At 49.5% G+C, this 139995-nt stretch overlaps 4 protein-coding genes across 14 annotated transcripts; 3 read left to right on the forward strand and 1 right to left on the reverse strand.

Moving 5' to 3' along the window:
• The first annotated feature begins 715 nt into the window (after positions 1–715).
• Positions 716–7982, forward strand: NFE2 (nuclear factor, erythroid 2). 2 transcript variants are annotated; one of them, XM_043881978.1, is made up of 3 exons: positions 716–999; positions 5290–5458; positions 6698–7982. In XM_043881978.1, the coding sequence occupies exons 2-3, from the start codon at positions 5345–5347 to the stop codon at positions 7706–7708; spliced, it is 1125 nt and encodes a 374-aa protein (XP_043737913.1). In that variant the 5' UTR covers positions 716–999; positions 5290–5344; the 3' UTR covers positions 7709–7982. The 2 variants fall into 2 exon arrangements, with proteins under 2 accessions (XP_043737913.1, XP_043737905.1); XM_043881970.1 differs by lacking the exon at positions 716–999 and adding an exon at positions 3158–4334.
• A 1821-nt stretch (positions 7983–9803) lies between these two features.
• HNRNPA1 (heterogeneous nuclear ribonucleoprotein A1) lies at positions 9804–16148 on the reverse strand. 3 transcript variants are annotated; one of them, XR_006336707.1, is made up of 12 exons: positions 16002–16148; positions 15333–15449; positions 14931–15077; positions 14595–14805; positions 14408–14500; positions 14231–14323; positions 13919–13993; positions 13566–13724; positions 12891–13046; positions 12632–12697; positions 10154–10229; positions 9804–9942 (listed from the first exon to the last, which is right to left on the reverse strand). XR_006336707.1 is itself a non-coding variant. In XM_043881990.1 (11 exons), exons 1-10 carry the CDS (start codon positions 16014–16016, stop codon positions 12642–12644), a joined length of 1122 nt encoding a protein of 373 aa, XP_043737925.1. In that variant the 5' UTR covers positions 16017–16148; the 3' UTR covers positions 11665–12396; positions 12632–12641. The 3 variants fall into 3 exon arrangements, 2 of the variants coding, with proteins under 2 accessions (XP_043737925.1, XP_043737939.1); XM_043881990.1 differs by lacking the exons at positions 9804–9942; positions 10154–10229 and adding an exon at positions 11665–12396; XM_043882004.1 differs by lacking the exons at positions 9804–9942; positions 10154–10229; positions 13566–13724 and adding an exon at positions 11665–12396.
• Positions 16149–16664: 516 nt separating this feature from the next.
• On the forward strand, positions 16665–51177 carry CBX5 (chromobox 5). Of its 5 annotated transcripts, XM_043882039.1 has the most exons (6): positions 16699–16821; positions 16988–17084; positions 33280–33458; positions 37608–37794; positions 41014–41114; positions 42775–51177. In XM_043882039.1, the coding sequence occupies exons 3-6, from the start codon at positions 33322–33324 to the stop codon at positions 42923–42925; spliced, it is 576 nt and encodes a 191-aa protein (XP_043737974.1). In that variant the 5' UTR covers positions 16699–16821; positions 16988–17084; positions 33280–33321; the 3' UTR covers positions 42926–51177. The 5 variants fall into 5 exon arrangements, with proteins under 5 accessions (XP_043737983.1, XP_043737953.1, XP_043737974.1 ...); XM_043882048.1 differs by lacking the exon at positions 16988–17084 and having other exon boundaries at positions 16665–16821; positions 41017–41114; XM_043882018.1 differs by lacking the exon at positions 16988–17084 and having other exon boundaries at positions 16666–16821.
• Positions 51178–85205: 34028 nt separating this feature from the next.
• On the forward strand, positions 85206–92384 carry SMUG1 (single-strand-selective monofunctional uracil-DNA glycosylase 1). 4 transcript variants are annotated; one of them, XM_043882059.1, is made up of 3 exons: positions 85206–85279; positions 88768–89069; positions 90077–92384. In XM_043882059.1, exons 1-3 carry the CDS (start codon positions 85210–85212, stop codon positions 90602–90604), a joined length of 900 nt encoding a protein of 299 aa, XP_043737994.1. In that variant the 5' UTR covers positions 85206–85209; the 3' UTR covers positions 90605–92384. The 4 variants fall into 4 exon arrangements, with proteins under 4 accessions (XP_043737994.1, XP_043738014.1, XP_043738003.1 ...); XM_043882079.1 differs by having other exon boundaries at positions 85261–85279; positions 86554–89069; XM_043882068.1 differs by lacking the exon at positions 85206–85279 and adding an exon at positions 85784–87318.
• The last annotated feature ends 47611 nt before the right edge of the window (positions 92385–139995 follow it).

Genomic DNA, 139995 nt, shown 5'->3' on the forward strand with positions numbered 1-139995 from the left:
TGTGAATGCCGGGGGTGGACCTGACACCCTACACACATGTCCCGTTCTGTCGAGTATGTGGCTGCCCTGTGACTGGGGTGACTGCCTGGAAGCAAGGACAGAGGGCATCTAGGGTCCCCTTTAAGGCAGGTGAATAATGTCCCTGCCAGGCGGCTCCCCCCCACCCCAACTCCCCTCACACACTGACAACAAACCTGGCCAAGAAAGAGGCCTTTGTCCTAGGACATCTGAGGCTGCAGGGGGAGGGGACAAGGCTACAGGTGAAAGGACGCATCAAAGCGGCTGGGCCCTCCTCCCCTAGAAGCTCCCCTACCCCTTTCCCAGAGCCCAGGCTTTTCTGAAATAAAAGCAGTGTCCCGAAGGCCTACCTGCCTAACAACTGGGATGCTAGACATCTGGTCCTTTTCTCCAGCTGCTCTCCACCTTGCCAGGACTCAGTTTCCCTGTCCTGAAGAGAGTCAAAGGGGCAAAGGGCAGGGGGTTACAACTTGTACGAAGTTCAGAGGTCGCTCTGCCGCTTAGATCATCAGGTTGAAATTCATCATACGCGTGGGAGAAACGCAGAGCTGGCTGGACTCCTGGGCTCACACGGAGGGCTGGGAGCCATGTGTGCCCCACGCTGGCCGGGAGCAAGGTGGGGGCGGGGTGTGGGCAGAAACCACACCGGGCTCAAGTTTCCTCTCTTGGCCAGAAGGGGCAGGAGGAGAGGAGGGCCACGGGGAAAGGGGAGGGTTGGAGGAAGGACGGAGAACTCAGGCCGAGGGCTTCAGAGAAGAGGCTGGTGCGCCAGCCCGGAGCTCCCCACACTCCACACCGGGCGCTCAGCGACCGCCCGGAGCTCCCGGAGCCTCCAGACTGGGCGCTCAGCGATGGCCGGGGGGCGGGGCACGGCCCTCCGCGGCTCTCAGAGGTAGCGGGGATCCTCACCCAGGAGGTGTCAGCCCAGGCCGGCGTCGTCTCGCTCGTCGCTCTCCTCACCCCGCTGGGACCCTGCCACAGGTGCTTGCGGGGCGGGCGGGGAGGAGGACTGCAGTGGATCTGGGGACAGGCTGGGGGGGCGGAGAAGCCAAAGGGAGAAGAACCAACTTACCGGGCGATCCTAGGAGGTCGAAGAGCTTACCAGGCTGCCCCTGGTTTAGGAATTTGACAGGTGTGGGAGTTTATCTGGGAGACCTACGTGGCTTCTTGAGCCCTTTGGGATTCTTGGGGCAAAATGCTATGGATGGGGACCAGACAGTGGTCCCCCGGAGGGATGCCTCAGGGGCTGGGGAGTGACCCTGAGTAACCCTTGGGCAGGCTGGCTGTCGCTGGACTCTCAGGTATGCGGTACCATCCTTTCCCCTACTCCATCCCATCACGCTGCCCTGTCCAGCCATCTGGGGAGGTCTCAGCGAAGTTGCGGAATCTGAGACAGTGGACGCCTAGGTTGCTGAGAAGTATTGTGGCACCAGGATGGGCTGCTAGGGCTCGGAGGTGCTGAATTCTTTCCTCCCTGTGAGCCTTCTCTTCTCCAGGCCCGGGGCAGTGGGGATCAGCTGGAACTGGGAGGGAGAGGAAGGCATAGTTGCATCTGACTAGAAATCTTGGCAGCTGAGGAGACAGACGGCTGGGGACAGTGGCAGAGAGATCACCTGTCACACCTGCTGGAGCTGAGATTCTCCATCACTGGGCTTCCTAAGGGCTGAAGTTGGGGTCTAGTTGACTGGGTGACGGGACAGCAGAAGCTCGTCCCTCTTTCCCTTGTTCCCATGCACCTCTTTGATCCTGTGTGACCCCACACATCTTACTGTGCTCAGTCTCACTGTGCTCAAATCTCTCTCCACACCCTCAACTCCCTCTCCCTCCCCATGGCTCCCTCCACCCGCCCTCTTTCCCCCACATTCTGTTGCTTTCTCTCACTTCGGTGTGCCTCCCTCTCTTTGGAGATTCTTTCTAATCTTTCTAAGCTGCAGGCTGCTCACACATCACTCCACACCCCAAGTTTTACTGATCCCTCCCCCCCATCCTTTCACTGCTTCTGTTGACACCTGGAGAGGAGAGGGAAGTCTAATAAGCCTCAGAACAGGGTCCCAGAGGCAAGCCCTCTCTCTGTCTCTCCCCCTTGTCAAGGTGTTAGAGCCCTGGGGCCGCAGATGGGGCCGAATGCCTTCCTCTCCTCAGCATCCTTCCACAAACGGTCCTCACTCTGCATCCTGAAACATAAAGCTCCAGGTCATTCTGCGTGTACTCAGGGATTGTGATAAAATCTCTTTGGGTAAGCCAGAATGGTTTAGGATGAGAGTAAAGAGGGTGGATTATAGTCCCCGGAGATGGCGTCCATCCTACTTGATATGCAGTGTTGGGGGTCAAGATAGCTGTGTGACCTCAAAGTGTGGGCTAAACTGGAAAGTGAGGACCATTTGCTGTAAAAGAAAAGGGACACAGGGAGGCAGGCTGCACTTTCCCAGGACCTCTTCAGCTTCTGTACCCTTTGTGATGTTCTATTTGATCTGATTCCTTCTCCCTGAGCTATACCCCTGGCTGCCAGCTCCCTGGCCTGTCTTCAGGAAGGTAGGCTCCTAAGATCCAGAGGGGCCTACAGCTGGTGTGTAGACCACCACCCATCTCTGAGTGTCTAGGGAAGAACAGACTACTCCCTTTTGGTCTGGCGCAGACTTGTACCAGAGAGCTGGCTGGAGTTGATCCTGAGGTTCTCCTTAACTGCCTTTTTCCTTACTTCCTGTCTCCCCCAGTGACCCTTCTGGATTCTCATTTCCCTGTCCTAGGGTAAGGGGAGGATTAAATTCCTGGACTTTATGAGAAGGGGCTGATATCTAGTTTCAGAGACCAGGGCAGCCTAGAACCCAGCCTTGCTTGGATCGAGGTTGTGAAGCGAGAAGTCTGGAGATTACTTGCCAGACTTTCTGACTTTGTGTTCTTTCAAGTAAATCCATATGGTTGGACTGGTTAATAATTTTCAAAGTACGGTGGGCCTGTGGCATCAGAAACACCTACCAGGCCACTTGTTAAAGGGCTGATTGCCAGGTACCTGTACCTATGAATTCAATTTTGATGGATCTGGGGTGGCTTTCAGAGTTCTGTATTTTCACAAGCACCCCAGGTGAATGCAACCCACAATAAAGTTTGTGACTGCTTGAGCCAGATACAATCTACTGTAAGGAGGTTCTCCAGGTCTGTCTCCATTTAATGGGAGAGAATAAATAGGAAGCAATTTGCCCCAGATTATGCATGTGGAATACCAGAGAACCTGGTCTCCTGCCTCCTAGGGCAGGATCTTTGTATTGCACCCAAGAGTCAGATCCGGGAAATTATACGGAGGGACGAAACGGGATGTGTGTGTGTGTGTGAGAGAAGGTCTATGAGGCAAGAGTCATCGTCCCTGCCCCCTAAACCCCTTCTCCATTCACTTTGCCTTTGGGCAATTTCCGCCAGAACCTGGGTGGAGAAGGTGGGGTTCCGGTGTTGAAATGGCATCCTGGACAGACATAAACACCCCGCCCTCTGCCCACTGGCCAAGGGCCTGTGCCAACTCCCAGCTCTAGGGATGGCCATATAACAAGGAGGGGGCAGGCAGGGACTTGGGGTGATCCTCCTTCGAAAGGACAATTTGCAACTCTCATTAATTTTGTGGTGAGTCAGAGTGGATTCCATATTAAATACCTGTGATAGGCCATCCTTGTGGTGATCTAAGGTCATCCAACCCAACCCTATACTCTGTCTGTCCTTCTGTAAGTCTCCCCCACCCACCCAGTCTGCCTGCCTTTACTTCTACAACAAACATAGGGTATGGTGCGTGGCCCTAAGAGATCAGGGGGCCCCTGCCAAATCTACTTGGAGTGTCTTGCCAAAGGCAGGGAGAACAGATGAGGGTGAGATGGGTGTCAGGGAATAAGGAGGGGGAGTGAGGAGAAAGGGTGACAGAAAGGAGAAGATGAAGGAAGGACTGAGGGATTGCTGAGAATGTTGAACTGTCCAAGCAGAGAGGGAGGGACCTCTGAATTCAACTTGTCTCACTCCCTGGCTTTACAAATGAGGAAACAGAGGCTCAGAGAAAGGCGATGGCTTGCCCAACATCTTGCTGCTGCACAGGTCTGCAACTCCAGCCCAGATCCAAAGCAAAGGGGCTGGAAGGGAGTGAGTATTCAAGTCTCTAAAGAAATAGAGACTTGATGGTGGGATAGGGAGTAGAGTCAGCAGCTCTAGGTACCAGACCTGACTCTGCTATTTATCAACTTGAGTCTCAGCTTCGGAATGGACCTATAGGAACTTTGTGAAAATCAATCTCATAAATGAATGCCTATAGACTCCCAGGCTCAGTTCTCAACAAATGCCAAGTAAGTCTTTGCTGTGGTTATTATATGACCTGGTTTGTGGGGTGGGGTATAGCCAAGAGGACCCTGCAGGACACGGGGCAGAGGTCCAGTGTCTCCAGAGACCATTCCTCCTCTGCTGCCTGCCGCTGATAAACCTCTTATCTAGCCCAGGCAGGGGAGCCCAGGACCAGGATAGGAGGCGAGGGCAGGGCTGCTATCAGGCAGCAGGCCTGGGCCCTATCTTAGAGAAAGGGAGGGGCTGTCTGCTTGGCTCTTCCCACAACACGCTCCTTGGGGATCCCCAAGCACTCACTCTCAACTTGCAAGGAAAAGACTGAGATCCTAAAACTGAGGGCAGAGGAGGAGAGCAGGAGTGATCCCTGATCCTGCTGCAGGAGATAGGAAAAACAAAACCACAACCCTAGGTGACGTGGCTTCTGACCTGGCCTGTGATACAGTCCTGAGGAGTTAAGCAGTAGGGGAAAGAGAAGGCATCTTATCTGAAAAGAAGATAAAACCTACTGTGCTCCCAGAGGAACTGCCTACAGCCATAGCAGGTGAGGTAGAGATAACAGAGCAGAAAAAGGCTTTCTAGCTTAAGGAGTCGTTGATGAGTCCGGCATGAATGGGGGGATGAGGCGTCTCCTTCCCTCAGGTGAAGCTGGAGGGAGCCGCTCCGTGCATGACTGTGTGCTCAGTCGCTCAGTCCTGTCAGACTCTTGGTGACCCCATGGACTGTAGCCCGCCAGGCTCCTCTGTCCATGGGATTTTCCAGGCAAGAATACTGAAGTGGGTTGCCATTTACTCCTCCAGAGGATCTTCCCCACCCAGGGATCAAACCCCGAGAATCTCCTGTGTTGGCAGGTGGATTCCTTACCACTGCACCACCTGGGAAGCCCAGCTGCTCAATGAAGAAGGACAAAACTGCTGACCCATGGCAGGAGAGGCCCTAACGCTTGTTTCTCCTTTGACACAGGTTGCTGGGACCGTCTGGGCTCTCAGGACCTTGGAGCAGGCCCTGGCCCAGTAGGATGTCCCCGTGTCCTCCACAGCAGAGCAGGAACAGGGTGACACAGCTGCCCATTCCGGAGCCAGGGGAGATGGAACTGACTTGGCAGGAGATCATGTCCATCACTGAGCTGCAGGTAAGCCAGGTAGGGGGGAACGAGGTGGTGGGGGGAGGGAAAGCAGCGAAACAGGGAGTCGGGCTGGGATTGGCCCTGGGTGTGCGTGGAGGGGCTGTGGGTGTGGGGGGTGGCGCTGGAGCAAGCAGAGCCCAGGGTCTGGAGATGGAAATGTTCTGGGCACTGTCAAAAGAAGGGCTGGAGTCGAGGAGATCTGGAGGGAAGGCCAGAGCGTTGAGGGGGAGGGGTGCGGATGAGCAGGAGATAGCGGTGGTGGGAAGGGAGGATCTGATTGGGGGTGCAAGCTCTCTGGGCAGCCACTCTGCTCACGTCTCTCAACCTCACCTCCTGCCCCGCCTTCCCTTCTTCCCCTTCCCCTGTTCTGCCCTCTTCCAGGCCTGCCCATCTTCCTCCCTCATTTCCTCCCCCTGTCCTTAGCAGCCGGGCCCCTTCCCGCAGGTAGCAGAGCTGTAGTTCAGGGGCCTCGGGAAGGGGTGGGGTCAGGCTCTGCCGGGGTCCTTTCCTCCTGCTACTTGGACAAAGGGGTGTCTGTTGGCCTAACAATGATGCCTTTGTCCCCAGCTGGGCTGGAGCAGGGTGGCTCCCCAAGGTGGGTTGGGGGCCCTGTTCTCCCCAGCATGTTCTCTCCTCCTCCTCTCTGCACCTGGGCAGGGACAGAGGGACTGGAGGGGAAAGGGCAGAGCTGACGGTGGCTCCCCAAAGTAACTCTCTGCCCCAGACCTGGCACTGTGCCCACTCCATTCTCTTCCCCTGCTCCCAGCCTGGGCCCCCAGGATCTGCCCTAAGCCCTCTTCCCACACAGCAGCTCCCTCTGCTGGGCACCCAGGGCATGGCCAGGGTCTGAACTTGACCCTTTGACCCTAGATCACGGCAGCAGGAAAAGGGTTCCAAGGGTCATCTTGGAGTGACTCCTTGTCTTCCTGAAGGAAATAAAGGGACAAGAGCCATCTCAAGCCAGTAAGAACTTCTGAAGAGGAGGGGATTCCACAACTGTTGTGGCGTTAGGTAGTCCTTTCTGAAGTCTGACTTCAGCGAGTTCCCTTCCTGTTTGAGCCGCTTTCTTCATCAACTTGCTGTGTCACAACTTCGCCAGAAGCTTTCAATGATTATTAGCAACTTTCTGCTCCCTTGTGATTATCTCACCGGTTCTTTCAGTGGGAGTCAGTTTGGTTCTGAGAGAGAGGTGGTTTCTTCTCTTTCCCAGCCCGTCTACAAACCTCTCGGTGTCTTTTCTTGCAGGGTCTGAATGCTCCAAGTGAGCCATCGTTCGAGCCCCCAGCCCCCGTCCCATACCCAGGGCCCCCGCCACCTCCAAGTTACTGCCCCTGCTCTATCCACTCGGAGCCTGGCTTTCCCCTTCCTACACCACCTTATGAGCTCCCAGCACCCACGTCTCACGTCCCAGACCCTCCGTACTCCTATGGCAGCAACATGACTGTACCAGTCTCCAAACCACTGACCCTCTCGGGCCTGCTGAGTGACCCGCTCCCAGACCCCTTGGCCCTCCTGGACATTGGGTTGTCAGCGGGGCCATCCAAGCCCCAAGAAGACCCAGAATCTGACTCAGGATTATCCCTCAACTATAGTGATGCTGAATCTCTTGAGTTGGAGGGGACGGAGGCTGGCCGGCGTCGCAGCGAGTATGTAGAGATGTACCCAGTGGAGTACCCCTACTCACTAATGCCCAACTCCTTGACCCACCCCAACTATGCCTTGCCACCTGCCGAGACCCCGTTAGCCTTAGAACCCTCCTCAGGCCCTGTGCGGGCCAAGCCTACTGCACGGGGGGAGGCGGGGAGTAGGGATGAGCGGCGGGCCCTGGCCATGAAGATCCCCTTCCCTACGGACAAGATTGTCAACCTGCCAGTGGATGATTTCAATGAGCTGCTGGCGCGGTACCCGCTGACGGAGAGCCAGCTGGCCCTGGTCCGGGACATCCGAAGGCGGGGCAAGAACAAGGTGGCCGCCCAGAACTGTCGCAAGAGAAAGCTGGAGACCATTGTGCAGCTGGAGCGGGAACTGGAACGGCTGGGCAGCGAGCGGGAGCGGCTTCTCAGGGCCAGAGGCGAGGCCGACCGGACCCTGGAGGTCATGCGCCAACAGCTGACGGACCTGTACCGTGACATTTTCCAGCACTTGCGGGATGAAGCAGGCAACAGCTACTCCCCTGAAGAGTATGCGCTACACCAGGCTCCTGATGGGGCCATCTTCCTGGTGCCCCGGGGGACCAAGATGGAGGCCACAGACTGAGCTGGCCAGAGGGGTGGGACTAGTGATGGGGGTTTCCTGCATTCTCTTTCAATAAAGGTCCTCCCCATCCATGAGGCCCAGGGGGAGCTGAGTTCTGTAGACCAGGAGGGGACCACAGTGGGAAACCTGGCATTTGGAAGGTCCGAGGTGTGTTCAGTGAGGCTTGCCTGGAGGCAAGGATGTGAGGGGAGGGCTGGAATCTCTCTTCCATGGTTCAGTTTTCTAGGTTCCCAGTCTCAATTGAGCCTTGGTATATAAAGCACTCTACAGAATAGCCTTCTGCTGTGTCTTCTTTCTCGAGGGAGGGTGATGAACTGCGGTGCTCCTCAGAGCTCACTGCCTGTTGGTGGTGGGGAGGGTGTTCTGCTGAGCTTGCTTCTCTCTGTCCCCTATGACTATAGGTCGGGACACACAACAGCTGGGCCTGAGCAGTGTGATCTACCACTTTCAATCCCTTTCTCAGAGCTGGAGGCCATGAATGATTTAAGGAACCCCACCTTCTTGGCTGGCCCCCTATTTATAGAGCTATGATTGCTGCTGGAGCTGGCTAGACCCTCTGTTCCTGAGTGTTAGTACTGAAAGGCCTAGAATGCCCAATGCCCACAGGACAGGCCTTTCTTGGTTGGAACGAGAATTGGATTGGAACCCAACTTTCACCCTGATACTGGGAAAGACTGAGTGTAAGAGAAGGGGGCAACAGAGGATGAGGTGTTTGGACGGCTCAGTGGCTCACTGGCTCAATGGACATGAGTTTGAACAAATTCCACAGGGAAGCCTGGCGTCGACCACCACTGAGTGAACAAGTTTGAGGATTTCACACCCAGGACTGGATAAAACTTGCTCCACAGCAACACACCATATGCATTTTGGTTAAATCATCCATCTCCCTGGTTATGTTAGATGTTACCCAATTCTTGTTTTGGTGTTCTGCCCCTCCCCCACCCCTACTTCCCTTCTAGATCCTTGATCTAGGGCCTTTTGTTAGTGTTTTAGGACACAATGAAGTTTCAAACTCCCTCCACACCACACCTTTGTCCTGTTCCTTGGCAGTTCCCAATCTTCCTGATCACTAAATTATATAAGCATTTTGCTTCTATTTAACACTTCTATTCCATTTCACTAGAGAAAGCTGACTTCCAAGTTCTTGATACTCATTACAGTTGTGAGACAAAAAAAATCATATGATTGAAATAAAAACTTAATGTCTACAGATTCAGAAAAAGTTGGTCTCCACGGAACAAAATCTGAAGACAGTCCATCTTGTCAACTTTCTCAAAAACTTGAAAATGTAGGGTCAGGTAGTTTTGAGATAGCAAACTAGTTTTTTCATTCAAATCAAACCCACAAAGATGGTAATTCAGAGACTAATCTAGACATTTATTCAACGAATTATTTAACACATAAGCTCAAGGCATCGTTCTAGGCATTGGAGATACGGTCAACAGGAGACACCTCTCATGGAGGTACACTGTAGTGGGAAAGATTACATGTACTTATCAGTACTTCAGGTGAAAGACGGAAGGGTGGGTCACAAAAATTTGAATGAGGCAATTACCTTCCTCAGTTACTTCATATAAAAAAATGAGGAATTTACTCTTAATTCTGGTTAATAACAGACTGATGGATTCACAAGCTTTCTTTTACCAAGGATGGAAACAGGCTAGAGAAAAATATAAGCACTTGCTGAAAGAGTTAAACTACTGCTTTCAAACATTTTCAGGCTTATTTTGCGAAGGTGAAGTAAAGGAGGTACTTCACCATCTGCTGGCTCTTTTTGCAGCTGAAAATAATTGACCAATAAAAGCTTGTTCATTCCTAGGAAAGGTCCACTATACTCAAGAACTTAACAGATAACTCATCCCAACTTAATCTGAATTATCATGTAGCTTTGCTTGAAGCAATCATAGTGCAGTTTTCTTTAAACAATTACAGTTGACTCTAAGAAACACTAATAAGAAACGAGGGTACAATTCTGGTGTACCAGACACCTGGCTATCATTAGTTCTATTTCCCATTCTCAATCTTCATCTGGTAAAGAACAAGCAGCACCAAGTTATTTACCATAAATATCATGGAGATAAAACAAGACACAAAACCAAGTTAAATGCAGTTTATTTTTTTAAAGTTCATTCACAAAATTGAATGATTCACGCTGCACAGCAGGTAGTAAGTAACTGCATAGCAGTGACAATCAAGCACCAAGAGGCTCGGATAGGTCCTCATTAAGGATGTTTCTGCAAAAAGGAAAAAGAAAAGTACATGAGCAGATGAAAACCTACAATTATACCCATTCTCTTCACTGAGAATCCAATTGTTTTAATAGTGTTTGCTGGCTAGTCTATTAGGTAGATAACAGACCAAGCTATGAGACCTCTCTAGTCTATGAGGGACAGCTTGTCCTTTTTCTTTGGAAATACTAAGCATTGTTACTTTATAAAAGCTTACCTTTTTATCCATGAGCTTGGACTGAAGTTTCCGGATTTTTTTAAGAGTTGATATGCCTGTGGTAGCAGAGTCCTCCCTAGAAAAGTAAACAGCCTTTAGAACTAGCTTTTTTTCAGAGACAAGTTCCATCTCAGGCTAACCCCCCACCTCCCACTAACGGCCCACCCAACCTCCCACAAGCATTTGGGGGGAAGATTCTAATATTACTTTGAGCCATTGTTTTAAGAAAATAGGTCAAAGGAAGGTAAGAAATATAGAAATTAAAGGGTAAATATATATCACAGTAGAAGTAATTAAAAGTGCTCACTTCCTTCATTTGGGAGCCACCAAGAGTAGGGTGTCAATTTAAAGCAACTCAGTTCCAGAAAAACCAAGTTCAGCTTAACTGGACTAGTTTTGGCTCAATATATTAAGGAAAATGAGAAGGCTGGATTTTAGAGAGCTATATGGATGTAAGTAAAATCTGTTCTTACCTATCAGCATAGCAATAAAAACTTTTCTCCTGGTTCTGACTGCTAGTCCTAAGAGTCAGGTGTGCCTTACTCTTGTCTGCCTCCTTCCTTGCGATGGTCACTGAAACTTCACTCTCCTAGCTTTCATGGAGTGCCGTGGCCTGCCCCTGGCTTATCTGTACTCCACATACCACAAGTGTCTACTCTCAGCTGTAGAGTGTCTGGGCTCGGAGCCATTCGCGCTATACTTGCTAGCAGTTCCTAGTAGCTGAACATCTCTCCTGGATCTTTAAAGGCATTGTCACGAATCCTGAGGTATCTGCAAACTCCCTCAATAGTTAAGGTTCCACCTGCCATTGCAAACTCAGCCAATATCAAGCCCATGGAACTATTACCCATGCTTTCCCACCCACCTCCACCTCCCACCCAACCCCACCCCAACCCTCCCCAAAATTCCAGATAACACACCCATGGGATGGAGTACACAGTCCTAGTGGTAAACAAATATCTATACTACTAGGTACAATGGCACTGAAATTGAGGGCACCAAAGCGAAGGCTCAAAGGAAGCTATGTACAAATAACAATGATTGGATAATAATGTTATAAAGGTTTAAAAGTCATTTTCTATACAAGCAACACTTTAGGATGGTTGTGTGATCTTGTGCCATATTTAAAGGAAAACTGCAGTTAGCACGTATTTAAGTAGACAATACGGTTTCTCACCACATGAATTTTTAAATCTCCATATAGTAAGTGGTCAATCCATAAACCTCTATAAAGACCCACCCAACCAGGACAGAAACTGCAGTTTTCCTTTAATGTAAGCCTGTTTTTTTGTGTGTGTTGAATAAAATTCTTAATGGCACTAGTCAGTTTAAAAAAGGTCTTCCCCCAAACTTCTAATTTGTGGATTTACGAGATGGCATTAGCCAGCAGCTGGTTTCTATTCTCTGGCAGAGTTTTGAACTTGAATTGATAGAAGCATTCAACATCAGGGGTAGTGGGTAGGGAAGGTCCAAAACTCTGCCAGTCCCAAATCCATACAGTTGTCATTCCATTCAAGAGGGTATTAAATCTTTTATTGATTACACATGATAATGGATGATACACAAGCTTCATTCCCATCTATAACTTTTATCTGGTACCATAATTCAATTTAGATATATTGCATAGGATGTGCCAACAATCATTAATAACAAAAAAAAAAAAAAAAAAAACCTCCATGACTTTGCATGGGTGACCCTTTAAATGGTGAACTCCAGGTCACAACACAGTAACTGTCAGTTCAACTACACCAAGGTTCTGAAGACAACAGCTTCTCCACCAAGCAAGTTGTAAATAAATTTCAAATGGAACCTGGCATCACCCTGAAGGAATTCTAACTTCACACTGTTGGGGTAGTTTACCAAAATGGCTTCAGAGTAGACTAACTTTACACAGCACATTAAAAAAAAAAAAAAAAAAAAAGACATTTATTCAGCGTCATGATCAGACTATTACATTTAGCAATCAACAGCATGGGTGCAAAAAAAAAAAATCTACATTAAAACCCTTTGTTGGAATGCTTTACACTTTCCACAGAACAGAAACTAAAATAACCTGTTATACAATTAGTCACAAGTACAGTCCTCGAGTTTTTTGCCCATACACATGAGTATTGTCTAAAACATGTCTTCTTTGTAGCAGCTAGGCCCTGCCACCACTGTGCTTGGCTGAGTTCACAAATCTGTTGTAACCTGTAGCTTCCCTGTCACTTCTCTGGCTCTCCTCTCCTGCTAAGCTTTGTTTCCTGTTGAACAATATGGAATAAAGTTGTTAATCTAAACATATTAAGACTCAAGGCTACAATCCAATAGCAAGTTGTTTCCCACAAATTTTGCTGATCTGAATATTAACTTAATATCCACAATTTTACTGTAATTATAATGTTAACTATGTTGCACTGCTCAGCTATATTAGGGTTACTGGGTTCATCATAAATTACAATTAAGTGAGAACAACAACAAAAAAAGGTGTTCACTTACCTGGCAGTAATTAAAACCTTCTGCCACTGCCATAGCTACTGCTGCTGCTGGAACCACCATAGCCACCTAAGAACAAAATTGATATTCTCCTAAGTTTTATAAGTATGAACAGTAACAACAGTTGGGGCTCACGTGATTTTCCCAACTCAAACTATTTTAAGTCAGTCATTTTTCGGTTTCTACATCTGCACTGCCAAAAGATCTAATGCTTTCCTAAACAGTATTAGTTCAGCCCTCCAATACCACATATATACCATACCTTGGTTTCGTGGTTTGGCAAAGTATTGGCCTCCACCACCATAGGGGCCAGAACTTCTGCCTCCAAAGTTTCCTCCTTTCATGGGTCCAAAATTTGAAGATTGATTGTTGTAATTGCCAAAATCATTGTAGCTTCCGCCACCTCCAAAATTGCTTCCTAAGAATGGAAAAGAGGACCTTTATATGTTACTCAGGGAAAATGAGAAATCCTAGTGTTCAGAGTAAAAAAGCTGCTTGATCTGCCCTGCTCTCCAATTTCGATTATCTTTGTATTTCATGGGCAAGGCCTTCAGTTGAATAATCCAATAACTAAAAAATTCACCCAACTCACCATGGCATAATAAAAGGTATACATTCTCTTGCCTTTAAGGCCTTTACCCAGGCAGGGGCACAGCAAACACATGCTGGATACATCAACTAAGCACCTAAGATCCCAAGAGTTACACTAAATCCTGCTAGAAACTAATCTAATTCCAATTGAAGACACCACTATCCACTTAAGCATCTATTTGGGAGTGAGGCGGCCCCAGCTTAAAGCTAGGAGGTAGCATTGCAAGCCCATTAAAAAAAGTACCATGCAGCACAACACACAATGCTTTAAGACCATCAAATCCTCCTAGGGATAAACTCTAAAAGGCTAATCTAGCTATTGCGCCAAGGATCACTGGATACCTACCACTACCACCGCCAAAGCCGCCTCCGCCTCCACCGTTGTTATAGCTGTCATAGCTGCCACTCCCGCCATAGCCACTGCCCTGGTTTCCATAACCCTGTCCACCACTTCCATAGCCTCTGCTTCCTCCAGAGTAACCAGGGCCGCCTCCTCCATAACCACCTACAAGAATACAAGTCTTCTCAATAAGACAAAAGTATTCAGCAGTCAAATTCTGTGCAAGCACGGCTAAAGGCCTGCTCACAACATGCTATTAGGTCATAGTTGAGCTTATCATGCACTAGGGTTTTAGTCTCTACTAGCCTATTCTAAAGTTGCCAAAATTTTTTTACCTGTGGTTCTTTAACAAAACTTACCGTCATTACCAAATCCATTATATCCATCCCCACTGCCACCATATCCGCCACCACCACGGCTGCCACCAAAGCCACCTAGAAGAAAGTGGAATTTAAAAACCAGGTCTAAAGGATGTGGATTACATACAAGTTAGCTTCTATTAAGTATAAATTTAAGGAAGCATTCAATTAGAACTATTTCTCTATTTAACAGTTACTGGTTAGAGAACCCAGAACTACATTTTGATTAAAATGTAACTTTCAACAAGTCACCAGGGGGTCATTATAATTTTACCATTAACTCTTTTATTAGAAAGCTATAGCTGAACATACCTCGACCACTGAAGTTTCCTCCACGACCAAAGTTGTCATTCCCACCAAAACCACCTCCACGACCACCACCAAAGTTTCCAGAACCACTTCGACCTGAAGAATCAAGATGAAGTGTTGGTCTGTACAGACTAGAATTATCAAAATTATGTTTACGGTTTAGTTCAGTAGCAAACTCACCTCTCTGGCTGGATGAAGCACTAGCCATCTCTTGCTTAGACAGGGCTTTTCTCACTTCACAGTTGTGGCCATTCACAGTGTGGTATTTCTGAACTAAACGATTTTGAAAATAAACACATCATCTCAGAATTCAGTATACAGCATGGATTTCGGAACCCTTAACAAATGTCAGCCACTTGATACTTACTGACAATTTTGTCTACAGAGTCATGGTCATCAAAGGTTACAAAAGCAAAGCCTCTCTTTTTGCCACTGCCTCGATCAGTCATGATTTCAATTACTTCAATTTTTCCATACTGTTCAAAATAATCTCTCAGGTGATGTTCTTCAGTGTCTTCTTTAATGCCACCAACAAAAATCTTTTTCACAGTTAAGTGGGCACCAGGTCTTTGAGAATCCTAAGGTAAGAAAAATTAACTTGTTATTGCAACCTACTTAAGAATATTAAGTCTATTATACCCCCACAAGTCCCCCTAGTGGAAATCCTTCAAATGACTAATGCAAGGAGGAAAAAGGTACTTACTTCTCTTGACACGGCCCTCTTTGGTTCCACAACTCTTCCGTCCACCTTGTGTGGCCTTGCATTCATGGCCGCATCCACCTCCTCCACCGTGGCGTATGTGACAAACCCGAAGCCTCTGGAGCGCTTGGTGTTTGGATCCCTCATTACCTTAAAATGTTTAATACGTGTTAAGATCCCCGAATGGTTGACTATTCTACCTTGACTAAGGCAACAAGAAACTTTATTACCAATCTTTTATCTCAAGTCCTTCCATTTCCCACTAACCGTCTACAATAAATCAGTTGGGTGCTTTTTTAATCAGTTAAAGCCACACCATCCTATTAGGATTCAAACAATAGCCGCAGCAACTTAAGTCAAGGAAACCAACTAGTTCTACAACCCTTTATCTCTTTTAAGTCTTACCACACAGTCTGTGAGCGTTCCCCATTGCTCAAAATGGCTCCTCAGACTCTCATCAGTTGTTTCAAAGCTCAATCCTCCGATGAAGAGTTTCCGCAGCTGTTCGGGCTCTTTGGGAGACTAGGAATGGAGGAGAAGTAAGGAGGGCTATAACATAAACCACTTTTCAGTTGCAAGAAAGAAAACAGATAGCAACGTAGGAAGCACTTATTGTTCCTTCTGGGCGCAGCAAACCACGTGCTTCTCCCCACCCGGGGGGAGGCAGTAGGTTGGGGGCTGGGAGGGCTCGGAGGCTCTGAGCGCATGCGTCCCTTGCTTTCCCTCCGACGCACGCGCCAACAAAAGGACTAGGAAAGAGAACTACATGGCCCACATCCGTCTGTAGCTGCTCTTTTAAAAAAGTAGCCCACTGGGACAAGGTAAAAAACAGACTAAATGTTCGTTAAGAGTTTTGCAAGGGGCACCGAGCAGGCGTGAATGCTAAGGGTCGCCAGACAGCAGCCTCATGGCGACGAGGACAAAATGGCGACCTCAACTCAGGGAGGGGTAGGCCTGGGCAGCGATCGAAGAACCGTCGACAGGGCTGGGGCAAGCAGCCAAACAAGCTGCACCCTGTTAAACTCAGGAAAGGAAGAGGAAAGGATATTCAACTGTAGACAGCTTCTTACCCACCTCTGATTTAGACATGACGGCAGTGGAGGCGGGGAAGTCTTCAACGATGCTTTCTCGGTGGCGTCCACGGGCAGAAAGGAGTAACCTCACAAACGTATCCGCCAGCCTACCTTCGGCCTCCCTTTTTTATCCCGCCTCCGCGCTTTCGGCATTGGTAGACTCCGCCCCCGAATAGCTCTGATTGGATATTTGAAACATCTTTCCCCTACCATTGGTCTCTGGTGCTGCATTACTGTGTAACGTCATCCATTTGGGCGTTCTACGTAGTCTCCACCCCTCGGGGTCTATTGGCTCTCGAGTAATATTATTCTTAACTAGTGTGATTGGCTAGTAATTCAATCATACATGTTTGAATGTACTTAGGTTATTTAAAAAAACTTTTTAATCCTCTACGGCCTTAATTTTATATTCAGTTTACCTGGCAAGCCGTGATTAATACTATGCATCAGAAAAGTAGTTAGCAAGTTACAATATTTTCTTTTTTTGGCAACGACTGCCTGCTGAGCGCATGTGTAGGAAAATGGCGAGTTTACGCAGGCGCGTAAGAAGTTCCGCCTGGCGCTAGGAACACGTGAAATGGCGGGCAGGAGACGGCGGCGAACCTAAAGCGCCTGCGTAGTGGCGGGAGTTGGGCCCCCTTTTGCGCAGGCGTAATGGGCGGGGAAAGGGTCCGGTCTCAGGATTGGTCGCGCAGGCGCAGGGAAGGATCCGTTTTGGCGGGCGGTTGGCGTTGCGCAGAAGGCGGCAGCGGCGGTGGCTTGTGGCCTCACCACAGAAGAACAGGGGAGGCGTTAGCGTGAGTGATCGGTCTTGATCCCGGGTAAGTGGCGGACAGTCTTGCCTACGCATACGAGGTCTTGAACCGACTCCAATTGGTCCCGTTATTGTGTGTAATGAATGGACCGCGGGGTGGGGGATCGTGAAGGGGGAGCGGTGGGTCCACCCAACCAATGGAAGAACAGGGGCGGGATGTTTTATCCCCGTAGGTTCTGTGGAGCTTTGCAGCCGAAGAGTTTGACTGGCGAGTGTATAGGCCAATTGGGTCTGCCTTTAGCTGCCGACTGACCGGTCCTTGGGCCATCGGTATGTAGGAGGAGGGCTTGCTCCTCCTGAGCAGCGGCTCACTGAGCCAATGAGCACGAAGCGCGCGGTAGGTTGGGCTCCTCCGAGAGGCAGCGGTTTGACTCCAATGGGGGATGCGGGAGTCGAGCGCTTAAATGGATAGACCAAATCTGGAGCCAGTAGGCACACAGCCTATTGAAAGCGCTCGGGCTGACAGTCCAATCAGCGCTCCAGCAGAGGGAGGTCTTAGATTTGGGGATGCGAGGATGAGGAGTCACTGCCTGCGATGGCGCGTGGGGGTGGGTATTTTATCCACAATGATTTGAACGAAGTCTTTGGCCTTCCAGGCCACACACTTACCTGGTAGGGAAGATGTAAGTTTGCTCCTGAATGCCTGAATTTTGGCTTTTGTTTTCCCGCATCGGTACATCCTACAATCCCACATTTTTAGGTTGGGGGGGGGTGGGGACAAGGAATGTTTTTTTACTTTGAAAACTCCTTTACGAAGACTGACTTGAAATATTAGAAAGTATAGGCTAAATCTCTTTGTACTGTTTCGGAAAGGTACCCAGAAAAAGTCAACATAATAGTAATAATGCATATTTCCACGGACAAAGAGATTTGTAAATCCATAGAAAAAGTTTTGGCAAGCCTAATAACAAAGGGTGTTACCTCCAGGGTTACAGTGGGATGGAGTCAGGTTGAATCTCCAATGTTTAAATGTTTGCAGGGATAATAATTTGTGATTAAAGTTAAATTTTAAAGCCAATTGTTTTTGTGTTTTTTAGTTACAAGCAAGTACTTCTCACCACCTCCTTACACCTGAAAAAAGTGCTATTTTTCCGTTAAGAACTAAGGTGACCCTCGATTTTAAAATACAAATTTTGAAAAGGTGACTTTCTGAGAGTACTTGCTAGGCATCATGCTAAGTGTTTTACAAGCATTGCCCATGTCCTCAAAATCTTTTAAGTTCTTCTCTGAGGATCTTTTCTCTGTATCTTTCTCTCTCTTTTAATTACAGATCTCCTAAGCCCTTTCTGCTGTTCTTTGAGGATATCTGGATTTAGATAAAAAAACAAGTTGCTTAAGGAAGTTGATACTTAGGATGTTGGAGATAGGACTCATTCATCACCTGGGTTTTTTTTTTTTTGCCTTTTGATTATATTTCCTTCAAAGTATTTTATAAGCAGTCCATATCGTGTTGGTAATGGCCATTCTACTCTGTCCAGTATATTTTAGCAAAACATTTTAATTACATATTGACTGTATCAGAGTCTATACTGCTCTATTATTTACTGATTTATTGTCAAAGAGAAAACCTTTAAATATTGTAATAAATTCAGATACACATGAAGTACTGTTATGAGTAGAGACCTTTCTGACATACAAAAGGAAGATGGTTTTAACTGAGCTTATTGTGAACAGAGGAAAGATTTTTCTGTTTGGCACTTGCAAAAGGAAAACCTACTTTGTACTTGCTTGTAGGCTGTTTGTAGGTATTCTAATAATGCAGCTGCTTTGTTTATAACATTTATAAGAACTAAAGTGATACAGATTAAGGGTGAAAAAAAAAGTGAAAGCTTTGGTTGTTCAGTCCTGTCTGACTCTTTCGACTCCATAGACTGTAGCCTGCCAGGCTCCTGCCTGGCTCCTGCCAATTCCTCATGGAATTGTCCAGGCAAGAATACTAGAGTGGGTAGCTATTCCTTTCTCCAGGGGATCTTCCCGAACCAGGGATCGAACTCTGGTCTCCTGCACTGCAGGCAGGCTACCATATGAGCCACCAGGGAAGCCCCATCTGTTCCTGATTTATTTAAGTTTGAAAGGAATACAGTCTTGATCTACTATAGAGTTTCTCAGTCTCAGCAATATTGACATTTTGAGCCTGATAAATGCATTTCACCTCCCCCACACCTCTTCTTGTGTCAATCAAAATGTCACCAAATGTCCTTTGAGGGAAGGGTGCAGAGTTTCCACTTGAAAACCATTGATCTGAAATGACAGATGGTAGAATCAATTATTTTGTCAAAATCTTTTATTTTACCAGTTGGAATTTAGAGAGAAGATGGGTGAAGTGTTTAGGAAGTGTTCTTTGGTAAATGGATCACTAAGTCCTTATGATTATCTCTTCAGATGTAGAGTGATCACTGTTTGATTGGATAAAAGGAAAGCTACATTAACGTTTTTACCATTTCTTTCCATTTAAATACTGATTGCATCTTGTGTTTGGGTTCCTCAAATAATGGCAAATAAGTTTTTGGAGAGGTAGACTTTGCTTCAGATGCTTCTTACATTCTCATCTGACTTAATCCTCTTTCCTTTAAAGTTTCACTATACAAATAGATATGCAAAGCATTCTGACATTTTCTCATTTATAGTACTCTATTTCATTTTTTTAAAAACACAGGTTGATTTCTGCTGAACTGATTTTTCAGCTGTTTAGAGACCTATACTTTGGGGGAAAAGAAATACTGACTTGAAGAACAGGTAAACCAAAACATGCCTCCTTACTGAGTAACCTTTCATCTCCAGCCCTACCTACTTTGGTCTATAAACAAATTAATCAGTGATCCTTTATTTGATGTTATTTAATAGTATATCTTTATTTGAAAATTTTCAGGACTTGCACCTAGACTTTTTGGTTTACTGTGATGTGTGAGTAAAAGTTGCTTTTTTATTGTAAGTTCTCTTACACTTTCATAGTTAATAGGTCTGATAAGCATTTCTCTCTGGTGGGGGAATTTTGGAGAGTAGTTTTTAATTGAAATCTGAGACTGTCATATTGAAAATTGTAAGTTTAGACTTTTATTTCTTGCTTTTGGAGAACTTGTTTTGATTGTTAACTTACACACTCTTAGCGGTACAAAATGCTGAGTGTATGTTACAAAAATTTCAGACACTTGTGCTTAGAACTTAGAGGCATATCCTGTTGCATCCAAACATAAAATGATTGTTGTCTAAAAGGAAAAATAACACGTCTTCATTAGTCTGTCTGAAATCCGGTAGGTGGACAGCTTCTCTCAGGTACTAGGTGAGCAGGATGATAACTGGGGAAAGACAAAGACAGATTACCTTTGAATTGATTGGATTTTTATATATCTAGGAAAGTTCTGGTGATTTTGAGAGCCTTTGACAATATTTCTGGAAAACAGAGAAAGCTATCCAGGGTACAGAGGTTTCTGAGGAAGACTAGTATTTTTTGCTTTTACCATTTATTTAACCACATAGCATAATTTTTATATCTTATTGAAATAGCTCATATCACATCTCCTGGTAAAGCATTTTTTTCTTGTCCTTTTACTTGGTCTGTTTTTGTTTCCATTCACCTAATATGAAATTGGGCCTAAATGCTCTGGATGTTGACTTTAAAAGTAATAAATTATAGTGCTAGATATCATTTATAACTGACTCAGTATGGCTGATATTTACACATTGTTATTGATGACCCTGGACTCTGGGCAATTGTCCTTTTTCTCTGACATAAATTGATTTCCCTTCCCTCCTTGTAGAGGATGGCTTTAACTGATCATTGTACTAATGGGAAGGAGTCCAGGTCATCGTGAGAAGACTTGGCTTGTGCAGAGTCCAGGACGCAGATTTGTTGGATTTCTGTAAGCCACTCGAAGCCACATATTCATTTCTGATGACAACTTTACACTTGTGTTGGCAGAACACCCACAGTGACAACTGTTGCCTATGTTTAGTCTGCCCGGGAGCTCTACCAGCTAGCATGTTTGGGAGAAAACCTACTCTGTTCTTGTTAGCAGCTATGTAAATATTAGACCTTTCTGAATTTGTCTTCTCAGATCTGCCATCCTTTTAGGTAAATTGCATCCTCTGATTGCCTCAGCTTACCTTTAAAATGAAAGATTAGAGGATTTAGGCATTCTTTGGGTCATTTAAAGCACTTTTTTTTTTTTTTTTTGCATCAGTAATTAGTTTTATAAATGTTTGGCTTATTATTTTTAAAATTTTATTTCCCCTGTGTCTTAGTTTCTTGTGGCTGCAATTACCACAAACCTGGTGGCTTCAAACAACAAGAGTTTATTCTTTCACAATTCTGAAGGCCAGAAGTCTGCAATCAAGGTGTTGCGCCCATTCTGGAGGCCCTAGGGGAGAATCCCTTCCTTGCCTTTCTAGCTTCTGGTGGTTGTCTGTTTTCCTTGCCTTCTCACTCCCTGCTCTGTCTTCACATTGCTTTCTCTATATGTCTCTCTCAGAACTCCTGCCTCTTAAAAAGATATGTGTGATTGCATTTAAGGCTCACCTAATAATCTGGGATAAATTTCTCCTTTCACATCTTTAAAGCACATCTTTTGCCATATAAAGTACTAGTCACAACTTTGCGGGATTAGGTCATGGATATCTTTGCGGGGGGGTGGGGTGGGGTGGGGGGCACCATTCAGACTGCTATACCCTGGTTCTTTAATCCCTATCCAAATAAATATTACCTAATTCAAAAAAGAAAAGGTTATTTTTTAAAATGAGGAGCAAGTGGTGAGGAGTAGGGGAAGTCAAAGTGAGCCATTTGGTCCTTAGTTTCTTATGGAAGGAATTGGCTAGGTGATAACTAATAGTTCTCTAGACCTAACATTTTTTATGAAGTGACTCCTAGATTGTCCTGGGAGTTTATTTTTGAAGTCAATTTTAAATGCAAATCAAGAACTCGTTCTTATATTTTGGGCCAGTGTAGTCCAACTGGTTTTCCCTAGAACTTGAGGGACAGAAAACTGAGTTGTTGACTGGTTGTCAATTTCTCAGGGTATTAACACAGTGATAACAAACCTGAACTTGTGTGTGATTTTCTAAAATGAGTGTGATGGACTAGCTGAACCACTTTTCAGTCATTCCAATGAAGCTGAGGACTGTGTAGTCTGGATTTCCTATCCAGTAAGACTAGTTCATCAAACTTAAAGACTTAAAGTCAATTTTACCTCAGTTAAGATAAATTTCTTTTAAGAGAGGGGAGTAAGCAGAATTTTAAGGAAAAAAAACCTGACAGATTTTTCTACCTGAAACTAGGTCATGGACCTAGATTTTAAATTTTTCACTTGCAGTCTTTTTTTCTTTTGGCTGTGCGGAATGCTGGATCTTAGTTCCCTGCAGTGGAAGCTCTTAACCATTGGACCTTCAGGGAAGCTCCGATGTGCAGTCTTACTCTTCAGACTTACTGAGTACCTGTTCCATCATGTTTCATTGCTAGGAAGCACACCAGAGAAAGCATGGGATTGAGATGGTGTCATTGAAAGGACTGCTTCAAGATCAAGTTTTATAACACACTCGTTATTTATTTATTCCATGGAGTGGAGGAACCAAATTGAATTCAAGTGTTTCTCTGATTGTAATCTACAATTCTTAGAATAAAACAAGTTCATATCTGAGCCAGCGGGCATAATTATGTCGGAATAAAATGCCCTTTACAAAGAGGTCAACCCAACAGGCTGGGAAATCTATCTTTGGTTTCTGAGGCAAATCCTTGAACTCCATGTGCCTTGTTTCCCATCCCTAAATCAGTAAGACTCACTTACCTCACAGGGAGTTGTGGAGGGTAATATACTGCTAATTTGTTCAGTATTTCACAACAATAAATTATATCTAGTAATCTGATAAACATAGGCAAGCCTCATTTATACGTGTAGTTGGAGACAAGGATAGATAAAACTTACAGATAGCTCGGAAAATTCATTAAAGTTATTTTTAACTACTTCTGTTATCAAACATTTTACCTTTTGTTTCCTGTGTACTTTCCAAAGTGTTTTCTTGTTCTTTTTCCATAACAGACGTGAGGTAAGTAGGGCAAAGAGTTAACACTAATGTAGGTGATAAGCGATCACTTCATCAAGAGGATACAATAATTCTAAAATTTACACAACTAATAATAAGCATCAAAATACAAGAAAGAAAACAATAGAACTAAATAATACACACTCACAATTGTATTGGCAACTTCAACACCTCCTTTTAGTCTAAAAAAGAACTGAAATAATGTGTGCTGTGGGGTCAGTCATGTCCGACTCTGCAACCCCATGGACTATATAGCCTGCTAGGCTCCTCTGCCCATGGCATTTCCCAGGCAAGAATGCTGGAATGGGCTGCCATTTCTTACTCCAGGGGATCTTCCCAACCCAGGGATCAAACAAGAGTCTCCTGCATTGGCAGGCAGATGCTTTTACCACTGTGCTACCTGAGAAGCCCATTAATAGAACAGGTAGACAGCAAAGCAGTAAAGACTGGAACAGCACTGTCAATGAGCCTGATACCATAGACATTCATGGGATATTCCACCCAACGGAAGCAGAATACACATTTTTTTCCAAGTGCACAGCAACATTTAACAAGTCAGGCCATCTGTCATAAATCTCAAAAGGATTTGATTATACAAAGTATGTTTTCTGGCTGTAATGGAGTTAGAAATCAGTAACTGAAAGACATCTGGAAAACACCCCAAATAATTGAAACTAAACAATACACTTCTGAGCAACCTATGGATCAAAGAGAAGATCACACAAAAAATTGGAAAATATTTTGTACTGAATAAAAAGAAATGATGACATAACAAAATGTGTGGGATATAGCCAAGGCAGTGCTTAGAGGAAAATTTATAGTATTAAATGCTTTAATTGAAAACACAAAGTTTGAGATCGACATGGACACACTGCTATGTTTAAAATGGATAAACAAGGTCCTACCATATAGCACAGGAAGCGCTGATGGATGTAACATGCCAGCCTGGAGGGGAGGGGGTTTAAGGGGAGAAGGGACAGGTGCAGATGTAGGGCTGAGTCCCTTAGCGTTCACCTGAAACTTGCAGCATTGTTACTCTGCTATACCTCAATACAAATAAAAGGTTTTTCCAAAAAGGTGGAAAGATCTAGAGTCTTTCTGTCTTAACCTAGAAAAAGGGATAAGAGTGATGATGTTTAAGGGTACAAAGTTGTATAAGTAGTAAATAAACTCTAAAGACCTAATGCAGGACTTCCCTGGTGACATAGTGGATGAGAATCCGCCTACCAATGCAGGGGACATGAATTTGATCTCTGGTCTGGGAAGGTTCCACCTGATGTACCACAACCACTGAGCCCATGCTCTAGAGCCTGCAAGCTGCAACTGCTGAAGCAAGTGTACCTAAAGCCTGTGCTCTGCAAAAAGAAGCTCGTGCACCGCAACGAAGAGTAGCCCCCGCTCGCCACAACTCGAGAAAGCCCTCACACAGCAATGAAGACCCAGTGCAGCCAAAAATAAAATTATTTTTAAAAATAAAAAATAAAAAAAGACCTAATGCATGGTATCATGAATATGGATAATATTGTACTGTAATTATATAATGTGATAAACATCACTACACTGTCCACCATATTACAATATATAAATGTATCAAAGATATACATGCTCTATACCTTAAACTTACAGTATTACATGACAAATTCATTCAGTTTTAAAAAATCAAGCCCACAGTAAGCAGAAGAAAGGAAATAGTGAAAGTAAAAGCAGTGAATAGTTGATGAAGTATAAAACAAGACCAGCAGAGAAAAATCAATGAAACTGAAAGTTGTTTTTTTTGGAGAAGATAATGTAGTGAGCAAGTTTGATCAGTGGAAAAAAGACAAATTACTAACATCAGGAATAAGAGAAGGGATATCACTACTAATCCTATAGACACTGACAGAGTTTTACAAGGGAGAATTATGAAGTTATGCCAGTGCATTTAATGTCTAGGATAAAATGAATGGCTTCCTTGAAAGACAGACTACCAAAGCTCACTTCAGAAGAAATTAAGTACCTCACTATCCCTGTGTGTATTAAGGAAATGGAATTTGTAGTTAAAAGCCTTCCCACAAAGAAAAACTCTTGGTCCAAATGGCTTCACAGGTGAATTTTACCCACTTCTATGGAAGAAATAACATCAATCCTATACAGACTCTTCCAGAAGATAGAAGTGTATTTTTAACTTCATCTACTATCAGACATTTAACTTCTCTGCTTTATATATTTAAAGGTTTTTTCTAATTTTTTTATTCCCCCACAGCAGACCTGTGAGATAAGCAGGGCAAAATGCTAAACCTTAGGTTAAGTGATCTGTCTAGTTCAACTTTTCAGTGATCTAGTTGGGATAGGACCCACATCTTATTCCTAGTTCTGATACTGACTGTTAACTAGTTGCCCTTTTAATAGCTTTTTTTTTTACAACAACCTTTGGGATGGTGCTAGCCATTGCTGACTGAACCAAGGAGAGACTTGGTGATACTTCAGCTTAGTTCTTAAGTTGAAGATGGGCTTAAAACTCAGTGCTCATGCACTATTTGACACTTACTTGGCTCTCAATAAATATATAACCAACCAGACAATTTTAGAGCAAGGGTCAGTATTACTGTATTATCCTTTTGGCATAGGCTCTGAGTCGGGATGATGTTTGGAAGCTGGACAAAAACATCTTATTTGGCTTAAGCAATGTGTCAGAATGCTCAGTGGAAGAGCTGGGTGGTCTGAGATTGGCCATCCCTTAAGCCATTTATCTGATGGTGGCCTTTTTTTGCATTTAACTATCAATATATCTAAAGTGTAGAGCACACTTTTATGATATTGTAGCGTAGTAACTCACACTTATATGTCAATAGAGACACTTGCAAAGATGTACAAGGTTCAATAATTTCTGGTGTGGGTTTGTTTCTCCTGTCATCACCCATTATGTATTTTTTTACAGCTTTTAAATTGCCACAGAGAGAAATTGGTCAGGATCTTAATAGATGGCCAAGGAGCTGCCAAGGATACCGTTGTATGGGGATGGGAAAAAATTCAATACTGGGTTGATTTTATTTATCTAAATTGTAGGCTATGACTTCAATATAATTCATGTTGCTAATACACCAAGGTAATGGCAGAGCACAAAACTATGCCATATGTTGAAGGAATGCTCTTTTACTCCTGGAAGGTTTACAGTCAGATATCTTTCTTATTCCAATTATATAGAAACTTTTTTTGTCAGGATGTGTTAATCAGATTTTAGCCTACTGATTTAAAGTCTAATACCATCTCAATAGTTACATTAGCGATTTTACTTTATGGTTATGCAAATTAATTTTTATGACTCTTGAATGTCTTTGGTAAACTAAGACTATGGTAGAATGTAAATTGTTAGGCATAGTAGAAGCTCTTCTTTCAAATAGAGGATATGTTGAAATGACCTGAAGAAGCCATTGTAACCCTTAAGCTGCTGATAACCAAAATCTGTACAAGCTAGATAAGTGTGAATCTTAAGTTTATGACTATTTGAGAAATGCTTTATGACTGTAATTTTAATTGGGGATGGGCACTTCAGTTCTCTTTTAACCCCTCCATATTTTGTGAACATGATTTGCTAAAGTGATATGTAAAAATCTGAGATTTGCAGTCATCTATTCAAATGGTACTCTTATCCATTTTTCTTAAAATTTATGGAGAAATTGCCAGGTTCCTCGTGAAAGGTGACAAGCTCTACTAGTTCATGCTTCATCATATTTAATTAATAGAGAGGAGTTGGTGTGAGATTAACACCAGAGACTGTGGTACTTTGAGAAATTCAGTACATTCCAAGGATAGAGGTGTTCAGAGGCACCATCTGGAAGACATTTCCCCTTAGTGGCACCAAATTCTACTTTCTCTTGAATCAAGAAACAATTGAATAGCTAACTTCTTGCCCATGATGGCTTTAGGTGTTCCCTAACTAAATTTAGAGAAAGTAGACACTTGAGAGATGAAACACAGTAGATTTGAATATAGGAAAAAACAAATCCCATGTAAGGTTATTTTGTGGGATTGTGATCTGGTAAGAATTTGTGTTAATGCTAAATGTACCAATGAACCAAACGTAAAACTGAGTTGTTCTGAGAACATCTGTAGTACACATTCATTTATATTTTTTAATGGGGTCAGAGCTTAGAGGACAATACAATGAAATTTATAAGGTAGCTTTTATCTCCATTTATAATGTGTATGTTTTAATCTAAAGGAAGAAAAGATTCTACTCCCTTGCTTCCTGGCGCGGGAGGGTTAGATAATCAGCAAATAGGATACTTTGCCCCAGAATAATTCTGTGACTGGTGGAAGCAGTGCCTTGGCCTGATTTTTAAAGGATGGAGAACTGGAGCTCTGCGAGCCAAGGGAGAAGCATTTCCTCTCTCCACACTCCTCTCTATTAATAAAGTTTGTGTTGCCTATATGTGGCTTGTTAATGATAGGGGTGTTAACGACCACAGTTAATCTTCCTCCTCAACTCTTTCCTAATCCAGTCTCTTAAATAGACATTTAAAAAGCTTTTAACTCCTCTTGAATTGGATGCTCATAGGCTTTTGGTGGAGGTGGAGTGATAGTTATCAGCCCATTTAACAAAACCTGAGACAGCCAGGACAGCTGTAATGTGCATCTCTATGCTGTGTTTTTGTTAAGATGCCACATGGCTAATACTTTGGAAATCATAAATCTAGTGGAAGAAAACATCTTTATAGAGGGTATTTTAGTTTTATGCTGTATGTGTGACAAACCTAAAACCATTGGTACTTCTAGATCTATAAAGAGCAAAGAATACAGACCAGATTAAAATGGTTCTGTAAATTTGGTTTCTTTTCATCTGTTTTATTTGCTACAATAGGCTATAAAGAGGACGCCTTGAAGACAACGCTGTAGCTGACAGTTTAATCTTCACATAAGCCAACAGCTTTCCCCAAGGGTCTTAGGGGAGACTTGGGAGTTTCTCAAGCCTGGACCAACGGAAGTCGCCTGTCAGTGGCGTATTTAATTAACACATGTGAGAGGGACCTTTGCTGCTCTATAGAATGACTTTTTTTTATAGAAGATTTGCATTCTTAGTTTGCTTATAAAACTTATATTAAAATTCTATAAAAGAGCTCATTGATTAATGCATTTTGACACTTGATTTGACTACCACTGCCAGATAGTTCAGCACGTAGTTCAGTGAGGCAGCTTAGCAGTTGCTTTTGTTACTTTTTAAACAATACAAAGAAAGCTTAGAGAAAGACTTAGAATTATTATATATATGTATGTATGTGTATTTTGGCTGCCCTGGGTCTTCACTGCTGCGCATGGGCTTTAAAGTAGTTGTGGTGCATGGGCGTAGTTGCTCTGCGGCATGTGGAATCTTCTGGACCAGGGATCCAACCTGTGTCCCCCTACATTAGCAGGCGGATTCTTACCCACTGCACCACCAGGGAAGTCCTAGTTTATATATATATACACACTGTGTGTGTGTGTGTATACATATATGTGTACACACGTGTGTGTATGTGTGTATGCTTTTGCTTGTAAGTGGTCATGAAAATGCAAAAGCCAGCAGGACAACTGACTTTGATAAGTAGTGAATGGAGGGATTGGGCAGAGTACAGAAACCAGCAGTCTTACCTGAGTGGTTCTGTTTCCAGTATTGATCTGTTAATGCAACCAGTTAATCATGACATTTATTGTTCTTCTGGGTTGCCCCAGCTTTCTGTGATGTCCTCTCTAAATTTCTGGGGACTGGCAGTTTTTACCTTTTTTTTTAAATCTTCTTTTACCCTTACAATGTGTGGGATTTTTGGTCCCTCTCTGCTTCACCTCCTCACCTCTTCCTGTTTTCTCTTTTTTTTTCTTCTGGAAGATTTCATCTGTTAAAGAAGTTTCCTATCATCGACTTGGAATGTGCGTTCTGACTGTGCCTGACGGCAAAGGTCTTTGATGTTTGTCCAAGGCTGAATTCTCACCAGATTCCCTGGTTTAGGTGTTTTTCCCCCAGCACACAGGGGCCTGCCTGTAAGGTGAATTTGCCTTGTATCATTGATATGAAGGGTTAGTGGGGCCTGCTCTTTCTCGTGATCTGATGGGCAGTTAAATTGCTGGATTCTATCTGTAGTTGTTGATGCCTTTCTTTACCAGAGAGTTCCTGCGTGTGTTCAAGAAAAGGCCGAGATCTGTTATGTCTGAAAGATGGGACTTGAGAAGCTCACCCCTTCCCATGGAGATTTCCATAAGGATAATAAGGTTGTGCTCAAGAGGCTCAGCCTCTCTTCCTCCGTCATGGTATCGGGATTCTACCTTAATCTCTCCATCATCCTGCCAGCCATGTCTCATTTCTCACACTGGAACACTCCCTCCTCCCAAGCTCAGCGTGAACCACCAGTCTAGATGCTTTATCTGGTCCAGGCTCTAGCCCTTAAATTGTCCGTCTGGCTTTGTGTTTCATTTGACCCTAATGCACTGGGTCGCACTGTCTAAAAGAGAATTATGTCCCCTCCGATGTCTGAGTGCATTTCTCATTTCTTACTGCTGCTCCTGAGCAGATCTGTAACTTCAAGGTTAAGATAAGACACATTCCATCAGAACTATGTCGTCATCCTTGCCAGCTTCTGATCTGTGACTGTCCAGGAGATTTACAAGACAATTGCGTGCCATTCTTTACAGAATATTATGGTTGGACTCTGACTCCTGGCATCAGGCCCAATTTGATTTGTCAGCTGTTGCAAAACCCATTTCCCAAAGAGAAAGGGATCTTAGCCATGTGCCTTTTAGCCAGTTGTTAAGAGTGGGAAAGAGGGAATTGATCTGGTTCTTTATTCCCTGATATTTTAAGGAGAAAGATGGACGCCGGAATGTTTTTGTTCCTTTCCTCATTGGATTCCCTTGTTTTCCTGAAAGGTTTCACTAAAATCTTAGTATTGCTGTCATTCTTTCCTCTCCCTTATCCCTTCACAGAACTGCTGTTTTTTCATTCTGCAATCTCCAATGTTTCCCTGAGTTTTAAGGAGTAAGAATTTTGCCCTTGAGAGAAAAGGTTGCCTGCCTTTTCTCTGAAAGTTTATTAGTTTACCAGCACCAGGTTAACAAAGACAAGGTTCCTCCTTTCTTGCTCTCTAACATGTTAAACTGCGGGAGTTACTGCATGTGATATGGCTTAATGGCTTAGGAATTTGGAAGGTCACGTATTTCCTGCTGCTGTTGTATTAGGCCCTGTAATATTTTATAAAAGCTTCTCTTGAGGGACTTAACAGCCTTTGGTTTCAGCATAAACTCACCCTTTCCCTTGGAGGTAGGCAGTGGGGATTTATTTGACCCCCTTTAGTGATTCTGGGGTTAGACCTAAAATTTATTTATTCAGGATCACACATGGCAAGTTAATCACAGAATCACAACTCTGATCTAATTCCTTTGGCATTGTTTTCATATCGCTTAACTACAAAAAGTTTTAAAAAGTTAGGAAGAGTCGAGAAAGGCAGATTTTACTCAGATTTCCTGATGAGTCTATTCCAAGTTGAAGGAATTCTCAGAGTTGAAAACTGTCCATTGTGCTCTCATACCCTGCAGTTTCTTCTGTTTGATAGGCAGAGTCACCATTCTATTTTTTCTCCCCCTCAGTCGGGTTCTTTGCTTTTGATTGTCCCTTATTCATACTCTCTTGTGGCAGCAGCCTTTGTCTCTAAAAGACATATCTGTAAAGAAGAGAGCAGAGTTGTGGAGCTCTCTAAAATGTTCTTTTAAGGCCAGCAGAAAGGAACATTCATGGGACTGCAAGTCTCTTAAGTCTCTCTTCTTTATCTCAGTCCTCCTTTTCTCAAGTATTAGGAATCTTTAATACACGAGGTTTGAATTATTATATTGTATAATTAATGTTCCAAGTGGGTAATTATTTAAAAATTTGTTTTATAATATTACAAAAACAACTAATGAGAAGTGGTTTTCAATTAACAGCAATGGTTGTGACTGGACTGTTCCTTCCCCTTCTGTTTTTTAAAACTACTGGAGAATTAAATTGTTTTCTATCTATAATTTTAGTTGAAAGATTCTTCGGTGGTGCTTCAAGTCCCTAGATTCTGTTTTTGAATCTGGTAATCCCCCAAGAAGGAAAGTTGTATAGTATCTTTGAAACACTTCTCTTCTCCCTTTCTTGTTACTCCCTGCACCTGCCCCCCTCCCAATTTTAATTAACTGTTCAGTGACAGATGGTAGAAAAGGCCTTGCCTAAAGTGTTCCTGGTGGGCTGGATTAAGGGGTCGGTACTTTGTCCTGATCGTGTTGTAGAAGGATCTAGCCTTTCCCCGCCCCCGCTTCCAGTAGAGCGATAATCCTGTTAGATCTTAAAATGCTATTGATTAAATTCCCAGTGCTCTTAGAGAAACAAGCACAAGTTCTGGATTTAAAAACCCAAGAGCCAATTCCCTGGAGCTCTGAATGCCTTAGACTTGAGGCCAAGGGAGGTACCTTCCAACTTCTCCACCCAGCCTTCTCTGAAAAGGAAAGTTAAGCCTTTTAACTTTTCCGTTTGCTTCTCACCCCCCTTAGTCTCGTACGGCTGCCAGTTGCCATGGCAACGGACTGGGACAGCTGCGCAGTGGCGCCTAGGCAGCTGGGTGGGGGCGGGGGAGCTGCCAGCCCGCCAAGCCCCAGACCTGGGAGGGGAGGCCCCTCCTGTTAGCCCAGAGGGAAAGAAAGAACTGGGGCGATCCGGTAGGTAAAGGAGGGAACCCCCATTCATCTTCTCCCTTTGGGGCTCCTCTTCTGCATGAAGGTATAAAGGGAGATTTCCCTCTTTCCTCCCTGAAACTGAAGAACACATATGTAAATCCTTGTTTTTCCTCGTGAGGCAGGGGAGGCCATAGTCACAATGCTTAACTGCATGCATCTAACCCGGGGCTGGTTTTAACCCTGGCGCTCTGACCTAAACTGCTCAGCTCCCGGAAATTCCAAGGTGAGTGGGGGTGGGGTGGGGTATTCTCCCTGGAATATGACATTTCCTGTCTCTGGTGAGGTTGGAGGCTGCTTTTATTTTAAATAAATCAGATTTTTTTTTTTTCCTTGAAGCTAAAGGACTTTCGTCTGAATTCGTGGAAAAATTATTGTGAAACTCCTTACCTTACATTCCCCCCACTCCTACTCCCTCATCCAAATGAAGTATTTTGATAAAAACATACAGTTTTTTGGGTGGGCAGACCTATTGCTAGTAAGTTCTGGAGGTATGATTTACAACTATATATTCTTGGAATAATTCCCTAAATTATGCTAGTTTGAAGTAAATTAATTAATGCAACTTTTTATGGTACACAAAGACAAAATTCTGAGATTAGTAGTGACCTTTCCTACTCCTGGGGTGGTCATCTGATCAGAAAGAAAATGTTTTTAGAATGCTGAAAAAAAAGCTTTAAGGTTTACAGCAAGATAAAATGGAGTTCAGCTAAGAAAACAATCCCTGCTACTCTATAATCCAGACTCTAGGCACCATTTAACATGGTTAAGGAAGAATTCTTAAAAATGATTGTGGTGACAACAAGGAGGGAATTTAAAACACTAGAGTCTCTGCTGCGTACCCCCTGGTTGTGCATATTTCTGAGCTTAACTCAATTTCCATTTGTGTTGCCTTACTTCAGCTTTCCTTGGGTCTATGAATGGTTCTTCTGTGTTCTGAGGCTTCATGTTGATGTGAGTCTGGGAGCAGACCTCTTTTTTTCCTCCTCCTCTTCCTTTGGCCCAAAGTCAGCTCCAGTTAAGAGGAGAGGTACCTCCTTAATATTTGGATTAGTTGAGTCTTAATTACTGAACAGCCCAATGACTAGTTTTGATTTTTAGGACTGAAAAATATTTTTCTCCTCCCCGCCTCCCTCTTATCCCCAAATGAAAGATGAGGCTTAATATATTTGAGGTGTCAGCCTTGCTTTTGTGAGCTGATGGATGCTCTGAAGGGACAAGCTCAATTTGTTGAAGGGAAATGTACCGAGTCACTGAAAATGTGGTGAAACATGCCCAAGCAGGCCTTTTTTGTCCTGCTGAGAGACTGTTCAGGATGCTCAGAGCAGAGGAAAGTTAGATTTTGGTGGCTTTTCTTTTTTTCCCATTATTATAGAAAATCTTATTTAAATGGAAGGTTTTCCATATTTCTCTTCCAGTTTATGACTTGTAGACAGTTGTAGAGGTACCAGGAGTAAAATACCACACATTTGTTTTATGGAATCTGAAATTAGAGTTAGATAATTGTGCCCATATAATAATTTTGATCTTGTGAGCTGATGAGAAAGTTGTAATTAAGAAAGTGGGGATCTGCCCATTTTTGGTTAAATTCTTAGGACTCATCTGTAGAATGTTTCAGGACCCAAGGGAAAGGTACATGGTAGCTTTGTGTTATACCCGCTGCATCCCATCAAGAAGAGTGAACGTTTTAACTGCTCACATGGATTCTGACCATTTTTGTCCCTCCCATTTGCAGGAACCCGGTGGCCTTACTCCTTCAGGGGAATCAGCGTGAGACATGGGAAAGAAAACCAAGCGGACAGCTGACAGTTCTTCTTCAGAAGATGAGGAGGAGTACGTTGTGGAGAAGGTGCTAGACAGGCGTGTGGTTAAGGGGCAAGTGGAATATCTACTGAAGTGGAAAGGCTTTTCTGAGTAAGTACTTTCTCTCATGCCTTGGGACTCAGACAGGTAGACAGCTTTGGTTCATTTCCCTGGGAACCATGACCATCTTTGTCTTATTCTTTCCTCGCCTGCACTCCTTTCTAAGAGTCACAAGACACAGCAGTAAACTAAGCACGGTCTCCCCTTCTTGGAGCTGATGTTCTAATGAGACTGCTTTTGAGAGGCAGTGTAATGAACTGGTTAGAAGCATAGATTAGGGGCCAGATTGCCTGAGTCCAGATTCTTGCTCCCACAACTTACAGTATTAGCTGGATGACCTTGGTGAAGTTCCTTAATCTTCTTTCCTCAATAAAATAGGGATAAGAAATAGTATATATCATAGAGATGTTGGGGAAATGTATAGAGTCAGACACATAAGGTCAGTGTAAGTATAAACTGGTATTGTTATTTTTTTGGATGTAACTAAATTAAAATACATACATTTAAGTTGAAGAAGTTGTAGTTGATCCCATAGCTCTCCATAATGACCCTTGGCCCTCAAAAGTGTTCTAGGATGAAACACTCATCTTTGTTATTTTTTTAACACTCATCCTAATAAGAGACTTAAATCTGAGACCCAGTATTTATTTTTAAAAATTTTAAATATATGTATAACTGACACAAAAGAAATTGAGTGAACACTCAGATACATAGCACCTGATTTCTACAATAACACTTTAATGTAATCTTTGTTCCTCTGTCTTTTTTACTATTATTTATTTTGAAGACCTTAAAACCCCTCTTACGTCAGCTCTAAGAATGATGCTGAAGTGCTGAGTATTCAGAGATAGGCAGTAACTGGCTTTAAGTGCTAAAGTAAATGTGCACATACTGAGGCATAGAAGAGGTAGCTTGAAAAGTGAATTACATGAAGCTGTGTAATCATTGGGCATTTTGCCTTAATTTCTCATTAATTCTCTTCCCAGAATGCCTGACAACAAAGAATGGATTTCTCTGAACACCAGTAAGCTGATAGGAACTGGTTTAGGCTCCTAGGAGTGTTCAACAGAAATGGAATGCAAGCCAGATGTAATTTTAAATTTTATGGTGGCTACATTAAGGAAAAGTAGAATGAATTTTAATAATATCTTTTATTAGACACTCCCATCAAAATGCTATTTCAAAATTAATACAAAAATTATTAATGAAATTTTATATTTTCATGCTGAGAATTTAAAATCTGTTGTATATTTTTCATTTTATAGCACATCTCAGTTCATACTAGCCACATTTCAAATGTTCACTTACCATATGTGGCTAGTAGCTACCATACTGAACATCACAACTTTAAAGTGTGAGACTTGAATAAAAGATTGAATGCTTTGTCAGTACCTTTGGACAAAGGTATGATCAGGAGCCTTCGGAATATAGTTAAGGTTATTATGGGAATCAAGTTTCTCATCTGGAGCATTGTTGGTATTTTAGGTGGGACAGTTCATGCACTGCAGGATGCTTAGCATTTGTAGTACATAGAGAACTAAATGTGGGTAGCACAGCAGTCAGAATATGTCCTCCATATTTCTAAAGAAGCATGGTATCACAGCATCCTCTAGAGATGAGCACTATGAATTCGAGAGGCCTAGCGGATCATGAGATAGGAATTAAAATAGACCCGAAGGGGGCTTCCCTGGTGGTCCAGTGGTTAAGAATCTGCCTTGCAATGGAGGGGACACTGGTTTGATCCCTGGTCCAGGAAGATCCCACTTGCTTCAGAGCAGCTAAGCCCTGTGTGCCTCAGTTACTGAGCCAGCACTCTAGAGCCTGTGCCCTGCAGCAGGAGAAACAGCACAATGAGAAACCTGGACACCACGACGAAGAGTAGCCCCTGCTTGCTGCAACTAGAGAAGGCTTGAGTGTAACAGTGAAGATCCATCACAGGCAAAAAATAAATCTTTAAAAAACAAAAATACACCTGAAGACTTTAAGGGTGTTTATTTGGCCCATTGAATCATCACTGGAAATTGTTGGGTGTTTTGAAGAATTTGAAGACTGTGTAGTTGAGCTATTGGTACCTTATGTAGATAAAAGAGGTAAAGAAAATATTTAGGGTAGATGGATTAACATTTGTCCTGAGTTTTTCAAAAGTATCCGGAGTTTCATTAAAGACAGACAGATTGTGCCCCTTCAACATTGTCCACAACTAAGTACCTACTGTTTGCGAGGCAGTGGTTATATCCTACCTCATGTGTTCTCTGTAATTCTCCTAACAGCCTTTAGAGGTATTCTGAGTTTACAGATGAGGAAATTAATTGTTTACCAGAGATAACATACCTGATACATGCTAAAACAAGGATCCAGCATCACATTTCTTTGGTGCTAAAATCCAGATTCTTTGTAAGTTTTACCATGTTGCCTTTTGGGTGAAAATTGATTGCTGTAGAAACAATATCAACCTGGTTGGGAAAGGGATAATCCCTTAGAAGACTGGCTTTCCTTGGTGGCAACAGAGACTCTACTCCTACCTCCGCATCTTAGCTTGCTTACTATACTACAGGGTTGGCATGCCTCTTGGTGCCTTCATTCTCTTCGGATTGTAGACTATATATAATCTGTGAATTTGGGAGAAGGTTATTGTATGAGGGTTTTTTTTTTTTTTGGCTGCAAGAAGAGCTATGAGGGAGAGGCTTTCCAGTTTTAGCTCAAATGATTTAGAAATAAACTTTGTTTCGTTCTTAAGCTCTTTTTGCAGAAAGCTGAAGTCTAGAGTAAATACCTCAGATTTTTCCATCATTCTTATTGTTATAGCATGTGTTCAAACCATTCTTATTTAAAGATACTTCATTTTTTTTTTAATAAAGTATCTAAAATAAATGGTGCATAAATGTAAAAAATATTTCCTAAGTCAGTGAAGGGATTATAGAAACTGTCTGTGATATATGTATAGATACATCTTAATGTAGCTAGTTCTTACTGAAAGAACCTCTGCCACTGGCTAGGAGTGGAGAAGATGCCTGGTTTGGTTTTTCCCAAAGAAGATACATTTCTTGCTTTGATTCCATAGCCTGCTATTGGTATTGGTGATTTGCATTTCTAAAATCCATGCTGGGAATACAGAGAACAAGTTTGTGAATGCAAACTTTGTTTTCCTCATAGAAGGACTCCCCTTGATCCAGGTTTAATTAGACACAGCTATTTAACTTAAATTATTTTTGCTTATTAATGTAGAAATGCATTTTGATTACCTAGAGACAGTAGACTTGAATCCATAGCATTGAGTTAATGTGCTCCAAATACCAATTTTGAGTCTTTTCTTTTTTATGGTTCGCATATATTCCAATGATTTAAACCCTTACTGCCTTTTTTTCTAATTAACTATTTCATTATTTCAGTCTTCCAACAATTTGTTGGCATTTCTTGGAAATATAAGTAACATAATTAAGACAGTGTAAACTGGAATGCATTTAGAATTAGATTGTCCTCTCTTCAGGATTTTCATAGATGATGTATGAAATCACATTTGCCACTTACAAAGCAGAACTTATATTTGAGTGTTTAACAGGTTTATTGAGACGCAGTTTACATACCATAAAATTCGTCTATTTAAGTATACAATTCAGTGATTTGTGGTAAATTTTTAGAGTTGTGCAACCATCAGCATAGGCCAGTTTTAGAACATTTCCATAACCTCCCCAAATTCCCTTGGATGTGTTTGTATTTAATTGCAAGTCCTAGCTGCAAGGAACTACTGATCAGCTCTCTGTTTTTCAATGTCTTTCCTAGACATTTCATATAAATGGAATCAGACAGTGTATGGTGTTTTGCATCTGTTTCGTTTTAATTTAGCACAGACATGAAGTTCTTCCATGTTGTAGCATATATTTTAGTATTATGTTCCTTTTTTGTTGCTGAATAGTATTTCATTGTATGGATATACCATATTATGTTTATCTATTCATCAGTTGGTAGGCATTTGAATTGTTTTCTGTCTTTGACTACTAAAATGCTGCTATAATTGTGTGCAAGTTTGTGTGTGTGTGTGTGGATATATTGGGTAGATTTCTAGAATCAAATTTATTATCTCCTTTAAGCATAGGGATTCTATTCCTTTTTGCCTATTTGTCTTCTGTAAAGTAAGGTATTGGATTCCCTCCTACCCCAAAACTTCATTTCTTTCCTTTTTTCTCCATTCTTCTTGCCCAGGGAGCACAATACTTGGGAACCTGAGAAAAACTTGGATTGCCCTGAGCTAATTTCTGAGTTTATGAAAAAGTATAAGAAGATGAAGGAGGGTGAAAATAACAAACCCAGGGAGAAGTCTGAAAGTAACAAGAGGAAATCCAATTTCTCAAACAGTGCTGATGATATCAAATCCAAAAAAAAGAGAGAGGTAAGCTTTATTTCTCCTCTCCTCCCCCACCCCCCAACTCTTCTGCTTCCCGTGCTTCCTCCTCGCTCCAAGGCAAGAAAGGGGGACACTGTTTTGGTTATTTTTATTCTAAGGATGGCCTGTAAGGTAAATTGTTGAATGAAAGAGCTTTCGGAGAGTTTTGTTGATCCACTACAGCGCCCCCTCCTGGCTGAGTAAGGAATGTAATATGTGTCGGCTGAATTGTGTTAAGGTGACAAAATTAAATCCCTGTAAAACATTCAGCCACTCTGTGCCTTTTTCATGAATAGGTGGCTGAGTTGTCTTACGGAGAGTCTTTTGTGAATTTTTTAGGGATAGAAAGAAGCTTTAAAATATCTACCACTTTTTTCTTTTATTCCAAAGATAGCACTTAACTTTAACCCTTTGTATTCTTTCTTTTTTAATTCAGGTGAAATCACATAACATACAATTAACCATTTTATTTTATTTTTAAATTATTTATTTATGGCCACACCAACACATGTGGGATCTTAATTCCCTCACCAGAATCAAACCCACGCCCCCTGCATTGGAAGTGCATAGTCTTAACCACTGGACCGTCAGGGAAGTCCCCAATTAACCGTTTTAAAGTGAACAGTTTAGTGGCATGTATAGTCTCTCTTGATCCTGTTGTATTTTTACATACTTCAAATAAATTAATTTTCATCTTCCTTTTGAATCTTTATTGTTCAGTTTTGAAAATGTGTTTATGAAATTTTGGTTTGATTCAGTTATTTTAATCCTTCTGATATTTAGCTCTTAAGTAACTAGCCATAAGCACTGTTACTGTCTTTTTTTCCTTGTCTATGTCTTTTCCATCTGTGCATATGTGTCTCCACCCCCCCCACCCCCACAGCTTCCATTGCTTTCATTAATTTCAAGGTTGTGAAGTCTTTTGTGGTAAAGGATATATCATACACTTAAAGTTTAATACAATAAAAGTGTAGGTCTGCTTCTGAATCTTCTAGCATCCCTGCCGTAAGCGTCCATATTTATCTTCATTCTCCTTGGATACCCGTCTTGCTAGAGCATTAGTTCTCAGCCCTGGCTGCATATTAGACTCATGGCAGGGGGGCAGGGGGTTGTTTCAAAAGCCTCCTGTGCCCAAGATGCACTCCAGACCAATAAAATTCAGATTTCTGTGGGTTGGACCTATGCATTAGTATTTTCTAGAGACTTACACAGGTGATTCCTGGTCTCCAGAGGAGAGAAAATGGGAGAACAGCTTTCCAAAAAGAATTGAAATAAGAGTGAAAGATTGGAGGCTGTCAGTGAAAGTGGACTCTAGTATTTTGTTTGTTTCCCTGATTAATTTTATTTTTTGCAGGCTTATTCTTTAAAACTGCCCTATTCTGGTGAGGTGTGTATATCAGTATGATATCGCGTACTAGTAAATAATTTGAAAATGCCTTCCCTTCTCTAAGGAGCCAAGACTTGGCTCTGTCTTTCTTTTTACTTTTTTATTAGTCCTTTGTATTCTGGTTCTTGTCATTTGATGCATATTCTAGCTAAGTAAGGAGACCAAGAAACAACACAGCATGACTTCTGTAGCCATTTTTGACATATAGTGTGTATTTCCTCAACCTAAGGTTTCTGTTCTTTTAAAAAGAACTACTTTTAAAAAGGAGTGGTCTGGGGGAGGGGGCAAAAAAAAAAAGGAGCAATCTGACTTTGAGACACTGGCCAGTGCAGTTTCCTTCTAGGCCAGGTTTTGATGCTGCCGACCTTGAAAACTACCCCCCCCCCACACATGTCCTTTACATTGTAATGTTCACCTGGGGCCCCTGGCAGCATTCTCAGCAGTGCTGATGGCTGTCATGTAGGCAGCTGGGAAGATAGGTGATTGTATATTTTAAAGGTGCAGGAGGGGATTTCGTTTCTTTCTTTAGACCACTGCAGAAGAAATTTGTTAGTCGGCATTATGCCTGATTTAAGATTACTGCCTGTGTGATGATTTTAGCATTTTCCTCGCCTCGGCTCCTTTTCAGCAGCTTGAACATTTTTCTTCTCTTCCCTCCCTATGTGGCAAACTGTTTTCAGCCGCCAGCTATGATTTACGACCTGGTTGCTGTGCCAGCATTCCAGCTGTGAGCAGCTGTGTGCACGTCTGGGAACCCCCTCCCGTTAAGCGCCCCAAAAGAGGCTATGCTTCTGAGCCTGTGTGTCCCCTGATTCATGCATGGGATTTCCTGCTCAGTACGGGTCCTGGTATCTTTGGGACCACCTGGATGCTGAAGGCTTTGTATCTCTCAGAAGAAAGCAAGGTGAATGGCAGATCAGAGATTTTATCACGAAAATCAGACATTGGCGATTTAGTTCATTTGGGTAGTCTTTCTAAGTCTTTTTTGTGTTACCATTAGATAAGCTGGCATTATCTTCCATAGTAAGGTTGTTTAAATTAACTGGTTTGTATAAAATTTCACCATTTTCCTCTCACCAGTGCCATCACACCTGAATCAAATCCTGTGCTCCTTATCTAGATTGCATGACTGCAATTTGACCAAGTTTGAATAATCCCCTACAGAATTTTTTTGTTTTAAATCCCTCTCCAGTTTACTCTATAAAGCTAACGACCTATCTCCATCAGGAGGGGACAGGCACAGATCAGGGCCTCTTCCCCAGTGCATGGGGATTATAGTATGTGATCTCTGAAAGAAATTTGCTATTTTACAGTAGTTCTTTGACTCCCTTCTTAATCACTGTTCATTTGTAAGTACAGATGGCTATGCAAAAAGAAGTATTAAAAATACTGGTCAGTGTTAGGTGAACTGAAAGTCCAGAAAACAAAGATTGAGAAGTGGTATACTTGAAGTTTATAAAATGAAAAAGGATTTAGTTTACCTGGACTTGTTTATCATCTGAGAAGCAAGTTTAAGGATATTAGATTAGGGGATGAGAGGAGTTCCTAGATGATGACTCCAGAATATTTAAGGGATATTAAGCAGTTTTAGGCGCCACTCCCAATCCTTAGACCGAATACTAGAAGGACAGCTGCATCTTCCTGCAAAATAGCTCTTAGCATCTCTGTTACTGGCTGACCCAGTATTGTATTTCTGAAGTTCTAAGAACTTCATGAATTGAGTGACAAAAATGGTATCCAGTAATATTAACTTAGGTTGTGCTTTGTTGAGCTGAGAAACAGGGAGGTTTTTTACTCTTACTTCCAAGCTATAACCTTTCTTTATCTTCTGTTTATAGCAGAGCAATGATATCGCTCGGGGCTTTGAGAGAGGACTGGAACCAGAAAAGATCATCGGGGCGACAGATTCCTGTGGTGACTTAATGTTCCTAATGAAATGGTGAGAGAGATTGGGCCTCCCTCTGCAATTGTGTTTCTTTACGGTGACTTGAATTCATGTGGAAGACTGAGTATTCCCCAGCTAAGAATTCTGATAGTCAGGGATCTAAATTTTTAACTGATATCCGCTGTCAGTATTAAATGGGAATTATGGTTCAGAGTGGATTTAAGATTGTAAAACTTTGGTATTAAGCCAAATTACATTAGCCCACATACCAGAAAATGGTAGAATTGAGGTAGGAAACATATAAACATGACCTAACCATTTATTTACACAGTTCTGAATCATTTACCGTTACACCATGAGCCTGTGGCCATGGGACAGAAATTGAGTGAGGCTTTCTGCCACCACTGAAGACCAAGACTGCTGAATAATGTCTAAAAGAGAAAACTAATCTTAACAAAAAGCATTAAGGATAATACTAGCCAAAGCACAAGTTATTTCATCCGGTGGAGGGAATAGCTCTTAGAGGAAAGTGTAGTTACTTCCCCTCAGCTTGGTTTCTTAAAGACAGAGTGATTTATGGTGTAGCCCCACTACCTCTCTGTTTCCAAGTGTTCTGGCTTGTGATTTAAGTTTGATTTAAGCAGGGTTCCTGCTACAGTGCCACTAAGGAAGCTAATTACCTTAAAAGTTGGATAGTCAGGAGGTTTAATATTTTATCTGATCGAAATTTTGCTGGTAAATTACCCAGAAGCCTATATTTGAAGAATCACTATAATCTGTCCAAAGTCAGGAGCTGTATTGACTGCTTTTCCCACTTATCCATATGTGGAACTTAACGATTTACATTCACATATTAACTAGCTTTTTCCACCATAATCCAAATTTGGGTAGCTGCTCTAAGCTGTGTGTTTTCCCCCTCCTCTTCCTACCCATAATGCTTACCTCCATGAGTTCAGCATCTCCATTTTCTAGAAAAGGAGTTAGGTGGAGGGGGAAAAAAAGGAGTTAGTTGTCTTTTCCCACATCTCAGTGGAATTTTAATTAAAAAAATTTTTTTTTTCTTGATTTGGAATCCTGGTTAAGGAACTTGCTAGATTTTTGTTGTTTTTGTTACGCTGGATAGTAAAGCAAGTGTAACTTGGGTAATTGAAATTTGCAGCTAATTACTGCATTTCATTTTAGTGACTAGGTTTTACATTCTTTGCTGACTTAAATTTGTATTTTCTTATTGTTCCAACCTACAGTTCTGACCAAAAGGATGAGTGTTTAAAAAGTCAAGAGATGAGCAGGGTTAGGACCCTTTCATGATTCAGATGATCCAGAAACTGGATTGAGCAATTTATGTGTAATCAATAGGACTGAATGTAGCTTTGATTGTGTGTTCACTCACATGCTTATACACACAAATAAAACTTATGAGAGCAGAATTTATATAGTAGTTTTAATTTTCAGCCTTTTAATTAAACCCGCTATGTGTTCCATCTATTCTAGCTGAAGACTTCTGTTTCTTCCTGATGTAGTAGTTAAATGATGTTTACTAACAATTTGATTCACTGACTTAAGTTTCTCCTTGAAATCATGGAGCCGTTAGGATCCTTTTCCCTTTGATGGAGAGGAAATTAAGTCAGCTAATTCATAATTCAGTAATACAAACCAGTGTTTGGACAGACTGTCATTCTTCCTCTCTTCTAAGTCTCATATTCTTTCTTTCCAGGAAAGACACAGATGAAGCAGACCTGGTTCTTGCAAAAGAAGCTAATGTTAAATGTCCACAAATTGTGATAGCATTTTATGAAGAGAGACTGACGTGGCATGCATATCCTGAGGATGCGGAAAACAAAGAGAAAGAAACAGCAAAGAGCTAAAGGAGGGGGTGGTCTCTGTCATTTCTCTTTGTACATAATACATTCAGCTCCCTGCCTCCTCTCCTTTCTACCCATCCCCTTCTATCCTAAACACATCCATAAAAAATGTGCTTATCACTGTGCTCCACAGGAGAAATGTTGGTATTGGTTCTCTTGTAACATAACTGATGGTCTGATTCATGATAAGTGTCTCTCTGTGAAGACCAGGCATTTACATACTGTGTGTAATTCCCAGCATTTTTTCCTTTGCCCTACTCTCTTCCTTCTGCTCCCCTGTGACCTCAAGATGAATTTTAACTTTTTAATCACCTTAGAGTCTTGATCTTTTCAGGGTTGGTTGCTTTTTAGGTGGGGGATTTTGTTATAATGATGTTGAACTTTGGTTTCTTGCTTTGGCTCTTAGAACATGTTGATGACCAGCTAGCCTTTGTTTTGAGATGTTGGGATGGAAAAGATGTTGCCCGTCTTTTTAAAAAGCCAATAGCAACTGCCTACCTGTTGGGGCTTTCCCAACCTCATTCAGCTCTACCCAGGAGAATACAGGGTTCCTGATGTGATCTTCTGGGCCGCCCTGTGTCGTTCATCCTCACCATCCTCCCAGAAGAGTGGCATCCTTTGGAGGGCTTGAAATTTTACATTCAGATTTGTCAAGGCACTCCTTCTACCCCCAGGACTTTTGGCCTTATTTCTTAGCAGTCCCTGATTCGGCTTCTGCAAGTTGGTGAAGTCTGTTAGAAAATGACAAGATTATTAACTGGAAATTTGTAGCTATTAGTACATGAGGATGATGGGGTAGGATACAGTTGTCTTTACTATCACGTTTGGCATGTATGTGTTACTTCCTTCCATCTCTCCCATTTGGATTATATATTTACGTAGGTGTGAGTGACTGCCTGGTGCTTGTGCCAAGGTGCTAGGCACCCTCCAACCCTGCCAATTTTTGTGGCCTCCCAAAGCAGTCATGTTACCAAAGAGGCTTCAGACTTCTCAGTGGACCCCACTTTCCCCTCCACGCCATTATTTTCAGTGGGGAATTCTTGGAGGGGAGCCACTGGCCACAGTATCAATTTTAAATATTCATAGCATTTATAATCATAAATTCCTTGCTTTGTTGACTTCTGGATTTGCCACCAAGAGTCCCCAAAGTATTACTGCCCTTCCTTTTTTCCACCCTAAAACTCTTAGTTGGATCTTATTTTTTTTTTTTTTTATTAGTTTCTGTGGAAGACTATCAACCTCTGAGAATGACAGGCCCCAGCATTAGCATGTTGACACAACCTCTCCCCAACTCAGCAAAGTATTTCTTTTTTGGCTTCTTCCTGCTTTGCCATTATGTTGAGAGGTTATTTTTCTGATTATTGCCTTCAGCCTTTGTTCCCCAAGAAACACCCTACTTCTCTTTTCCCTTTTTTTCTTGTAGTAAAAAGGGGCTAGAGAATCAAGACTAAAAGTAAGGAAATAGCAGGGTTTTGAGCATCCTTGTCCCAGCCTGAAGCTGAGGAAATAAGAATAAATGCTTGAAATAGCCTTAACTCTAGAGTTCACCAGCCATTGAGGTTGTTTTTGTGGTTGCTTTTGATTTTTAAAACATATAGCTGTCTGGCCAGGAGCATTCAACCATCTCTAGATTTTTCAGAGTAATGAGGGGAATGGAGAGATTGATCCAGTTCACAGATGAGCCAAATAATATGCAAATCATATACCCATTCATAGCATTTGTTAACATTGCTTCCCTGCTCAGCTGCTGATTGAATTCTGTGTGCTTGTATAAATTATGTCAAAGATTATACTGCACAGTTGAGAAGACAGCTGTTGCTGCAGTGACATGACAGACTGGAACAATGAAGCTTTTGGTTTTAGCCATCCAGGAAAATCCTTCTGAATGGTAATGTGATTGGGTGAGAACTCATAACCCACACCTCAAATGGGTAGGAGTTTGATCTCCATCTTCCTTAACTAAAGGAATTAGAGGCCTAGATCAAGTGCTGGATAATTGACAGCTGTTAGTACTTAATCTGATGGGCATCTGAAAGAAAGGATGGTCAGAAAAAGAGGTTTTTCATGCGAGTAACTAAGGATATCAATTAGGATGTGCTAGAACAGGACAAGAGCAGGCCAGAGCTGCTGAGGAGACCATCCGGGTCTCTTAATCTGCAGGTGGAGAAAATGACAGCTCATCCATGTAGCTAGTGTGTGTCTCCCAGGAGGAGTGGGCATGTAAACAGTACAGTGGCCACGTTTTTAGAGCGCAAATCTAGGCCATGGACAAAAAAAAACAGCCGAATTATTTGGTACTGAGATTGGTCTTGAGAAACCTGGGACACGTGGTTGCCAGGGTTATGGGTAATGTTTAAGACATTCATCAAAATCTGATTTCTTTCAACAAAAAACCCCCAGTATTGTCTTCTATTCATCACTGCTTTAATACTTTAGTTTTCACTCCATTCATCTTTTTCTGTCCACAGTTATTGAAATCAAGGTCTTATACTGTGTGCTGCCCAAACAACTTGTTCTGTCCCTGCCTATCCACAGCCAGTTCTGTAGGAATAGAGGGAGCCAGCCGCCAGTACTCATCTCAGCCCTTCAGGAGAAAGGAAACTAGACGCCTGCCCGTGCCTCCAGCATTTGGTTTGTCGAGTAGCTGTCCAGGCTCTTGGAGAATTGCAGCCTGAACAGAAACCTGCTTTCATTGGGCTTTCTCCTCTCAGAACAGTTAGTAGCCCTGGGCTAAGCACTCTTAAATACCTAGGTCTCAGGGGCTCAAAGTCTGTTTTTCCTGTGTTAGTCCTCTTTCAAAACATCTTCCTAATCCTGAGTTTCTTCTTGTAATCAGCATTCAAGGATTTCTCCTTCCACAGAATGTGGCAGAGCTGTGAGCAGCAGAGTCTACCAAGTCAGCATGGCTGCTTCTCTAAGCCCTGGGCTGGACAGAAGCCCTCACGTTAAGATCAGCTGTTAGAGAATGTCAGCCCTGATGGAAGCACCCGTTTTTAACCTGGAGAGGGCCATATCATTTTTCCTTCTGCAGTCCAGTTTTCCTCTGCTCAAGGGAGCATTTGGATCTGTGGTGTTCTAACACTCGAAAGTTTAGATGGTTCTTGGCAGTCCCTCAGCCATATATCTGTACTACTTTTTATTGTTGAAGAAAAGTTGGTCTTGTTCTTGGGCAGTTTTCAATTATTCTTAACTCTTTGTTCCTGTGCTGTAGCCTCCCTGCAGTTCAATTTCCTTATCTTTAGGCCAAATCCTGGGGCTTGGGGGAAGGTGCTTGTGATTTTCATCTTGTGATTTGGCTGGATCTATTTTTAGCCCAGCTTACCTAAGGTGCACAGGGGTTGGAGGGATCCATGTTTGGGCCAGCGAGTGATTGTCTTTGCCCTTAGGGTTTGAATTCTGGGGCCTAAAATAAGATCACGGTGACACAAGAACCTCAGGAAGGGTTATGTCATTGGATTTGAGATGTGGAAATGGTTTCTTACAAACAAGGTCAAAGAAAAAGCTCGTTTAGCACCCATAACTCCATCCTTTTGGTTTAGGTTTTTAGAGTGAAGGTTAAGAGTGCTGAGATGTGTACTATTGTAATTAGACCACCAAGCAAGCATACCTGTCAGGGCAGAGAGAGGAAAGGTCTGAACCCAGTGTATTTATTCATTTTGGCTCTACCACTAATCATAAAAGTTACGTTTTTCAAAAACAGGGGTGTTACCTGGCTTGCCCCTAAAAGCATATGCTCAGAATTGGGCCCCCCACCCGCCCAGTTAGTCACTGGATTTGTATTGAGCTGTCCAGTTCCCGTCACATTAGTGTACATCAGCATTTACTTCATTCAATGGACAGTTTTTTGTCCCTGGGGATGCAAAGTTCAAAAAGATGCAGTCCCTGACCTCAATTTTCATACCGCTGCATAGTGTAATAAATGTTATAAATGGGCACCTATTTTATATTTGGGGGCAGAGACCACTGGTTGGTGTAGTTTGTGGTTCTAGAGTAGTAGGGTGATGGTTAGGTTCATGTGTAGAAAAGATCTGTGACCTTGGATGAACCAAGGTAACTGGCCATAGATGAACTGCAAGGGTTTGTTTTAGCCCAGAAAGTAAAGATAACAGGTTTAGTTAGAAATGCTACTCCTGAGAGAGAACAACAGGTTAAGTGGGGGTTGACAACCCCTGGCTTTGGTCCCTAGGTTCTTTGCTGAAGTATTTAATAGTATAGTTAATCCTTACTTGTGGAAAGCATCAACTGTGTTGCAGAGCCAGTTTTGTGTTGTTACTTCATCGTAGATTCTGTAAAATGTATTCCTTGCTGATCAAGAGTTGCTCACACCCTTTTCAGTTTCTCATCCTTTTTGAAGGAATTAACATGAGGCTGATTTGGAGCTTAAAACAGGGACATACTTTCCAATGACAAAAGATGTGCTGAAAAGGCGGCTTGGGCCCATCTGGTGACACCTGGGCCTCTGTTCTGGACATTGTAGTTTTATTTCACGCTGCAAGATGGTGATTTCTAAGCAGATGCTTTGGTCAGTTATGCGGAAGCCTCCCAGAAATACATGTGACCTGGAGTTTTGGACTTAATCTGTCTGGGGAGGTCCAGGGTGAGGCCGAGCCATGCTAAGAAAGCCATGTTAAGAAACAGTCTGACCTTAAGCAATGTCCTAGTTCTGACCATGTGACCACAGGAAAAATGATACTTTTCTCTGCATGCATAATTGAGAGTTGGATAATTGAAAGTTGACTTAAAGGTGAAGGTTCTTTGGATAGCTTCATAAAAATTCTAGTTTCTTTTTGCTTGCGCTGAATTTCTTGAATTTTAAACTACCTCATCTTGTCTTTTTAGAGCTTCTTCAGTTTGTTGTTGCCACTTTAACATCGTGCTTTACTCTGACTGTTTTCTCAGATAGAATATTTCCTCTTTGTTGAGAGCATGTTTTCTAGCCTTCTGTTCTGATCCTCATTTCACCTAACATCTCATGTTGCTCCTCTGTCAGAGAAATGTTTTAAGATAGTTTAAAATCCTGGTTCATTGGAATAAAGTGATCCTCCTGCTATTTGTCTCTGAGGTCAGTAAGAGAAGGAGTTAAAACAAGGTGGTAGGGGAGGGGACAGACCCTGCACTGGAGGCAGCCAACAAGGGAAGAGCCATTAATTAAGACAATTTCAAAGTCAACTGATTGTGATCATTAATGTCACAATAGATCAAAACCTAATTATCACATCCTAGGTAAGAGCCATCAGTATTAATCAGAAAATCTAATAGGAAACTATTATCAAGAAATTAGGCCAAATTGAATGCAGTGAACGTTTTATCTTGTCATTCTCTCTCCTCTCCTTTTTCTCTTTCTCTTTTTTAATTTGGTGATGTCCCCTGGCATTGATGAGTGTGACCCTCACAGTTGACCCAGGCCCCAGTGGCCAGTTTGTCATGCTTTTTGAGGAATTCTAATGCAGACTGACCCTGAACTGTCACTGCTGCTTTAATCAGTCTTGAACTTTCTCATCACCTGGACTTACCGAGTGTGATCAGCAGTCAATGAAAAAAGGTTTTTATTTAGGTCTTGAAGTGGTTGGTCCTTCCTGGAACTAGAGTCTCTCTGGTGAACGTGATACTGTAGTGTGTTAACTCACTGTTTGAGCTTCTGATGTATGTAGGATCCTGTTGCTTTGGCTACTGCAAGTGGGTATGGAGGAAAGGAGGTGCTTCCTGCCTGGAGATTCTTCAAAAAGACTTTAGAAGATGTCGAGTGTCATCATATCACGGCACTTTTAAAGGTTCAAGTCAGTGTTTTGCAGTTTCCAGTAGCTTACAAGTTAATTGTAAACCAGGACTGGCTGTGGGTTTAGTTTAGTTTATCCCCTAGTTTTAGGATAACAGTCAGTGATTTCTACCAGAATCCAGTATAAATCCAAAGGGGGTGGGGATATGTTTTTCTTTTCCCTTTTGTCAAAGATTTAGGCCTCTGGCAGGAGGTAGGAATATTACTAGAGTCTCTGACTAGTTAATAGACATCACTTCATACCACTTCGTACCCTCTCCCTAAATGGAAAAATAAGTGTCACCATCTGTCTCTTTCATCTTGAACTGATGTGAAGATACCACAACTCCTGAGGTTGAGCTGAGGCAGAAAGGGTGGAAAGCTGCCACCCCTGGGTGTCATGGGGGAAGGACGAGTGGCAGCAGCTGGTTGGTGCCAAGGTTCCCAGGGGAGCCTGTAGAGAAAGTTGCCACTGCCGTTGCTGGCCTTTCCCCACCAGCGTGGAGCTCAGAGCACTCCCCACTGCCACTGAAGAAGTGGTTCTTGGCGTTCTGCTTGAGCGTGGTCTTGCTTCATTCTGAATTTCAGGATTTGGGTTACTCAGTATAGAACTTTGAGAAGTCAGTGTGACTTAGTCCTTCATGTCTTATGATAAACTGAGTATTTCTTTATAAAAGAATTCATGCCCTTAATGTTTGAAGTGTAACTTTATTTTCAAAACACCCATTAATGCATGACTTTCAGAAGTAGTTTGTTTCTTCTCCAAGACTCCTTGTGTTATGCTGGATAAATAATAGGCCATCAGTTAATACTTGAGGGTTGATTGAGTTCATCTGGTTTGCAGAGTGAGATGTGCCTACCGACTTCTTTTGCTCTCAAGTGCACTCTGAGAAAAAAAATGCTCCAGGGTGTGGAACAAGAATTGAGTGGATGTTGACTGTGTGCCAAGCTCCTCCACTGATTCACAATGGCTGACCTTGGGCAAGTCACTCCTTTCAATGCCTCAGTTCCCCATCTGTCAAATGGGGGTAATAATTCTGACCTACCTCACAGGGGTGTCGTGAGGCATTGTAAATCACAGTTGACAGAATACTTAAGGGTCCTCCATGGAGGATGCCTTGAGCCGAAGTCTAGGTTTTGTCCTCACTGAGTTGTCCCAAGGCTGGAACTACTTAGTGACCTCGGCAAGTTCTCTGCCCCCCACCCCTCATCAAAGCTGCTAGTTCAGATGTTGACAGTGTTTTCATGAATGAGTCTTCATAGTCCAGACTTAACTTAGGATGTTACGGGGCACGGCACTCAGTATTTCTGTCTTGCATCCACAAAAAGAAGCTTGTTTGAGACCTGAGAGCATTGGATTAAGGAGTCGGCTGCTGCTGCTTGTTTCTCTGCAGGTTGGGAGTTAAGGCTTGGAACATACTGGAGCTGTCTCAGGAGCGAAGTACACACCGTGGGCGTGCTTTATGTTCTCACTCCCTGAACTGATCCCAGGACATCTGGGTCACCACCTCTTCTAGACATCTGTCCTCCAGCCTCCGCCTCCCCGTAGGAACCAGCTGGTTCAGTAAACATAACTGCTTCCTCCATCCCCCACCAAACAAAGAGCCACAGTAGAAGGTTTTTTTTTTTTTTCCTAGAGACATGATTAACACTCAGAATTGGGCATTGATACTCCTGAGAGCTTCATCCAGTTCACTGTTTTCAGCATCTGTCATCTCTGTCAGTGTCCACAGTCTGAACCTGACTGACCTTTTTTCCTTCTGGTTTGGGAAAACTTTCGGACACTATCTGCCCAGGTGTGGGCTCAAGAGCCTTACTCTCCATCTCAGTCTAGGGGCTCAGCCGGCTCCTCTTCTTCCCAACAGGGCTCTTTCTCTCCCTCTCCTTGGCCCTAGATGTGTAACCCACGAAAAAGCACAAGGTCCTGGCCCCTTGCTGCAGTCACATTCCAGTTCTTGGTGTTTTGTGAACTCCTCTGTTCACCGCGCCGGCAGCACCAGGCGGTTCTGGGGAGGCCTGGAGGGTGGAGAGAGCACCACCTGCCATCCTGCCAAGTAGTCAGGAGCTGATTTGCCCGCAGCCCACAGGCTTTCCCACCCCTTCCCACAGGATGGGCTCCGAGAGACTTCAGGAGCTGGGTTTCTTTAAGCACTCAGTACCATCCTGAGCAGCAAAACAAATCACACTTTGTAGCCAGATTTCTGAATGGAAAAATGGGAAATTGAATTCTCTATGGACCTTTTTGATTTGTGGGGGAGTTTTGGTTGTGTTTCTTGGTTATATTTCAGCCAAACATGTCTGCTTTTGATTTTTTTTTTTTTAGGATAAGTGATATATATATATGTTCGCCTTTTAAATGTAAATGTTTCAAAGTAGGCAATTTACGTGTTTCCACACCTGACATCTGATGCAGACCTCATTCTCTCCCCCCTTCCGCCCACCCCCTTTCCCTCTTTTCATACTCTTGTATTGGTTCTAATAAATGGTTGCTTTTCAAGTATGGATCCTGAGTGGTGGTTTGAAGATGTGGGTCTTACCCTCCTTCCTTAATTTGGTCTCAAACGTCAGCCAGTAGCAGCACATGGATTTCTGAAAGAGCTGGGAGAAAAGGGCTTTCTTCTAAGCATTCTTGGTCTCTGACTTTCTGCAAACAACCACAGGGTGGCGGGAGCCTGTGGGAAAGAGAAAGCATACCCTGTTCCTTCCTTCCCTTAACCCCTTCAGATTCCATGCCTTCCTTCTGAGTAGAGCTCCTGTCTGCTCCAAATGACTGGAAGAATAAACATTAACCTTTAGGGACCCCTAGAAAAGTCAGCTCCTAGTTCCTGAATTTGTGGAAAACCACATGGACAAACAGGCTTGAAAATCCCAATACATGTGAGTTTATAAATATGATCTTTTTGATTTGCTTCACAAATACCAAAGGAATTGAGCACCCAATGATTGTGGGGCATGGTGGGGGGTGAGGGGCAATTGGAAGTTGGATTAGAAAGGAAACAGATAATTAAGCATTTGCTGGGTAATGTAAGCCTGTCGCAGTTCTGAATCTCAGGAACATGGGCAGAACCTCAGGGGCAAGAAGTGAAGACAGAGGGATGCCAGAACCCAGACATCCTCCCACTGAGAGGCGCCTCCTCTCTTTTTCCACCATCTCTTATCTGCAATTCTCCCTCCTGTTTTCCCTTCTTGCTGCTGAGTTATAGGGTCTCCCCAGTCTAATCTCGTAAAGTCTTATGAAGACATCTGTAGGTTGGCTGGTTTAATGGTCCATGACCTCATAAACATGGGACAGGAGAGCCATTTGGTCCACTTCAGAGCCAGACCCTTCTGGACATTATTTATTTCCTACCTCTGAAGCTGGGGACTGCTTGCCCCCTTCCCTTTCCATCTCTTTCTAGTTCTCTCACCATCACGCCACTTTATTTCTGCCTTGGGCCCGTCAGAAAGCACGACTCCGGAGTTTTGACACTCGCTCCCACTCCTGAACAGCCGTGTCTGGGTTTTGTTTCCCTCCGGTGTGTCGGGGTTTGCCCGCCCCGCACTCAGCGAAGCTCTCCGCCGCTCATCACTCTTCTCCCGGGAACCCTGGCCCTCAGCATGCCGGATGAGGTTTCGGCCGGCCGGCCAGGCACGCCTCCCCCTTTGTCTCCACTGAAGGCCTGCGGAGCTCGCAAAATCAATGCAGCCCCGACAGCCTGGGGAAGATGGAGGGCCGCCGCGTGGGAGTCTGTGCTTAGCTGGATGACTTGAGTGCATAGCTTGAAATCGCCCTGTTAAGAGCAAGCAGCCCCCCAGGCAGCCTCCCGCTTTTGGAAGGAAGTGAGAGGGGGCCCCCAGAGCCCCCGTGCTGGGAGCCGCTGGTGTGTGCAGAACGCAGCCCGTTACAGCCTGTGGATAGGCCAAGAGGCTATCCAGGCCTGGCGTGTGACCTGTGGTGGTGGGTGGGGGTCAGATAAGGCAAAGCCTGGCCAACTGGTGTGTGAGCACGCCACGTGGGCACAGTATGGAGGGTAAAGTGGGAGGGAGAACCCACATAGACTCGCCTGCATAAAGTTGTGAACCTGGTGAAGACACCCGAATGCAAGGTTGTTTCCTCCTCCCAGGGTTCTCCTGCTCCCCCAACCCCCCAGCTGTAACATCTTGCTTTCCAGGTGCCAGTTCCCTCCTCTTGCAGCTTCTGTCTTTATTTGTGCCTCGGTGTTTTTTATGGTTTCTCCCTTTTGTCTACTCCATCGTGTGTGTTTTTCTCTTTCTTTGTCTTTTTTTTTTTCTTCTCATTTCTGGTCTCTACCCGCCATGTTCTCTCCACCCCCTTCAAAGTCCATAAGCAGCCTCAATTTGGACATTTAATTTCAACCCCATCAAATTATTATCTTTCTTGCAACAACCTGGGACTCTTTATGAGCTCTTTCTACCCCACGCCACTGCTGGAAACAGGTGCATCTCTTTCTCTGTATAATGTGGTGGCCCCCACTCCCTCCCACCCCCCAGAATGGGAGAGGCGATGCCGGCTCCGCGGCCTCATGCCTCCTCTCAGCAAAGCCTTGTGCGATCATTTGGTTATGAGCCAAGGAGAGAGAAAGAGCTGCTGAGAATTGAGCTTGCTGATAAATATGGGGGCTGCTGAGATGAAAAGGTTTGGGGTTATTATTGCACCCTTTCCTCTCTCCCCCTCCACCCCTTCCTCCTGCTGCTGCTCTCTTCTGGGGAAGGAAGCTGGTGAGGAGCGGAGGCACTGGCCACAGCTGCTGCAGCTTATGAAATTCTGCTTCTCCATCTGCAGCAAGGGTGGGGGCGGGGCAGATGAGCTCTGCCAGGAGAGGTGGGGGGCAGGGATGCTGAACCCCCTGCCTGGGCTGTGCAGGAATGTGATGGACCACTCCTGCTACTTCCAAGACCATGCAGCACCTCTTCTCGAAGCCTGTTTCCGCCTTACTTCTCAGCCCCGACTGTAACCTGCTGCTGCTTTCCATTTCAACTCTCCCGGCAAGAACTGGGAGAGTCAGCTCCCAGAGACCTGGAGCTGACCGGGCTCTGGCATCTGTCACAGCCCCCCTGCCTCTAATCCCTGTCTCGCTTCTCCATTCCAGTCTGCATCTAGAGCTGGGAGCTGGAGGGGATGGAACTGCCACTTTGATCCTGGGTGAGAGCAGGGGCTGTCTGTTCCTCAAAGGTGTTGTTGGGGAGGATGCAGGCACGTCCACTCCTGGACTAGGACACCGCATCTCTCCACGTGTTCACCCTTCCTGCCTCTCCTCCACCACCTGACCCCCTGACTTTTTCTCCTGTTCGTCACCTGCTGTCACTTTCTGCTTTTCCCTTTTAAAATCATTTAAAAAAATTTCCCCCCTTTTTTCTCTCCTTGTTCTTTTATTTTCATGTTACTAAGAGTAGACAGTAAGAGGGCTTGAGCGAAGGGGTTGAGAGAAAATGAAAAGTACATTTTTTCCCCCACTTCTCCTTTGGAGGAATGGGGAAGAGTATCACCTGTTTTCCTTTTTCTGGGGATTGGAGCATCTCTCCACCCTCAGCCCTTCTGATTTTCTCAGCAATGATGTCTAAAACAGGGATTCTTAACCTTGAAAAACCATTTCTATTTTTATTGGTTTCTTTATGATTTTGTAGGGGAGAAAAAACCTTACCATCCCTACAAAGTCAATTCATTGTGTGGTATTTTTCTGTGAGAATTTTTAAAATAATAACTTCTGAGAATTTCATAACCCTCCTTGAGATGACTAGAGTCTCAGGTGTTGTAACCAGTCTGGAAAACACTGATCTTTAGTGTCCAGCTAAACCAATTGGATACTTATTTCTGTATGAATTTGTTGCAGCCTTTCATCATGGGAGTAAAAACTTTCTTCCTGGGGGACTCCTGTTGCCCCATTTATCAGTTTAGGGGATCAAGGGCAAGTCAAAACAGTTCTCAAATTCCTGCCCTAACGCCAAAAGGCCAGCCCAGCCTGCCTTGTAGAGGGAGGTGAGGGACTGTCATCTGATCTCTCATCCCCTCCCTTTATTTCACCCCACGCTTTTTTCACTCATTGCAAATCTGAGGGTTTGGATCAGAGGTTTCCGGTTTGGATTAAGGAGCTGGGTTAGGCAGGATTGGGGAAGAACTTGCAAGCTTGGATTGGAGGAGGTGGAACGGAGGAGGTGGAACAGGGGAGGGAGGGCGGGAGAGAAAAGGGGGTACAAGGATGTCCCCGTGAAAGACTGGGAGACCAGAATTAAAGGAGGAAGGATGGGAGAACGGAGGCTTGGAAAACCATGACGTGCTGGGGGCATGTGCGCATGCGCGCGTGCCCTACCACAGATAGGAGGAGCGAGAACGCTCACCGCGGAGCCTGCAAGGCCCTTCAAGACTGAACCCTCTGCGTCCAGGCATAATATATTCTCCTTCACCCGATGCAGCGGGCTGGAACTTTACTTCTGAAGAGCTCTGGGCAGTGAATCAATGTAGTGTTTACTCTCATGTGTCCTGAGTTAGAATCATCTTTGCTGTGGACTGGATGACCGCCCAGAAAATCTAGAGACTGTTTTAAATTTGGAACGCCCTTCTGCATCCTGAATGACTTCATTTTCCACCCTGGTGTAGGAGGTGGAGTGCCTGAAGTCCTGATATTTCTTCCTTCAATGCCCAGTTTTGCTTCCAGCATCCCAGGAAGCGTCTGAGAGGAGTGTGTTGGGTGCGGTGGGATGGCTGTACAGGGGTCCCATTGACTGAAGGCAAGGTCTGCTAATGTGCATTAGTGATTTCTCAGAACAAAATAGTTGTTGCTATCCCCCCCAAAATAGATCAGGCAAACAGCTCCCCTTTTGCCACCAAGGAATCGGCAGGTCTGTGTGTGTATGAGAGTTGAAGGGGTGTGTTAATTTGAGTATAATCAATCCTGAATATTCATTGGAAGGACTGATGCTGAAGCTGAAGCCCCAATACTTTGGCCACCTGATGCGAAGAACTGAGTCATTGGAAAAGACCCTGAAACTGGGAAAGATTGAAGGCAGGAGGAGAAGTGGATGACAGAGGATAAGATGGTTGGATGGCATCACTGACTCAATGGACATGAGTCCAGGAGGTGGTGATGGACAGGGAAGCCTGCTGTGCTGCAGTCCATGGGATCACAAAGAGTCGGACACGACTGAGCGACAGAACAACAATTCTGAATATATGTTTTTGCTCATTTGAATATGTTAAATTCCATGGAGTCCCAGTTGAGTCACTCTAATGGAGGGAATGCAATGGCCTAGGTAATTCAGGGAGAAGATCATCCCCAAACCCTTTATGAATATGGTTGAGAGGTGCTTTGAACTGCGCTCAGGACAGGCTCTGGAAGATGCCTTGTGGGCCTAGGGGAGAAAGTCATTAATGGTGGCAAAGGAAAGCTGCTCATAGCTGTGTACCAGGACAGCCATACAGATCAGAAGCAGAAAATTGCAGGCACTGTGTCTATTCAGGTGGAAAGGCAGAGAGGCCAGAAAGGGCCTCAGGGGCAGCCTGCTACTGCAAGGCTAGCAAGCATGTGGGAAGGTCAAGGGCACAAACAGTGGCAGGATAAAGTGTGGTTTGAGAGAAATTAGGAAAAAATAGACGCTCACAACTGACCTTGCGCCAGAATTAGCCAAAGCACCAGCCCAGAACAGCCTGGAGAACTGGGAAAAAAATAATCAGATGAGAATTCAAGTCAGGTTTTGTCATTCATAGGCTGTATGATATTGGTTAAATTAATTTCCCGTGCTGGCTGTCAGTTTCCTGAGGGGAGTCAGCTCAAATGTTGAATAATTATTTCATTTTTCACAAAATATTTTATCTTTTATTATAATCATAACAAAAAGTTGATAAAAGGAAAAAGTGGAAAAGTCATAATCCTATCATATTAATATAATACATATATTTATATTTATTTTATTTTATTTATAATCAGATTTTTGCCCATAGAAGACAAATTCATATTTTCACATTGTGTGCTATTGGTGCAGTGGTAAAGAATCTTCCTGCAGATGCAGGAGACACAAGAGATGTGGGTTCAATCCCTGGGTCAGGAAGATCCCCTGGAGGAGGAAATGGCAACCCACTCCAGTACTCTTGCCTGGGAAATCCCATGGACAGAGGAGCCTGGTGGGCTACAGTCCATGGGGTCTTAAAAATAGGACATGACTGAGCACTCAGCACTCACCATTTTGCATGTTTTTGCTTATCATAAAATAGCACCATAGCACTATATGTTCTTTTTTTTAACCCCAGGTGAAACACAAATAGCAGTATATATTCTTAACAATTATTTCATAAAATTAATATGAATGTACTACATATGGATTCTACCAGGACCTGGGGTCTAGAAGGCCCCCTTCTACCTCTCTGGCTGCTTCAACTCAGCCTCGTACCTTTGAACTAGTGATGGTTCCAGTGTTCCACCCTCAGCTCTGGTTCTCATCCCTGGGTTCCCTCCTCCTGAGATAGCTCAACCACTCTCATCATTTCAGCCACCATGAATGATAAAGCTCATGAGTCCCAAACCTGTAACTCTGGGCCTCAACTGTTTCTCTGTCCCCTCTGTGTCCACGTGCCTTCTTCTGCCCCCTCCCAAGCATCCTGGAGGCTTCTCCAAGCAAAGAGCTTTATGGATGGAGTCACATGTTGTTTCTTCCTTCTGAGCTCACAGTCTAGGATATAGTTGGTGCTGGGGGATGGTCATTACAGACTTTCTGAGAGATGGACAGTGAACAAGGATGTGAACATAATTTAAAGAATGAGATGCATTGCTGTGGTCCGGGTTCAATCCCTGGTTGGGGAAATAAGATCCCACAAGCCATGCTTCATGGCCTAAAAAAAAAAACAAAAACCATGACATCAAGGGAGGTTGGATTTGTCTCCCTCATTACCTTCTCCAACGGATCTTCTCAACCCAGGAGTGGAACTGAGGTCTCCGGCATTGCAGGCAGATTCTTTACCATCTGAACCATCAGGGAAGGCCTCCCTTGTTACCAGCAAGTGTGAAACTCCCCAAGAACACTAACGTGGTTGGCAAGACCTTCCCTGCCCAAACACTCTGGCCTCAGCTCCAGTCCTCCCTCCCGCCCTCCTGCTTTCTTTGCATGGCACTGTCTGGGTCTCAACACCCTTATCAGTGAGGCTGGTGCTTGAAGCACCAGAAGATGTTGGATGGGTATTGAAAGGAGATGCTGAAGAGCTCTCCTAGGAAAGCAGGGGAAACATCTACGATGGAGAGAGAATAGGGGTTCCAGAGGGTGAGAGGATGGGAAGAAACCAAGCCTCAGAAGACAGAGGAGAGAGAAAATAGAAATGGTGGGTGCATAAAAGGAGAGAAAAAGAAAAGAGAGTCAAAAGAAAGGTGAGAAGGATGAGGTATGGTGGAGAGTGAAGGAAGAAGCATCATGGCAGGGAAGGGCACCTCCTGGTCACCATCTCCATGAAAGAAAGGTGAGGAGAGTCTTGACAGGGACAATTTCATCCAGCCTCCTGTCTGTGAGATGGGGCGGCGGAGGGCTGTGTATCCAGGGATGTTAGCAGATTGGTGGGTCTTGTCACCAGCTCAGAGAGGTCGAGACCAGACCAGACATAAGGCTGGTATGAGGGAGGCTCTGGCCTGAGCAGGGGTAGGGTGAACCTTGGGCGGAGGCAGAGGGATCAACATTGAGCAAGATACACATAGAGCAAGGTAGAGCTGGCCGTGCAACGAGTGCACTGACACCTCACAACTCTGAGACCAAGCCCTTCGTGGTCTGCCTGAGGTGTCACAGTTGATTAGTGATAGAGTCGGGCCTGGAACCCAGGTCTGTCCTCCCCAGAACTTTTACTGTCTTCTGTTCCCAGAGGCTTGAACTGTGCCTTCCTCAATCCTGGGATGCCTGCTTAGGGCAAGACTGGTCATGATTGAGGGGAGGCTGGGCATTGAGGAGGCCTGGGAGTCTGCTGTGGGTTGGCCAAGAGAACACAAAACCAGCAGAAAAAGCAGGAGGCGCTGGGCGAGGGGTGTGGGTGGGGGAGTCACAAGACCTGCCTGGGAGGGGATGGTAGAAATAGACTAGGGAGTCAGGGACCAGGACTCGGTTCTGTGAATGGCCCAGGAGGCACCTGCCACTAGTGGTCAGGCAGCCTGAGGTGATTTGGGGGTTCGTGCTGCCCCCTGGTAGCCGTTAGGGGAACAGCAGTAAGGACCATCAGCGGACAGGCAGGTGTGACCTCCACCCCCCTGGGTAAATGTCTTGCTATCCCATATGTTCCTGTAGAATGCAGACTGTTGAAATTGGAGGCCCTGGAAACCTCAGGCCCTTAAGTGTCTTGGCTTGGACTGTTAGTGGAGATGCTCCCTTCCCCAGGGGGCGGGAGCAAGATGGATCCTCACGTCGTCTGCTAGGAATCTCAAGAAATCCAACACTTTTTGATATGGAGCAAGCATACATGAGGGCTTCCCCTGTGATTCAGTGGTAAAGAAACTGCCTGCAGTGCAAGAGACGCAGGAGACACAGGTTCGATCCCTGGGTCGGGAAGATCCCCTGGAGGAGGGCATGGCAACCCATGGCAGTATTCTTGCCTGGAGAATCCCAAGGACAGAGGGCCCTGGCGGGCTACAGTCCATAGTGTTGCAAAGAATTGGACATGACTGAAGTGACTGAGCAGGCACTCAGGCATTTCATGAACTATTTCATTCAATCATGATGAAGTCCCTGTTAAGTGGTCAGTATTCTTCCCATTCTTCCCAGTTGAGGAAACAGCCTCAGTGGGAGGAAGTAACTTTTCCAAGGTGATGCAGCCCTAGGCCTCATGACTCTGAGTCCAGTGCTCTTTCACTGCACCGACTCTCTACTCATAATCCCAGTTTCTCACTCCTCACAGTCTTTCCAGTGGAGAGGTGCTTGGACCAAAAGGGAATGGGGTCAGGGTAGGAACTCTCCTGTGGCCTCACAAATGTCTTGTAAAGGATGCTTGAAGCCAGCATAATGTCTCATCTGTGTGTTCTACTCTGGGTGCCTAGGGGAACTGCAACTTCATTCATTCATATTTCTGAACATCTCCTGATGGGAGAGCCAGGACGCAGCAACAAACAGTCCCTGTCTTAACAATTTGGTGGGTGCAACTGACCAAACGTTTATACTGTGAGTAGTTAACAGATGTCATTACAAATTGCCAGGGCTAAGAGAAATTGGGGTGGGAACAAATTTCTCCCAGAGGAGGAAACGTTTTAGCATCAATTTAAGGACGTGTTGGGCCAGCAGACAAAAGGGATGGGCAGTCTAGGTGGAACCGAGGAGCAGGTAAAGGTCAGGCAGAGGGAGAGGGCTCCCGGGGAGTTAAATACCCTCCTGCAGTTTTGTGTTACTGAAGCACACGCTGTTATGTGTCTGGGTCTGGCTGTGATGCAGGAGACAAGGCTAAAGATAAAGAAGAGAGATGCTGACGAAATGTGAGGGGCTTTCCTTGGTGAGCGTGAACAATACACGGTTTATTCTGCAGGCCTGGGGAGTCCACAGAATTTCAAACGCTGACCATGATTAGACCTGTTTTTGGCAAGGGTCTTCCGGAAGCAGGACTACTACCTAGAAGGCATTAGTCCTGGCAGGAAAATCTGCCCAGAAATCCCTGGCCTGAAGCGTCAGGGCAAGAGGAATACGTCGCTTGACCCAGAGAGACGAAGAACGGGGATCTGGGCTTTTAGGCCTGGCCTGGGGCTAGCCGAGGCAGACAGACGCCCGGAAGGTGGCGCGAACCGGGGGCAGGCGGCTCGGGGAGGCGTGAGAAACCGCTAGCGCCCGAGGCGTGAACAGACCCGGCGGAGGCGCGCGGAGAGAAGGCTCCCGCCGCGCGGGGCCCGCTGGCCAGGAGCCACCCGCCACGAATTTATGGTCCAAAACCGGATGCAGCTGTGCGCAGCTGGGGATGCAAATGTATGCAAATTCATGCTGCCTGGACAGGGCTCGGTCGCCGGCAGCCTCCAAGGGGCATGCGGTGGGGAGTGGCGCAGCCTCAGACAGGGTGTGTGTGGGTGCATCATCCCTGCCCTGACGGTACCCTCTCAGGACTGACAACCTACTGTGACGAACGTGGAGTCCCCTTCCTGTTCCCGATGACCCCGTGCACCCCACTCCTCAACCCTCACCCCTAGGATGCGGGCAGAGGGACGGCCCCGGCTCCAGCGCTCTCTGAGCATCCGGTCTGGTGAGAGCTTCCTTCTCCGAGCGGAGGCAGCCGCACCGCAGGGGCCGATAATCCCACACTCGCCTCAGCCTCAGTAACGAATCTCTCCTCACCGCCTGGGGAGGGTCGGAAGGCCAGTTTCCTTTCATCCTTTCATTGCGATGAGTTGAGTCCTCCCAACCGCTTCTAGAAAAGTCCTTCCAGATGTCTAACCACAGTCACACGTGCTACTGTTTCAGACATTTTCCCTGTGATTTGGTAAGAACACTACTCCCGAAGTAGTGTTGAGTTTTGAGGGTGTGGAAGTGGGAGGAAGGATTTCCAGGCACGGCTAGCCACTGAGCACCCCCTCACCTCCCCCACCCCACCCCCCGCCAGGCAAGACCCAGAAGGGAGTCCGGCTGGGGACTGTCATCTCCCGGCTGTTGCCCTCTTTTCTTGCCTGCTCTTCCCACAACGGCCACAAGGGGTCTTCCTTGCGCTAAGAATGAGAAATCCTTGCGCCAGGTCAGAGCGCTGGGAGGCCCCGGCGCCTGGCGCAGTGTCCTCTCTGCGGTCCCCGAGCACTCAGACCCGCTGGCGTCCGACCAGCCCCGCCCTACCTTCGTGGCTTCACCCGGCTGCAGACGACCTTCAGCTCTCTCGACTCGAGCTCCGGACTGGAGCTCGGCACTCTTGGATCTCCTGTTCCTTCCTTCAAGCCTAGGAAGCAGCAGAAGGCTACGAGTGAGTCGAGGGGAGGAACTCAGGCCGGACACATAGTAGGCGCTCAGTAAATGTTTTTGAGATGAATGAAAGGACGTGGCGGTGTCCTGTTCAGAAGCTGGGGGAGGGAACCTCAAAAAACCCGGAGGGCACCATAGAGGCAGCGCACTCAGCGCCCTACTGGGGAAACTGAGGCCCTCTGTGGACCCTGGCGAGTGGGACTTGGACATCAGCACAGCTGGGGAGGTCCGGTACAGAGAGGGGATATTGGAAGGGAGAGGACAACCAATCAGAAAACACTTTGGATTATTTTGACCAGGAAAGGCAAAAGAAATGAAGATCACGAGGATGCCTAAAAAGAGGCCTTGTCAGGATGGGGAAATAGGATGTGGAAAAGGGGCCGGAGGCTTGGATTCTTTAGCTAAAAGGAGGAAAGTTAAAGCACCCACTTTCTCCCATGAGGACAGAACTTGTTAGGTTTAGCTGCAGCAGGCAGAATGGTGGTCAGACATCAGGAAGGACTTCCCCATTTGGAGTCAGACCTGCGGGGGTAATGATACCCTGTACTCAAGAGCTGGAGGCGAGTTACCCGAAACCACGGAAGTCCGTCAAGGGTGGTAGGGGTGGGAAAGGTAATGTAGCTTCAGAGTTAGACACAGTTGGCAGAAGCGTAGGTGGAGGCGGCCGCCCTTCCCCGACGGAAGCGGCTGCAGGACCCAGGGGTAGGCGGCGTCTGACCAGGTGCGCTCACTCTGACCGCCCACCGGGAGAGACTCTGGGTGGCCCTGCGACCCGACCCCGCCTGGGGCTTGCTGGGAGCCCTTCCCCTGCCGGGAGGGGCGAGCTGTCTCTGGATGAGCCCAGGTTAAGAGTCTCGGACCTCACGCTTGCGGCACAGGTCTCCACAAAGGTCTGCACACTGGCTCTTGCTGCACCTCGGCCCTCCGCTCCCCGCCCTTTGGTGCGCTCAGAGCACTTCCTTAAGTGGCCTCTCTGTGCCCCTGGGAAAGGGGGGCTTGTCCTGCGCGTGCCAGCCGGACTAGTCGTCTTCTTGGCCTTCTAGTTTGTTTCCCTGGGTGATCCTTCATCTGTGAACAGTGACCACACGTTGACTAGCACATAGTAGGGACATGAATGGAGAAGGAAATGACAACCCACTCCAGTATTCTTCGCTGAAAAATCCTATGGACAGCGGAGCCTGGAGGGCTCCAGTCCACGGGCTCGCAAGAGTCAGACACTACTTAGCAACTAAACCACCACCACCACCAAAAACATCAAGTATAGCCTTGGGGTGGAGGCCTGGATTTAAGTCTTGTACTTACTAACCATGTGACCGCGGTTTGAAGCCTCCATTTCCCCATCTGTGAAATGGGGATGTACCCGTCTTGTTCACTTTCCAGATGGCTGGAAAGAATGGATGAGAAAGTATTATTTTACGTAAATTGTGAGCTATGGAAGTTCAACCCAGAACCGGCTGTCTCAGACCTAGGATCTATTATTCCAGGGCGAGACCCCAGGTTCCTGCGGAATTCTGGGTGTAGCCCAGCGGGAGAGATGGAAGACGACTCCCCTATTGCAGCCGCGGGTCCGGGTTTCCAGGATCGGCCCCCAGCAGAGGGCGCCCGGGCCCGCGAGGCCAACTCAATACGGCTAACTCCAGATCGGGCCTGCCTCCTGCGCGCCCTCTGCTGGCGACAGGGAACACCGCCGCGCGGCCCCTCCCCTGTGCCCACCTATTGGGCGGGTTTCTGCTTGTCTCTGGTCTCCTGTCCACGCCCCCTGCTGAAGCCGTGCTGAACCCAGACATCTGACCCTCCAGCCAGGCCTGGCCCAGAATCCCCCTATTTCTCAGCTCTGTGGCTCTTCCCCACCCCTCAAAATTGTGGGTGGATCAAAGTCCCAGTCCCAGGTTTCCTGCCCTTCTCTCTACCCTCGCTGGTGGGATGGCTGTGGGTGGTGAGGAAAATCGCTGCAGCCTGAGACTTAGAGTCTCTATACTCAGACTCATGGAGGCTTGAAATCTAAACTGCCTGCTCCCAGCTTCTAGACCACTACCTGGTCCTGACTTGTCAGACCTTGGGGATCTCTCAGCGGGGACATGCTTCATTCACCCTTCTAACTGGACCCTCTGCTATCCTCTCTCTTCTGCGCCTTCTATATTCTCTTTCCAAAGGGCAGGTCACTATCCTACTTAAACCTCTCCTAGCTCCTCACTACCTGCAAGAAAATGTTTAGACTCCTGCTCAGGCCACCTCCATCCTTGATAACTCTCCAAGCACCTCTAGCTCTTCCATGTCTCTGCATTACTTTCCATTCACACTTGGGGAGAGTAGGAACTTTCCCCTCAAGGCCGAGTTCAGATGTCCCCTCTTTGTTTTTCTCTGACACCCCCAGGCAGGATGTTTCTGTGGTCCTGTGGATTTTATATACTTTTTTTTAAAAATGGCACTTAAGGCAGAGGGAATTATCTATTTACAAGTCTGTTTTCCGCCATAGGAACTTGAGTGCCTCTAGGGCAAGGTTTGGTTATTTGTCCTTGCACATACTGGCAGCCTACCACAGGTCTGAACTTACAGTGAATGGCCCCAGACATCAGAGAATCCGTGTTTTGTGTATGCCCCTCTGCCCGGAATGTGGCAGATAGCTCTGCCTATTTAAAGACTGGCTGGATATGCCAATCATCTCCCTCCCTGGGGCCAGATTCTGCCTCCCTTCCCAGTCCCCAGGATATCAGCTGTCCCTATTTTCTCCCTATTCTTTGCTCCCATCCCTACTGGGAGGGGGTGGTCCAGACTCTGTAGGTTCTAGAAACTCAATTCTAAGTCCTGTGCAGAGATTTGTTTCTCAAGAGCCCAGAAATAGATGATAGAGGGAGACTTCTCCCCTCTGCAGAGTCCTGGAGACACCCCACAGATTCTTGGACCTCACCCCAAGTCAGCCCCCTCCCCATCCCAGGACTCACCCGATCCTTGCTTGTCTAGCCTGGGGCTTGGGGGCAACATCATAAATTTGGGAGACAAGAGGCGAGATAAAGATCATTTGTTGAAAATGGTGTCATCCATCATGTGCTGGAGAGAATACATCCAAGAATTCCCCAAACCTGGGTGTTTGGCTCCCCACCCCCAACTCGCTGTTATAGTCTCCTCTCCTCCCCCCCAAAAAGTGTCCTTCCCCCTCCCCGACAGCCCCGACCTCCCTAGTCAGCTCCTTCCAGGGCTTGAGGTTGCCTGGTCAGTTTGTTGCAGCCCTTCCCATCTGCATTCTCAGAAAGCCCTCAGGCTGTCTCTTCTCCTACCTTGGGAGGATCTCAGGATGAAGAGGTCCCATCCCCCCATCCTTCCTTACTCGCATTAATGATCACATTTCTGAAAGAGCCTGGAGGGGAGATTCCCAAACTCCTAGTTGCAGAGTTTCAGGTTGAGGATGAACAGATAAATAATGACTTGCCAAATTAATTAATTATTTTATTAGCCTGAGTAATTATTAATCAGGTCATTAATCACCCAGCTGTGCACTGTGAATAGTAATTGTGTGGTGGGGGTGGGGGGGGCAGCAGTGGAGCAGGTTATGGCTTTAAAGGCTGATGAAGTCTGGACCTTGTCCTGGTCCTTGGAAGATTTGGGGAGGTTTATAGACCCCATCGGAGAAGGCAATGGCAACCCACTCCAGTTCTCTTGCCTGGAGAGTCCCAGGGACAGCAGAGCCTGGTGGGCTGCCGTCTATGGGGTTGCACAGAGTCGGACACGACTGGCGCGACTTAGCAGCGGCAGCAGCAGCAGCAGCATAGGCCCCATCATTCCCCGCCCTGGCCCCATGCTTACAGATTAGGAGTTGAAGGGGATCTATCTGGATTCCTTTTTTGGCAAGGGCAGGTACCAACTTCATCCTTCTCTTCCTGATTTCCGGAGTTCAGGTGGAGGCAGGACATGGCAGCCCAGGACATGCACACAGAGATGAAAGGAAAATGAAGAGAACTTGCACTTATGAGGGTGTGTGAGTGTAAGTGCGTGTGAGTTTGTGTGGACAGGGTGAAAATGCGGGGAGCCCTGGTAGGGAGAGGGAGAGGCAGAAAGACAGAGACAAGTCCTTAATGTGCTGGAGGTCCCTACAGTCCTTGTCTGTTGGGTCAGCTGATACAGAAGAGTGATGCTGGGATTGACTCAGAGTTTTGGAATGATGCGCTGGAATGGGGTGGATGCCACCGGAGAGGAGGAGCAGTAGAGGAGGTAGAGACCAGAAGAAGGAGAAAGGGAAGGTGAGACAGCAAGGAGAATGGGGGAGGAAGGAAGGGAGGGTGCAGAGGGCTGGCTCTTTACCTTTGAACTTGGAGCCCCGCTGACTCCAGTATTTCATATTTTTTTCTTGCTGGGGTATCTGACGATTCCTTCTGTGCCTTCTTTTCCATACCACCCACCCTACTCAGGTGCTTCTCTCTCCTGAGGTTTGGAGTGGGCCTCAGCTTCTGAATCTTCCCCCTTGGCTATTTCCCGGGACTCTGCCCACTGCCCTGTGGGGCTGGAGAGAGGGGAGATGTGAGGATCAACAGAAAAGGCAAAGTGGTGGCAGATGACACTTGCCCTTGACACCAGGAAGTCATTTTGTAAGTTTCACTTCCATCTTTCTTGCTACATCAACTCACATCCATGGTGGTGCCCCATCAATGAGCAGTCAACTCTTGTCCCTCATGCTGTCCCTTCCCCAGGCCTCCTTCTCCTTGGGCCAGGTGTTCCCAGGGCCCCTTCCCTTCATGGCTCACTTGGGAAGGGGTCAGTGATCATGTTTTTAACGACCCCAGGTCCCTCTGTCATAGTCCATTTCACTTTCTGTTTATGGTGGGTTTCACTCTTTATTTACTGTAGTCCTGCTTTGTTTATGACCTGCTTAGGGTCAGTTTCAGTTCTGTAGCTCCAGTTTCTCTCCCATGCCCTGTGTTTATTCCTGCTCTTGACATCCTCTTTGCAGGCCCTTCCTCAAGACTCTTCTCTGAAAGGAATGGGGAGGGGGCCCTCACAGGCTCAGCTCCACCTGTCTGGGGCTCAGGCTGTTCTGAGGATATGGGACCCATACTCCCGAGGCCCTGGCCTGTGGGCACCCCTGCTCAATGTATCCTCCCAGCAGAGCTCTGGGGGTGGGCAGGGGGTCAGGCACAGGGGCAGCTTCTGACAAGACAGAGCCTGTCATGAGATAAACACAAACACGGGGCCTGGAACCCAGCCTCTTGTTTGGAATTCTTGACAGTTGGGTTGGTGGTGAGGTAGGGAGGGGGTAGTCGGTGGGAAAGGAATTGAAAGAGGGGAGAGCAGACCTCCTGGTGTGTCTGGAGACTCAGAAAAGGGGGACTTTAGCCCCGCAGGCCTTGACATTGCTCAAGGACTCGTTGCCGATGACTTTGAGGAAAGGTCTAGTATCCAGAGTCCCTGGAGGTTGAGTTCCCTTCTGAGGTGGTGGGCAGGGGCCAGGGAGCCAGAGGAGGGGGGATCCATAAATGTTCAGTGCCTGGGGGCCAGGAAGGGTAATGCTGTGCATCCTTAGCCGTGGTTGCAAGTTCTTCCTCTGGCCCGACTTCTGTAAGGGACTGGGGGAGTGGACAGGAGGGCGGGAGAGTGGAGGAGGCTGGGTTCCTGGCTCTCCCCTCCCGATCTCCCTGGGAGTTGTTCATCTTCAGCCAGGTTCTGAGAGTTATCTGGAAGACACTCCAGGGAACCAGCTCCAGCTCCGCCGGAGTCTTTATCTTGCCTGCAGACAGACTCAATTAACCTCTTCCCATCCTTGGAGTGTGCGAGAGGGCGTCCTTGTCCCATCCCTAATGCCCCCGTTTCCGTGTGTCTCTGGAGGTATGTGGTCCCCTAGCCCTCCCTGTCTTTGTCTGGTGGGCACGTCTCTGGAAAGGAGCTCTTACACTTTCCCTCGCTTCCTTCCCCTCAACTCTCCCTGCATCACTGGGAAGCCCTTCTAGAAAGCCTTCCTTCCTCCCTCCTCTTCCATTCAGCTTCATCCCCCCAAACTTTCCCCTAGAATACAGACGTTCCAGTCCTTGACTCCTGCTCAGAGCCCTCTCTGGGTCCTATTGCCCTTGGTCTTTTTCTGGGTTCCATAGAGGTTGTCCAGTACTTGCTGCACCCGGAACAACCTCTCCACCTTCCTGGCGGCTCTTTCCTCCCAAAGCCCCTGGTTTCTAGGCCCCCAGGTGGGGGAGGAGACTGCAGTTCTGCCCACTGCCAGCAGAGGGCAACACACCCAAGCCCAGGCAGAGGGTGTGGAGGCTGAAGGGCCTGGGATGGGGCCCAACCTGCTGAGAGGTGGGAGCTAGTAGCAGAGGGACTGGCTTGAAAATAGAATTAGTGGAAACTTTCTAGGACCACTGAATGGAGTGGGACTCTCTAGTTCTTAGCCTCATTTACGAGTTCTGTAATAGCTAATAATATCGGCTACCATTTGGAGCAGATGCTTTCTTTATAATATGTCAAGTTCTCAAAATAACTGTGAGGTACTATTATTTTCATCTTACATAATGGTGAACTGAGGCTGGGGAAGGTTAAATCATGGGAAATCACGTGTCCAAGGAATTGGCAGAGCTGGGACTCGGTCCTCGTGGGGTGGCCCAGGCCCAGGAGACTGCTTCCTCCCCGCAGACATGCAGTAAGGAGACTGGAAGGGGCCTGGAAGGGGCCCTTGTGGCGCCCACCCAGCCCCCTCCTTCCGGCGCCCAGCAGGGTTCAAAGGAGGGGTTGGGAGGCTGGGCGGGGGACCCCTGCCCTCACAAGCCTCCCTCAGCCTGGCCAGATGCCTTTGGGGCCTGGAGACAAGGGCTGGAGAATGGGGCTGCCATAAACAGTGTCCAGCAGCACCGAGAGGCTGTAAAACCAGCCCGGCAGAGGCTGGAATGTGGAGGGATCCAGGAAGGATTTTCCGGCGGGTCTGGCCTGATAGCATCTTTGGGGCCCTGGGGTCAAAGGGGAGCCCGCCTTCCACCCCTCCCTCTCCCGGCCATCCTGCTGCTCTTTCCTTTCCCCTCCCCAGCCCCTCCTCTCCCACGTTTCTGTAGCTGCATCCACGAGTCTCTCCCTCTGCTTGGTCCTTCTCAGCTCCTTCCTCTGAGGGGTGGGTCAGCCTCTACGTGAGCCCGTTGGCAGTGTAATGAGGTGACTTTGCCTTGTTCCCCACCTGTGAAGTGGGAGGTCATGCTAGATGGGGTAATATGTGTAAAGCGCTTAAGACCCTGCCAGGCTCATATGAAGTGTCATCTATCTGCCTGCTAATATAATAAATATTAGTGTGTCTGGTATTTCTGTTTACCATCTCTGTTCCTCGCCCAGGGGTCCGAGTTAGCCAATGGGTTTTCTTGGCCTCATTTTTTCTCAAGCTTTCATCTGGATCCTGGAAGGGAAGAAACTGAAGGGGAGGTGACTCTAAGGACAAGGGTGCCGGCTGGACCTCCACCTCCCACCCCTGCAGGCCCTCGGTCTGGCTCCGCAGGCCAGGCAGCCATCCCTTCTTTGGCCAGGAGGGGGCAGCAGACACCTGACTGTGCTGCCCGGGAAGGGGTGTGCCCCAGCTCACCTGGCCCTGTGGAGGGAAGGGGCGGGAGGGGCCTTGAGAAGAGCCCAATGTCTGCTGCTGGGCTGGGCTGATTCCAGAGTGCCTCCATGTGGCCTCTGGACCTGTGTGTGTGTGTGTGTGTGTGTGTGTGAGGTGGGGAGGGGCGTGTGCTGGCTGCCCAGCCGTTACCCATGTTGTGATGTGTAGGGGGAGGGCGGGCAGCTGTGTGTTTTTCAATGTAGCAGAACCACCGAATCAGAATGTTACAAGAGATTGTTTAATGGCCCAATCCTCTTCTTCAGATGAGGAGGCTGAGGGCACAGAGAAGGCAGGCTGCTTGCTAAGGCGTGCGCAGCAAGTTTGCGGCAAAGCTTTCAGACTCTTGCATGCTAAGTCGCTTCATTTGTGTCTGACTCTTTGTGACCCTGTGGAGCTGTAGCCCTCCCAGGCAAGAATACTGGAGTGGGTTGCCATGCCCTCCTCTGGTGGATCTTCCTGACCCAGGGACTGAATCAGCGTCTCCTGCGACTCCTGCTTTGTAAGTGGACTCTACCTGTGAGCCACCAGGGAAGCCCCTTCAAACTCTTACCCTAGTGCTACTACTAGTGGGTGTTTGTGTATCAGCATGATCTAGGCGCACATACAGTCTCATTCAGAAATGACGCTTCGGAGCGAGTGCCTGCTCCGTCCCTGGGCACGGCGGCTGCTGGCAGTGGTCCGGTCCTCCCCTTCCTGACTCCCCTTCCAAGAGGTTCTGCCCCAGCCTCTTGCTCATGACCCATCGGGGTGAGGAAAGCTAGGTTTCTGGACATCAGAGCCCTCGCAATAACAGCAGTAGAAATATTTGTCGAGGGACTTCCCTAGTGGTCCAGTGGTTAGGACTCCTTGCTCCCAGTGAAGGGGGCACAGGTTTGATCCATGGTTGGGGAGCTAAGATCCTGCATGCTGCACAGTGGCCAAAAAAAGATTATTGAATAAAAAAATGAAAAAAAAATTATCAAGTAGTTATTGCCACATGCATCAGATCATTCAATTACTTAGTCCTTCAATAACTACAGGCGAAGCGCTCTGACTACTCTCAATCTACATGTGAGGCAACGGAGGCACAGCAAAGTTGAGTGCCTTGCCTGAGATCACACAGCCAGCAGGTAACCAGGCTGTCCCAAGAAAGCTCCAAGCACTAAGGATAATGTATCATAGGATGGTGCAAGCCCTAGTTCCAATAACTAGGAAGCAATGACTGCTTCCTGAGGGCTCACCGTGGGCCAAGCACTGTGCCAAACACTTCTCATTCCATGTGGACCCCAGCCCTCCTGATGACCCTGTGAAGGAAGTTTTGTCATCACTTTGCAGGGGAGGGAACAGTAAGCAGAGGAGCTGGGCCTGAGTGGATCCATGTGAAACCCACGTGTTTGGCCATGTGCTGCTCTCAAACCTTACATCACTTGGGGATCTTGTTAAAATGCAGATTCTTGGGAATTCCCTGCCTGTCCAGTGGTTAGGACTCCATGCTTTCACTGCCGAGGGCCCAGATTCAGTCCCTGGTTGGGGATCCAAAATCCCACAGGCCACTTGACATGGCCAAAATAATGCCGATTCTGATCCAGTCGGTCTGGGGCTGGGCTTGAGATGTTGTATTTCTGTAAGCTCCTTACCGCAGTGTTGAGGTTGCTGACGCACGATCACATGTCAGTCACTAAGGGTCTGTGGGTCCTTGAAGTCCTGGCATGATGGGCTCGCTCTGGGCTTCAGTGTCCCCACCTGAGAAGAAGAAGAGGCACGTACGCATCTGGACTCTCAGTGCAGGCTCTTTCTCTTCCCCACCACTGCCTTACACCATCTCTACGCACGTGGCATCACCATCTCTCGGAGTGGAGGCGGAGGTGATCTTCAAGTCCTCCTGGTGTGCCCTCTGTGCTTTAACAGGTGGGAAAACTAGGGCCCTAGTGAGGGGAGGTTTTTTCTGACAATTACAAAGCACATTCATGGCAGATCCGGAACAAGAACCCACATGCCTGCCTTTGTCAGTTACCCCGCACTCCTCCTGGAGGGGGTCCTCAGTGCTCTGGGAATCTGCAGGGAGGCTCAGCCGCCGGGCAGTGGCTGTGTGATGAGTGATGAGTCCGTATTATGGACAACGGCATCAAACGGGAAGCTGAGGCAGACGGAGGCAAGTTGCCCTCCTTGCATGGGTGCCATTGTGTATGTTTTGCTTTCTCTCTTTTCTCCCCCTCTGACCCTTGCTGTCTTTGCTGTCACTAAGCCCTGGGGGTTCCTAAGCTCACCCCATCTCTAGTTGACTCTCTCCAGTCCATTACCGGCCTGCCAGCACACGATTACAGGAGTGATAGTAGGTGGTGCTGACTAGCTTGCTTGGACCACCCTACTGTCTGCTTCTCCTGCTCAGTTGGATCTTTCCACAGTCTGTGTCCACCTGGCCTTCTGCAGCAGGAGACCTTCAGAGTGGACAGACCCCCTGAGGTGGACCATGCGAGTCTTGCCCCACTGGCATTCAGGTTGGTCCCTCTCTTGGCCTTTGGCTGCGGAGTAGGGGTGGAGCACCCATTACACTTGGTCTTTTCATGCCACCAGCCCTGCCTGGTCTCCCGAGGTGGCTCCTGACCTCACGTGTTTACCTGGAGGACAAGTAGGCCAGCTGCTCATGGAGCAAGCCCTAGAAGCAGAGCTGGGTCCTGCCGCTCTCTTGGCCCTGGTTGGGGCTGGCTCTGGAAGACTGGCAAGGGAGCTGGTCCCCGCTCCCTCTAAGACCCAGACTGGAGGGAACAGGAGCCAGCAGATTAATTCCTGGCCTCTTTCCAGGGACTCGGAGGAAGTTCCTGCCCCCAGGGTGGAGGTTAGGAGGGACTGACTAATGGAGTTGTTCATTCTACAAAATGTTTATTGAATGCTTCTTGTATGCTAGGTGCTGGGATGGACATCAGAGACTTGGACCCAACTCAGGTCCACTGAGGCCAGAGCCCTTGGACACAGGTCAGAGAGGGGACAGAGGCCCCCATGAGTCAGGACCAAGAGGCAAGGCCAGGAAGACCTTTCCTGGAGTCTGCAGCCAGAAAGAAATGAGTTCTCCCTGACTGCACGTGTGGGGACCGTGTGGGTGTGCAGATGGCGACCTGGGCAGGTTGCTTGGCCTCTCTGAGCCTCATTTCCCTCCCCTGAAAAATGACAGTGCGAGGTAAGTCAGCAGTTCTCAGATGTTGACTCAGAATGAACTGAGGGCTGGTTAGAATTCACATTCCTGGGTCCCTTTGATCCACAGGCTCTGGGGTCAGCACCTACCTTGTTGCCCTAAGGCCATAATGGTTTGATGGATGGACAGGTGATGGGGGGCTTCCCTGGTGGCTCAGGGGAAAAGAATCCATCTGCCTATGCAGGAGACGCAAGAGATGTGGGTTTGATACCTGGGTCAGGAAGATCCCCCTGGAGTAGGAAGTGGCAACCCATACCAGTATTCTTGCCTGGGAAATCCCATGGACAGAGGACCCTGGTGGGCTACAGTCCATGGGGTCGCAAGAGTCGGACATGACTTAGTGACTAAACAACAACAACAACAACAGGTGATGGGGGTGGAGTTGGAAGGCTGTGGGGTCTCCCAGGGCCCCTCCAGCCTTTTGCTCTGATTCAGTCACCAGTGGGCACCTGGGAGGAAGCCACTGGGCTGCGTTCATGGAGAGTCCAGGCAGGTCCTGTCGCTCCCATCTCGGTGAACAGGGAGTAGACGGAAGCCCAGAGCAGTTAGGATCAACAGTCCTATCGCAGGTCCTCACTGCAGCGGGTCTGTGGCCCTTGTCTCCACTGTGTTCATTTTTCTTCTTTTTCATGGAAAAGATGTTTCCCTTTTCCATTTCCTGACCTTTTCTGTTGCTCTGCCTTTCCTCTCTCTCCCTATCATCTGCAGTTTGTAATAATCTAAAATATTTTCAGACTCATCAGTCTTTTTCTGGAAAGTCCTCCCTGTCTTCTGCCCCAAGTGCCTCCTTCAAAGGGAGTTCATAATCTCCGTTCCTTCCTCATGGGTGGGGAGGAGAGTCATAAACCCCACCTTCCTGAGGGCCACCTGTCCCACCTATCTCCCGCTTGCCTCCTGCTCCCTCCCTCTCATTCATTACCAACCCCCTTCCCCAAACCTGCTTCCTCCTGAGGTTTCAGAAGTGTTTGTTTGGTTCATAACAGAGGCAAAAACACAGAGTAATCCCTAGGGAGAAATCTTCTCTGATCCCAGGAAGGATCGAGGTTAGATGCTTGGAAGGACTTCCAACTAGCTAAAGAGAACAGTCCTGAAAGAAGGCTGTGGATCCAAGGGGTAAGTCTGGTCTCCATCTGGGCTTATGACCCTCTCTCTCCCTTTCCCCACTCCCCCCTCTTCACACCCCCCAAGCTCCTGTTAGGTCGAGTCTGTACCAATCCTCTGACCTCTTCGTTGACACTGGTGTGGGGATGGTAGCAGTCTTGGGCTCCTCAGGGTCCCATTGAGGATGAGGGATGGGCCAGGGCACCCTCTCAACCTGGCCTTGGCGACAGTCCTTGCTCTGGACCTATGCCCTCACCACCCACTCCAATTGCCCTCTTTCTCAGGACAGGGGCAGCAGAGAATCTGCGGGAGCCACCTCTCGGGAGACCCCTGTGTGTGCCGTTACATGTGTGGAGCCAGGAGTGTGCGTGGCTGTTCCTGTGTGCGTGCCTGACTGTACTTATGAGGTTTTGCATCAGCCCTTGACACAGGGCTGCAGAGACACTTTGGTCTCTGTCCACACCTTGTCCCTGGGGTTAACTGGGGGGTGTGATGAGCTCAGGGCTGCAGAGTGGGTCTCTCCAGAGATGGGGCACTGGAAGCTGCCTCCCTGAGTCAGGGCCCCAGGGTCTCCCACCCCGCCATCCCTGGGGGCCGCGGCAGGCAGAGCTGCCTGTCCTGCCTGCGTGTGGCCACAAGGGGGCTCTGGGATCAGGTTTTTCTCCTTTCCAGCGGAGCCGCAGGGATTCCCAGCAGCGTCGGCGCCCTGAGCTTTTCTGGAAGTGCCGACCATTCTCCTGCAGCTGCCGCTAAGGGGTCTCTGCCAGGCTGGGAGGCCACTGCAGGGCACACTGCCTTTGCCCTTCATCATCCAATTCTGTCAGGAAGTCTTCAGCCGTCTACCCTCCATTCCTCTTGCTTTGAGGCATAGAGATGGGGCTGAGTGAGTGAGCCCCATCTTCCTTTTTTTTTTTGTATTACCACTCCTCCCTTCGCAGGCTTAAAGTGAAGAACTTCCTCTCTTCCCCATCCCCTGACCATTAGAGCGCAGACTCTGCTCTGTCACAGCCGAGCACTGGACAGGCAGCAGCAGCAAAGATGTAAGCTAGACATCAGGAGGGACTTCCCGACCAAGAAAGGCACAAGCCACTGGGTTGGATATCTGAGCGAGGCTAGACACAGGGAAGTTGCCCGTTCATCTGGGAGGAGGCTCTGGTTCTGTGGGAAAGGGAAATCCTCTGTGATCCCACGCTCACACCTTACTTCCCCAGTGAGGCTTAGAGAGGAGGGCTGGGTACCATACCAGTGCCTGCCCCTCGGCATCCGAGAACCACAGAAGTTGCTGGATCCTTGGACTTTGGGGATGGAATGACCCTTGAAGGGTCATTCATAGGAAAGCACCTGAACTGGTCTCTCCACTGCCGTGGTCACTGATGGGGGAAGGAAAAAATGACAGCAGATTAAACGTCATCGACCTACTAGGCAGACTTCACTGATGCAAGGTTGGGGAGGGGCCCTTCCTGCAGTGGGAGATGGCCCTGCACTTCAAGCTCCGCCATGGAGTGTGGAGGTGACTGGTACCCCCTGTCCTCTGCACCTAGACTTTCCACGTGGGGCGTGAAATGTCATCTGCCCCTCTTTCTCGTGTGTCTTCAATGCCGAGAGGGCCCTGGGGTTGTGGAGAGAGCAGAGTTTTGGGGTTCGACCCCAGCGCATGAAAGCAAATGGGGTACCTCTCTGCTTCAGTACCCCCATCTGTAGGATGGGAATGACAACTCCCGCAGCTCAGGTGAGCTTTGTGAGACAAGGTGTGTTAAGGGACTTGAGGGCAGAAGCACAGCAGGTGCTTCTATCCGCCCCTGGCCCCCTCCCACCAGCCTCACTTGTTCTTGGGCAGGAGAGATGTTCCTGGCTGGGAAAAGGGGACCAAACATGATACTAGGGCCACAGGCGGGGTCTATGTTGGACATGCTTGAGGATCAAAGGCTTGATCTCCCCGCTTCTCCTCCCTGCTCTTCCCCCCTTTGCCCCCTCACCCCACCTCTTTTCTTCCTGTTCCTAGTCCTCCCCTCAGCTCTATTTCTCTCTTCCTCCACCTTTCTCTCTCCTTGAGGCATTAAGCTAGGTGAAAGGGCTTGTTTAGAAAACTAAGAAACGCACATCCTGTACTCCTGGTCCGTCCCCTGGGACTTCTCCTCTTGCACGTGGTTCCGACTTCTTGGTCTTTTTTGTTGATCTCCCCAAGAGGTTGATGCTTCTGTTCATGGGCCTGGGCTGGGGAAGGAAGAAAGTGATGAAATCTGGTCCGATTAAACACTGTGCGCTCTGTGGAAAGAGCTGAACAGGATGTGGTGACCCCTGCCCTTGAAGGATTCGCAGTTAAGGAGGGAGGCTGGGACATCAGCACGATTATGGCAGGTACTGCCTCGGAGGCTTCAATATGGTGCTAGGGAGCCATGGAGGAAAATCAGGGAAGGCTTCACTGAGGAGGTGATTAGTTGAGCTGGGTTTTGAGGGATGAGCTGGAGTTTTCCTACTTCATAAAGGGGTGGGAAGAAAGGCAGACCTTTCAGGGGGACTCAACATGGGCAAAGACATATTGCTAGGAAAGGGCATGGAGAATTCAGGGAACTGCAGTAGTTCTCTGTGGTGGAACCCTGGAAGATTTTGGGAGACTAAAATCCCAATCTAGGAGAAGTTAAGCAATAAGATCCAGTGGTTTGCTCACTGACCAGAAAAGAGGATTTCCAGAACACGGCACTGCTCCCAGGTAAATGAATGACAAGGAGAGGGTACGACAAGGAACACTGAGGGAGTGTCCTGGGCTCAAACTTCCTCCCTGCTTGCTGCCTATACTGGGAAACTTAACTGATTCCGGGTCTCAGTTGCCTCTTCTATAAAATGGGGATAGTGATGCATTGTCTACTTGAAAACCAGTAAGACAAACCATGGGGTTTCTTGAAGTGCTCTCCAGTATTGAGAAATGTAATTTTATGATCCTTCTGGGCTGTGTGATCAGGGAGGTCTTCATGGAAGAGGAGAGGGCTTAGTGCTTGGCCTTGAAGGATGCTAATATTGAGTTAAACACAGAGGGGTGGGGAAGGCTGGGGACATGTGGGGACAAAGGTCAGAGGCAGGACAGTGAAAGTCATGTCTGGAAGACAATGTGTGGCTGGCAAATGGGGTTGAGAGGGTAGCTCTAAGGTAGGAGAGGAATTGCCCATAGGCTGGGCAGGAATGTGACTTGTGCTGGCAGGGGGTGTGGGAAGGAAGACTGGCAGGCACCAGAGTGTGAGCCCCACCCTCTCTCCACCCCCAGCCCTTCTAGGGACCAGATTGAGCTGGAGAGAGCCTGCAATTGGAGAGACAGGGTATGCGGGATAAGTGGGAACCAGGGGCATGCAAATGAGATGCAAACAATATGTAAATCAGCCACTCCCCCCAGACCCACTGCCTAAGGTCTGTTTTGTCTGAGGTTGAGGCACTGGAAGGGGGAGGGGAGCGGGTCCCTTCCGGCCTTGTTGGCTGAGCCTGGCCAGACGCGGGGACACATGCCGTGCTGCACTTTCCCTTCTGCAGGCCTGGGAGCTGTCCCCCGAGCTGGAGCCCTGCCTGTCCTGTCCATGCCTGGAGGACTGGCCGGGTTCCTATGGGTGCCTCCCAAAGCCCACAGGAAGTGTCTGAGTCTCCCTGAGATGGCGAGTGAAGGGCAGGTCAGAAAGATGACCTGGGAGAGGAATGGCAGGGATGGGGCATAGCTGGGGAGGCTGAAGGGTAAGGGACAAGGCGTGGAAAGGCCTGCGGAGAACGCACACTCCCGGGAAAGTGGATAGATGTGGACCCAGTGGGTGACAAGCCCCAGAGACCCTGACTGATGGAGACAGACATGCGTCCAGCCGGAGCCACGCCGCGCCAGCGCCTCTGTGGGCTTCCTCCCGCCTGTCTGCCTGTCCCGGGCTGATGGTCCCTTTGTCTGTCTAGTTCTTTGTTTGTTTGTTTCTTTGTTTGCCTGTCTCTCTCCCGGCTCCTCCTTTTTCCCCCTCTGCTGTCTGTCCGTTGGTCTAGACCTCACTATCTGCTGCTGCCCTCAGCCTTGTCCATCCCTCTGTGGAAAGAAAACTGCTCGGTGGGACTGTGGGACCCCTGAGTCCTTGTCTCTTGGTCTCAGACAGGTTCTCACCTTTCCTCTTCCTGAATTTGGGTCTCAGTTTCCTCCTGCCTAGGATGGGTCCCACCCTCTGCCTCTTATTGCCTCTATAAGACTCAGGGATGTGGGCTGGTGACCGTATTTATGTCTGTTCAGGCATTGGAACAAAAGGTTTACTTCACTTGAGAGGTAATATTGCTTTTCAACCTTCTAAGGACAAAGCAAGAAGAAAATAATGACTGCAGCATGAGGAACACTGGTTAGACATTCAGAGGGACTTCCCGATAGATAGGTATGGGAAATACTAGTACAGGTCAGCTAAAAGAGGTTAAGCAACCACCTTCATAATCTCCTGTGGCGGAGCCCCTGTGGAGGAAGGGGGGGTGTTGGGCAACATGGACTTTCCTAGTCAATGCAGTCTAAGGAAAGGTCTTTCGATGTGGTGCACAGCAGGGACTCACATGAGGAGGCTAGGTTACCAACCTGCACAACCTCCCAGGTGGCCGCGGAGAGGGTCCAAGGGGAAAGGGGTGGAGAGGAAGTGCCATCTATCTCCCCAATTCTACCCTCTTTCCCCACCATCTACCCAAGCTCAGGACCACCCCGCCCTGCCCCCCGCCCCCCCGACAATCCATGAGAGATGGCTGCTGGGGACGGAGTGATGTATGTAATGTAGATAAAATGTCAGCAATTCTAAATGGGTCCGGAGATGCAGCCGTGGGGGGTGGGGAGGGAGAGAGGGCGGAGCAGGGGGGAGAGAGGAAGGGAAAATGAGATGTGGGTCCTCACCAGGATGGCGGCTGGGGCAGACACCCCCTCCTCCCAGCAAAGGCCAGAGGAGGGGTGGGCCCAGGCGGCAGGAGCCCAAATGAGATTTTGAAGAGGGAGCTGGAGGGTGGGGGGTGGAGGAGAGGAGGCGGCGGGCGGGGGCAGTGGGGCCGGAGCTGCTGATGTATAGCGGTTTCATAACTTCCTCAGTATTAAAGGCAGGTTCATGGGGAGGGCAGCGCCATTAATCACCAAGCTGAATGGGGCTGGGATTTGCTGAGAGCCGCGCTTGCTGTCTGCTGTGCCCGCCCGGCTCAGGGCGGGAGGGGGCAGGCAGGGATGTCCCTCCTGAACTGAGGGGTAAGACCCCAGGAGTCTATTTTGGATGTGGGGCAAGTTGGTCCTAGTGGGTAAGGAAGGGGGCAGGCTGGGGACCCTGGCAGGAAGGAGGAAAAGGATGAGGTGGGTTGTGGCAGGGGTCAGGGGAAGAAGGACATGGGCTGGGGGGGTATGATGGGGGCAGTGGCTGAGGGGACCCTGGGGGAGAAAAACTGGGGATGGAGGATTGTGCATTTGAACATGAAATTGATCACATGTAAATATAATGCAAATGACATGCAAACGAGCACAGGATTTCTCTGAGTCCGTAGCTCAGACATTCTCTCTCTTGGGCTGAGAATTGGGGCCAATTTGCATCCAGTTCCATGCCCAGTGCCTTATTTCTTTATTATTAATATTTTCAGAGGAAAAACACAAGGTCTCACTTGTTAAGGGGGAGAGGGAGCCAAGGTGAGGCTGGTCCACTGGGTTCTCTGGGAGAGGGTGAGACCATCTCCCCTCCCTCTCGGGAATGGTAGCATCAGGAAAATCGACATGCCTGAGTGACAGGGAGGGAGATGTGGTAGGACTCCTGGGCTCTGGGCCTGAATTGATGGGGGCCTGAGACGCAGAGGCTCAGTGGTGAGGCAGAAAGATGGAGAGAGACAGACAGATCCCCACAGCTCTGAGACAGATATGCAGATAAGACGAGGATGCCTCACATGTCCTGCGAGGTGGGCATTGTCATCCTGCCTTCTAGGTGAAGAATGAAATGCCCAGCCCAAGGTCCAGAAAGATGATGATCTTCCCGAGGTCACACTGCTGATAAGTGCCAAACCCTCAACTCTGCGATTCCTTGAAGGTTTAGTGATCCTTTCAACCCACCATAAGAGCATCTCCAAATGAGATGAAAACAGAGAACAGACATTCATGTTTTCAGCAGATATTTATTGAGCACCTACTAGGTACAAGGCGGAGAAGGAACTGGCAACCCACTCCAGTGTTCTTGCCTGGAGAATCCCCACGGATAGAGGAGCCTGGCAGGCTACAGTCCACGTGGTCACAAAGAGTCAGACACGACTGAGTGACTCAGCGTGGCACTAGGCCTGTGCTCAGGAGAGAAAACTCAGCGTCGCTCTCTAGCAGGGCTCATGAGGCATTTCAGCAATAAGTGAAACTGAACAGTTGGTGACAAGGGTCACCAGAGACGTACCAGCTAAGGGAGGATCAGGGAATGCTTGCAGGAGGAGGTGGCGTTTGATGTGAGCCTTGGGGAGCAGGTAGAATGTTTTCAGTCAGAGAAATGGGGAGGGAAGAATGTTCCAGGCAAGGTGGGGCAAGATGGGCCATTGTGCAAAGGCAGGAGCAGCTGAGGGGGTCAGGCTGTCTGATGTCAGGCACAGAGGGTATGGAGAGGTGTGAGGGAGCTCCAACTGTGATGGGGAGGGGAGGGGGGTCAGGACAGGAGCGAGCTGGGATGGGGATGGAACCCGGCTGGAGGTCAGCCGGAAGTAGAGGAGAGGGTAAATCATTCATTCAATCATGACTTCAGTAAACAGACATTGACTGTACGTGAGCCACACACCAGGGCTGTCCTGGTAGCTTGGGATGCCAAGACCAGGTGTTGTCCCTCCTTTAGGAAGTTGGATCAGCAGCAGTGTCCTCATCAGCACACGGGGATGTGAGAGCATGTCCCTCATGGTGTTAGTGTGAGGATTAGGTGGGAGAATCCACATCAAGTTCTTAGGGTGCTGTCTTGTCTAGAAGGGGCCCTCAGTAAAGGTGGCTTCTTGCTATCATCCTCGTCACTGCTCTGGAAGGTATGGGATGAGGACAGAGGCAGGGAGTGGGCTCAACAGTCCCCTGCAAACCTTGGGCAGAGAGGGAGCCAGGGGTAGGGTGGTTAGGAAGGAGGGGGCAGATGGAAGGCTGAGGGACCAGAGAGGATCTGGAAGCACTGTAGGGAGAGGAGCTGGGCTGGGAGACTCAGTCAAGTCCTGCCCTGTGGCTGGTATACCTGGGAGGGCAAGGCAGGACAGGGCCTGGGTCGGGGGTAGGTTGGAAGCTGGGGTTCTGGGGTCCTCTTCTCATTTGGTTACTTGGTCCCTCTCCCAGACTCTTCTTGACCTCTCTTCTCAGTTGCTCAATTTGGCTCAATCTATGGAGACATATCTCACACTTTGCCCGAAGTGCAACTTTCATCTCTTGTCGCAGGGTGCTGCGATAGGACGAGTCGCCTTGGCTGTCTGTCTGTCTGATATCTGTGTGGTTGCCTCAGAATAATTGCTCTGGACAACTCTCACACCACTCAGACAGATTGTCCAGCCTCCTGGCCCCGACATCTCCCACCACTGCATCAAGCCAAATTACTCAGCCACCCCCACCCCCACCCCTGCCAGCCCCAGGCTCTGGTGAAATCCGATTAGTGAGGAGAGCACTGTGCTGAGCTGACAGCTCCTCCGATAATTGCTTCCCAAGTAAGCCATGCAAATCAACCCATCCAGCCAGTCCCTGCTCCTCTCCTGGGGACCCAGGCATCCAGGCCCCAGGAGAGGGAGAGCACCTGAGTTGGAGAGACTTTGGAAGCTGTCACCTGCCTCCAGGAAAGGGCCATCAATCCATAAAGCTGGTCTGTGCTGCCTTGGGGCTGAGGAGGGGGTGGTGGAGTGGTGAGCCTGGACTAGGGACCTCACTGGCTCTGTGTTTCTTTCTTAACTGAGAGGGTATCATTCTGCTTCTCATTCTTGCCCCTTGGAGAAGAATTCTATGTACCCATTTCCCAGTAAGGTATGTGAAGGCGGAGGACAGGGAGATGACTAAACCTCTTAAGAAACAAATGGAAGGATTCACAGCCAAGCTCCCCCTGGTTCTTCAGGCCCAGGAATGAGATGGGAGCAGAACCCTTGGGACCTGTGGATGGCTTTCTCCATTTGTGAGCCCCCTCCCCCACCCCCCCACCAGCCTGGGGGAGAAACATCGAGGGTTAAGTCCCTGCAAGCTCTGGGATGTGGCTGTGATATGATGTATCTTTGGAGGCATGGGGAGCCTGATCAAACCCTGAGACTTTGCAGCCTGTACCAAGGAGACAGGCCTTTGCAGTGCAGTGGTCCTTGCTCATCCCATGCATCAGAGACTCCTCGAAAGTGTCAGTGAAAGTGTTAGTCACTCAGTCATGCCTGACTCTTTGTGACCCGGACCCCATGGACTGTAGCCTGCCAGATTCCTCTGTCCATGGGATTCTCCAGGCAAGAATACTGGAGTGGGTAGCCATTTTCTTCTCCAAGGGATCTTCCTTACCCAGGAATTGAACCTGAGTCTCCCACTTGTGGGCAGATTCTTTACCATCTGAGCCACCAGGGAAGCCCAGAGACTCCTTGCCACCTCTCTAAATCAAGGTCCTTTAAAGGGCTTGTTCATGCCTCTTCTTTAACGCCTTTCTTTCCTCCAGCTTCCCCTCATCCCATCTCCTGTTGACTTTGGTGACCTGAAACCACTTTCCTCACAATCCTGAACTTCCAGCCCCCAAATCTAGCTCATTTCTTTGTGGAAATATCCAGGGATGAATTGCCGAATCTTGTCCTCATGCCTGTGTGTCTGGTGTGGCTCTGTGGCCTGGATCTGGGGTCCTCAGACTAGTATCTGCCTGAGATCCTAGCATATGGTCATAATAAAGCAACAACAGCTATGGATCTTTATGGATCTCCAACCCTGTGCTACCCAGTATACTAAGCACCTTACGTAATTAAGTCATTTAATTATCACAAAAGAAGACATGGATTACAGTGATCATCCCATTTTACGGTTGTGCTAACTGAGGCAGAAAGAAATTAAGCCACTTGCCCCAAGTTACCACTAGTAAGTGGTAGAGCTGAGATTCAAATACAGACAGTCTGAGTCCAGAGACCACACTCTAAAGTCCTCTGCCTCATTGCCTCTCCACCCCAATGCCTTTAAATGTTTATTGGGCTGACTGAGAGGGCAACTGAGACAGCCCCCAGTGCACTGGGGCAGAGGGACATGGCTACACTGAAAGTCAAACACCTGAAGCTTTTGGGGTTCCCAAGGGCACAGGTAGCAGGAGCTAACAGGGTGATACCTGGTGCTTGGGGAGGGGGAAACATGGCCCTCACCTTCTCCAATTCCCATAGCTATTTTTCACACTGGAGCCCTGCATCTAGACAGCTCCCCGCTCCTCCCCTAGGAGCCTGGAGATAGCAGGGAAAGACCTGAAAGATCAGCCTAGAAGCCCAAGTGAGCTGGCAGTCAGAGCTAGGACCTCCAGAGGCCGATAGATGGCGCTCGTGGCCCAATGCAACCCAGGCAGCCCAAGAAAACCAAAGGAAAACAAGCCAGCAGGTTAACCCCTTACCACCTGGGCTCCAGCTCCAGAAGCAGGCTGGTGGGCAGCTGAGGACCCTGTCCCAAACCCAGCTGGCCCCTAGAGAGTGACCCCACTCTCTAGGCTCTGCCCAAGCCACAGCTTGGGTCTGCTTCTGCTCCTTCCCCACAAGCTCTATCCATGGATGCCAGCCAGCCCCTTGGAGACTTCCCAGAGGGCCAGGAGACTGACATGGACAAGGCAGGGTGGGAGGCCCCACCCCAGCCCAAGTTTCATCTCTCAGGCTCCATCTCTTAAAAGTCTATTGATCTCTGTTTCTAATCACCCCCACTTGGGAGAGCTCCTCACGTCCATCTTTCCTGAGAAGGACTCACCAGGTGGGGAGGAGTAGCATGGACCAGAGACAGAGAAGGCCCTCAGGCCACTCTAGGATCAGCTACAGGGACTTCAGGTTGCCCAAGACTTAGTTTCTCCCCATGTCAGGACTCCCTATCTTTGGGTTCCTGGGGTGAATGGGCTTACAGGGACAGAAACAGTTATGTAGCCCTTCCAGGAAGATGGAATCGTGGGTCAGGGTCCTGGGGAATCTGCTTGCCTGTCAGTCACTTCACTCATTACTGTCCTGCCAGCTGACTTGGAGTGTGGAGAGGCTGCTATAACGACAACCTGGTGGTGCTTGGCAGCAAGGGGTGAAGGGTGGGGTGGTAGGAAGGTTGTCAAAGGGATGCGGAGGCTTTTTTTTTAGACATTTTTAAAAAATTTTGGCCAAGCCGTGCAGTTTGTGGGATCTTAGTTCCCTGACCAGGGACTGAATCTGGGACCACAATAGTGAAAGCGCTGGGTCCTAACCACTGGACCATCAGGGAATTCCCTCCAAGAATTCTTAAGCAATAAGATAATACCACCAGCATGTTTCCCCTCCCTGCCTAATTTTTGTTTAGAAACACAGAAATGCATAGATCTATGGAGATAGAGACGCCTGAGTGAAGAGCCAGTCAGAAGGTCAGGATACTCTTATTTCATTCATTCCAGAAGAAAAACGCAGAGACAGGGAGATAGATGTACACAGAAGGAGAGAGAGACTATACAAGAGACTAGCGACAGAGATACATATACATAGGCAAAGACAGTCAAAGACACAGAGAGGGAGAGAATCTGACACAAATGAAACCTCAGGAAATAATGGACTTTGTTGAAGGGGATGATTAATTCAGTTTCCAAAGTCTTACAAGGGTAGGGGTGGTTTCTCATCTGTGGTTCAGAGGGTCACTGCTCACAGATCTCTGAAGCTCCTGCTGCACCCTTTAAGTTTTTGTCTGTTGGTAGGAGAGCAGGGGAGGCTAGAGAAGCGGGTAGCATCCTTGTTCTCTCACCTCTTCCTCTTCTGGGATTCATTGGTCTCCACCTGCAGGGAGACTGCTTTCCTCTGGTCTGTCATGGCTGTGCTGGGGCATTCAGGGGGTGGGGATGGGAAGAATCTACAAGGTAACTGACCTTATGGGGTTTCCAGTCTAATGACAATATTATAGTCAGGACACAGAAACAGATCCAGCCACAGGACAAGAACAAAGCTAGGAGTGGGACAGCTTTGGATATTAGTATTGCATTGGGAAGGTGGGAGTGAATGAACTGTTAGATGCAGCCACAGAATTGGTCAAGGAAGGTATCCTGGACAGAGTATTCCTAGAGGTAGGACTGGGAAGGATGGAAGGTAATAGGGCTGGGTAGACAACAGGGCCGAGGAGGGGGAGAAGTGAAATGGTAAAGCTGTGGAGACAGGGGCTTGGACAGTAATGAGGGATACAAGAGTCTCAAAGTTATTACTAAGGAGTTTAATTAGAGATGCCAGAGTGCTTTCATGGGTGTTGTTTGTTTGTTTGTTTGTTTTCCGTGGGTGTTCTATATACAGTCCTTGGAGGGCTGCATAGGAGAGGTCTTTCTCTCTCTTTTTTTTTTTTTAGGAGCGGTCTCATATCTGGAGCAGCAGGAGGGCTAGAAATAGCCGTTGTTAATACCCTCAGGTGAGTTAAGAGACTGCAGATAGTTGAAGCTCCTTGATTCACAATCCCTTTGGGAAAAGTGTATGAACTTTTGGAAAGGTGATGTAGAGCCCAGGAGCTTCAAGGTCCTTACAGAGCTTAGCTTCTCACTTCCCAAGTCGTCTGGATTTAGCCCTGGTGTAAAGAATAAACTACAACCCCCAGAGTTACTTATTGCGAACTTACCACACTTTCCGGGAATTTGAGTATTTCCGGCGGAAGTGGCGGCAGCTATGCCAATCTCTTTCCCTAAACAAAGTGGACTACAACTCCCATGGCCCTCTGCGCCCGGCGGGGGTTGGGGTGGAAAAAGGAACCGGAAACCGGATGGGGCGCTGGACCAGGTGAGGAAGTAGGAGTCTGGGAACCTGGGGCGTTGTGGGGCGGGCTAGGGCTCCCCGGGCTAGCCGGAGGTGACAGGTGGAGAGTGAAATGTCTGTGTTTCGGGGCTCCTCTCTCCGTCAGGGGCTCGCCCGGCGCAGAGAGAGCCGAGCCCATGGAACCACCCCGGAGACCTGCTGAGACGAGGCTTTCCCGTCGGGCGGAGCCCGCGGGCGGACGTGGAGATTTCTTGTGGAGCCTTACTTGTCAGCCCCCTCGAACTAGGAGGAGAGATGAAGTGTTGTTTCTGAGTCCACGCTCTATTAGTATTATTGTTGTCATTATTGGTTTTAAGGACTTGCTGATTGTCCATGTGGATTCCTGAAGTGCCCCCACAGCACACGGGAGTGGACAATGTCTTGGATTCCTTTCCTGTGTTTCAGTGCCAGAGAGCCTAGGTGGCCAGACTGACCGGGGGATCACCCTCCACTTGTGCTTAATGTGACTCTGTAATTTATCAGTGATTTCAGAAACAGACATTTCATGATCTCTGCCCGTGGATGACTTTACATAGAACTTCCTGATTTCTCCTTTGGGCCTCTATGGTGTTTTGTTCAGGACATTAAAGCTGGAGTCACAGTATGTCACAGTGTATTACAGTTGTTTATCTGCCATGTCACAGTCGTTTATGAGTCGTTTATTCATTTTGGATTTCTCTCCCACCAAAAGACTACCACAAAGCCTATCATGTAAGATACTCATATATATTGGGGGGATAAAATGAGTTAACAGCTGGTGGTAGGTTGGATGGGAAGTTTTATTTTCATCTCATAGAGAAGACAGTTAAATGACTTGCTTAAGAGGATCTTAGAGATGAAACCGGGACTAGAATTAGAGTCAGTTGACACACAGCTTGTAGCTCTTGCCTTCTGATCAGGCTTTGAAATTCTAGAACATTGAAAATAAGGTCTTGTCACTCTTCTGTGTGTCCCTGGCCTTGCTGTCTTCAGGATGGGTCCCTAAAGATCAAAGGTAGGCTCAACCTTAAGACCTGAGAGAGATGCCAGACTTGGAGCAGACAGTCTGCTAACGTTGGCACTGTGTGGGCCCCAGAGACAGCTGAGCTGTCCACAGCTCCCTTCTCAGCCTCTGTTTGAGTCCAGCTGGCCCTGGGTAGCCACCTGGACAGAGCAGTCTAGGGAAGGATTTCCTAAGTTTAGCCCTGACTTTTTAAATTTTTATATTATATTGGAGCATAGTTAAGATTTTTTTTCTCTCTCTTTCCCACTTTGCCAAGGCTAGGGTCAGAGAACAGGTTGATGGATCAAGCTATTATGTCAACCTTGTGATCCCATCTGGGGGAAGAGGCTACTCTTGACCTGCACATGGGGTTAAGAGGGAGAAGAACCATGATCCCTGCCCTGTGGGAGGCCCAGATGTGATGGAAACGTGCCCAGAGCCTGGCAAACACTCAGAAGCAAGGAGAGTGCAAAACGGGCAGCTGAGCCTTGAGTCAACTCAGGGTGTAGAAGTGAAGAGGAGTCTGTCAGGAAAGGCTCTTTGGTAGAAGGTAGTTTTATTTTTACTTATTTATATTGGCCGCGCCGTGCAGCTTGCAAGATCTCAGTTCCCTAATCAGGGATTGAATCCAGTTCATAGCAGGAATCCTAACCACTAGGCAACCACAGAACTCCCAGAAGGTAGTTTTAAACAGCATTGAAAAAAGATGAGATGGACACAGTTAACTGTCAGATAGAAGCTGGGACCTTGGAGATATGGAGGAAAATGAAACAGGGCTTCCTCTCTGATCTGCCTCAAGTCTAGTCTAGGAGGCAAGGTGTGAATTCATGAAGATGCCACTAACCATGGTGACATGCAGTGGTTCTCAGCCGTCACCAACCATCGGAATCTCTTGAGGAAGCTTGTTTAAATACAGCTTCCCAGGCCCCACTCCAGACCTACTTGGGTTGGGTAGGGCTGGGAAGCTACAGCAAATGCTGCGGTGTCCTGAAGAGGGACAACTTTCCCAGAGGGAGAATTCGAGCTTCATCTGGAAGGGCAGGTATGACTCAAATTTGTGTAGGGGGGTGGGGCAGTCAGTCCTGCTTCAGTCAAGGAGTCTATGAAAAGTTGGGTTTGTGGAAATAGCATGTGTTAGGTTTTGGGAGTTTGGATAGGAAAGGCATTTTGAAAGTGTGAATGGAATGATCAGTTTGGGCCTCTGGGTTCACATGGGAGTGATGAGAAGGAAGATTGGAAGGAGTGGCCTTTGTGGGTTACAGAGCTAGCTGGGGTGCTGCCTCTACCTCTTCCCGATTCCCTCTTTCTTGTCCTCTTCCGTTTCCCACTTTGCTCCCCCGACCACCGTTTACACATCTTATTCCATTTCTTATAGTAATATTTTTAAGTGCTGCTGTTTAGTCACCTAGTTGTGTCCAACTCGTGACCCCATGGACTGTAGCCCACCAGGCTCCTCTGTCCATGGGATTCTCCAGGCAAGAATACTGGAGTAGGTTGCCATTTCCTCTTCCAAGGGATATTGCCGACCCAGGGGTTGAAACCATGTCTCCTGCATCACAGGCAGATTCTTTACCACTGAGCCACATGGGTCTCTAGTATTTTTAAGTGGATATTATTTTTCTTAGTATTTGGACGAGGAAACCTGAAGCTCTGGCCCTGGTTACGTAGCTTGTAGGAGTCTAGTCTGAGTCTGCTAATTGTCTCACTCACTACTGAGGATTCTTGAATGTGGGCAAAAATCTGGGTTGGGGTTGGGGGGGCTCTAGAATTAGCAGGGTGGCTGATCAAACTGTCTCAAGCAAGATGGGTGTGGGTGGTGAAAAGCAAAGCCTTGTGTCAGATGGTTTGGTTCAGATTCCAGCTGCATTACTTGCTAAGTGGGTGACCCTCAGCAAGTTGCTTGATCTTGCTAAGCCTCAGTTTTCTCACCTGTAGCATGGGAGCAGTAATGCCCACTTCATGCGGTTGTCATTTGCATCATTGAGGGGTACCTGGCACAGAGCAGTTGCTCACCACCTGGAATCTATTGAAATCAGCTCTGTAATTCGTCTCTGCGCTGAGGCTGTGCAGCCCATCCTTCAGCTCGTTGGTTTCCAGAACACAGCCCGTCCTGGATGGGCTTGTTTTATTAAGGATGACAGTAAAAGTGCTGAAAGTTTGCCATCTAAATAGTCATTGAAAACCTTGGCATGGCCTAGGAGCTAGTGACCCTAAACCTATGCCTGGTGGAAAGGGGGTTTGGAGTCGGGGATGACTGGCGGTTATGGGCCATGCTCACTAGGTGATTTATGAAGAGGAAGAGTACTTGAATCCAGGAGAGGAAAGGCCCTTCATTACCAGGAACTGGGATGATTGAAGACCTGTCTAGAGGTTGAGGGCTAACTGACACAGTCTCTTCTGAGCCCAAGGAATGGTAGTAAGGGCCCTGGTCAGCCTGGACCCCTCCCACTCGACAGCTGGGGCTGTTGGGGCCTGTCCATCTGTTTTCCAGGTGACGGTGGCATGGCTGTGCCCCAGCCTTTCCCATCGGGGCCCCACCTCCAGCCTGCAGGTGCCCTGATGGAGCCCCAGCCCTCCCCTCGAAGCCTGGCCGAGGGCTTCCTGCAGGAGGAGCTTCGGCTTAACGATGAGCTGAGGCAACTGCAGTTTTCTGAGCTCGTGGGCATCATCTACAACCCTGTGGAGTACGCGTGGGAGCCACATCGCAGCTACGTGACCCGCTACTGCCAGGGCCCCAAGCAAGTGCTCTTCTTGGGCATGAACCCAGGACCCTTTGGCATGGCCCAGACGGGGGTAAAAAGCTTGGTTCCCCTGCGGGGTGGAGTGGGAGGGTCCAGGGTTGACGCTTGGCTGCATGTTCTGTGGAGGAGTGTGTGCATGACGGTGGACACGTGTGGGTGCGCCCCCCACCCCCATCCTCATATCCTGGCTCCTGTGGTCTCAGACACTCTCCCGGCCTCGCTGCCTGTAGTTAACCAAGCACATTAATGGTAGTTCCGTTTCCCTTGTGAGCGGTCCACTAATTGCCTCTGAGAGCCCTTCCTTCCGCCAGCCCCATCCTTACCTTGCCTTGCCGGATCTCCCCTCTCCCTAGAGTGTTGTTGGGGTCAGGAGAGGGACCAGGGCCCCTCAGGGGAGACTGGTTAACAGGGGTGGTCAGGGAAGAGAGGCAGGGCATTCTGGCAGCCGGGGTTCTGTTTCTTAGTCGAGGAGAGGTTGGAACAGAGCCGGCCGCAGGGCCTGCCTGCTTCCCTCTCAGACCTCTGGATGAGCGACTGCCCCTCCGTGGGGGTGCTCGGCAGATGGGGGAGGGGAAGAGGCTTCAGGGCAGAAGGCTCAATCGCTTTTATTGACCCCAACTGGGGGTTGAAAGGTGATCAATGATGATCAATGGAAATGACAGCCCGAGGCTTGGGGCTGAGAGGGCACCCAGGGAGCAGCAGTCAGCCCTGTCCTTGTGTCTCCTCTCACCCTGGCCGCCTTTCTGTCCCAGGCCATTTGTCTGTCCCCCCCATTACCTATCACTCCCTGCATCGGGCCAGATATCCCCTCATGTTTATTGTGCCTGGTCCCAAAGGCTAGTCAGGGTAGGTTCTTCTGCACCATAGACCACATAAAAAACTGGAGAAACATGGACAGGCTCAGACAGGGCCAGAAATCCTAGTTTCTGGCTTTGGGGTGGGGGTGGAGGCAATGGGAGACAGCTAGATCCCTCTGGAAGGTGGAAAGGGGTTGCTTGGTCCAGACCCCAGGCGTCAGGTCTCCAGTTCGAAGCCCTCGTGTTTCTCTCCTCCTCACAGGTGCCCTTTGGGGAAGTGAGTGTAGTCCGGGACTGGTTGGGCCTTGGGGGGCCTGTGCGGACCCCTCCCCAGGAGCACCCCAAGCGACCAGTGCTGGGACTGGAGTGCCCTCAGTCCGAGGTGAGCGGTGCCCGGTTCTGGGGCTTTTTCCGGAACCTCTGTGGACAGCCCGAGGTCTTCTTCCGTCACTGTTTCGTCCACAACCTGTGTCCATTGCTCCTTCTGGCTCCCAGCGGGCGCAACATCACCCCCGCCGAGCTGCCGGCCAAGCAGCGCGAGCAGCTCCTGGGGGTGTGTGACGCGGCCCTGTGCCGGCAGGTGCAGCTGCTGGGGGTGCGGCTGGTGGTGGGCGTGGGCCGCCTGGCGGAGCAGCGGGCGCGGCGGGCTCTGGCCGGTTTGATGCCCGAGGTCCAGGTGGAGGGGCTCCTGCACCCCTCCCCTCGCAGCCCACAGGCCAACAAGGGCTGGGAGGCGGTGGCCAAGGAGAGACTGAACGAGCTGGGCCTGCTGCCACTGTTGACCAGTTGAGCAGCCCTGCGCTGGCACAGGACATGTTCAAGGCCTTTCCTTCTGGGCCAGCGGATGACCACACGCCTCGGACTGGAGCCACAAGGTCCCCCTGGGCTCCTCAGTTTGGGGGACCTGCCGTTTTGACATTGCTCCTGCTTGCCCTCCTGATTCCTGCTCACTTCACCATCCTTCCGTCTGTGGTACCCAATTCCACAGAGAGCCAACATCTGTGAGCCGCTCTACCTCGCTGCTTCCCTGGAGCCTCTCTTCGGAAGAGAGTGACCCCAACAGTGACTTCTGAGGTCCTATTTGCTGTTTTAGAGAAAAGATCCCACTAGGATCCCCACCTGTCCTAGAACGGCTTCCTGCAGCTCACCCGTCTCCCCACAGGGACTGGGACAAAGCATGAGTCGTGGCTGCTAAAAGTGAACTTCTGATGAGAGGCTGAGGGTGGGTCAGGGGGAGGTCAGGGTGGCAGCATGGGAAAGGCCAGAAGACCTGGATTTCCATCCCAGCTCTGAGACTTGTGCACTTTGTGATTTTGGACAAGCGGATTGACCTCTCCAAGCCTCAGGATCCTCATCTATCACATGGGGTCCCTGCCTCACCGGGCTGGTGTGGGGATTAACTGAGATAACACTTAGAAGTGCCTTGCGTAGTGCCTGGCACGTGGGTGCTCACTACAGCTTTTCTGGCTTTCCTGCCTCCTGGTTGGGGAAGCACAACACTACACTACACAGGAAGCCCCTCCGCCCTGAAGACCGGGGTGAGGGGCAGGGTGGGGGTCTGGGCCTCCACCCATATCCTGAGTGGCGGGCAGGGTCTTGCCCTGCCAGAGATGGACCAATGACTTTATGGAAAACCCAGCCTGTGATTTTTCAGGCTAAGCATTAAAAGCTCCTAAACCCTTTTGTGTTGGCCCTTTTTCCCCTCCTGCACGTCAGGGGTGGAAGGTGGTAGTTTATATTTTCCCTTACCTCTTCCTGTTTGCAAAAGGTTCTCTTGGGTGGCTGGGTAATGGTATGAAGTCTCTAATTACCTTGCCAGAGCTGCAGGATCTCTGTTAGAGGCCTGTCGAGTGGTTTGTTTGCTATCTGTGGCACTTTGATGGGTGGATGGGAGCCTGGTATCTCCAGCTAACTCATTTCTTACCTCTGCTGCATGTCTGCCCCTGGGAAAGTGAATCCAGTCAGGAGCATAGACCACCTTAATAAGGAACACATGATTGGACTCTAGCTCCTGGTATAGACCATCTCCAGATCTCAAAGTAAGATTTTTAATATGTGTCCTCCCCATCGTATAATAAATAAATTGAGTAGCTTCCATTCTTGGTTGTTGAGAGGGAACCTCTTGGTCCTCGGCATTTCCCAAGCACTGGGAGTTTTGTCATTCATGGTGGGACCCTCAGACTACACATGAGCTTCTGCTGAAATTTGACTCAGGAGAGCTGACCATGCCCAAAAGACCAACTATGTGATCAGAGGATGGGGACTTCAAGCCAGGTGATATCAGCCTGAACCCCAGGGAGGGGAGGCAGGGTTGGAGATTGAACTCAACCATGTGGTTAATGATTTCAATCAGTTCTGCCTTCATAATGAAACCCTATAAAGATTCTGGACACGGAGACTTTGGTGAACTTCCTGACTGGTGAGCACATGGGTATGTCAGGAGAGTGGTGTGTCCTGATTCCAGGGGAGAAGGGACATGAAATCACTTTGGGACCCTCCCAGATCTTGCATTATGTGTCTTCACTTGGCTCATCCTGATTTGTATCATTTATAATAAAACTGTAATAATATGTGGAGTGCTTTCCTGAGTTCTGTGTCATTTTAGCAGATTATTGAACCTAAGGGGAGTATAGGAACCCCTGAATTCATAGCCAGTTAGTCAGCAGTGCAGGTGACCTGAGGACCCCTGAACCTGAAGTTGGCATCTGGAGTGAGGGCAGTCTTGTTGGGCACTTTGCCCTTAAACCTGAGGGGTCTCGGCTAACTCCAGGTGGTTGGCATCAGAATTACAAGAGGTCTCAGTTTCAATCCCTGGTCAGGGGACTAGATCCCACATGCTGCAACTAAGACCCAGCACAGCCATATTAATATTTTTAAAAACAATTACAATTTTGCACCCCCATGTGCCTTAGACTCCTTTCCTCTTTCTGTTGTCAGTGCAGTTTTGCTATGTAGTTACTGCCCCATGTTGCAGAGCACTGGGTCAGGCACTGAAGTAATTGCATGGAGATCGAAGCCATTGTTCCCTTATATATTTAGCTAAGGTAGTCAGGGAGAGCTCTCTGGAGGAGGTGGCATTTCAGGTGGCTTTAGAGACAGACCGTTTTGGAGAGCATAGAGAAGAGCACTCTTAGGTTCATGGGCTGGCAAGTAGATTAATATTGACTTGGCCCAGCTGGGAGAGCAAGTAGAAGAGTAAGTTGGGACCAGCTTGTGAAAGGTCTTGAATGCTAGACTAATCTTTGAGGATTTGCAGTCCAGTGAAGGAGGTGAGATGCTTAGAACACGTGCACGTAAAACAGCCAACAGATGGCGGAGGGAGGGGCCAGCCAGTACAGGAGGCAGTGTAGGTGCAGTGGGGTCAGGAATGGGAAGGGAGGGAATTCGTTTGTAGGGAAGATGTCTGGGGGCGATAGAGTTGGTAAGTGTGAAAGCCTAGCACTGGGGTGAGAATCATGAGGTGGTAGGGGTAGGGTTGGGCAGAGTGTAAAGGCCCTTGAATAGTGACCAAGATGATGACTTGAAGACTTAGGCGTGGCAGAGTCACTGCTCGATCTGGCTTCTAGTGGTGGTGTTGCCCTCAATTCTAGGGGCGCATCTTTTTAGGGAGGGGCTGAATACGTCCCTGGGCCTGAAAAAGTCCCGGGCCTCCCTTTCCCCAAGGGCACCATGTTAGTCTGCTAGGGCTGCCATAACGAAATACCACAGACTGGGGGACTTTATTTTCTTACAGTGTTGGAGACTGGAAGTCCAAGGTGCAGATGTCAGCAGATTTGGTTTCTCCTGAGGCCTCTCTCCTGGGCATGCCTCCTCGTGGTGTCCTCCTGTGATCTTTTCTCTGTTGTACTTCCCTGGTATCTCTCTTCTTAGAAGGGACACCTGTCCCTTGGATGAAGGTCCCACCTATCCTTATGACCTCACTTAATTGCCTCTTTAAGGCTCTATTTCCAGATATCTCTCCAAGTCACTTGGGGATTAGGGCTTCAACATAGGCATTTGGGGAGTCACAATTCAGTCCATAACAGACACCTGAAACATTGCTGCTTTTTCTTCCCCAACTCATGTCAACCACTAACAAACAGGTACTCACTGCCTTTTCTCCAGTCTGGGGATGGAGGCTGGTGTGATGGTTTAGCTGGCTGCTGGGCCTTAACCCACCAGACTGGCCCCTATTCCCCATCCATTCTAGAGCAGGTTCTTCAGTACAAATGAGAGTGTTCTTAGGGAGGGGAATCTCATTATTTTCTCCTGGGCCAAAGGGAATGGTGATGTCAGCTGCTACAAAACAATATTGTGAAAAAAAAAAAAAAACACAAAAAACAACATTGTGAGGGAGTTCCCTGGCAGCCCAATGGTTAGCACTCGGCATTTTCACTGCGAAGGCCTGGGTTTGATTCCTGGTCAGGGAACTAAGCTCCTACAAGCTGCATGGTGCAGCCAAATAAAACAAAAAACCAATGTTGTGAAAAGTATTTTAAAGCCAAGTTGAAGTGATGTGAAATCATCAAGAGTTTTGCAGTCTGATTCACTGGCCACTAGCCATGCATGGGGGTTTAATTAAAATAAAGCAAAGTGAAAAATTCAATTTTTCAGTCACTTGCCATACTGAAGGTGCTCAAGAGCCACACATGGCTAGTGGCTACTGATTGGATGATGCAGACACAGAACTTCCATCATCATGGAAAGTTCTATTGGATAGAACTGTGAATCAGTTCACATGTAGAGGCGTTAAAAAAGCACAGTGTCCCAGCTCCACTTTAAGAGATGTTGGTTAGGGAGGTCTGAAGTACAGCCTCGTATCTGTTTTCCTCTCTGTACTCTGGACATGCAGCCAAGGTGAAGACAGGATTGCACTGGGTGTCCTGGAGGCAAGGAGAGGGTCTCATGTTCCTTTCGTCGTATATAACCCTACACCTGGTGCACAGGAGGTGTCCAGGATGAATGTACAAGCCGTGCTCAGATCTGGGTTTGGAGATCTACCCCAGAGTGTCCATCCATTAACATAAGTATTTTCAGAGTTTATTGTTTTTTGCCCAGTGATGGTGATGCCAGTTCTGGTTCAGAGGAGTGATGGGGTCTTCTAAGTCCCACCCCAACATGTATGCATGCGCACACACATGCACATAAGTATACATATTCAACTGGGTAGAAACCAAACTGGGCTTGGGGGTAGGGGTGCTTCTGAAACTCTGCAGGATGGAGTGTGTTGGGAGGAAAGAGACTTTTCCTCTTTTTTTTTTTTCCCCCATTCTGAAACAGAATGGCTTAAAGGAATATTGAGTCGTGTCTGACTGCTGTGTGGTCCTTCACTTTCCCAATTTGACAAACATTTATTGATGTCTGCTGTGTGCCTTTCCCTACACTAGGTACCGCAGAGGGTGACAGAGGTAAATTAGATGGTTCTTTGCCCTCATGTTGCTCACTGTCGGACCCTAGGAGATACAAGCATGTGATTATAGTATAAATCAAGCGGAAGAGGTGGTGTGAGCACGTTCTAAACACAGCACTCTGGGCACATGGACTGAGGAAGGGATCAGCTCTCCATGTGGGCAAGAGGTTGTGTGCCAGTGGGATAGGGTGGTGACTGGGGAGTTCTTCTCTCATCACCTTCCGGGTCTTGCCACCTCCATGGGGTGGGTGTTCAAAAAAGGGGACCATGGTGTCAGATTGCCCCAAGAATTCCCAGCCCTATCTACAAGGATGAGCTCCGGGCCAGGGTTGGCTGGAACCAGGGGTTGGGCTTGGCTCTATGGGAGATGGGAAAGGGGGTTTCCTTTTTGATCTCTTGTTCCATGAATCTCTAGGATGGAAAACAGCAGTAGGTGTGTTAGGGGGTGTCCAGGTGCTGAAACAAAAAAGGTCAGAAACAGCCTGGGCATACACTGGGCAAAGATGAGTGGAATGGAGGGGAGGAACAGAGACTAAGGCCCAGCCCAGGCTAGGTCTTAATTCTCTGAATATTCCTCTTTAGGAGGATGTAGGCCAGCAGTTTTCTATTTTTTCCTAATGCCCTAAAGAAGGAAATAATTTCAATTGGAGCATGAGACATTGATGTTAGACACATGGATAAACTTCCCAGGTATGACCATCAGTTGATACAGAAATAAATTGCTTTGGGAGAGGCTAAATTGCTTTCTTCTTCAGAGATCTTAATGCCAAGCCTGGCCCCAGCCCAAGCTTACCGGTCAAGGTTGAATTATAATGTATTTAATGTATTTGGGGAAACTTTCTCTCCCCCTTTTTCTCTCTCCTTATTTTGGTCCTCATTCTGTCAAAAACAAAACAACTGCAATGGGATTTTCCTGCACATCTTCTGGCCTGTTCTTCTGCCCCTAATTCCTTCTTGAGGATCTCAGTCTGATGTCAGTCTCTAGGCCCAGTTGGCAGAGGGAGTGGCTGAGAGCCGAGAATAGTCCTTCATGATGGCCTGCGCCAAGCCAGCTTGTCATTTCCATTTTCATTAATTGAAGCAACTTGACCCGGATCATTTCAGGCCAGCAATTTCCGGGGAGTGTGTGGGGGACATGCCTCAGCGGGTCATTCTGTCCTTCCATCTACCTTGATGGTGCTGACTCCTAGTCCTGGCTGCAGAATGCGTCTCTTACTGCAGTTGATCGGGGAGAAGCCCAGTCTCACCCCTTGGGATCTTGAACTTTCTGTTTTCTGAGGAAGTCCTCTCCAGTGTTCACCTGTTGTGGTTTTGATTCAGTTTTGTTTGTTCAGTTTTAAGAAACTTGATGACTGATGCAGTTGCCTCTCTGAACCTCACCTGATGATGCTTTCTGCTGTGAACTGGGAGAGGAACAACATGTCTTTGAAGGAAAGGTTTGCCTTCCAGCACCAGAAAGGCATCACCAATGAGCAAGCTATTGGGGTGTGATGGCTGCTCTGAGAGTGAATTTGTGTTTTACTCTTTACCTGGCTTTGTTGTGTTCAGTAGCTAAGTCATGTTGGGCTCTTTGTGACCCCATGGACTGCAGCACACCAGGCTTCCTTGTCCTTCATTATCTCCCAGAGTTTGCTGAAACTCATGTCCATTGAGTCGGTGATTCCATCCAACCGTCTCATCCTCTGTTCTTCTCTTCTCCTCCTGCCCTCAGTCTTTCCCAGCATCAGAGTCTTTTCCAGTGAGTCAGCTCTTTGCATCAGGTGGTCAAAGTATTGGAGCTTCTTCAGCTTCAGCCTCAGTCCTTCCACTGAATATTCAGGCTTTAGGAAGGTCTATGAGAGTTCACTGAGTTAGCAGGATCTTGCCCTTGTATGGTGGTGTCACTTTGTCACAACCATTCCAAGGGGTAGGGTGATGTGTTTCCTATAGAGTGTGGGTCTCAGGTTTATTGCATGCATTTGTGTACTTTTGTGATCCATGGGGGTCTTTTTTGTTTCTGCATTTTGAAAAATCTCCCAGATGGACGCTCGTGTAATTCACCGTGACCCATTTTTGCTGCCGCTAGGTCCCTGTGCGTCCCTGTTTTTGTGTAGCCCCTGCGTTTTCACGCATCTTCAGAGGACTTGTGTCTTTCTGAGTGTCCTCTGGCTCCGTTTGGGAGGAGGGAACAGAAGAAGGAGCCCAGACGCGGAGGGGAGTCATCGGGGTGGTGGAGCGGGGAGGGAGGGGGTGCGCGGCAATCTGTGACTCGGAAAACAGATTTGTGGAGGAGGCAGCCGCCCGGGCGCGCGGCGCGTGCGGGGAGGGGGCGGGGGCCGCTCTGGCCCCCAGCTCCTCCGCAATCCAATTAAATAACATTTAAATGCATAACCAGCCCGCGCGGCGATGAGGCTGGAGATTGGAGCGGGCGCGGCGGCGAGCCGCGCGGGCGGCGTTTTGTGGAGCTCAGCGATTCTGGCGGCAATTTCCCCGCTCGGCGCGGCTTTTACGAGCCGGCTCCCGGCGCCCGCGCCCGCTCCGCTGCGCCCGCCCCGCGCCCGCCGCGTCCCGCCACTCCCGCCTCCGCTCTTTTTTCTCCCTCGCCTTCTTTGCAGCCTTCTGGCCTGTCCGTGCCTCCCTCCGTCTCGGCCGCCGTCCCTCGCTCCCGGGCGGGCTTGGCCTCTCAGGCTCTTTCCTCTGGCGTGTCTCTCTGTCCGTCCGTCTGTCTCCGGGGGAGGTGAGACTGTCTCTCGCACTCCCCGTCTCCAGCTCCTGCCATCTGTCAGCTCTCGCTTCTCTCCCGTTTTCTGCCCCGGAGTGTGACCCCCGTTTTCAGGCCAATGCTCTCTTGGTTCCCTCTGGATCACCATCTCAGCACCGCGTCTGTATCTCTTGTTTCCTTGCCTCTCTGGTGGCCTCCCACACCCAGAGCCTGCCCCCCAGCACTCCGAGGCCCTGGGCTGCCACACCAGCCTTCCCTCCTCGGCCTGCCTCCAGTGTGTGCCGTGGGGGGCCTGATGCTTGGGAGCAGCAAGGCAGGGCTGAGGAGGAAAAGAAAGCCCAGATTGAGAGGCGGGGAAAGGTGATGGACTTCACTCGCTCAGGCCCCGCTGGACAGTGGTGAAGATGAGGTTCTTGCATGAATGACTGGAGGAGACCAGTTCTTCCCCACCGGTCCCCTGGGGCCGAGCAGAGAGGGTCGTCTTATTCAGTGTCACAGGAGTGAAGTGTTTTCCTGTTCAGGAGGCCATGGAGTCCTGGAGGGATGTGCGCTTGAGGCTCTTGCAGGGTGGGAGGGAGAGTGGGGCCCTTCCTAAAGGAACTAGAATGGAGCAAGTCCCTCAAGAGGAGGAAGACAGAGAAAGCAAGACGACCCATTTTGTTTCTTTTGTGGGACCAGGCTGCATTAGCATCTCCTCTTCCTCCTCATTCCCTGTCTCATCCCTGCTCAGGCCCCTCAGCATATGGAGCCTGCCGTTTACCAGATGCTATGGGCCCATGCAGATTTCTGGGGGAAGAGCATTCCGACAAAGAGAACAGCAAGGGCAAAGGCCCTGATGTGAGCGTGTCTGCTTTTGGAGGAACAGCAATGAGGCTGATACAGCTGGAGAGAGAGAGTAAGGGAGAGGGTGAATGGTGGGTCCGAGAGGTAATGGGGACCTGATCACATGGGGATGAATAAGTCATTGTGAGGCTCTGGCTTTAGCGCTGAGTAAGATGGAGAGTTACTGGAGGGTTTTGAGCAGGCGAGTGACATGATCCGCCTTGTATTGTTATAGAAAATGCTTACTGTTGTGTTGAGCTCAATTGAGGAAGCAAGGGCAGAAGTGAGGGGACCAGGCAGGAGCCCACTGCAGTACCAGGTAAGAGATGATGGTGGCCTGGACTAGGGAGGTGGCAGTGGTGATGGCAAATGGTTAAATTCTGAATATACTTTACAGAGAGCCCAGGAATCTGCAGATGGACCTGGTGGAGGGTGTGAGGGAACGAGTGGAGTCAGGATAAGACCAAGGAGTTTGGCCTGAATGACCAGAACCACTGGAGTTGCCATGAGCTGACTTGGGGAATATTGCAGGAGGAAGCTGGTTTGCGGGAGGCGTCAGTCTTTGACATGTTAGAGTTTTTAAAAAATGTTTACTTGGCTGTATCGGGTCTTAGTTATGGCACACAGTATCTTCATTGCAGCACGTGGGATCTTTCATTGCACCAGCTCCAGGGCTTAGGTGCAGGATCTTAGTTTCCTCACCAGGGATCGAAACCCACATCCTCTGCATTAGAAGGCAGATTCTTAACCACTGGACCACCAAGGAAGTCCTTTAACATGGTAGGTTTGGAATGCCTTTTAAGCAACCAAGTAGGGGTGTCCGATAGGCTGAGTGACAAACAGATCTGGGTTGGGGTGTGAAGTCCAGGCTGGAGATATAAAATTTGGGTCCTCAATGACATTAAGATCCCCTGAGGAGTGAGAACAGAAAGAGCATAAAGGACATCCAATGACTGAGTCTAAGCATTTCAATATGGAGAAATTGTGGAGCTGTAGAAACTCCCCCCAAATGCTGAGACATCACAGCAAAGAAAATTTGGGCGTGAGATGTGGGGGGCTCCTGACTGGATTATTCTTCACTCCCAGCCACCCTGGGAGTGGGCAGACCCTCATTGACCCACATCTAGATGATGCTGACCCACTCTCTGGGCCTTGGCTTCATTCCCTCCAGGCTGCCCATTTCACACTACCTCTGCTCAAGAACCTACAGTGCCTCCAGAAGCTTAGCATCCTAATCTTAGAGTCAAGGAAAGAGGATTGGGGCAAGAAAGGACCTGAAGATCCGAGACCCTGAGAGACAGTGACTTGCCCAAGGTCCTTCTGGCAGTAGGTGGCCAGAGTTCCCAAGACACAGTTGAGTGCTCTTTATACCACCCTGCCCTGCCTTTTGGGTCACTTCTCAATAAGCAACAAATGTTTACAGAGTACCTGACTAAACCCACCATGTGCAGAATAGCAATGAAGGACCCTAGGGGTTACAGATGATACTATTCTTGCCCTCAAGAAGCTTGAACTAAGGACCCCTGAATGGTTTCCCCCTTCTTTTCCCATCTCTTCACTCTCATTCCTTATGACTTCCCAACATGGACTCTCTTCTCCCCCCTTGAGTTCCTAGGTCTTTCCTTCTCTCCAAAGCTTGCTCCAACCCTTTCTTCCAGAACCTTCCCCAAGTTACTTTGGATTACGCTAATCTAGCAGGTATCTTAGGTCCCAGACCCAGGTGTTAGTCATCTTCATTATCTCTTTCCCTCACCTCTCATTCTCAATCTGTATGCAAGTTCTATCAGCCTTATCATCCAGATATGTTCCAAACCTGACCACGTCTTGCACTCTCCACTTGTACAGTCCTAGCCAAGACATGGTCTTGCCTGCCCTGCTGAGCGCAGCAGCTCCCCAGCCGGCCTCCCTACAGTTCATTCTCCACGCCCTGGTCCCTTTCATCTGAATCCCCCCACCCCGTCTCCTGCGTCTGTGTGCTTCTTGCTATCCCTACACCCCTCAAATCCCCCGGCCAGGGCCACTTTCCTCCAGGTGTGACCTATCTCCTCCCCTCTCAGCCCCCAGAGTGGGGGAGTGCTGGAGGGCTGAAGCTGTCCTCCATTCCCAGGGGCACTGAGCACCCCTGTTGTGGGAGGCCATCTGCCTGGAGGTGGGGTGGGGCACGTCCTGGAGGGGACACTCAATGGGGAGCTCGGGAAGTAAGACCCAGCGTATCTCTGGAATGGCCAGCAAGGGTAGTTCAGGGAGTCTGTTGTGGACTCACTTTTCCTCGTTTCCATCTTCTGTTTCTACCAACTCAGCTTTCTCCCTTGTTCTCATTGCTGCTTCCTTTCCATCGCACTGACTGATCCTCTGTATTGGGAGGTAGGAGGGATCCCTTACCAGTGTCAGGGTCTTGAGAGTCTCCAGTTGAATGCCCCGCCTTGTTCCTCACCCAACCCTCCGCCCACCCCTCCCACCTCTGTCTCTCCCTACCCCTCTTCCTCCACACCAGGAGCTGACGTCACCATATCCAGCCTGTGCACCCAGAGCTGAATCGGTCACCATGTCCTCCCCCAGTGCCTAGCACTTTGCACCCAGTTGGTGCTTATTAAATATTTATTGAAAGGATAAATGAATGAATGAATGAATATCTGAGGCATTCAGCCTCCCTGTTGGGCCCTGAGCCTAGCTTTTCTGGTTCTTTAAACGAGTTCTTTCAAACTTTAATGTGGATACAAACCACCTGGGGATCTTGTTAAACTGGAGGACTGGATTGGCCTGGGCCAGTCTGGGGCCTGAAAGTTTGCATTTCTAGCACGTTTTCAGGGATGCTGATGCTGCAGGTTCTCTGATCACATTTTTTTTTAAAGATTTTTTTTTTTTTTAATCTAGACCATTTTTAAAAGTCTTTATTGAATTTATTACAATATTGCTTTTGTTTTTTTGCCCGCAAGATATGTGGAATCTTAGCCCCCTGATTGAACTCGTGCCCCTTGCAATGGAAGGCAGATTCTTAACCACTGGACCACCAGGCAAGTCCCAGCTTGGGTCACATTTTGAGAAGCATAGCTCTAAGGGGAGGTGTCTCTCAGGCAGAAGGAAGCCCCTGCCTAATGAAAAAAGAGAATTATGATGATCGAGAGAAACTGAGAGAGTGACAGAGAGAGGAGTCAGAGGAAGAAAGGAAGCCCGCCACCACCACTGGTCTAATGGCCCCTAGAGCCCCTCAGAAGTACCATTCCCAACAGTTGCGGGAAGCCTAGAAGCACCTGTAGCGTCTCCTTCAGCAGCAGCCTCGTTTCCCCAGGATCCAGTCTGGATGGGGTAAAGGTGCTCTGGAGACACCTGCCACCTCTGCGTCACGGATTGCCCACTTAGTTCTAAGACCACTGGGAGTCCCAGAACAGGTTTGGAGTCTTCACCCAATTCCATGAACATTCCCCAAACTGCCTCACAGCACACGAGTGAACGAGTGAGTGAAGGATAGCCAGGAAGTTGGTCTTGTGAAAAGGGAGACAATAAGCATGAATGAAAGGTGGGTTTGCTTTTGGCTTTAGAGGAGGATGGGGAGAGCTTTGGTGAGCCTATGGGAGCCCCGGGAAGTGGTAGAGAGGGCATTCCAGGGAATCTGGGCTGGAAGCAGGATGGTTCAGAGTGTGCTCCTTGATGCAGATGGGGATCAGCAGCTGGAGAGGGGAGGGTGATGGAGGAAGGAGAAATTAGAGGAGCTCAGTATGAGTCTGTATTAAGGAGGGCTCTAGATGTCAGTCTGAGGAATCAGTGCTTTGGCATGAAGGCAGATTTATTCTGTATGCCTTAGGGAGCCATGGAAGGGAGGTCCAAGTATTGGAAGAGGTGCTTGGAGGAAAGGCTTTGCCACCTATTTGTTTACCTGGCCTACTGGGGAGGGACCCATCTCTGTGAGTTGTCTTGTCCATCTCTGTACTCACTGGAGGCCTGGTCAGGCTCTGGAGGTGAGAGAGTGGTGCCTGGGTTTGGGAAGAGTTGGGGGTGTTGTTGATTTTTTTCCCCCACTGTGGGAAAGAGCAGATTTTGTTATGTGGGAAGTTTTATGATCTTCTGTCCTAACTCCAGGTTCTTTTACCCAGGAGTCCCTGACAAGGACAAACTGCTTCAGGAAAGGGAGAGGGAGGGGAAAAGGAGGCCAGTTTTTCATGGCACCTGAGTGGGTGGAGCATGGATTGATCTGAGCTGGTGAATGCTTCAGCCCACTTACCCTGCCTAGGATTGGGCTTCAGTCTGAAGCCCCACTAGCTGCTCACACTCCCTCAAAGCATTTTAAGATGTTAAACTGGTCACATTCCCAGTACCTCTAGCGCCGGCCAGTCTAGGTGTCAGCCTTCCTGAGAACCAACTTTTAGGTTTAACACACGTACATTATCTCATCCACAGTCACACACAGGTGTAGGCCCTATTTTTTTTTTTTTCCAGGCCTGTTTTTTGCTGGCTGCTGGGGAAGGCACAGCATTTTTGTGATTGTGGGAGGGTCCCCCCCAACAGATCTGGGGTTCTCCCTGATGGGGATCCGTGTCTTTCCTCCCCGCCTGCCCGTGTCCTCTGTCACTCTCACTTGCACTCACCCTTCCCGCAGGCGAGAAATTGTGCCAATAGCGAGGGCAGATTTTGTTTCTGTGGGAGAGTGTGGGATATTATTTTCATCTGATTTATTTTGGTTCCTGATGATCCCTGTGCTGATGTGCGAACGAGCAGAAGTAGCCAGGAGCAGGCGTCAACAGCATCGTGTGCAAGGTGAATGGATTGACAGGAAGGCAGGGGCCTTGTCCCAGAGAGGCCTGGGGCAGGAAATTAAAGCTGCCACAGACACACCCCAGCCTGGGACACACCCCAGCCTGGGACAATGTTGTGTGGGCCCTTCCTTCTCCCTGTGTCCCATGGCCTCCAACCTTTATAGTCCTCACCACTCTCCTGCTTATTCAGCCCAGAGTCCTGTCAGTTCTTCTATAATAACTGCACCCAGTCCATCTCAGGTAAAACCTCCTGAAACTTGTAGTGATGAGTGAGTGATAGTCGCTCAGTTCAACTCTTTGCAACCCCATGGACTGTAACCACCAGGCTCCTTTCTCGCTGGAATTCTCCAGGCAAGAATACTGGAGTGGGTTGCCATTTCCTTCTCCAGGGGGTCTTCTTATAGAGTGAAGGGAAAAGTCTGTGACCTTGGCATTGACCACATCTTTGATGCATGGCATACAGTAGGTGCTGGGTCCATGACCAATGAACAGGTAAAGGGGTTTTGGTGGTGGCAAGGAGGATTTCAGCTACTCCCTGGTTTCATGTATTTTCAGTGTTCAGTAATTCTCCCTCCTTAGGTTCCCTTTCCTGGGGACATTCTCTCACCCCAACTTGTTGACCTTGTCTAATTTTTTCATGTGTGTTTTAATGGTTCTGTCTTATCTGTGTCTTACATGGTTCAGATCTTTTGGGGAGGAATGTGGGGAAAACCAGCATCTTTGAAGACATTGTCCTAGTTCACTTCCTCTGCTGTGCGATTTCTTTTAGGTTGCTCCCTGCCAGGTGGCAGCCCCGCCCCCCATGAAAGGCTCCATGTAGTCATACCAGCTCCTGCCTGTCCCTGTGGGGGTGGGGAGTGAACAAATAGCTAAGGTGAAGTTTAGTGAGGTGGCCCCATTGGATGAGAGGAATCAAGGGAAGACAAGAGATGAGAGAATAGAAAAGAGGGTGTAGCAAAGATGGGAGAGATCAAAGATGAGGTCAGAGATCAGAGATGGGAGAGATCAGAATAGGAGCATAGGATCCAGCCCCCAGCTTTCCATCTGTAATATGGGGATAATAGGCTTCTTGTCAAGAGAAGTGATTAGATCGAGTGAAGCACTTAGCAGGTAGGAAGCATGCTAGACTCCTTGACGATAATGATAGTAATAAATGGGGGTAATATTGCCTACATCACGAGGGGTATTGGGAGACTTGAAGCTTGTAAACATTTTGTAAACTGTAGACTGCTAATGTTTTAGCTGCCATTATTATTATTATTATTTCAATCTTGCATTTCTTTTGGCCACTGTCTTGTATTCATACTGATGAAGGGGAAGATGCCAGAAGGAGGCGAGGACCTGGGTTCTTTTCTACTCTGGGGACTGTTTCCTTCTCCCCTCCTCAGCCCCTGGGGAGCAGAGCCCAAGCCCCTTGCCCTCCCTTATTACCCGCCCCCCAGCCCCCATGGGCATGGGGCTGAGAAGGTAGAAGATGGCAGGAGGGTGCAGGAGGGAGGCCAGGGGAAGCCAAGCTGAAAATGAGAGCAGGAGAGGGGGCAGCACAGCCGCGGCTGGAATCGCCTTTGCCTAACGGGCCGCGCCAGCTCAGCTGGCTCTTTTTCCAGATACTGCTCTCCCTCCTTTGTCTCTCAGCCTGAACTCCCATCACTTTTCTTCTTTCTTCTCTCCTCACTTCCCTTGCCCCTCAGTATGCCCCACAGGCCCCTTCTCCCCCTCCCACTTCCCCACCTCCTGCTTTGAGACCCCATTCATTTGTCCTCCTGACCTGGGGCCCCCCACCCACCCACCCCCAGGATTCTCTCCCTCTCTCCATCCCCCCATCTCTCCCTGTCCCCCATCTCTCTGCCGTTTCCTTTTCTCTTTCTGGCTCCAAGTCTCCCATCTTTACCCACCTGCTTCTGTCTTCCCTTTCCTTTTTCGGGTCCCCTTTCCTGTTACTGACTCCACTACCCCTTCCCCCAGCTTTTAGCCCCTCTCCCTGCCTCTGTCTCCCTGTCGCCTTCACTGCTTGGATTTAGAATCCACTGTGTAGCCCTCACTCCCATGCTGAAATAACAGTAATAACAAGGTGAAAATTTAATGAGCATTTACCACGGGCAAGGCACCACTAAACACTTCGATTATGTCTGATCTCGTGTAATCTCTCCATAACCCTGTGAGGTGAATGGTATTACTGGCCCCATTTTACAGATGCAGACAATCAGGTGCAGAGAAGTGAAATGTCTTGCTGAAGGACTCGTAGTTAATAGGTGTTGAAACTTGAAGGGCAGCCTGTGTGACTAAGGAGCCTGTGCCCCTACCTGCAGGAATCCATCGACAGTGACCCCGGAAGAAGCTGTTCTCACTTTCTCCTCGGTGGGGTTAAGAGAGACCTCTTTCTTTAAATGTCATCTTGGTACCCCCAGATTTGCTCCCTTCTCCTTTCTCTGCACAAGACCAGATCTAATGTAGCATGGATGGCTTGTGCTGTGTGATGGTACCACTAACACATTGTCAGGCACTGCTCTAAACACTGTATGCCTGTCACCTTGTTTAGTCAGCCCCATTTTACAGATGGAAAAACTGAGGCCCAGGGAAGTGAGTAACTTGCCTAGGTCACACAGGTAATCAATAGCTGAGCCAGGATTGGAGCCCAGGCATTTGGGCTCTAGAGAATCTGTTCTCCTAGGTGGTGACCACCCTCTCAGTTCCTGGGAAACCTGGTTTTGCTTTTCCATCCGTTGTTATTGGCTTGGTTGCTCTGGGTAGTCCTTGTGGCCCGTCCCGTCCCGGCATGCGGCCGGTTTCTGTGGGCGCTGCCCGCTGTGGTGTAATCTCTGCCACCAGCACCGTCAGCCCTCCAGGTCTGGTCCGGCTGCCAGCCCTAATCGGTGCCTGAGGGGATTTATTGGCTGCCGTCCCCAGGGAGCAGGGACAAGTGTTTTCCTCTCCAGCCCCGCTGTGCCGCCTCCCAGCCCGACAGCTCCCTCGTTCCGGCCCATCGCGGCAGCTGATTTACCTCTGTGGCCGGGGGATTTAGCTGCTGTCCTGGCTCCTACTATAAATTCCCGGGCAAATAACGGAGCTCTGCATCAAAGCACCCGACAGCGAAGCGAGCAGGAGCAGATGGCCTCCTCGGCCGTGGGGTGTGGAGGGCAGGGCCAGGCGGGAAGGCTCCAAGGCTTTTCTCGTCCACCCCTGGCCACAAGGCCAGGCTGCGCCTTCCTCAGGCCCATGGATCCCCTTAACTTTCAGAGGCTTGGACCATCCCGCCCCATCCTGCCATCTCCCAGCCCCCAGCACCCACACGTTCTCGTTGATGTTGCGTCCTGCAGTCCCATGTGAGGTCTATTTGCCTGACATCGTTTGAGAGCTGACCACCATCCCTGGGTTTAATTAGGCTTCAATCAAATTGATATGGCACCTATTGGACTTAGGTTCTGTCCTCCAGAAGGAGGCTCACACTGAGCTAGGAAGTGGTTAAGAACCTCCCGGTGGGAAGGCATGGAAAACCCTAGAATGTAGGTGACTTAAAGCAGGGACTGAGGGAGACTTCTAAAAAGTAGGTCTGAGTCCAGTTGGGTAAACCCCAAAGGGTAGAGGTGCCTTCTGAAAGTGAAGGAAGGAGGCTTGTGGTAACCACTCAGGACCCCAAAGCCTTCCACTCAGATTCAGGATGGCTGCCTGGGGTCCCCACTGGAGCTAGGGATGGGTGGGCCTGGACGGGGTCAGCCCTCCATCGGCGCCCCTGGTTTTTGTGGCTTCCTTCTGACCCTTCTTTCTCTGGCTCTTCCAACACCTGCCAGCCACCCTGCCTGCTCCCCTCTGCTCCTTTCCATCTGCCTGCTCTTTCCCGTGGTGCCGGCCCTCATACCCCGCACACACTTCTTTTGCCCCACCGACCAGCTGGCAGTGGTGCTGGGGTCAGGCTGAGCTCCGGGTCCTGGTTTACTCCCTGGAACCTGCCTCAGCCTGGAGCCCGTCCCTGGTGTCCGTGCCATTTTGTTCTTCTGCTCCTCATCCATCTTCCCTGTCCCTCCTCCCCACCCCGCTGCCACGGCCGCCTCCGCCTGGGAGATTACAGACACTGAATCAGCAGCCAGCTCTAGCGTTCTGCTGACGGGGGACTTTCTGCCTCTGAGGGCTCTGGGGTGGGATCAGGGCCCCTCCTGGGGCCTGCGGACTCGGGATTGGGGGGGACGGAAGGGCAGGGGGTGGAGAACAAGTGGAGAGAGAGGGAGAGGTGGGAAAGAGGAAACTTGGAAGAAGAAAACATTGGAAAAATGGAAGAACAGTGAGGGAAGTGCAGAGAGAGGCAGAGGGCCGGGAGGTGGGAAAGAGGATGAAGAAGGAGAGAGGGAGGGCGTGGAGATTAGGTGGGGGTGAGCCCGGCGGGGGGGGGGGGGGCCAGCCTGCATGCCCAGGCTCCACCTCTGCTCTCCCCACCCCTAGTGCCCACCCAGGCAGGCTCCTCGGAGGCCCAAGTTCACGGGGACCAGGCTGCGGGGTGCAGGCTGGAACCTGCGGCCCGGGGTCTGGGGCTCTGCCTTGCGCCTCCCTCTCTCCCGCTCACGTGGTGGTTTGCACTTCATCTTGTTTGCGGGGCGGCTGGGCCTGCTCTCGGGGTTTAATGATCTGTGCCATTATTTATAGCTTTGCGCGCCGAGAAACACACTGAATTTATCGCTTGCTTCTATAAATAACCCTGGCAAACGGGTGCCCAGGGAGGAGGGCGGGAGGGGGAGGGAGAAGCTGGGAAAGGAGAGGTGGGGGGTAGGGCAGGGGACGTCTCTGTGGACTCTGTCCTCAAAATGGGGTGCCGGCTGTACTCAAGGACAGTGGAGGCTGGTGGGGTGGTGTAAGTGTGTGTCTGAGGGCAAGTTCACCTAAAGTGGGCCAGCGTGTGCCCCAGAGGTGAGGGTGACTGCACGTTTCCCAGGGCCCGGGTGAGCTCACTGTGTGTTTGTGTTGGTCTCTGGTGCCATGATGATGGCAGCAAGGTGAAACAGCCCAAGGCAGCTGGGAGGAGCGGCCGGTTTATAAATGGATGTCCAATGGGGCTGAGAGGCTGCGGCGACTAGAACCAGGCTCTGTTCTCTGTCGTTGGGTGACAGGAAAAGACGACAGTGAGACTGTTTTCCTCCGGGCTCGATGGCAGAAGTGGCAGGAAGCGAGGCCTAGGAAGCAGGCTGAGTGTGAGTCTGCCCACGTCTCAGGCTGGGCTGGTAGTATTGAGGAGGCGCCTGGGGTCCTATGGAGCAGGAACCAGAGTCACTGGCTCCCAGACCCAGAGGGACCCTGGCTTTTGGGCTTGGTGGATGAAGAGGTGGTGGGGGGGGACGTGCATTTCACCACGGCCCTCCTCAAAGGACCATGCTGGCCAGGGCTGGCCCCAGGTCGGGGTAAGGGGCCAGGCAGTGCCAAGTGCCAGAGCTTTGCCTGCTGATCCCGCTGGGCCTGCCCTCCCGTGGGCTGCCCCTCCCCAGGACCGCTCAGGACTGGGAATGAGAGCCTGGGTGCCGTTCAACGGGAGGGCGGTGGTCCCGCCTCCTCCTCTCCCTCAGCCGCAGTCCCCTTCTGCTCAGCACTTCCACGCAGAAATGGCTGCAGCAGCCATTAGCTCTGGGAAGCGCTCTGCATCTCTAATGAGGACATTTGCATATATAACGAAGAACCTTCACAGGTGTTGGGGAGGCTGCCCCTCCTCTCTTTCCCTTTCTTCTCTCCCACCAGCTGCCACCCTGACCTGTAGCTCTGGGGGCAGGCATGAGGGTCTCTGCCCACTCAGCTGGGGGATATACTGAGGGATCCCAGGCACAGGCAAATCACGGTGGGGGGGGCTCCCCTCTCTGGGTCAGAAATTGGCAAGATGAAAGCCCGTTGCGACAGTGTACTTGGAGGGGCCCGGAGACTTGTGGACACGAATGGACAGAAGCCTGTGCACACGCACACGCACAGGGACAAGGTCAAGGTCAAACCACCCATCTCTGCCCAAGGGCACTGCAGCATGCGGTAACGTACCCAGGTCAGCACAAGTATGCAAGACACGTCCCAGGCTGTACCCACGCGAGGCGCCTGCACATGGCTGCCAGCACACGCTCCTTCACACTTAAGCCCTGGCACCAACACAAGCAATTAGAGAAAAATGCACCTGTACCCACACTTCCTCCATCCAAAAGGCACCCCCTCCCTCCTTTCTGCCCTCCCTCCTTTCTCCCTTCCAGCCCTAACCAGTGTTTCTCATGGGGTCACCAGCCCTTGTCCCGGCCAGAAAACTACCCCCTCCCACTCGCACATGCTTTTACAGATCTATTAAGCACGCAAGAGGCCATTTTCTTCTTAAATAAAAGAGTAAGAGGGGCCCTGTACCCTAGATAAGTGGTACTGGAGGAGGAGAGAAAAAGGTAGGGAAGGGTGGCTGGGAGGGTTAAGGACGGGGAAAAGTGGGGAGTGTCTAGGGAGGAGCAGAGACTGGGGGCTAAAGTCCCCACAAGGTCATTCTCAGGCTATCCCCTATAGCCCTGACTCTCCAGCTGCTGATCAGCCAATCCCCAGCCCCCACAGCCTCCCCCACCCTCCTGTTGGTCTGGCTGGGCCACGTGACCCTCCCCTTCTCTGGCAGCTGCCCCTGATGATGGATGCAGCTGCTCAGCTGTACCTGTTGGGGGACAGGGACCGCACAGTTCCTAATTACCTCCTTCTCGAGCCTGGGCTGGGGGCAGGGCTGGGCAGGGCTGACGGCTCCCCACTTGCTTGCTCCACTGGGGCTGGGCTGACATCCTGAGCCAGAGCCAGGCCTGGAGGCAGGCGTTCCCTGAGTCATTCTGGGGTGAAGGACGTGAGGGGGCACTAGCTGGGGGTGCGGTGTGGCGGGGGGTTTCTGGAAGGCTGACAGAGGGAACGAAAGCACGTCACTGCTGTAACATCGTGACTGGGACAGGACTTTGGATAAACGACCTTTCTCCAAGTCCACCCCACCAAGGGCAAGGTTCAGGTTAAACATGGAGGAGAACTTCCTGGCAGTCAGGGACAAGGGACATTTGTGCACAAGTCAGAAATGTGGAGGCAAAGGTTTGGAAGACTTCTTAGAAGGCGAATGAGATCATCCTTTTCCAGGCTGGTGGGAGGCTCATAGCGAACAGCTGCAGGAGAAGAAGGCTAGAGTTAGAGTAGCAGGGTTGGAGGTAGAACTTGGAAGGGCTTCTTGGAGGGGTGGGGCTGGGTGACCCTGGACTTGAACATTTGAGGAGATTGTCACAGATCAGTGGGGGAGGCTCTATGTCTGGGCTGGCTTGGGGAGGGCTGGGGAAGACCTTGGGATTGTAAAGAGGGCAGAACTCCAGCAGTGCTCTCCACAGTGGCAGCAAGGTCTCAGGGGGGTGGGGCACACCTTTAACGGATCACTGCTGCAGGGCATGCCTGGTGGGCGCTAGCGTCTGAGCTGGAGGTAGGCAAACAGGTGGTCATGGAGGGAACGGGATTTGTCTCTCCAAATTTGTCCTGCCTCTAAGACCCTATGAATCCCCAAATTAGGATTCTTCATGGGATTCAAAAAGGGAAACCAGGCCAGGCTCAGCAGAGCCAGTGAATAGCCCCAGAAATCCTAACTACCAGCCCCCTCCACCTTGGGGCAGTGGATATGATGGTGTGGCTGTGATGGTCTCTGATCACTATTAATGGATACTGTAGGTCTCAGTAATGACAGCCCCACCAAAATCCATTAATCACAGTCCCCCCACCACTGGGAGTCTCTCAGCTAAGGGAAGAGATGTGGCCCGAGTCTCTGGCACTCTGGGTCCCAAAGGAGGACAAAATAAAATGTCTGTCCGGGTTAGACGGCTCTTCCCCTTGCTCTTCCTCAGTGCCTGCAGTGAGGAGGACAGTGAGCAGGAAGGTGAGGGGCAGGTGGGCTCCCAGTGCCCCCCAGTGGTCCCTTTTCTGAGTGGTCTCTATTTCTGTCTCTCCAGGGTACTTTCCCTCCTCCCTGTGTTTACATGGGTCCCAGTTGGCTGAACTGTACCCCACCACTTGACTCTCACTGCCCTTCTGAGTTCATAGGCTGCTGAGTAGTCAGCTCTCGCCTTCTGCTGCCCTTCCCTGGTGTCCAGGGTGGCCTTCACTTCTGTCATGAGATTTAGGGGAAGTCTCAGGTGAGGAGATGTTCCCTCTGTTCTCGAGTATCTCCTTCTCTGAGGGTTTCTTCCTGTGCCTGCTAGGTGCAGGCTTGTGGAGTGTCTGGGGGAGGTGGCCTATTTAGGGCAGTTACAAGGGAGACAGAGGGGTGGGGAGCTGGTGATCCATCATCTTCCCAAGAGCAGACCAGGGCGGTTTTTGAAACCAGATTTTCCTGATCTTAGTATCACACTAACACGTGCACTCATGCACACACACACACACACTCACCCCAGAGACAGCACACAGATACACTGACACATTTTCTCCAGCAGTCTGCTGTGTGAGCTGCTTCCAGGGTAAATTGCCTAAGAAACTCCTTTGTGTGGGTCCCCTCTCCTGCCCCAGATGAAAGCCTTCCATGACTTCCCAGTGCCCATGGATTGAGGCTCAGACTGTCTATCCTAGTGTTCAAAGTCTGATCTGGTTCCTACTTGACTTCCCAACCTGGTCTCCCATAATCCGCCCACAGGAACATCTTCCTAAAGAAAGACAGGTTGTGTGCTCTTACATTTCCTCTTCCTGCGTGGATCACCAGGGCACAAGCCTTCTTCCCACAACCATCTCTACTGGGTTAGGCCCACCTCCTCCAAGAGGCCTTCTTGACTGTCTCATCTTACAGCAACTTCCTTCCTTCCCATGTCCTTGACATTTGGAGAAGTTTTTCTGCAGATTGGGGTGGGGGGAAGGGGCCCACTTCTGAGCCTCTCCAGGCAAGGCCTGTATTTATTCATTTTTATTTCTCTGGTGCCAACATGGCACCTGGCATGTGGATGTGTAAACAGTTCAGAACCTGGCTTTGGGAAGAACATCCCTCTGGACTGGATCACGTCCCTGCTCAGACTTCCTGGCTATGTGACCTGAGCAAGCAGCTTATCCTCTCCGTGTCATAAGGAGGTTAGACCTCCCTACTGGAGGATTCTGTATTTCTCTTGTGATGAGGATGGAGACGAATATCCTCAGGTAGATGCAGGTATGGCCCCTTGCAATAGAGTGGGTGAGGAGACGGGGTGGTAACTAGCTCAGTGGCCATTAAACTCAAGGGTCCAGAGAGTTCCTGACCCAGGAAGAAAGCAGATTGGTGTCAGGCCTAGACAGAGTCATGCGATCTTGGACAACTTCCTCTACCTCTTGCACCCTCAGTTTATATGAAAAATAGGATAAGTGTTTCAGGCTTCTTTTAGGCATTAGAGAAGGTTAAGTAGGTGGAAGCTTAATTCATGCACACAGAACATCTAGGGCCTCAGTTATCTGGGGAGTTGTGTGTCTGGGTCCCCTTCCCTTCTCATGTCCTCTCGCGAGGGTTCTGCTCTTTCCTCTTTCCTTGATCCTGTCTTGTTCCTAGGGAACCCTGCTCACATGGCTTGCAATCAGCCGGGGATACATGGCATCAGGCCTTACTCGGGTCTTAGTCTGGGCTGCAGAGTGCCCTGGTGAGCTTCCAGTTGCTCCTGGCCATGGGCGGGGGATGGTGGTGGGGGGCGGGGGGATGGTGGGGTGGCGGGGGCGGGGGGGGAATGGGGGGAGTCTCCTGGGCACATGCGCTATGCAGGGATCACGTGATTTCCCTCACCCCAGGTTCCCATAGTCCCCCCGCCACCCTGCCCCCAATCTGACCTGACCTCTGGGATCTCTCCCAGCCTGAGAAACGTCCCCCTTGCCTCATCACCCTTCCCTGGGAATACTGAGGCTGGAGTTGTCCACAGTGGCCAGGAAAATTCCTCAGAAATGTGAGGAAGGGGGAGGGGTCTTGAGTGAGGGGAGACCCCTGTCCTACATTATGGCCTCTGGCTCCCCTTCGCTTCCCACGTCACCCCTGGGAGAGGGTTGGATGAAGGCCCCAGAGTGCTCCCTCCCCCAAGCCCCCATGCCCCAGCCTCCACATGAACTTAGAGGCATGAAACTTTCTTCACAGGGCACTGGGAAGGACCTGGAGTGTGTTCAGGAGACCCCAGGGTCTGGCTTCCCACTCTGTGATCTCCCAGGACCTCCGTGCATCCAGGCCCAGGAGCGCTGCTCTGTTTATGGTGTGGGAGGTTTATTCTTACTGATGTGTCTCCACCCACAGCTCTTGAGGAAAGAGGGGATGGGACTGTGGGAAAATTGAGGAAGAGGAGCCAAGTTCAGCTTTGGGAGGAGTTGGGTTAGTGACTTTTCCCCTCCTTGGAACAACTGGCAGGATTTAGTAAAATCTAGCACTTTCTCCTCGGGAAAGAGGACCCTAGAAAACAAGTGGCAGATGGAGACCAAGAGGGGGAGACTGAGGACAGAGAAGGGTCAGTAGTTTGTGGGGACTGAAGTTTCTGGGAGTGAGAGCTGGTGAGCAGAAATGCCAATTAGGACACAACGAGATTGGTTTGGTTGTGAATCGAGGGTCATTGTGAATAACTGTGTGAAGGCCCTGGGCAGGGGGAGGGGGCTGAGTCACAGTGTTTCATTTTTATGACCAGGACTGGCCTCTGCTTGTGGGAGGCCCAGAGAGGGTGGAGGGCTGGGCAAAGTCACACAGTACTCACCTCCGACCAGGGACTGTCCTGACCTGGCTTTCTCTTGCTCTTAGTTGCCCAGCCACTCTTGATCTGATTTTAAAAATACATATTCCCCACTCTCCACAATCTCCCATGCTCTCTCCAACCCCCTTTCCCCCTAAATAGTTATGTATGAACTTTGACCCCGGGAAGCCGCTTGGGGGAGCATTTTGGGAAAACATGATAGAGACTCGTAAAGAATTCCAACAGCTTGCAAACAGCCTGTGCTAAATTGCCCCTCCAAGTGAAAATTAAAGCAAATGTCTGTTTTATGGCCATGTTTTCTTGGGCTGCAGCTATGGCAGGAGTGTGGGCGGCTCAGAGCTGGGAAGCCTGGAGAGGGTGGAGGCACTTGAGGGCGGTGGACACCTGGGCAGCCCTCAGGTCCACTCCCTACATCCCTCCCTCCCTCCGCCAGGCTTCTGTGCAGACAGGATATAGACCAACCTTATCACAGCAGTTTCTTTTCCTTCTTCTCCCAGTGGGGCTGTAAAGAGTTTTTCCTCTCTCTGGGCTCCAGTCTCCCAGAGTGCCAGGGGCAGAAGCTCTGAGGTCATTCGGCCAGGGGCTTGTCCTGGGGTCTGTGACACCCTGGCGGGCCTCTGGGGTGGTGGCCAGGGCAGAAGGAGGGACCGCTGCTCAGGCTCCAGACCACCTCCAGCTCTTCCACTATTTTCTCTAGACCTAGTCCACCTTTGCCCATTAGGCATAGTGTTTGAAAAGTGGTTCTTAGGCAATAATAGTAATAATAATAATAATAAATAATAAAAGAAGGAAACCAGCGGTCTACTCTAATACCCTCACTACACAAAGGAAGACACTTAGGCTCAAGAGAACATTTTGTGGAAGATCCTTGGATTGGCTCGAAGGTAAATCTGGGCTCTGACTCAGACTCAAGTTACTTCTCCTCCCTGGGCCTCAGTTTCCTCATTGGTAAAATGCAAGGATCAGATTCCATGAACTCCAAGATCCTTTTCAGGCCTGTGAAGGCCTAGATAAATAAGTACACAATAATGTACTAGGATGTGCCAGGTCCTAAGTGCTGTGCATTTTCCATGGGTCATTCCATTTAAGACTCAATAATTGTATGAGATGTCGTTATTGCCATGAGATCACTAAGGGACAGAGAGGTTAAGTAACTTGGCTGAGGTCTTTCCGTGGCAAAGTCAGATTGGACCCCTGGCAGTCCCTCTCCGGGGCCTGGGCACTCAGCTCACTGCTCACTTGACAGCTGGATCCAGATCAGCCAGCGGGGGAGTGGCAGCCGCTGACCGGCTGAGCACTGGACCGGTGCTGGTCCAGCTGGACCAGGCCACCTGTTTAGCCAGGGTGCTATGAGCCTCACACTGTCTGGAGGCTGCCGGGGTCTGCTGAGCTCAGGCTGTGAGTGTAAGGCTCAGGGCAGGCCTGGCAGAAGGGGGCTTCAGGGAATAAGGGGGCTTCAGGGCAGAACGGGGCTTCTTGAAGGAGGCTTTGAAAGGCTGAGAGGAACTGTTAGATTTGTTACGAGGGACTCCGGAAAGCTGTGAGGGTTCTACTGCTGGTGACTCAGGTGGCAAAGAATCTGTCTGCAATGCGGAAGACCCTGGTTCAACCCCTAGGTCAGGAAGATCCCCTGGAGAAGGGCATGGCAATCCACTCCAGTATTCTTGCCTCGAGAATTCCATGGACAGAGGAGCCTGGCAGGCTATAGTCCATGGGGTCTCAGAGAGTCAGACACAGCAGAGCGACTAACATGTTCACGATCACAGTTGATTTACAATACTGTGTTCGTTTCAGGTGTACGGCAAAGTGATTTGGTTATACATTTATTGTGTATGTCTATATTCTTTTTAAAAATTCTTTTCCACTGTAGTTTATTATAAGATACTGAATATAGTCCCTTGTGCTCTGTAGCACATCCCTGCTATTGCTGTGAGGTTCTTGATCAGCACTGTATAATATAAGAAAATCCCCTTCTTGCCCCTCACACAGTGGTTTGCCCACCTAGGAGATCTGCAATAGGCAGTCAAACTGGTCCAGCCTGCAGAGACACTCAGTGACCCACACCCCTCCCCGTAACCAGTGTCCCTTCCATCCTGGTTATTCTAGCCTCTTCTCAGAGGCTTCACGGCTAGAACTGGATGTTGGATCTGGCTTCTTCCTCAGAAGACAATTTATGGCGACATGTCGGAGACTCTGTTTTAATGAAGTTGCAAAAGTAGGTTAATGGGCTGTGGGTGTTTTTCATTCCCCTCCCCCTGCCCCATCTCCACCCCTGGGCGGATGAATGATGCCTCTCCCAGAGCGATGCAGTGCCGGCCTGAGGATCTCAGGCCTGGACTCACGCGATCACACACCTCTTCCTTGGCCCCCTGCTCAGCTCCTCAGATCTCTTCCTCCTTGTATCTGGGAAGGCGCTCAGAATATCTAACCCCAATCCCTCCTGCTGTCCCTGTGGCTCGGAAGATGTTCCAAAGTCTGCCCAGACTGGAATATTTGAGTGGCAGGGCCTAGGGCAAGGGCTCGGGCAGGGGTGGGACCCTGGGGAAGAAGGAAGCTAAACTTACGGATGATGGACATCTTTCGGCTTGGAGAGGCATGGAGGTAGAAGCTTACAGAACTCTGCAAGTGTGAGAGCAGGAACCGAGCTTCTAGGAACCTCTCCAGTGGCTGTGCCTGCCTCTCTAATTCATCTGTGTGCCCTGGTGCCTTGCGTGGAACGTGGCTGCCCTGGCAAATGGTTACCGAATGGGTGACGGACGCAGAGTGATGACTCCTCTCCGCTCACCAAGCCTCTGGGGCTAGAGCTCCCCCCATCCTTGCTCACCTTTGAAACGGCCCTCAGCCTGTTCCTGCTTGGGCCCCCCTCCTTCCCTTCCCACCTCTCTGCCCAATCCTTGCCCCACACCCCCATCTCTCAGGAAGTTTTCCGTCACTAAGCTGCAAGGACAAATCTCTATCTATTTCCCTGGGTCCAAGATGAGGGGCTATCACCCCTGGAAGACTGGGGTGTTCAGGAGGAAGGGTCTATATCTTTTTCCTCCAGATTTCTCCTGCCTCAGTAACACTCAGGCGTGGCTCTTGGCTTGACGGGGGAGCTCAGAGCCCGGTTACTGGGGACACACACCCAGGAAGGCTATCCTGTTGCCTGTGTCCCCCTCTCTTGGTCCTTCCTCCCTACAGAAAGCTGCAAGCATGCCCAATCTCTGGCCAACAATCACTCCTGGCCCCTCACTGCCAATAAATAAGGCTGTTGACCAGGGTTTGGGGCCTGAACACCCAGGTGGAGTGGAGAACGGCCTCACTGCCTGCAACCTCAGATTATTCCCATTTTCTGGAAACTTGGGCCACCTCTGCTCCCTCACACCTGGCTTTTTCTTTCTTTCTTTTTTTTTTTTTTTAATAGCCCGAGTTCTCTGCCCTGTTCAGGCCCAGAAAGAAGCACGGGCTTTGTGGCCTTTTAGACTACCTTACAGAAATCCCAGATGAACCCTACTGTAAAGCCCAGAGAACCCACCATAACCTCCAGGGAAACTCCAATATCCTTAGCCTTACACCAGCCTCCAGAATCTATACAAACATCTCCAAACCCATTGTAACACCAAGGACTCCCCGGCCCAGGCAGTGCTGCTGTGCCACCCCAAGTGTGGCACGTGACCCCAGGCTCTCTGCAGGAGCACCGGAGCCTCTCAAGCTGGCCTTCTTGCTCCCCTGCACTTGTTTTCTTTCCTGACCCGGACAGGACATCCTTCTTGAAGACTCCAAAGTCTTCACTGGACCCTGCCCCCATAATTTCACTGTGGCAGAGGGAAGCGTGGGTACGCAGGGCATGGATGTGGGTTGGGTGGCTCATGGAGGATGTCAGGACTTGAGAGAAGGACCCAGTCAGCTGCCAACTCATCCGGATGTCTGAAGAGCTCAGGCAGGAGGCCTAGAGGTCAGACCTTGGGAGGCCTTGCCTGAATCGGTCGGGCCCTGGTGTATTCATAGGTGGGTAAGCAGAATGAGGATGTGGTGGAGGAGGCTTCTCTTTTCCTTGGTCTCAGCTAGAGGACCCTGCTCCCTAGAGATATGGGGGAAGTAGGGAGTCTGGGAGGACAGCAGACCAGATGTCCCCCAAGGGCCAGGGAAATCCAGAAGCCATGGGCGTTTACACCTTGGGCTTCTGTGGACACATCCACTGATATGAAAGGAGACAGGACTGCTGGGTCCCCTGGACACACATGTGTACACACTTCTGCTGTCCAAGTGTTTGGGGCCTAGACTGGGGGCAGGTTTGGGAGGGAAGATGGAGGGAGGACTGGGAAATGGTAATTCAGAGGGAGGGCACACAGGCCTGGTCTGTTAGTCTGACTACAGGGGCACTCACATCTAGGACCTGATTTAGCAAGAGCTGGAGGGACTTGCTCAGTGCAGGGAGAAACAGAGGAGAACCATGGGTTTCAAATCAGGAAGGCTTCATGGAGGAGCAGAGTGGGCAGCAGGGATGGAAAAGAATGGAGGGGCAGAGTTGGGGAGGGTTCTCACTGGGTGTGAGGGGGAGGCAGATTTCCTGGCCAGGCTGAGAGTCCAACCTGCAGTCACCAGAGGTTAGAATCTGGAGGTAAAATTCTGAGAATGAGTGTGAAGGTGGAGGCAGGCGGTGCTGGGACTCTGGGCTCTGCCCTTAACCCTTGACCTTGAGCAATTTACATATACTAACAGAGTCTTCTTTCCCTAATCATAGGGGATAAAGCAAGCATTCTCGATATTTAAAAAACTTCTCCGGTGGGTGAGACCACCACTTGGCAGGAGGCTATTTAGGCCCTAGTTAAATAGATTTCAGCAGTGTCAGCCCCTCCTTGTAAGTGAGAGGCCTAGGTCAGCTCTGCCTCTAGCCAGTCACTTCTACAGCCCGAGTTCCTCTAAAACGAGGGGGGGTTGTTCTGACTGATCACTCGGGCCCCTCCCTCCATCTGATATTTGTTTAATAATTTTCAAGGTCCTTACAAGAATCAAATGAGCTCATGAATGCCGAGAAGCCTTGCAGAAATAAAAAGTGTGTTCTCAATGTGCGGGGTTGAGGGGCTGCCTGGGGCTGGAGGGAAAGGCGCTTACTTTAGAGTCGGGCCATGGGCAGGGGTCCATCATTGTGGCTGGGACCCCTCGAAAGAAAGGCAGGGCCCCTGCTGGGTGTATGCCCCTCCCTTCCCACAGCCTCTGGACACCTGGCCTCATTCCCTTCCCCCTTCCTAGCCCAGCCCCAGGCTCCGGGGGCAATGAGCCCTGCTCAGGATGGGGGCGGGGCTCCCAGGGGCAGGGGCAGAGGCGTGGGCACCTCCCCTCTGAGTGGCTCCAAGCTGGAGCACAGCAATTACGCAGGAGGATTTATGTCCCTTTGCCTTTAATCGGAAACTCCGTGTCAAGAAGAAAAATCTGCACTGTCCTCCGGCCCAGCTTCCTGCTTTATCATTATTATTGGAGGAAGGTTGATTTGGAAACTTAAAGAAAAGTGGGGTTGGGGGTGGGAACCACCACGGAAGGGGAGGTGTGGGGCAGAGGGTAGCCTTCCTACTGTTTGTTCTGGTTCATCCCAAGAAGGGGACAGAGGGCGGGACGCGGGGCTGGGGATCCTGGAGGGCAGGGGAGAGAGACAACAGGTTCATTAGGGGATGGATAGTGTCTGGGGGTTGCAGAAGGAAGGGGCATCTGGGAAGCAAGGGAGATGTGACGCCAGAGGGAGGGAAAGGGTGGGTGTCCATAAGGGGCAACCAGGAGTTAAAGGGACTTAGGCAAGAGGACGAAGAGAGCTAGGGCTCACGGTGGAGGGAAGGGGAGACCAGGTACTGGAGAGGCATTGTGAGGGTGTGGGGAGAGGATGGAATAACCAGTGGGGGGACCAGTTCTCAGGGAGCTGTGGGAGAGGGAGAGTATGGGATGTCCAGAGGGAAGAGAAGGGCTGGAGCCATGGAAGGAAGAGGCCTCCAAAGCCTGGGAGAGGGTGGGGGCGGGGGTGGGGATTAGGGGTAACCAGAACCTGGCCTAGGGCTCTGGAACTCTGGCCTGAGCACTATACTCCACCTCCCAGAGAAATTGCTCCTAAAGCAGAAGTGGTGGAAACCTGAGGTTTTGTGGGAGGGCAGCACCCTCCACCCAGGAGACCAGGAGACAGCGGTCCAGTCCTGGTGGGGCCAGGGGAGGAACAGCTTTCATGGGGCCATGTCAGCAGGTATAGTGCTTGGGAATTTGCTGCAGAAATCCTTAGGCCCTGGGGAGACTGGGACTGAAGTGTTGGAGGGTGAGAGGCACCCTTGGGGAGGGGAGGGGCCCAGACAGCCTCCTAGCACTCCACATCCTTGTCTGGAAGTCCCCCTAGTGTCTTACCTGTTGTCCCTCCTGTCACCCAGATTTCATCTTCACCTGCGGAAAGGACACCAGCTCTGGGGTTGCTCCCTGGGAACTGACCTCCTGGGTGCACCTCTGTGAATCTGAGGTTTCTTATCCACAACAATATCTCCACAGCAGGCCGTTGTCAGGATTAGAGATGATTGGGCAAAGGATCCAGCACACAGTAGGCCTTCCAAAGACACCATGCCCACCTGGGGGTGGTGCCCAGTGTATGCCACCCCCTTCCTTTACAAAGGACAGATTAACTCTCTGTGTGGTTCCTCATCTGCGTGTGTGTCATTGTCTTCCTAGGAATGGGAATTGGCACAGAGCCACTGAGTGACGTGCCTGAGGCCACACAGCACATCCTGGGAGCAGCCGGATGAGACAGCCCCATAACATCACCCGAGGGGCTTGAAGATCTTCTCTGGGTCTCCTCCCTCCCTCCTTCCCCCAAGGGCCCCACCCCCAGCCCCTTGTCCTGGGATCCAGGGTTGAGTTTGGGGTGCTCGGTGGAGTGTCTTGGCTTCTGATCCTACTGCAGCCTGGCCCGTGCCCACCCTCAAGCGCCTCCTCCCCAGCGCAACTGAGAGGTTTTATAGCCGTTTACGAGCAATTTCTGTCCATATATCACCGGAGATATATAGCCAGGCAAATATTAGGGACCCAAGCGGAGGTTTTAAGAGGTGAGTTTTACTGCTGCTGAAAGAAGGCGTGATAGGCAGCCTGCGGAGACCCACCTCCCTCTCGCGTGCTCAGCGGCGGCCGGGCGGTGGCAGCATGGACTGGGCTTCGGCCGGGAAGACTGCCTGTGAGCCTTCAGTGTCAGCCTGGCACCCAGGGGTGCCTGGCAGAGGGCAGGGATCACAGTGTGGAGTTCTGTTCTTGCTGTGAATGGGAGGAGGTGGGGGCAGAGGGCCGACCCGAGGTCCCCATCTGGCTGGGACAGAACACCTGCTTCCAGCCCAAGCAGGAAGACACTGATTCCAGTGGGTCCGACCCACGGAACAGTTGTCAGTGAGGCACCAGGAAAGCGCTGCCCCGACACGGGCCCCTGGAAGGGGCTGTTGTGTGGCCTTTCACTGCAAGTCCTTAAGAACTGCATCTGAACGAGGAAACGGCTGACTTGAGGCAGAGGGCTGGACACGCGGCCTCTTAGCCTCTCGGGCCCTGCCCGATTGACCCTGGGGGAGGGCCGATAGGAGGCCTACCTTGACCCGCTCTGCACAGGACCCCAGGCCTGGCCCACGTGGCCCCTGGCCCATGTGGGCGGCTGGGTTGGGGTGAGCACAGAGGGGTGAGGAGAGCCTTCTTGGCTTGCGGCATATGGTGAGAAGATGTCCCGGGGAATCCTCGCTCCTGATTTAAGCAGCTCCGACAGCTTTATGGCGCCTCCTCGAGTGAGCCCCCAACGTTGGCCGTTTAACTTTTTAGCGTCGTTTAACGCTTAGGCTCTGGCGGACAGGCAGGCCCCTCGGCCCCAGAGGCAGCAGCACTAAATCAGGACACTCTGAGGCCCCGATAAATAATTTTTACAGGGCACGCAGCCCATAGATCACCGATGGGGGTGGGGGGAGAGCGGCTGTGATATTTCAACCAATTGTCATATATGACTACCCCGAGCTCTGATCCAGGTCGTCCGCGTGGCAGCCAGCTTCATAAGCACAGCCCCAGGGCCCTCCACGCAGGGCCTGGGAGGGGTGTGGGGAGATGGTGCCTCTGATAACCCCACAGCCAGCTGGTGACCTGGGGATGCAGGTCTGTTCAAACCTGCCTTAGTCTGCAGAGCGTAGTGCTCCATCCAAGCTGCCTCCGGCACCGCGAGAAGGAAGGGCTGAGGGCCGGGTGGGCAGAGAGGAAGAAAAAGAATTTTTTGTAGCCAAAAAGTCACTTTTCAGACCACCTTCCTGGTTTCCCCATCCAAATCCAAACCTGAGGGGCCCGGGAGAGAACAGGCCGTAGGCCTGCAGCCAGAGGGAGGGCAGAGATGGGGGCTGGAGGGAAGGGAAACTCTGTGCCATTGATGCCTCTAGTGATGGGGGGCAGGGAGTGGAAGAAGAGAAGGGAACAGCGGGGAGGGAGAAGGCCAGGCAAGAGAGGGACAGAAAGATGATGGAAAGATTCATGAAGACTCAGAGAGAAAGAGAGAGTCAGAGGCAGGGGGAGACAGACAGAAACTTACCCAGAGAGGATGTCCCGACAGACAAGGTCTCTTCTTCCAGTCTGGTACCCAGCCAGAGAGATGGTGGTGCAGACAGACCCGGGGAGGGTGGTCTGTCAGGCTGGCCTGTCGTGACCTGGGAGGACACCGCCAGCACCCGGGGGCCTGTTTCCCAGCACCAGCTCCACGCTGCTCCCCACCTCGCCCCTCCCCCCAGTGCCCTTGCCCCGTCCCCTCATCTGTAAGATCCTGGGATTTGCGGGGACACTTAATCCATATGGAGCTGATTCATTTCCATCTAAATCATCTCCATGAGCTTCCCTAAGAGCCCTCTGATGTGCCAGCCGCCATTCCTCTCCCCGGTGATGGCGGGCTGGGGGCTGCCCGTAAACAAACCTCAGCCGCCATCCATCCATCCTGGCGTCGTCCGTCAGTCCAGCCAAGACCATTCATCTCTCCAACCCTGCTCCCCTACCCGCCCCCTTGGCTCCTCCAGTCCTTCTTTCTGTCTGTCTGTCCATTTGTGTGCCCCTCCCCTTCATGCCCCTCTTCTGGAGCCTCCACTTTTCTGCCTTGTCCAGGGTAGCATTGTGAGGGGTCAAGTTGGCTATACCCCTGCCTGCAGACTGGAGCCTTACCTGATCCTGGCCCATCAAGATGGGGGCCTCCTGGTTTACCACCTTCCAAGAGGAAAGGTCTTCTGATGATTTTACTGAACAGTGTTGACAACCCAGGTTCAGGGAAGTTCTTTCTTCCGTCTAGCTCGTGTGTTGGAAGTCCACATACGATCACAGGTTTGAACGGGAGTGAGGGTAAGATTGCATAGGGTTCCGTCTCCAGTATTTGTACTGTGTACCTCTCTGGGTCTCCTCCAGCTACTCAGGCCCATGCCAAGCACGTAGTAGATGCTCTGTGTCCACTGTATACTGGCCACAGCCTTATCTATCAGCTTCAATGAATCCAGGGCCCTCACATATGCCCCGCTGATCCAGTAGGTCTGTTACAGGGCACCTCTAGCCTGGCAGGGTTTGCAGGAAATACTAAAGAACTGTCTTTCTCTTCTGCTCTCCCACCCAAACTCCTTAGCCCCGTCCTGAGGGTCGAGGCTGTCCAAACAACTCTGTCTTGGTAAAGATGGTACCGAAGAGGAGGAGGGTGAGCAGCAGGTGCTGGGGGGCTTCCATGGCACCAAAGTAGAAGCCTCACATTTGGGTTTACGTGCACTAATAAGGAGATCGTGGGGAGCATGACTGCTCCCGGCCCCAGTCTTCAGCCTAATGACCCTTCCCTTCTCAGGTTCTTCACATCAGCCTGGGAGGTGTGATCCTGGGAAGGGGCTGGGGATCTGCGGGGCTCTCATGAAAGGAGACAGGAGCATTTCTTCTGGTCCTGTCTCAGTTTCTCCGTCCATAGCAGCTGTGGGAGTCAGGGACTAGATCTGTCTCTGGAGTAAGAGACTCTAGCGGCCCTGCAGGGGGATGATGCGGGCATGCATTAAAGGGTTTAGGTGGTGGAAGTGGAGCCACAGGAAGGGATGAGGGCAGCCTCTGTCCATTTCACAGTAACAGCAAGTGGGAGAGGCAGAAGAGGTGGGGGGCAAGTCTTTGGATGGCCTGAACAGGCGGGTGCTCCAGCCTCTGCCACCGCCCCCAACCGCCCTGCTGCACCATCAAGACCTGGGACACCTTGCTGAGCACCTGACCTCGCCCAAGGTCAGACCAGACCAGGTAGAATATCCCACTGCATGTGTCGCTTCTCCCCAGGCGAGTGCCCAGCACCTTTCACGCTTGTCGTTGGTCCCCTCCAGGGAGCTGCTGTGAGTGCGCAGAACAGGTGGGGCTCTCCCAGCTGCTATCCAGCTGTGAGGATCCCAGCCCAGGCCTCTCCCACCCTCTGCAGGGGAGAAGGCTCTCATTCTAGCTGGAAAGATGAGAAGGGTTGTGGTGGGAGAGAGGGGCCAGAGGGGGCCACGGGGAAGCTAACCACTTGCCCCAGTTGTGTGAACATATGTGTGGGAGGGGAGGGGCCCACAGGTGGCAAGGCCCAGCTTAAGAATGATGGAGTGTTTCTTAGTTCTCTGAGCTAGAGACATATGGGGTATATAAGACCAAGCAAAATGAGAAATTATTGCTTAAGAGAGAGAGGACATGGGGGAATAAGAAAAAATTCAAGCCAGGGGGACCTATTGCCACCTGCCGGCTCAACATCATGACCTGACCCATCTGTGTTTGGCTGGATCAAAGTCCAAGGGGAGGGGGAGGCCTGAGAACTGACCCTCAGGGCCCTCAGGAGGCAAAAGCTGATGCCCAAAACGTGCATTTCCCCGATGTCACACAGAGCAAGGGGAGCTGGGAACAGCTGCCCGAATTCTCCAGGTGGGACTGTGGGTGGAGCTTGCCGCGTGGCCTCCTTCCTGGGCCGCCTGACTCCCCGTCCCTCGCCCTCCCTGGTCTGATGGGGAACCGGTTCTCTCTTCTCCTGCTGCCCTGTCCACTCGGTGGTCCCACCCTCGCTTGTTTCCGGCTTGTCTCCCCTCCCTGTGCCAGGCCTCCCAGGCTTAGTCCCTTCCCAGATAGGCCCCGCCCCCTAAGTCAAGTCCACTTACCTAAACTTGTGGCTGATGCGAGCTCTTCAGGGTCCACTTGTGGGCTGGTGTCTTGGTCCGGTGGGGTTGGAGTTTCTTGATCTGTCTGTCCTCTGTCACTCAACAGCCACATGTCCAGTTTAGGTTGCGACCTCCACAAATCCAGCAAGGATCCAAGTGTTTATGCGGTCACCAGCATAACTCCGGGAGCAACCTGATTTTTGATAGAGTTGAGAGCTTTTCCTTTGATTCCATGAGGCAGAAGTATCTAGAAGGATGCGGAGGGTCTTAGAGGACCACTGAGTATGACTGATGCACTGTCCCTGGGGAAGCCACCTACTGCTATTGCAAGCAGTGACGGAGGCTGGATAGTGAGAAGAACTTCTGAAGACTCTTAAGGTGGAAGGAAAGACTTCCAGGGTTTCCATGAAGTCTTTGGGGAGGGATGGCCTTGGCCTTTTCAAGCTTGGAGGGAGTCAAGGGGCTTGTGAATGTGGAAAGGTTTACTTCCAGCCTTATAGGATTGATCTAAAAGAGGGCTGGCCACTTCCTCTTCGGGACTCATCATTCTCAGTGCGATCCCATTCACAATTTCTCTGATAACTGTCTGTTCTTTGGCTAGAAATCTGGTTCTTGAATTCCCTCTCCTGTTCTTCCCACGGTTTGGGAACCAACTCCATCTTATGGTGCCAGAAGAACAGAGAGGTAGAGCCACTTCTGGACAGTGGCACAGCAAACCTACAAGGAGCTGGGGAAGTGAAGGGAGAGGATGTGATCCTCAGAGGGGAAAGGGCAGGGCTGTCCAGGACAGGGTTTGACATCAGCCGGAAGAGGCCCCCCACCCAGCCCCTGAGATCCAAATGTGCACACGATGGATCTGTCTTCACAGCCAAGGGCTCCCTCCCTCCCAAGGAGAAAATCCCACAAGTGGGGAACATCTGGATCAAACCGCAACCATGAAAGCACAACATCAAACGAGGGCTTCGGAGCAACCCTCCCCACAGGCCCTGCTCCGAGAGAAACTGCAGATCTTCCTGCTCTAAGCTTTTAAGTGTCACTGAACCACTCAAGTTTGGGATCTCCCCTTATTCACCGGAGACAGATGTCCCCGAGTGAGCACGGTTGGGGGTTGGGTTCGATTACCCCAGCGGGAAAGGGTTTGTGTGACCTGATCCAGGCCACGTCGTCGGGGGGTAGCCTGGGAGTTAGCCTGGGAGTCAGAGCCGTGAGGAGGGGTGCCAGCAGTTCAGGCTGGGGGTGGGGAGAGAGAGGGGACAGGTGGGCCTTTTAAACGTGCCTACATCAAAGGTCTGAGCAGGCTCCCTTCCCAGCTCCGGGCGCCTCGGGGCAGGAAAGCAGTGATTTCACCACATAACTGCACGTAGTCGGAGGGATCTCAGTCTGAGAACTTCTGGGGAATGTGGAGAGGGGAGGGAGGGTGCTCCCCAGAGAGGAGGACAGGGCAAGTGGGTTTCTCCTTTCCAAATAGCCTGCCCAGGCCAAGGAGAATGGGGCCACATGCTGCCTCCCTCCCACTCGGCCCCTGTGGAGGGAGGCAGAGGAAGGACATTCTTCCAAGGTGCAGAGGAAGGAGCAGCTGCAGCCGCGGGAGGTGGGAGCTGGATCCAGATGGAGAATGAGGGGGAAGCAGGGGCATCGTCCCCAAAGGCTGAGGGAGAAGACTGGGAACACGTAATTCCAGGAGGCTGGTGGCTCTTCCCTTCTTGCTCCCAGGCTCCATCCACTCCTCGGAAACACAGCACCTGGCCATGATGCTAGCAGGGAGGGGTGAGGGAGGGGTAGATGGGACCAGGAGGTGCCCCCAGAGATGGCTGGAACCTCATTCCACATTTGAATACTCTGCCCAAAGAGAGGGTGGGTAAGAGGGTGCTGACACCCCACTGTGTGGAAGAAGTCAACGGTTTCTCCTCGTGGTGGAAGATAAGCTTCAGTTGGGAGAGTATGGGAAGAAAAAGGGTACCACTCACTCTCAGTTCACATCAGCCCCCCTTTCAGGATGCCTCCCCTGCCCCCTTCTTCTCCTCTTTGCCCTGCGAGGTTTAGGTGTGGGCGTGGTACCCCACGATGCCTGGAGGGGTAGCACCGGTGTAGGGCCTTCCCTCACTGCCTTGCAAAGATCTGCTTCTGGTTTCTTTCCCCCTCTAGATTGTCAGCCTTGAAAACAGGGGCTCCTTCACTCTCACTGGATTCCCAGTACCCGGCAGAGAGTAGGTGCTCGGTGATGAAGCCCTATTCCAGCTCCCAGCTGGCATGCATTTCTCCCACCACCTGCATTCTGGGAAACAGGGGATACCCACGTGATGATTCCTCCACAGTCGCAGGCCCTATAAGGGTCTCCAAGGGCAGCTCCCATCTGACATCCTCTGGGGGGACCCTAGCTGAGAGCACTCTCTCTCACCTCTGAAACGGGCTGTGCACAAGTTTCACCTCTGTGGTCGGGGCTATTACTGTATGTATTAATCTGGGATGGATGTGTCGTGTTTGGTCACATGAGACCCAGTGCTCTCTGGAACCAAGCTCTTTACCTCCGACTCTTCACGTGGCCCGCAGTGCCCAGCATGGAGGGGTCCCGTCAGGAGGGGCTGACTGTGGACTGGCTGACTCTTTCTTCCAAGTCCTAGTGTCTCAGCCTCTGATGTGATGGCTCGTCTAGGGCTCTGATGGCTGAGTGTCCGGAGCTGCTGAATTGGGGATGTCTTGGCAGAATGGGGTAAACTGGACACGAAGGAGCTCGGTCCCATTGAGGTAAGGACACGGAGTCTGAGGGACCCTGCATGCCGAGAGAATGCTTGAGGGGGATGTTGTGGAAATGACTGAGGTCAGTGGGCTTTATTCAGACTCTTTCGGAGAGGAAAGCATAAAATTGGGTGGAAGGAGAGAAGAGCAGGGCTGGAAGAGGATGCAGAAGAATATCCAGGTGGGATGGACTTTGCAGTGGGTAAGGAGGCTAAGGCAGCTTTGCCTGCAGGTGAGGGCCCAGGAGGGAAGGGCCTGGGCAATTGTAAACATGCACTCTACACCAAGGACCCTGACCATCCACCGCTCCATGACCCCACTGCCATCCCTCCCCAAACTCTAGGCCAGGAGCGATCCTACATCTCATTGCAATTTCTAGGTCCAGGCTGACCTGTGCTCCAGCCACATCACCTGACACTGAGCTTGGGTCGGATCAGCTTTGCTCCATACCCCCAAGAGCTTCCCTTTTAGGACTGGAGCTGCCTTTGAAGTTGCGAAGAGAAGACTGGTGAGCTGTCTTTTGAGCCTAGATCGCCCAGCTGTCAGTGAGGGGAGGGAATCTCCACTTTGATCCCTTCTTCTGGGGCTGAGTCCTTGACCCTTTAGTTGTCAAAATGTAGATTTTTCATGGGTGAATACTGGGCAAAACTGACTGAATCTCCAGCACCTCTGGGCTGCAGGGTGGCAGCACTGCTCAGCTCCAGGACCAACCACTCACTGCACTCCTGGAGCACAACTCTAGGTGGTGCCATTCACATAGAATTTGATGTGCATGGCACCCGCGCCCCCACCCACCCACAAGGTTATGTGATCGGGGGGCCACCATCATGCCCTTTCTGGGTCGGGGCTTCCCTGGTGGCTCAGATGGTAAAGAATCTGCGTGCATTGCGGAAGGCCTGGGTTCAGTCCCTGGGTCCAGAAGATCCCCTGGAGAAGGGAATGGCTACCCACATGGGTATGCTTGCCTGGAGAATTCCTTGGACATAGGAGCCTGCTGGGCTACAGTCCATGGGGTCACAAATAATTGGACACTGAGGAGTTTTCTATTTACCAACCCAAGGAAGTCAGGCTGAGAACCAATAATATTTGTGAGGCTTTCCCTGGGGACAGAAAGGTGGACAAAATGATCTCCAAAGTCATGTATTCATGAGACGTAGGCACCAGGAAACCCGAGTGTCTCCCAGAACAACAGGCCCATGGAGCAGGATGCAGTCTTAAATTGGGTGGCAGGGGAAAGAAATGCAGATTCCATCCATCGAGGAAGGAAAATGGTCTTCAATTCAGATAGAAAACAATAACCTAGTGGCACTTAGTAGGTCTGTAGTTACTATGAGGTGAATCAGAATCAGTTCCTGTCTCTAGGTTTGGAGTTCATGAAAGCAGAAAGGTCTAGCCACCATCATGACACTTGGGTATGGGAATTTGCTGAAATCTGAAATGAGATTCTGACCCAGATGGGGGTCAGGAATTTGTTTCTTTCCCTTTTTCTCCTTCTTAGGGAAAGCTTAGTTTGCTATTTAGGATGAAAAATAACCACCAGATGAACAAAAGAATGATCATCAGAAATGATAAATAACACACTCCAGATGTGTCCAGAAACAAATGCAACTGAAAGCACCACTGCCTCCAAGTAGTCACCTTGGGGAAAACCCCTTCTTCCAACAAGGCTGCAATGACACTAGTTCTGTAGCTCCTCTTTGGGAACTGTCTTGAAGGTACGTGACTCAGTCTTTGAGTGTCCTTATTGGTAAGAAAATCACTTGCTTTTCTGGAATCAGTCAAAAAATAATTTGTAGCTAATCATGTTTGTCTTGAGTATTTGTAGAATGGCTACAAAGTCCAATTTAAAGGAGTCTTTGCAAAAGTGGTTAAATCAAGGGAGGTATAGATGTATGTCCTCCTGAGGTGACTGTTCTGAAGGACATCCTTTGTTCGTTCTCCGGTGTTTGTTTAAAGAAGCTAATCACAGATACACATCCCATATTGTATTCTGTGTAATAAAATAATGTATCAGGATGTTGAAGGCTATATGCTAACAGTTTCCTCCTCCTCCTGCTATTACGACTTCATGCCTCTGTCTACACGTACTTGCTTTTGCTGAGGGAGGCAGGGAATAGAGGAATGGGGCAGACTCCTGGGAAGAACTGGTGCTGTTACCCAGGACGAAGGTTCAGATCCCCATCTACCCTCTAGAGTTGCCTAACTCTGCACTCCTTTTTGGAATAGCTCTATGTTCACTCTCCCAGGGGATTTGGTCAACTGGGCAGAGCACTTTTTAGAGGAGAGGGATTCATTTTGTAGCATGATTCCCTGTCATTCATGCAAAAATCAGCATAATTTTAAGAGAGGGAAGTTGTTGGCTCATGAATTATGTAAAAATGTATTTTTCACAAAAAATGGAGGGGATGAGGTCAAAACACACCCACACAGCAAGCTGTTTCTAACAGTGATCAGTTAATCTAAATGAAGAACTCTCCAGTTGGAGAAGTTTCCAGGAAGTTTGCTTTCTTTTTAAATTTTTAAAAAAATTCTGGGTATGCTGGGTCTTCGTTGCTGTGTTTGGGCTCTCTAGTTGCGGTGCATGGGCTTACTTATCCCTTGGCATGTGGGATCTTAGTTTCCCGACCAGGGATCCAACCTACATCCCCTACATTGGAAGGTAGATTCTTAATTGCCACCAGGGAAGTCCCAGGATGTTTGCTTTCCTGAGGAAAGATCTGGAAGAAATGGATGAGCCCCAGATCAGGGAGCCTGAGGGTCAGTCTTGGGAAGGCTTGCCCACCTTGAGCAGTGGTTTTAGGAGAGGTTCCAGTCCTTAGGCTCGAGCTGGGTTTGTGGGGTGGAGATGGGTGTGCTGGCCAGGGCTGGGGGCCCAGGGCGAGATGGCGTGACCTCCAGGAGGCCTAGCCCGGCAGAACCCTCAGCGCTCCTGCTCCTTTGCTGATAGACCAAGCTGCAAATCAGGAATTTATTAGGAGCTGAGACTCATTTTCCCACCCTTTATAGCCCTGACGACTCAGAGCCAGACTCTGGCAAGGGGCTTCCTCATGGTTTTAATTAGACAATTAATTTTTTATTGGGTCGTTTGATTTCCGGAGCCGATTCCACTCTCCCCCTTGTCCCCCACCTGCCTTCCAGCTGTGAAAAGCCAAGGGGAGGCCGGGGGATTCGGGGAGCATGCAGAGGAAAAATGAGAGGCCTGCCCTGGAGCTGATGTGGAGATCAGTGAGTGGGGAGGGGTGGGAACCCTTCTGTGCCCCTCAGCTGGTCCAGCATGAGACACTGTCCAGAGCTCAGCCTTGGGCTTGCGGGGCTGCACAAAGGCATTCCTAGCTACTCCCCGCAAGCTTCTCCCAAGCTGTTGGGCTAATTAGTAACATGGGGTGAGGGGGGCAGACAGGGAAATGTGCCCAAAATACCTTAGCAGCATTTCTGTGGTTAATCCTGGCTGCGCTTGGAGGCTGTTTACCCTCTACCCAGGGATTAGGAACCTGTTTGAGTTAGAAGGGCAGAGAGAGGCCAGGGCTCCACTCTGTCCTCCACCTGCTCGTAGGAGCTGGGCAGGGGCGCTGAGCCAGCAGGAAGAAAAGTGAGAGAAACCTGTCTTCAATCTATCTCCCTTTATTGATCTCCCTGCTGCCCAGCTGCTGGGCTGCTTTGGAATCTTGATCCTCTCCCTGCCGGCCTCCCCCCTCAACACTGCCCTTGTGGTCAAATATCAACCTGCTTCAGAAAGGTGGGGACGAGAGAAAGAGTGGCAGGTGGTGTTTTGGCCGGGGGGATGGGCCCGGGAATGGAAGGGTCCCTTATAGACCATACACACTCTCTCAGAGGAGAGGGAAGTCCCCTCCCAGGATTCTTGATCATCTCCATCCTCCAATGCCAAAGGAAAAGGCTAGAGTCAAGGAAGAATTTCCTTTCAGTAGCAGAAACAAGCAGCTCCTTCTTTAGAGTTCTATGAGAGTGCAAGGCCAGTTTCTATTGAGAGCTACGTGGGTTGGAGGCCTTGAAATGGAATTGCAGGGATCAGAGGACTGTTTCCTCAGGTGCCCTGTTGGTGGGGACATTGTCACTTGTTGTTCCTGCACAAGGACTCCCGAAAATGTGCGGTCACATGTGCTGACATAGCCACTCAGAGTCAAACTGACAAGCACCTGAACAAGCCAGGACACCATTCAAAGAGGGGACCCTCCCCGCCATCCACACTGTCTTCTAGAGTAAGCGAACCCCTGAACTGGGGCACTTTGGGCCCACCCAGCACCACCCCCACTGGGGGCCGGGGGAGCACAGGCTTCCCTTGGGGCCCAGGACTGGAATAGGAGCGCATACTTACACTGGGTTTTGAGAGGCACAAAGATAAAAGGATCCAGAGATCAAAGAGCCCCTAGAAGCTTGGTGTGCAGACCCCCGGGTCTAGGATTTGTTCTTTAAAGAGATTCCCTTCTCCTGCAAAAACTCACATTGAGGGGTCCCTCTGTTAAGGCTTGTGGTGGTTCCATGCTCAGAGTATGAGGTGGGCCTCACTGGGACACAGATCTGTCTCCTGCTGGGGCTCATTTCTGATCACCCAAGCCGTGCAGAACTCCACAGAAGGTGGGACAGGAAAGTGTGTATATGGGATTTGGGGGTGAAACGCAGAACAAGCCCAGATCATCCATTGACTTTTGTGCTTTCGTGTGGCTCCAAGGTGGAGAGGATTCAGACCTTCCAGGACTCAGGGCACTGGATTAAGGGGGTGCAGTGTATGTGCATGGGGATCCTGAGCTGGGCACGTCTTGGCCAGTGAGAACAAAGGGGCCAGGGATGCAGGCAAATCCCCATCAGAGAAGTCGTGTATGTGTGTGCATGTGTGGATGAGTGTCCATCTGCAGGGAGAGAGGAGAGAAAGAAATGGTGAAGAGAACAGGAGAAAGAGAAGAAATAAAATCAAAGGCACTGAAACACAGACAGAGAGGGCAAGCTAGCAGACCCGCACAAAGAGAGGCAGAGAAACATCACAGGAGCCTGGGGACTGGGCAGTGGGAGGCGGGGAAGTGGGAGCCCCGGGAGGGTCAGCAGCCTGAATAATTGGCCAGGCTCCTGCCCTGGAAGGTGGGCAGGGAAGGGAAAGGGCGGCAGAGAGAGCCCCCGCTTGCTGGGCAGGGCAGAGGCCATGGAACCCGCATCTCCCAGCTCCCAAGCAATCAGCCTTCTCCCCCTGCCCTTCTCCCCAAGCCCAGGGCTGATTGACGGGCCTGCAGCTTCTCTGGGTCTGGGTGGATTTGAATAATTAAGTCATCTGGATTCTTATGATTTACCATTTTCAATGATAAATAGACAGCGCCCAAGCCAGCCAGTTGGCAAAACTCTGGCTGCTAGTTATAATTTGTCAAGCTGCCAGTAGATTCATGTTTCATGCTAATGGAGAGAGACTCATTGACTAGGGGGAGGCGGTGACCCGGTCAGCTCTTTCCTCAGGCACCCCAGGGGTCGAGAGGTCGGGGGAGAAAGACCGGGCCGTATGGATTTTCTGTAAGGGTCAGTGTAATTTTATAATAATTCAGCGGGTACACACGCTTTCACATACACAGAGGATCATGTATGCGGAGATGTGTTTGGATCTATGCACCCGCCCCCCAACATGCACCTGCTCCAGTGCAGGCGTCTGGGTCCAGCGAACACAGGCCTGCTTCGGGAACACTCGTCCAGCCCCGTGCACATGCACACCCTGCCGTCACCTTTAGGCATGTGATAACACCAAGGCAAACCCGCAGACCTGTTCAGATGCCCAGAGAAACGTAACAGACCCCCCCCACCCCCGACATCTCAAGGATGGGAAGATACCTCTGGGTGACCCTTCTGCTCACCATCCCAAACCCTTTATTTCAGGGCTTTCATGGTTGCTGATCGCAGGGCATGACTCTTGCTCCTTTTCTAATATTTTTCCAGTGGGGGAAAGAAATGAGCCCTAGGGCCGTCTTGTTTTTCAGCCGGCTGACTGGGTCTCGGTAGCTGGGGCTGGGAAGACAGAGGCTCTGAGACCAGGCACATGGAAGGTGGCAATCAAAATCCAAACTTTCTTTTCCATCAGTTTGTTTATTTATATATTTGTCCAACATGTATTGAAGCCTCACAGTGGCAGGAATTCCATTATTGACTGTCATGACAAATCTGAGGTGGGGACAATGCTTTGCACATAGTAGGTACTAAATAAACATTGGTGTAATGAACAGCCACACTTACAGATTGATCTCTTGGTACAGCAAACTACCTATTTCCCTTCTCTTCCTCCACCTCAACAAACCTTTACATCATCACTGGTTTGAGAGGCCAGAGAAGAGGTGTGGGGCTGGGAGAAGCCCCCTCATTTCCTTGATTTGAGAAATCTGGGCCTTTCGTGTGATAACAATGCTGATTTTATACCAATGGAAGCAATCTGGTCTCAGTTTTGACCCCCAAATGCCCTTCAAATGGATCAGTGAGCAAGGAAGGACTGAGGAAGGAGCACACGTCCTTCCTCTGGCCCAGAAGAGAATTTGCTTGGAGTAGCTTGTGAGCAGGGCCGGAAGCTGCAACTTAATACTATCCATCAGCAGCTTTAAGGTTTGGTGGGGGCATGGGGAAGGATTGGGGGACCTGAGGAGAAACATTTCATTGTCCTGCCCCCCAAGATCCCTACACGACACGGAAAAACACAGCAGCAAACTGAACAGAGCAGAAGCGGAGGCAGCAGAGTACCCAACGGCAGAAGCTGCTTCCAGCGGCAGGCTCAGGCTGGAAGAAGTGGTCGCAGCTGTCGGCTCTACCCCGGAGGTTCAAGATTCCGGATCCTGCGAAGTGAACTGGGCTCCCTCCTTCCCAGGGGGGCCGGGCTGGGGGCAAGGAGGCTGCTCTGGGCAGACAGTCGGCGTTCCCTCCACCACCGCCCGGAATAAGAAGCCTCCTTTTTTTGCTGAGCTGCTGTGGATGGCGGTGGGCCCAGCTAATCAGGGGGCATTCCTCGGAGAGACGGCCAAGAGTCAGAATTGACCAGCTTCTCCATCCAAGAGAAAGAGGACCCCTAAATGCATTGGGAATAGGGAAATAGGTTTTGCTTTTTAATAGTTTGAGGCTCTGACCTGGCATTACTGACATCACCAAGGTGAGCTCCTGTAGCCCTCACTCACCCGGGCAGAGCGATGGCCTCGGGGGCACTAGCAACTCCACCCCCATGGGCAAGGACAGGTTGACTGTGGCCTGCAGATGGGTGATGTGGGGGAGGGTTTTCTGGGGGTAAGCCACAGGGACATGACAGCAACAATCATGATTGATACAGAAAATGAGTTAGCACTTGATTAGCAAAGCTTACTGCCCCATTTTGCCTTTCATCCTCCAATCCCAATATTTGCATCTGAGCAATGAATTCTTGAGGTCAGTGTACAAGTTAGCTTGTCTGAAGGTCTCAGAGCAAAGCCTCTGGGTATGAAGACACTATAAGAGCCCCATCCTGGATTAGATGAAAAGGGAGAGAAAGAAAAGAAAAGTACAGGAAGAAAGAAGGAAAGAAGCAAGCAGGCAGGGGTGGGGTTTGGGGGGAAAAGGGAGAGATAAAAGAAGGAAGGAAGAGCCTTGAGGAAGGGGAGGAAAGCTGACAGCGCCACACTGAACTGCCGGACTGAGGCCTCCCTGAGGGGAGCTGCAAGGTCTTACTGGGGACACGGCTTTCCAGCCGGTGGTTTGAGGGTTTCATTCTCAAGGGCTGCACTGTCCATGGAAGATGTGCTGAACTCAGTGACCTGCCCCATCCCACTTTGGGGAAACAAAGGGGTTACCTGATCGGCTGTAACTCGGTGGTTGCCACTGGATCACATGGACAGGGTACGGGAGCATAGGCCCAAGAGGCTGCAGACACACAACGGCCCCATGTCAATCTCTCCTACAGGCTGAATCTAAAGCCATTTTGCCAATTAATCTGTGTGTGTAAGAGTTCAGTGAAATATACTGCACACCGAAAGTCCAAATGCCCTAGGAAGGCATGTCCTCATTCTCTTTCTAGGATGAGACGCTTTCGCTGGCTCCTCCAGTGTCTGCAAACCTTACCCCAAGCTCCTTCTAGATTAATCTGACCCCTTCTGGCATGGAGAAACCCCTCGCTCTGAAAGGTAGCTTTCTGGGGCAAGGATGGAGATAAGAATGGCAAAGGATGGTGATTTTTCTTCTCGGCGAGGAAGAAAATGAAGATGTTCCTCCTGGAATGGACTGGGCCTCACCCTCTCTCTCCTGCGCGCATATAGGCAGCCTAACCAAAGGGACAGAAGAACCCTCCAGTGCAAAGGGTTTGCTTGACATAGCGACCAAACTGAGGTCCAAGGTCTCAGAGCCAGAGCATGGCAGAACAAAGCGGCCCAGTCTGCAGACAGTGCAAGTGGGTCAGGAGACGGAGCCAGGGCGGATCTGCGCCTCAAGCCTCTGTACAGCGCTTCTCCTGCTTCTGGAACTGCTTTGGGAACCAGATCTTGACCTGCAGAGCCTTAAGGCTGGCCCAGGGCAGGTACAGATGCACAAACTCCTCCAGCTCTGTCTGCTTTGGGGAGAAGCTAATCACAAGAGATTGGCCTCCATCTCCACCTCCCCTGTGGCCCCGGCCGCAGCCACCTTGGTGAAGAGGTGGGCACTGGGGCCCGAGGAGCTGGAGAGGTGGTGGGAGGTCAGGGTCCGCTCCCAGGAGGCTGGGGTACCTGGGAACCCCCACTTCAGCTCCACCAGTCTCTCCCCTCACCCCTTCCTCTCCACTCCTTCCCTCCCTCTGCTCCCAAGTCTGGATCTCCTTTCTGTTGACCCAGTTCCCTCTTCTTTTCTTTCTTTCCTCTTTCTCTGTGTATTTATTCTCGATATTTCTTCCTTCGTTTGTTTTCCTCCTGCCCTCCCTCCACTGTTCTCTCTTCTCTTCCTTCACTTTTCCTTCCTTCTTTCCTTTTTCCTAGCTTTCCTCCGTTCCTCTCTATCTCTTTCTCCTATTCATTTTTCTTTTTTTACTTTTTTAAACTTCTCTCTCTTTTCCTTCCCTTTTCTTTTACTTTCTAGCCTTCTCCTTTTGTTCATGTGCTTTTCCTTCCTCTCTTGCTTTTCTTCCCTTTTCTCGTACAACACACAAATCTTTCTTCTTCATTCTGTCTTTTATAAATGTCCCTTCATTTCATCTCTTTTCCCTGCTCCCTCCAGAGTCCCCTCCTCTGCCCTCACTACTGGGGTTTTCTTAAATCTTCTCTTCCCTCACCAGTCTTTCTGTTGTTCTCAGGTTTTTTTTTTTTTTTTTCCCAGTCCTTTGTGCAGTTTCCTCAGCCTCCTTTCCATCTTCCATTGTTTATAAATCCTCTCTCTAAACAGGCATAAGGCATAAACGTGCCCCCTCCTCAGATCAGGGCTCTGTCCCGCACCAGCCTACCCACCCTTCACACCATTCTTTCTCAGCTTCCCTCAATGCGGGGTTCAATTTCAAGGGCTCACAGACGAGGCTGTTCGCCCCGAGCTGAGAAGTCAGGGCTGGGTCCACAGCTCCCCAGTACAGGCTTAGGGGACGCTCTGCCAAACTGCCATGACTTCATCAATCCTAGTATAAAAAAGAAAAAGGAAGAGAAGAAAAGAGTAAAAGAGAGACAGCTCTACAGACTGTGTGTGTGTGGGGGGCATGTTGGTGGAGAAGGGGGAAGAGGCGGAAAAAGGTCTGGAGTCATCAAAGAGGGAGGGGGCAAAGTCCAGACCCAGGCGCCTTGTCTTAGCTCACCCAGAGCTGGGACAGCCGGTAAAAGAAACCTCAGTCGGCTCCAAGTTAATTTTGGGATTGGGTGGGGATAAGACCTTCCATCCCATTCCTTTGGGCTAGAGAGGTGCACAGGGTCACAGGGAGGGAGGAAAGAAAAGGGCTTAGACTTGAATTATCAGTCCCTTTCACATCTGCCCTGGGATAGTCCCTCCCAAGGCCCATGCTCTGGAAACCTCTGAGCCCCTAGGCAGTGCCGCCTTTGGCTCTCTCGGACCTCTCAGTTAGGTGGGCCCACTTAGGGGCTCCAGCATGAGCAGTGTCAGAGCAGTCCCGGATTACCCTCAGAAAAACCTCGGGTGCAGTGAAAACAAAGGCCTGGGTGGTTTAGCCACTCTGAACCAAAAGATGAGGTCTTTAGACCTAGTAGAGGCCAGAGACATCGCTCGCTGGAGGTGGGAATATTCTCTCCTGGGATCCACAGCCCCTCCTGGCTTTTTCCAAGAAGCTGTTCAAATGCTCCAGCCACATCCTGCCCTGGTTCCTTGGGTCAGACCCTAAAGCTCAGCGCCATGGAGACCCTCCGCCCCGGCTGGGCCTCGCGTTGCTGGGCTCCAGAGTTCCCTGGGTCCTGCTAGTGCACCTGCCATAGCCCCCACCCTCCTGGGCTTTCCCAGACCCCGCAGGCCAGCCCCCATTTCCACACCAGCCTGCCCACTCTCCACCTGGGCCCCCAAGTTCAGTCCCACCCTCTGATCCCACCCTCTCTGACTCCCTTTTGAAGAGTCTTTTCCTCACAGGACTTCTCTTGGGGAGGGGGGCTGGAATCTCAGCCTCAGGGAAGGGGTAGGGGGCCTTTTCCAGACCCTCTTGCGTGGGCTGGAGGAAGTTGGAAGGTGATTTTGCTGGGGGGTGGGGAGGAGCGCTCCCCGGATTCCATCTTGGGGAAATGGGTCTCTGAGTCAAATTGGAATTAAAAGGAGAAGAAGAAGAAGAAATTCATGTCATTCCTAACTTAAAATCAGTTCCCGGGGCAGCAGGGGCCCGAGAAGGTTGCGAGCTGATGCTTTGAGTCGATACCCCGCCCCCTACCCGGGCAGAGTCGAAAACTACTGTTTGCGGCTAGTACTTCTCTCGCTTTCCTGGGAAAGCCCTTTGGGGATCTCTAAGCACCTTTAAGAGTTTGCTGGGTGAGCAGGTTCGGGACCTGTCCGGGTTTTTATACATCCGTAATCAGCCGTGATGGAGAAATAAACAAGTGAATCCTTCCTCCAATATAAGAAGCAGGGGCCCTCTCTCCCACTTCAAACCTCAAAACCCAAACTCTGCTCCCATCTCCATCTCCTCAAAAAACTTTTCTGAAGTTCCTGCAAGTTGCGTTTGGAGAAAGAAGTGATCACCTTCAGACTCTACGGGTCTCCAAGCTCCCTGTTTCTCCCATTCTCTCCAGTTTCAGAAGCATCCCTATTCCTCTGCCATTGCCAGCTTAGTCCCCAAACTCGGGTGAGGAAAGCTGCTCAGGCTCCACTCCTCTGCCAGTCCAACCGCAGCCCAAATTCCGAGGTCGGGTAGATCAGTATCTGCCAGCAGGGGAGCCGGGATGGAGTGAGGAGAGAGGCAGAGATAGAGGAAGACAGTTTTCAGGCTACAGCGCACCCCTCCCAGACCCAGCTCACCTGTTCCGGCGGGGCTCCTCTGGATTTTAATCCATTCAAAAGTTTGTCGGTCTCTCACATTGTCTGAGGAGGGGCGCAAACTCGGTGGTCGGGATGGGGTGGGCGCCCCCTAAGAGCGCAGGCGCCCGATTCAGAACGAGCCCCTGAGAAGCAGGACTCGGGTGCATCTTCCCCAAGGTGGGGGCCCAAGCAGTGATCCGGAGAGAGGACGCTCAAGTGCACGGGGTACCGGGTCAGACTGCCAGCTGGGGACCGTCCGGGGCAGATTGGGCGCTATAGGGGAAGAAGCCTGCGGGGCCGGGCAGGCTCGGGGAATTGGAAGGAGAGGGCCCTGGGTCCCTGGCGTCGTCCCTCTCTTCCTCCAGTTTGCAACCTCCCCGGTGTGTCCCAATCCACAACATTCCCCAAGCCCCTTCTGGGGCGACACTCAGGACCCGGACAACGCAGAGAGGGAGGGTGAGGGGGAAAAGTGACCCCTCTCCTTAGCCCCTCCCCAGGCCCCGCGCCACCCTTCCCCCCCACCCGTCCCTGCCCAGAGCCAAGGGACGTACAGAGAATTGCAACTAGAAATTCGATCGATTGGTACGAGGGA

The sequence above is a fragment of the Cervus elaphus genome, chromosome 3, assembly GCF_910594005.1.
Source record: "Cervus elaphus chromosome 3, mCerEla1.1, whole genome shotgun sequence".
Taxonomy (NCBI): domain Eukaryota; kingdom Metazoa; phylum Chordata; class Mammalia; order Artiodactyla; family Cervidae; genus Cervus; species Cervus elaphus.

Coding starts and splice junctions, on each gene's coding strand:
- NFE2 (XM_043881970.1), top strand. CDS start 4,294: ATGCCTATAGACTCCCAGGCTCAGTTCTCAACAAATGCCAA. Junction 4,335..5,289: donor CAGTTCTCAACAAATGCCAA/GTAAGTCTTTGC, acceptor CCTTTGACACAG/GTTGCTGGGACCGTCTGGGC. Junction 5,459..6,697: donor TGTCCATCACTGAGCTGCAG/GTAAGCCAGGTA, acceptor CTTTTCTTGCAG/GGTCTGAATGCTCCAAGTGA.
- CBX5 (XM_043882018.1), top strand. CDS start 33,322: ATGGGAAAGAAAACCAAGCGGACAGCTGACAGTTCTTCTTCAGAAGAT. Junction 33,459..37,607: donor AAGTGGAAAGGCTTTTCTGA/GTAAGTACTTTC, acceptor CTTCTTGCCCAG/GGAGCACAATACTTGGGAAC. Junction 37,795..41,013: donor AATCCAAAAAAAAGAGAGAG/GTAAGCTTTATT, acceptor TTCTGTTTATAG/CAGAGCAATGATATCGCTCG.
- HNRNPA1 (XM_043881990.1), bottom strand. Junction 14,501..14,594: donor CTCTGTAGACAAAATTGTCA/GTAAGTATCAAG, acceptor AAAATCGTTTAG/TTCAGAAATACCACACTGTG. Junction 13,047..13,565: donor CGGCTTTGGCGGTGGTAGTG/GTAGGTATCCAG, acceptor TTCCATTCTTAG/GAAGCAATTTTGGAGGTGGC.
- SMUG1 (XM_043882059.1), top strand. CDS start 85,210: ATGGCCCTCTGCGCCCGGCGGGGGTTGGGGTGGAAAAAGGAACCGGAA. Junction 85,280..88,767: donor CGGATGGGGCGCTGGACCAG/GTGAGGAAGTAG, acceptor TCTGTTTTCCAG/GTGACGGTGGCATGGCTGTG. Junction 89,070..90,076: donor TTGGCATGGCCCAGACGGGG/GTAAAAAGCTTG, acceptor TCCTCCTCACAG/GTGCCCTTTGGGGAAGTGAG.